The sequence below is a fragment of the Petromyzon marinus genome, chromosome 47 (assembly GCF_048934315.1).
Source record: "Petromyzon marinus isolate PM22_M1 ecotype Great Lakes invasive population chromosome 47, UKy_Petmar_22M1.pri1.0, whole genome shotgun sequence".
NCBI lineage: Eukaryota > Metazoa > Chordata > Hyperoartia > Petromyzontiformes > Petromyzontidae > Petromyzon > Petromyzon marinus.
Window position 1 is genome coordinate 3,253,066 of NC_133713.1, and position 129,623 is coordinate 3,382,688.

At 48.8% G+C, this 129,623-nt stretch overlaps 3 protein-coding genes across 6 annotated transcripts; 2 read left to right on the top strand and 1 right to left on the bottom strand.

The window, feature by feature from the left end:
- Positions 1 to 12,411: 12,411 nt before the first annotated feature.
- LOC116952527 (sodium/potassium-transporting ATPase subunit beta-3-like) lies at positions 12,412 to 28,530 on the top strand. The gene is made up of 7 exons (XM_032971943.2): positions 12,412 to 12,990; positions 21,019 to 21,147; positions 21,356 to 21,454; positions 21,851 to 22,044; positions 23,152 to 23,211; positions 25,482 to 25,574; positions 25,713 to 28,530. The coding sequence occupies exons 1-7, from the start codon at positions 12,879 to 12,881 to the stop codon at positions 25,872 to 25,874; spliced, it is 849 nt and encodes a 282-aa protein (XP_032827834.1). The 5' UTR covers positions 12,412 to 12,878; the 3' UTR covers positions 25,875 to 28,530.
- Positions 28,531 to 32,071: 3,541 nt separating this feature from the next.
- On the bottom strand, positions 32,072 to 67,123 carry LOC116952526 (transcription factor Dp-1-like). Of its 4 annotated transcripts, none has more exons than XM_032971939.2 (12): positions 66,982 to 67,123; positions 62,915 to 63,035; positions 58,158 to 58,221; positions 56,301 to 56,395; positions 55,157 to 55,284; positions 43,142 to 43,298; positions 37,654 to 37,797; positions 36,517 to 36,585; positions 35,425 to 35,576; positions 34,916 to 35,082; positions 34,195 to 34,264; positions 32,072 to 33,576 (listed from the first exon to the last, which is right to left on the bottom strand). In XM_032971939.2, exons 2-12 carry the CDS (start codon positions 62,924 to 62,926, stop codon positions 33,432 to 33,434), a joined length of 1,203 nt encoding a protein of 400 aa, XP_032827830.1. In that variant the 5' UTR covers positions 62,927 to 63,035; positions 66,982 to 67,123; the 3' UTR covers positions 32,072 to 33,431. The 4 variants fall into 4 exon arrangements, with proteins under 4 accessions (XP_032827830.1, XP_032827831.1, XP_032827833.1 ...); XM_032971940.2 differs by lacking the exon at positions 66,982 to 67,123 and adding an exon at positions 66,776 to 66,975; XM_032971942.2 differs by lacking the exon at positions 66,982 to 67,123 and adding an exon at positions 66,567 to 66,751.
- On the top strand, positions 66,631 to 69,369 carry LOC142931030 (uncharacterized). The gene is made up of 2 exons (XM_076074273.1): positions 66,631 to 66,663; positions 67,546 to 69,369. The coding sequence occupies exons 1-2, from the start codon at positions 66,631 to 66,633 to the stop codon at positions 68,683 to 68,685; spliced, it is 1,173 nt and encodes a 390-aa protein (XP_075930388.1). The 3' UTR covers positions 68,686 to 69,369.
- Positions 69,370 to 129,623: the final 60,254 nt, after the last annotated feature.

Genomic DNA, 129,623 nt, shown 5'->3' on the forward strand with positions numbered 1-129,623 from the left:
GAGATCGCCTCAGTTTTGATATCCATTACTCTCACGAATACACGAGCGTGAATTTGCTGACCAAAAACTATAACAGTGGCGGCAAATTGTGAGCCTCTGAAGTAGGCTAGAACCAAACGCGTGGAGATGCATGTTGATCCACACGCCCATGCCGAGAGACACATGCAAAATATACAGGCGGCAGGGTTGGGATCGAACTCCACGACCTCCTGTATGCCAAGCGAGGTAATGAACAAGTCCCATCCTTCTCGTGACTTGTCCTGGCCAAGACCGCTTTCCTTCACACTCAACTGGATGTCTATACAACTTGCCACGTTTATATCTCGTTTTAGCTTTTTGTTAAATGTTCTCTGTTCTCTCTTCCATGGCCACAACCCGAATGTCAACACCGGTGATTTTTACTTATTCAAAACAGCCTTCTTCCCACGAATCGGAATGCTGCTGCTTTTTTTTCCTCTTACAGCCGCTTGAAATGAAGCTTCCGCAACAATGACAACGTTGCGTTTTGTACGCAGGCAGAAACATTCTGAGACCAGCCAGGGGTCAACCACCAGCCGGCATCATCGCTGACGGAGTGTGCCCAATCTTGCATGTGCTTCCACCACACTTGTGTACACACACACACACTTGTGTACACACACACACACTTGTGTACACACACACACACACTTGTGTACACACACGAACGAGACACACACACAAACACGCGTTGTGGGGAAACTCGAGCGCCGGGGTAAATATTTGACGAGCGCCGGGTCGCAGCTGCCGCGGGGTTCTGTGGTACCACCGCGGGGTTCTGTGGTACCACCGCGGGGTTCTGTGGTACCACCGCGGGGTTCTGCGGTACCACCGCGGGGTTCTGCGGTACCACCGCGGGGTTCTGCGGTACCACCGCGGTTGTTCTGCGGTACCACCGCGGGGTTCTGCTGTACCACCGCGGGGTTCTGTGGTACCACCGTGGGGTTCTGTGGTACCACCGCGGGGTTCTGTGGTACCACCGCGGGGTTCTGTGGCACCACCGCGGGGTTCTGTGGTACCACCGCGGGGTTCTGTGGTACCACCGCGGGGTTCTGTGGTACCACCGCGGGGTTCTGTGGTACCACCGTGGGGTTCTGTGGTACCACCGCGGGGTTCTCGCTGCAGGTGCTGCCCTGCATCACCCCCCTCACTCCTCCTTATGCCCTCGGCCCGTGTCATCCGTACGACAGACAGACCCCGCTGTGCCCTCTAATTTATCACATTAACATCATGCCAATTGCTCACGTTAACATCATGCTAATCCCTCACATTAACGTCATGCTAATTTATCACGTTAACATCATGCGAATCCCTCACATTAACATCATGCTAATCTCTCACATTAACATCATGCTAATTTATCACATTGACATCTGGATAATTTATCACATTAACATCATGCTAATCCCGAACATTAAAATCATGCTAATCCCTCACATCAAAATCATGCTAATCCCTCACATTAACATAACCACTTCCGTGCCCTCGTCTAGGAGGGCGCTCTCCTTCTATCTTACAGTTACATGCTAATCTCTCACATTAACATCATGCTAATCTCTCACATTAACATCATGCTAATTTATCACATTAACATCATGCTAATCTCTCACATTAACATCATGCTAATTTATCACATTGACATCATGCTGATCTCTCACATTGACATCATGCTAATTTATCACATCAACATCATGCTAATCTCTCACATTGACATCATGCTAATTTATCACATGAACATCATGCTAATCTCTCACATTAACATCATGCTAATTTATCACGTAAACATCACGCTAATCTCTCACATTAACATCATGCTAATCTCTCACATTAACATCATGCTAATCTCTCACATTAACATCACGCTAATGTCTCACATTAACATCACGCTAATGTCTCACATTAACATCACGCTAATGTCTCACATTAACATCACGCTAATCTCTCACATTAACATCACGCTAATCTCTCACATTAACATCACGCTAATCTCTCACATTAACATCACGCTAATGTCTCACATTAACATCATGCTAATCTCTCACATTAACATCATGCTAATGTCTCACATGAACATTATGCTAATGTCTCACGTCAACATGATGTTAATCTATCACATTAACATCATGCTAATTTATCACATTAACATCATGCTAATTTTTCACATTACCATCACGCTAATATCTAATATTACCATCATGCTAATCTCTCACATTAACATCACGCTAATCTATCACATTAACATCATGCTAATCTCTCACATTAACATCACTAGCCCCGGCCACTTCTTTTTGACCCTTGGGCTACACCCATTTCAAACCTTTTAAAGCAGTCTGCCTCGGCAGCAGACCAAGGCTTTCCCACCTGATGACGGACGCTTGTGTTGCGCCCGAAACGTCGTGATTTATTTTATTTTACCTAGTACGTGACCTTACCGAAAGAACCAATGATTAGGTAAAGGTAAATTTACGAACGGTTAAACCCAACAAAGGCGTCGTGGCCCCTGGCAATCGGTGGCTCATTGCGTCGCTTGGCGGATTCGGCGGCGTTCTTCGCTCGAAAGGAGCTTCTGAGCTGCCCTCCCGAAAGGGAGCCATGGTCTCTCCTCTTCCACGCCGGCTCCATGTGTCGGAAGAGGTGCGAGTATCCACGCTTTACTCCACCGATCATGACCAGCCGATCGATTCACTATAACAAACCCATTTTAAGTACAGGGCGGTCCAGATGTCTTGTGACACCCAATAAATGTGTCCCTAATATGCCTTGCCTTTGCATATTAATTTCAGTTTAAATAACCCTCACTTTAAGTTTTGTGTACGTTTTTTGAGCATTACATGGGGGTGGGGAGGGGGGTCAAGACATCTGGACCACCCTGTACTGCATAGTGCTGAGTGGACAAAGGTGGGAGCGGGAAATTTAAGAAACCTGCCGCAACCGGGAGATGGAACGTAGCCGGCGGACCTGCGGATTGAAAATCTGGTGCTCTAAAGAAATGGGATTCACCCAGTTGGGTAGAGTCGTCTTTATCGGCCATGATCGCTCCACTGCTGGATGAGGGTTTCCGCATGCCGTCCGCGTCGGGGGGGGGGGGGGTTATTTGACCATACTTTACCACGCTTGTCAGTGCGGGTTGGTGGAGTAGGCGGCAGGCGTGGAAGGGTTAAAGTAGAACTCGACAATGAATACTCTTTGGTTCTATTGGGTAAAGTCACGTAGGTGAAAATAAAATAACAAAAAATCACGACGTTTCGGCCACAACACAAGCGGCCTTCATCAGGTGAAGGGACGAGACTGTCTAGAATTGAATCGACAATGAATGTTGCTGCACTGCTCTCTGCGGCTAACCACGTGGCCTCACAGCAGTCTCTGTAACGCGATGGTGGCTAGGAGATGTTAACTACCTCGCCTGGTAAACAGGAGGTCGTGGGTTCCATCCCGACCCTAACGCCTGCTGCTGCTGCTGTATATTTTGAGTTTGCGTGTTCTGCCCGTTTGTGACGTGGATTTTTCTCTGGGTTCGGTTTTTTTTTTGACCTCCACATTTAGCATCAGCACGCGTTTACAGTATTCGGCTCCTGCTATAAATTTGCACATGAGGCGCTTCGTTGAGCTATCGCTTGTGGCCAGGTCGCTTCTGAAAAAGAACCGATATAGCTCAGTGAGCGTTCCTGGTAAAAAAGAAAAATAGTTAAATAGTTTTATTTTAAGAATGGTGTTCGCCTATCCAAGCACGATTATCCAGGATCAAACCGGCTTCGTGTTTTTTTTCGGGCGACTTGATCATAGGCAGTAGTTGAATTCCGAGAATATTATTGTTATCACAATATTATCACAGAGGCGTTGTTATTGTTGGACATTATTATCATTAGCTGGGCGCCTCCACCTTTTAACACAGACGGGCACAATGAGCGTGGTAAATGGCCGTGATGCTCGTGACGAGGGCTTGTTTTGAAAGCGAGATGATGTGGCCCCAAGTCTCGAACGTGTTCAAGTGACCTCCACCTCCCCACTGAACAAACTAGCCACATTCACTTAAGCCCTGGGTGTAAGGAACACGCCTCACAAAGGGTGATTTATGGATTAAAAACAGCGCCTGTGACCATAAGCACAGTCCTCCCAGAATGTCTCGTACGCTTCGGAGACAAGGAAAGCGGTTGGCAATGATGGCGATTCTGGACTGATGATTCCCAGCTAGAATAAATCAGTTTATACAATCGTCTGTTTTCCCTTCCGTGGGCGAGAATAGTTTGGGCGCAATGTTGACGTGAGTTGGTGGACTAAACGAGGGCTGTGTGCACCAAACACACGCAGTCTGGTGATGCGATGTGACATGCAAGGCATTGTGGGAAGCCGATCTTAATCTTGTCTTATGTAATAACAGCAACATTATAGGCACTAAATGCCAATGTCGAGTTATGTTAACCACGACGAGAGGGCGTCAGACTTCAGTAGTTTACTGTACAGTACGGATTTCAAGACCGCAATCGCACTACTGTCGCCTGTCTTTAACTTTCCGTTTCTGAAAGATATGTGATCATCGACCTGTCGATGTTCTGATGTGGTTGATGGTTACACCAGCGTCTTCGCGGATGAATTACAAAGTCAGGAGGTGTGTGATGTTTTGGTCTCGAATAAGGTGTTTATTCTGGACGTCCGCGTTGTTCCTGTCCGCCAGCGTTCGTCTGATCTTACAGACAGACGGATGGAGTTAATGGATAAATGCTTTCAACTTTAAGTGGCAAGTGTAAAAAAAACAGGATCTGAGATAAGAGAGATAATATATTATATATTCGGTAGACAAATACTGTATATGGAGAGGTATTGTAGTCTGTTTTTCTCTGGGGGATAATCTGCCGTATTTGAGGTACACTTTTTAATTGTTTGCAAACCACATATCCGAGGGCCTCTGTGTGCCATCTCGCCAGACTGCCAATTTTCAACTGGACTGACAAGCCCGTTTAATGAAGAGATTAAGGTTCCTGGAGACAAACGTGTGGTTTAAGTCACAACAAAGATTCTCAGTCTGCAGGCCAGCCAGGGTAAACAACTAACTCTTGTGTATTGCTCCAATCAGAACGATGCCATCTCGTTCCCTGTAAGTCTCGCCATAATGTATACAGCCTCACCGCTGTGTGTCTGGTCGGTACACTTTGATACAATTTAAGCCCAATCAAAACACAAAACGCGTGGCGGACACCCGGGCATGGGGGAAAAAAAAACTCTGGTCCCAGCAGTGAATTGACAAAAGGGCCTGTCAATGCTGGCCTCCGGTGTGGCCAGGGCAGGATGCGCGCCGCTTCCGAACATCGATGTGGAGGGAGGGGGGCGGGTGCGTGCGACGACAACGTGACAGCATTGCCGTGCGGGCACCATCGTCTCCCGACTGTGAAGTCCGTCAGGGCGTGCCGGGCAGAGTAGGTTGTTGTGCATAGCACGTGCTGGAGGAGGAGGAGGAGGGCTGACGTTCGTTCACATAGAAGATTGACAGGCATCTTGCATGAATTTATTTGCCTATCCGCTCAATCAATGTAATGTAATCGCGATCTAACGTTTGTTTAAAATCAGATTTGGGCCCACATCACTGCTGGTTTGGCTCACAAAGAACCGTCTGTGTTACATAAGCCACTCACATGATGCGCTGTACAGTATTCAAAGTTTGCATATCAGAATCAGAAAGGGTTTTATTCGCCATGAAAGTTCACACAGACACGGAATTTACTTTGGTAGGATGGTGCATACATTCAACATATAGGAATCTAAAATCTTAAATAAGTGGTAAACAAGTCTTACTATAATAAGGGTTCAAAGTCTAACACCAAGGGGCTAAAGTATATAAAATTGAATAAATATCGAATATAAAATAGCTATAAGATACAATCTAAAAAAAAACAAATAGCATAACATAGTTAATCTTTTTGATTTAAAGCTTTCGTGACTGCAGTAATTCATATTCTTAGTTCTTTCGGTAAAGTCACGTTGAAGGGAAACAACAAAATAATAAAATATATATAAAACAATAAAAATTATCACGACGTTTCGACCATAACACAAACGGTCTTCTTCAGGTGTGTTGGTTTGCATAAATGTATTTTTAAACGGTGTATTTATTTATTTAAAAAACGTTAGCGCCACGCGCAGCGATTTGGCAGTTTATTTAGGACTAGTCCATCTATGTTCTGAAAAGAGGAGGGGGGAGACGACATTTTTTTAATGTATGCTGTCTGAAAGCCACTGTAAGCGTGAACAATCAATTAAGACCTGAAATGGTTTATCAAATCTTTCCAATGATTGCTAAGATAGAATCCATCTTCTCGGTTGAAATTGTCTCTGTGCTTGTATATGTGGATAGCCTCATGAACGAACACAAAGCAGACCTTAAACACGGTAGGACCAACACCTCGGCCGTGGCAGATCATTGTTATAATTCAGTAGGCTCACATGACATTGACTTTTCCAAGACAGAGGTTCTTTGTAAGCCATCTGGCTACCATGAGAGATTCGTTCATGAGGCTATCCACATATACAAGCACAGAGACAATTTCAACCGAGAAGATGGATTCTATCTTAGCAATCATTGGAAAGATTTGATAAACCATTTCAGGTCTTAATTGATTGTTCACGCTTACAGTGGCTTTCAGACAGCATACATTAAAACAAAATTTCATCTCCCCCCTCCTCTTTTCAGAATATAGATGGACTAGTCCTAAATAAACTGCTAAATCGCTGCGCGTGGCGCTAACGGTTTTTTTTATAAATAAATACACCGTTTAAAAATAAATGTATGCAAACCAACACACCTGAAGACGACCGTTTGTGTTATGGTCGAAACGTCGTGATAATTTTTATTGTTTAATATATATTTTATTATTTTGTTGTTTCCCTTCAACGTGACTTTACTGAAAGAACTAAGAATATATAGTTAATATTGGCAAGGTGTCATTTTGTAGATAAAATGTTAAAGTCAGTGTAAGTCCTTGGCCTTGTTTAAGAGGCCAGCAGCGGATGGGAAGAAACTGTTTTTGTGGCGTGAGGTTTTGGTCTTGATGGACCGCAGCCTTCTGCCGGAGGGGAGTAGCTGAAACAGAGAGTGTCCAGGGTGGGAGGAATCGGCCACAATCTTACTCGCTTGCCTCATGGTCCTCGTGGTGTGCAGGTCCTCGAGGGTTGGTAGATTGCAGGCAATTACCTTCTCAGCAGTGTGGATGATACGCTGCAGTCTGCTCTTGTCCTTGGCAGTGGCAGCAGCGTACCAGACGGTTATGGAGGAGGTGAGGATGGATTCAATGATTGCTGTATAGAATTGCACCATCATTGTCTTTGGCAGGTTAAATTTCTTCAGCTGCCGTAGGAAGTACATCCTCTGTTGTGCTCTCTTGGTGAGAGAGCTGATGTTCAGTTCCCACTTGAGGGCCTGGGAGAGAATAGTGCCCAGGAAGCGGAAGGACTCAATTTTGACTGGGGAGTCGCACAGGGTGATCGGGGTGAGTGGGGTTGTATTCTTCCTGAAGTCCACAACCATCTCAACTGTCTTTAGAGCATTTAGCTCTAAGTTGTTCTGGCTACACCAGGTCACCAAGTTGTCAGCTTCCCACCTATAGTCAGACTCATCCCCACCCCAATGAGGGTGGTGTCGTCCGCAAACTTCAGGAGTTTGACGGACAGATGATTGGAGGTGCAGCTGTTGGTATACAGGGAGAAAAGCAGTGGGGAAAGGACGCAGCCCTGAGGAGTTCCGGTGCTGATGGACCTGGAGTCAGAGACTTGTGTTCCCAGCTTAACGCACTGCTTCCTGTCAGACAAGAAGTCTGTGATCCACCTCCAGGTGGAGTCGGGCACGTTCAGCTGGAAAAGCTTGTCCTGAAGCAGGGCAGATTTGATGGTGTTGAAGGCAGAGCTGAAGTCCACAAACAGGATCCTGGCGTAGGATGCTGGGGAGTCCAGATGCTGTAGGGTGAAGTGGAGGGCCATGTTAACTGCGTCGTCCACAGACCTGTTGGCTCTGTAGGCAAACTGACGGGGGTCCAGGAGAGGGTCTGTGATGGCTTTGAGGTGTGCCAGGACCAGGCACTCAAAAGACTTCATTACCACAGATGTAAGGGTGACCGGTCTATAATCATTTAGTCCTGTTGGCCTTAGCTTTTTGGGCACAGGGATGATGGTGATATATTTGTGCATTGGTAATACAGCACTGTACGTGTTTATGGGTGCAGCGGCAGTGCTTTGGTGAGCACCCTTTAGCGTTATGAACATGGGGAACCGAAGTTCGATTCCCGGTCACGCTCAACATCAGTGGCGAGCGAAATCTGAACTGATTGCAACCCGCACTGACCAGCGCGGTGAAGTATAGTCAAAACCTGCCCAGAGTTTGCTTTCACTGAACCAACGCTGCTTCAATGATGCGGTTCCAGAGGGCCGTGATATGATGTGTAAACACATCTTTTGTTTCTAATCTGGAGGGACATACGCTTGGGTATATCGTTAAAAAGGTGGTATAGGCTGCTGCGGTAGCAATTGATGGACATCACAGGGCAATGCAGAATAATTCACTGTCGTGCTGTCCTCCTCTGCTCCCACGACGTCCATGCTCTCTCGGCATTCACAAACCCTCCATCCAGCAATGGATCCATACAAGGGGCTGTACGCGTCCAGCAAAAACAAATAACAGAAAGCGATGCAGCCACCGAGGGGTGGGGTGATTGAAACGTCCATTCGGAGGCTGGCGCCTGTTGCCTTAGCAATGCACACATATCCACTGATGCATAACATCGCTCATTGACTTTTAAATGAACAGGTTTGAACTGTTGTCAAATCCACCGCTAGACGAAAGCCTCCCCATTCCGTGTCAACCATAGCGGCGGGGGGGGGGATGGTTCGACCATATTTGACCAACCACGCAGCGAGGGTCAGTGTGACCCCCGTCTTAATAGCAGATAGATCGCGTAGAAAGGTCACTCCCCGAAACGTCGACGATTGTTTACTTTCAGGGCCACGGTGTTATAGGCGCGTCTCGGGTAAACATTATTTTGTGATTTGCGCAACAAAAAGCCCAATGTGTTTAACTAGCAACAAAAAAACAAACCGGGTGGATTAGTATACAGTCATCGGAAGAAGCAAAGAAGGAACAAACAGGTTTTTAAAAATGATAATTAACTCCCACAAACACCCTGATGGGATGACCCCTTTCAGAGCCACTCGGCTGTATACTTTGGGGGGGGGGGGGTCACAGCGCAAGACAGTTCAGTGGCATTGCTGTAAGGGAACCAAATTCTGATGACGAGACACCGAATGTCCAAACCATTCCAGAGTTTCTCTTGTGTGAAGACAAATGCTCCTGAAAAAAACATGCACTCCAAATGCTGATGGGATGTGTAAAATAATATATATATTTTTAATCAAGTTATTGTACAGTTTCCACAACGACGCTAATGAGACCTCTGATGCAATGAAATGCTACCGTTGGGACCGAATGTGTCCATAAAGCAAAGGTCACGAATGCTCGTCACGAGCGTCGACGTGAAATCGATCAACCTCACGGCGGCGAGGGCCATTAAAATGTAAACAATTAAACAATCAGCCGGTTGGCTCTTTACCTTGAGTCATTTCCTAATCCGGCCGGTGCCATTGTTAAACATTCATTCTTCTGTTGTTGAGGACCCAGACATCCTCACCGTCGCCTCAATTCCCAATTCACAGCTCCCACCCAGCAGGGGGCGGGGGGCTGCCCTTCGGATCCTGCGCGTGTCTTTAATTTTGTGCCTTTTGGGACGTTTAACTTCTGGCGCTGAGCTAATCAGGTGTGACCGATGGCTAACGAGACACTTCCTCTAAATTCTGTTAACGATTACTCCATCTCGTTTGTTGTTGCATCAAGACGTTCGAATTGATATACACACACACACGTCATAGATGCTTTGTTTATCTACTACTGGATGAAGGTCTCCCCAAACCTTGGTTAGTGTGGACTGTTAAAGAGAGATAACCCCACGATGGGGTTAGATGTAACTCGCCCAAAGGCAGAGTTTGATTTCTATATTTGGGGGGGGGGATCGCCTTGTCCATCACATTAGGTATATCGGGAGCATATAATACATTGATTTTATATCAATTGTTCAGAGTCGCAATGCGCTAACGACTGCTCCGATCAACCGCTGCCACATACACCCTCGATGTATCACACGACTGACTGCAAATTGGGCAAAAAGAATAAAATAGCAACACCACGGCGCTGTTGCAAATTATGCAACGTTGACACATCCCAGACGGTAACAACACGATGTGGTGGTGTCCCTGACTCAACGCCAATTTCCCACGGGGAGTGTTTGAAGTTGTGTTCTACTGTTGTGTCGTGCGTTTGAGTGGAGCGGTGGCGCAGTGGTTACCGCCACACAACCGAGTTCGCGTTATGTCCACGGATAATTATAAGTAGTATTTAAAAAAATACTTTAAAAAAAAAAACACGCTTTAATGGAATGTACCGTACTAGTAATTGCAGAACTCCACGACTCCAGGAAGTGGCCCCGAAGTTTGCCATAACGTAAGGGGACCGTGGTGAATTAGACCCAAGCCGAAACATAACATATTTCAAAAAAATGTTTAAAAAAAAATCCTATTTTTAATGATAGAATATAGTATTGTCATCAGCATGACATAAGTATACCAAGTTTGCAGTCGATACCACATTGGGAAGTGGGATAAAATTTAGTTACAAGATTTGAGGATACAACAGAGTGAGTTAATAAAAAGCGTGTAATAATATAAATGGCTGGTTGGGTTGTCACCTTCTCAGGTACAACAATCGGGGACATGTGAGAATGCACACCGTCACACCGCTACATGCCAGTTGTGTATTCATATTATTACGCAACATTGAAAGGCTGGGGAAGTTAAATGTACCGGGAAGATCTCCAGATGTCCCAAGCCGTCCTGGGGAAAGCAATACAAGTGACAAGCCACCGACAAGCGAGTGATATCGAACCTTTTGAACCAGGCCCAGGGGCCTTCCTTGTCTCATCATCCTGCTGCGCTGACCAACGCGGTGAAGTATGGTCAAGCACCCCCCCCCCCGTCCAGCAGTGGATTAACAAACGGGCTATAAAGTACCGACCACGTGTTTGTGAGTCGCCCCCCAATCCGTGCGCGCGTTGGGTGCAATTGAGAATGAATGGGGCTGGACACGCTCGTCAATGCGGAAGAAACCCACCCCGCGAACACGTGCTCGCACTGTACTCACACTGTACTCCCACACGTGTTCCCCGCTTCCCCGTCACCAGATACAAGGATCTGCCACGACGGGCCCCCCCTTTTATTATCACCAGCCATGAGCTAATCCACTGCTGGATGAATGCCAACGCCGAGCCGTCCATGAAAAACCCTCACGACCCTGCACTACGACACTCAGCCTCGCTAACGCACGCGAGATGATGGGTCATGGCTCCATCTTTGCGTCCTCTCGGACGAGTCCCCATGGTGTAGAATTGCGCCGTGTACCGACGTGGATTTGCAGGAACGTCCTCTTTTTTTTGTTTGCCCCCCGACGTTTCTGGGAAATCCGTCGATCAGTTGCGCAATCAGCCGCTCAACGCGCTGAAGTTTGCGGGGTGCTGGACAGCAATTCTCTCCTGGTTATTGTGATCAAGGGTTGACCCGTCTCTGGGTAAACAGGGCCACGAAAGGCCCCGAGTATTTACACTTTAGAACCATTTCTCGAATGTGTTCCGTTCCACCTGCCGATGCGTTGAGGTTGCTCCATGCCTTTGTATTCTCGCAGAATTCACCACCAAATGTCAACGTCCCGTTGATTGCGGTGGTCCTCTGGCAGGCGGCAGGCAGCGAGGACATCATCATCTCTCCCGTGCTCGCAGCGTTTACACGGGGCTCCCCTGTCGTCTCTAAAGTGTTAATGTTGCTCGTGTGGAAAGCCCTCGCCTCCGACAAATTCAGTCCTATACCCAGCAGACTCGGCGTCCTTCGAAAAAGAGCCGCCCGATCGCGGAGCTTTGCGCCGCCTCTCTCTCAATGAAACCCGCGCCTTTCGCTTTGCGAAGGGAACATTCATGTCCCCGCACACACAACAAAGACTCACTCACTCCCTCCCAGCCTTAACACACCGCAGGGGGCAAGTGCCGTTAGCGAGCAGCACCGAAGAAAGGCCGTCAAGGCACACGAGGGGTGTGGGTGGCCCAACAACACGCCCGGACGCCTTTGTCTCCCTAGCGGCGATGTTTACTACACACCGCACCAGGGTGCTCGTTCGAGGCCGAGTCGACCGAGGCGAGGCCGACGACCGGGGGATCGGACAATCGTCGCCTGCTCGTGACCCGGCACGTGACCCGGCTCGGTGACGTCACCCGCACACCACGTGGCCGTTCCGCCCTTAAAAGGAGCCGGGGGGGCCCTGCGCGCGCCTCTCCCCTCCAGTCGTGGGGCCGCGTCGCGCTCTCTCCTCCCTCTCTCTCCTCCCTCTCTCTCCTCTCCTTCCTCTCTCTCCTCGCACCGACGCCGCTCTGTCGCCTCTCGCTCTTCTTCCCCCCCACCTCCTCACCGTCGTGCAGCCGCCACCGCCGTCGTTGCCGTCTCATTAATCACGCGAGCGGCCTCTTGCTGCCACCCCATCACGGCCCCGGCTTATTTTCCCGCCAAAGGGACTAAGAAGAACGCGGCACTTTCAACGGACGGGGCGACGCTTGTGCGCTTTTGTTTTTCTCTCTCTCTCACAAAGAATCCACCGTCGCCGTCGTCATTCACTCCTCGTTCGTCTCGCCCCAGCCGTTTGAATCTTAATTCTCTGTCCGCCTCACCCAAGTAAAGAGACACCCGCCCTCTGCTGCCGCTTGTTGTTGACGTTCTGAGGTAATAAACCAAAAATGTCGTCTGAGAAGGAGAAGAAGACGTTCGCCGAGTCGATGGCGGAATGGAAGCTGTTTCTCTACAACCCACACACCGGCCAGGTGCTTGGCCGCACGGGCAGGAGCTGGGGTAAGGACTGCCCGCCTGTTTTTTTGCACGTCAATTCTCTCTCATCTTGTCGATTAACCCGGCGAATGTTATTTTTTTTAAAAATGTATACGTTGAGACATCTCGCCAAACGCAAATGGAACGCGTCCGGGGGAGGACGGGAGCGAGGAGGCGATGGAGCGATGAGAATCCTGTCGAGTTTCCCGGAGTGCGGTGGGCTTTTCGAGAGGGTGGTCTGGGGTGTGGGGGGATGATGCCTGTAGGGAAGGGGAATCCGTGATCTCGTGGAGCAAGTGGATCGATCACTTATTGTTGATCTTCGCCGGCCGGCTCGGGCGAGGATGGAGCGACGTTACAATTGTAACGCGTTATTTACAGTACGCGTTACATCTGTCACGCCGCTACTGGATGACGACGATGATGATGATGATGGAGGAGGAAGAGGGCTTCTTCATCGCCTTAAGGGTCATTTCACCGCCACGCCGACGTCTTTAGAAGCACGGTGGTGGTGGTGGGGGGTGGTGGTGGTGGGGGGGACATTGCCTCTGCTGTGCTGTCCCCTCCGATATAACAATCTTGTTGCTTTAACACGTACAACACGGGGGCTTTCGCGACCAATATTATTCATGAAGGTTTTATGAATAATATTGTTGCCGCTGCCGGTAAGGGGCCGATCGCGGCCACGACAAAGCAACAATCTGCTGCGTGCAATGAATGGTCGCCCATTCGAAAGGCAACGAGTTGCCATGCACAATGGCTGCATGGGGGTCTGCGGATGCATCCGCCTTTGCGGAGGTGTGGCGCAAGGTTTGTGTGTGGTATGCATAGGGGTACACGTGTTGTGTATGTGTGTGGTATGCATAGGGGGTACACGTGTGTGTATCTGTGTGTGTGTGTGGTATGCATAGGGGTACACGTGTTGTGTATGTGTGTGGTAGTGGTTAGCGCGCTGCGCTATGAACCTGGCGACCCGGGTTCGATTCCCGCTCACGGCAAACACCAGTGACGATTATCTGAACGGGTTCCGGGCCTCCCCTAGGTCGACTCAGCCTCAAATGAGTACCTGGTGCGGTGTGTAAACATCGCCACTAGGGAGACAAAGGCGGTCGGGCGTGGTGCTGGCCACCCCCTCCTGTACCGTTCCGGCCTTCATAGGTGCTCGCTAACAGCACTTGCCCCTACAGTCTGTTAAGGCTATATGGTGGGTCTTTGTGGTATGCATAGGGGTACACGTGTTGTTTGTATCTGTGGTTTGTGTGTGTGTTGTATGCATAGGGGTGTATGTGTGTGGTATGCATAGGGGTACACGTGTTGTGGATATCTGTGGTTTGTGTGTGGTATGCATAGGGGCTACACGTGTTGTATGTGTGTGGATCTGGAGCGTGCCACTAAGAGATGGGGCCTTACCATCAGCCCCACCAAAACTAAGCACCTGCCTGGGTATTTTGCACCATCGGACACTCCACCCTCCCAATCGGTGATGGGGCAGTTGTGGAGAGTTTCTCATACCTGGGCAGTGTGCTTATGACCGGCTCCAGTTTAACAGCAGAGGTCTCACTCCGAATCAGTCGAGCGCCAATATATTTTCATCGGTTGCGTAACGCTGTGTGGAAGCTACCTTCAGGTCTTCTCGGCCACGGTCATTCCCTCCCTTCTCTACGCTTGCGAAACGTGGACCCCCCTAATGGAACATCTTCGCCGGTTAGAAACATTTAGGCTAGCCTGCCTACGATTCATCCTGGGTTTAACCAGGCTGGATTGTGTGAGGAGCTCACAAATCTTTGAAAGATCTGGGCAAGGTGCCATCGGTGAGCTCCTCCGGCAGGCAAGGCTGCGTTGGCTGGGTCATGTAGCCCGCATGCCCACCCAACCGCATGCCGAAACAGCTTTTGTTCGGCCGGATCGAGGGGGCTAAACAGGCGCGGCACGGGCTAGAGAAGAGATGGAGTGATGTGGTACAGGGGGACGTGGAGCTGAGTGGACTTGCCGATAACTGGTACCAGCGGTGTCAAGATCGGCCTCTGTGGAGGAGGCTCGTGAGGGACGCTGCTACTGGGCAGTTGGAGGCAGTCGCCCTCCAACAACAACGGAGGGCGGAGGAGCGACGCTCACAACAACGAGCGGAGCACCGGGTGGCTAAAGCACAGCAGGTTGACACAGTAAGGGGCACAGGTGGTGCATCAGCCAGTCATCTCAGTCATCTTAGTCGACCCGTGGCACTTGGGTCTGCCCTGTAACTTCCTGCCAGTGGACGTTCGACACTTCACGTGGCCTCAAGGTGCACATGGCCTGGCACAAGCGTCGTGGTGACGTCACAGCCACTTAGTGGCGAATGGCGGTTGTTGTATCTGTTGTGTGTGTGTGTGTATCTGTGGTTTGGGAGTGTGTGTAGGGGAGCGGCAGTGTTAACGGTTAGTGCGCTGTGCTACGAACCTGGCGACCCGAGTTCGATTCCCGTTCACGGCCAACATCGGTGACGATTTTCTGAACCGGTCCTGGGCCTCCCATAGGTCGATTCAGCCTCAAATGAGTACCTGGTGTGGTGCGTGAAAACATCGCCACTGGGGAGGCGAAGGCGGCTGGGCGTGGTGCTGGCCACCCACCCCCTCGTGTGCCGTTGTGGCCTTCATAGGTGCTCGCTAACAGCACTTGCCCCAACAGTCTGTTAAGGCTATACGGGGATCTTTGTATTGTGGTATGCGAGTGTGGTATGGGGGTGTGATACACGTTCGTGTGGCACTACGCCTATGCTGTACACGTATAGGCTGTACACGTGTGCGTCTAGTTGGTATTACGCACATTTCCGCGCTACGTATTTGGTTAGTGTATGTTAATCGTATGTGGTGTCTTGTGCAGTGCATGTGTGTGATCTAAATGTGTGATACACGCATGCTTGGTGTTTTAAAAATTAATTCACGTGTCCGTGATAATCAGGCTTTCATTTTAAAACCAGATGAGCCCATTCAGACGAAGAAGCCCTTCGTGTGTGTGTGTAAGGTTTATATGGCAGTGCGTGAGGAGAGCGGCTGTGTGCCACACGTCTCTTGGCGTCGCCTTTTCATGCGTCATCTTCGCCCTCGGAGGGGGCCCTCCCTCCTTGTCACGACACCTCTGTGGCGCGATCCTTCGGTGCGTCGTTTGGCCCTTCCGAGGTCAAGTTAAATGCTTTGCCAGTCCCCGGGACAGTCCCCGGGACACAAGTGGGCCGAGGTTAAGCGTGGTCCCCATCGCGTCGAAAATGAACCCCGATTCGCCCACAATGGGTAATGCCTAAAGAAGGCTAATTAAGCCACTGTGATGAACCCACCGATTATTATGTCTTTAAGTAATTTTAAAATTTGCTGTTTAACATTGTGCGATTCCTGTTGTTACTCGGATCCACGGTGTTCGTGTTCACCGACGATAATAGGTCTGCTTTCGTTAATGTTTAAACATGCGCGTTGGCCACAGTGAAATTGGCACGATAGTGCCCCCTTTTTTTAGTGCATTTCAAATAAACGCTTAAATGTTGGCCAGATTAACTCCGGATTTCATTTCAATATTCAGGAACGCAACCAGCAATATTATTGGCATGGTGTGCTTTGTTTATGAGGTTACAGGCCATGGACAGTGAAGGTAATCTTGCCGTAAAATCACACGTGTGGAATTTGGCATCACAGTGCCCTCTAGGGGGGGGGCCTCATGTGTCTACGTTCAACGCTCATTTCAAAATGGTAGTTACACGAAAATTATTTTCGTAACGCGATAGCCGTTATAAAAGTTAACGCTTTGGTTCATAATGTAATTTGATTTTACTCTTGGTTCTTTCGGTGAAGTCACGTAGAATGGAAATAAAATAATAGAAAGAAAACATAATAAAATAAAATTCTCACGCCGTTTCGGCCACAACACAAGAAGCCTTCCTCAGGTGAAGAAACAGAACTGTCGGGGAGACAGCGCTTCAATCAACACTGCTAAGCTTGGCAGCGTCTTTTAAGCTGGGTGGGAGGAGCAGAGCGCCTTGACAAAGGAGTTTACATAATCAACAGAAGAATTTAGCGTTGAAGTAGCTGTGTTAATGTGTTGGATTAGCAGGATGTTAAAGTCAGAAATTAGCATGTAACTGGGAGATTAGCATAATGTTAGTGTGAGGGATTAGCATGTAACTGGTCACGGAAGTAGCTAATTACATATCAACAGAGGCATTTAGTATATTGACGCTAAAGAACTGCAACTACCCAACTATCATACAATAAACCGATGTGAAAGAACTAAGTATAAACTACATCAATATAATAAATGTACTCAATATATTATTCAACAATAAGTTGAGCTATTAACATAAAGTAACTGGGTATACACTACACTATATAATGAATACCATATAGTAAACTGATAATAAACTAAAATATAAACTACATCAATGTTATCAATAAACTCAATATACTCTCCATCAGCTGAGCTACTAACAATAAGTCGTTATACATTACAATTCTATGTCGAAAAAAGTGGCGGTTTCTTTTCAACGTTAGCACCACGGAAAGCGACGAGCTTTGTTCAGACGGACGAGTCCATCTATGCTTGGAACGGAGGAGGGGGGAGAGAGAGAAACAGCACGCTGCGCTGCTTTGTCCTATGTTGCGTTACAGCTTAAAAGACGCTGCCAAGCTTAGCAGTGTTCATTGAAGCGCTGTCTCCCCGACAGTTCTGTTTCTTCACCTGAGGAAGGCTACTTGTTGATTTAAAGCTTTCGTGACTGCAGTAATTCATATTCTTAGTTCTTTCGGTAAAGTCACGTTGAAGGGAAACAATAAAATAATAATAATATATATAACAATAAAAATTCTCACGATGTTTCGACCATAACACAAATGGTCGTCACCTGATGACGACCGTTTGTGTTATGATGACGACCGTTTGTGTTATGGTCGAAACGTCGTGAGAATTTTTATTGTTTTATATATATTTTATTGTTTCTCTTCAACGTGACTTTACCGAAAGAACTAAGAATAAGGCTACTTGTGTTGTGGCCGAAACGTCGTGAGAATTTTATTTTATTATGTTTTATTAATATGTTATTTCCATTCTACGTGACTTTACTGAAAGAACCAAGAAGATGAATCCCTGCAGTCACGAAAGCTTTAAATCGAAATTTGATGGCTCTCATCATCATACGTCCAGGTTTAAGTTTGTGAGCCATGTGATAGTTTTGGGAGTTGCGCGATGAATACTGGCCCAGTCCGCTGGAGAGCGCGGGTAGAATGCAGTTATTTGCGATACGATGCATTGTTTGGTTCGGGTGGCCACAGTCACACGGTGGGGTCCTATTAAATTTTTCCACTTGTGAAAGAGGTGTGTGCAACGACTAGTTGCTATTCTGATGCGGTTGATGGAGGAAGCACCACAGTTTTATTGAAAGATCATCAAAGTTATGCGGCGCGGTAGTGGGGTCTTCGGTGTGAGGCTTTTATTAGGAACCTCGACAGAACTCTCAATAGTGTTGCTGGCCAGCACTCTTCAGTGGGGACCCCGCGTCATCCCAGCATTGCGTGCTTTCAGATGCGCTTCTACGGCCGTCTGGAACGCTGTTCCTTCCGATATTAGGAAGCCACTGGAGCTATGCACTTTTAAATCCTAGATTAAAAACTCATTTCTTTACAACACTTTTTTGTGTTTAGCTCTTCCCCCGCATCTCGGATGAGCACGGTTGGCTACGTACGGTGCGAAAGAAGTTCAGCATACAATACGTACATTGCTTTCTTGGCTCTCGGACATGTTCATAGAGGGTCGAGCAGTTCTTGGTGTAGCGGGAGTTCCATGCATCCTCGGATTGTTCTCATTGGTTTAATGTTGCGGCATCCCGACAGATTTGCTGGCATAATGTTGGCCAGAACGGTTAGCCACTCCGTGGGAGACCATTCATCTTTTTAGTTAACTGCCTATGATCAAATTACCTCCAACGTGCCTGGTCCTGTCAGATCTCGGAAGCTCAGCCGGTTTTGAGCCTGCACAGTGCTTGGGTCCAGCAACCACAGCAGGTTGTAATATTTTGTGGGGCTAATTGGTGGGCATCAAAGTGCAGTGCAGCAAAATCCATTGTTGTACCGTTCTTGTATGCTCCCACGTCTGTGATGCCCATCTTTAATTCTCACTGTTCAATGTGGTCAAGCGTAGATAAAATATCCATCATGTGGGGAGGTCTCATCCAACAAATATGGATTGTCAGGCATATTTATATTGGTAACAGTGATTTATTGCTAAACTGTGGTAAGGTTGGAATTTGGTTGCACCACGGTACTGTCAATGACAGGCGGTGTATAACATGTACCAATGGCATACTGGTTTACCTCATTTTCCAAGGTTTGGCAGATTTCCCAATTGCGTATTGTGAAAGTGATGAATGCCATTTGACATGCGAGAACGCTCTATCCTAACCAGAAAAGAATGCCCAACCGCTGTTTTGGTTGGCCACGTGGTTTGTTTCTGAACAGATGCTGTTGAAGTGTCAAACTTTGGATCGAAAAATACTCTGGCTATGTAGGTTTGGAGCAATGGGGATATTTGTGCTAAAAACTGTTGAAGGGGGTGCAGTTCTGGTGCATATTCAATCCCCCCTCCCCCACTAATATTCTGCTCCGGTTGGGATGCCTTGTGGTTTAGAGAAGCAAAATCTCACCTCCATTCTGGTTAAAGGAGAGTCATTATATACGTAAGATTTCAGAGGTCTGTAATTAGTGTAAAAATGTGGCGCTTGAAAATTCAAAGTCTTAAAACACTTAGAAGCCTGTAGTTTAAAAATATTTGGTATTTTCTCATACAAGTGATTGTTCAAGTATTATACTTTTTGTTGACTGAGAAAATTGATAATCTTTTATAATTTGATTATCTTGTAGTACAGTGTAAATGCAGTGATTGGATATAATGACAATTTTCAGCGTTAGACGAGCTATAATCTGGATTATAAGTGATTTAGTCCCATCTGTATTTTGAAATAGAATGGAATTTCCGGTTGTTTATTGTACGAGCTATGACTAGCTCGTGGTTGTAAAAAATATATATTTAATTCTAAAAGTGGTTTGGTTTAGGTGCCTTATGTTTCATACAGGAGCCGTAAAATGTTATTATTTTGAGGCCGTTACCAAAAATACATAACGCAAGTTGATTAGTACACCTTTTGTATGCTTTCTCATTGTATTTCACCCTACATTATCACAATACAGCACTGGCTTTCACCTTTAAAAAAAAATTATTGTGGAAATTTTAAACAAAGTTTTATCTCTGTGACACTGTAGAGTTCAGCATTTTCATTGCAGTAATTGCCACGTGTGACTTGGAAGACCTGTTTGTACTTTTTTCTATTTAAGCTTTCTGTTAGGAATCCACATTTAATGGTGCTCATAATTGTGAAACATTGCCTCTGTTTAATGACTTTCATTGCACATTACTCTATTGCAATTTTTTTGTCGATCGTTAATGTTGGTCTATTAATTGTGTAGCTTTTACATTAATTCTGCAGTGTTAGAATATAACCAGTATTTACAATTTTTTTTACCAGTCCTTGAATGACCTAATGCGTTTATCCCGAGACCAAATCCTAAACTCACGTCCATGTTAATTTTCCCATAAATCCTGCCCAACCAATTACACAAATAGGTAAAATAATACAGGTTTTTTTGGGGGTTATATTGCGTAAATCTAAATTTGGTTAAACCCGCCACCACCCGACAACCAATTAGTAAATGTTTTCATGTAAACAGAACATGCCAAGTCATTACTTGTACAGCACACCAGTGTGTTGGAGAGCAAATCCACAACATTTGCAATCTTAGTACGTAAATAGGTTTGCTAATTTCTTGATAAGAAACTGCCACTGTAATCTACGCTTCCACACATCCCTTTGCCCGTGTTATGCTTGACACCATGATGATCATAAAATTTGTGCCGAATGATCTACCTATATATAAAAAAAATCGCTTTCACATTGCTCCACTTAATACTTTGATTTCGTACGGAACTTTGTTTGTGGATTCTGGGAGATTTTTCACCAATTTGTGACGATTGTATTTGCAGGGATGATTCTTCTGTTCTACACGGTGTTCTACGCTTTCTTGGCCTCTCTGTTTGTGTTCACGATGTGGGTGATGCTGCAGACTGTTGATGACAAAAACCCCAAGTACCAGGATCGAGTGTCCAGCCCAGGTAACCATAGACTGTACACTTATTTGTGTGTGTCACCTCGGCCCATGGTGTGGTGCGAGTGCCTGTACCTCCAATTACTACTTCCTATTACATTATAAATGATGAACATTGTTGGTGAATTATTTAAGTATTCATTACGTATTTATCTTAACGGTTGCTTTGAATTGTTAATGAAACTTGGTGTTTTTTTGTTTGCTTTGCACCTTAGGAGTTGTAATGCGACCAAAGATGAATAAGGCATTGGAGTTGTACATAAATCGGAACACACACAGCGACATAATCGAACATCTGAATACATTTTTTGAAGGTGAGGAAAGTATTTCAAATGTATCTGAATTTGTAATTCGTTATTTGATTACCTTTCCTGAATCCTGTAGATTTAGATAGACATGAATCAAACAACGTCATGTAATTTTTAGTTCCTGCAAATAAATACAATAGGTATTGAAGTAACACGTAACCGTAAATGAGTAAGGACATCTCTCACAGTATTGGCTTGTGTATTTTGTAAACAACCATATACAGTGTGCACTGGTAAATATTCTTGTGGAGTGCAAAGAATGAGGGCATTACCGATAAGTGTCTCGCGTGCTCTTTGATGTAATTTAATATTGATGAGCAATGTGGTTTTTTTTTTTAAGCCAGGTAGTGGGGGTCTCTTGAATGACTGGCGTGATGACAACGTGCTCGTTTGTATTTGCAGCCTACAATGAGGTCAATCAGACCAATAAGGCGCTGTGTGAAGCGGGGAAGTACAGAGACAACCAGAAGGGCCCACCGAACGAGGATAACGTGTGGCCTGCGTGTCGCTTCAACCGATCCGACTTTGGAGAGTGTGCCAGTCCTGACTACGGCTACACCAACCAAACGCCATGCGTTTTCATAAAGCTGAATCGGGTATGAGCAAGCTCCTCCTCGGCGCTTGTTGCACCACCAGGACGTGTAACCTCCTTGATCAAAAATAAGGCTGCTTTTGAATCCAGGGGGCCAGGCCGAAGAAGCAGCTCGGAGGTTAAGAGCACTGAGCTGGCACTGCTGAGACTGTGGGTTAAAAATGGATATGGCGGTCTCTGATTAAAACTGGTTCTCAAGTGTAGTGGTTTGATGACCTCAGCCGAATTAATAATGGTTGCACAAAATAACCATCGCAATCACTGGTGGAGCCAGTTGGGGGGGGTGGGGGGGGGGTGGGACGTGCCCCCCCAATGATCCGATCGAAATCCCTAATTTCGATCGGATCATTGGGGTTTATTAGTTAAAAAAAGGCATTTTGCAACACCCTCTGCCACTGTAGCATATTATTATGTGCCAGGGACTCTGAGATGATAGGACAATAGTCTAAATCCATAATTGTCAATAAGTAACGGCAAAGCAGTTATAAGTGACTCGCAGAATTGTGCGCAGTTGCGTATACAGTACACGACTTCCCTGAAGGCATCAGCACCTTCAGCGAGCGCGATGCCGATCACACGCGGTTCGAATTCGACGCTCGATCGATGGCTGCGCCATCGCCGCACACGCCTCTGAATAAAAAGCAAGGTCCTTACTAACAACTCCTATCATTTTTCATTGCTGGAGGGGTTGCCCCCCCTCTACCTGAAAATCCTGGCTCCGCCATTGATCACAATGTTATTCTGCTATTAATTCAGCTAAATTCCACCAATGAGAATTATACAATTTTGATTTGACTAGCATGAAATATCATTACAGTGGTGACCAGAAGTCACTTCAAGGTATTTTGCTGGTGGCTTGGTGATCTCTGCTTTCATGGGCCATTCTGTTAATGCGAAAGGTTGGACTGCTTTTTGAGATCCAATTGGATATTTTATTTTGTGGCAATCCCGGATGGCACAATTACGTAAATTTTTGGGGAAAAGATTAAACAATAAATATTTTCCATAGGAGGGTGAAATAAAAGTTTGAACTAAAGTTTAATACGTTCCCTTATTTTGCATGTTTAAATTGTTCCCCCATGGCTGAGCTAATGCAGAGTTTTTCTGGTAGATAATTGGATTCAAGCCCGGCACGGTTAAGGAAGCCCCCAAAGTCATGTGCTCAAGCAAGGTTTGTGGCCACGATGACATACACCCACGTTAATGTTGCATGCAAATATTATGGGCAAATTATTTGAGTTTTAGATATTTCGATGTAACAATTTACAAATTTTTCATTGAGCTGTACGATTATCACATTCTGCATTCACCGATTCTTTTTTTTTTTTTTAAACAGATGAAAATCTTCAATGTTTAAACTACACACATGCAAAGTTTCTGTGTAATGAATTAAAGGGTTTGAATAATAAATACTTGTCTGGAACACGTAGTTCCAATGGCAGCAAAAATGCAGTGGCCACACAAATCATTTGCCCGGTAATATTCCTGTTGGAGGTGCGGATGTGCGCTGTGGTGCGTGCTTTGTGAGATGTGGTGTTCACTTGTTGTCTTCCCCCTTCTACTCTACCTTTCTCTTCTAAGTGTGCAACACTTTAGCGGACTTTAACTAACCACTGGTAAGGTGTCTGCATTGCCACCAGCTCTGCTTGCCCTGCAAGAACGTGCAATGCAATTATTTTGGCTGCGTGGAATGAGCATAGTGCCACCAGTTGCTTTATTGTTTTTCATTGGCTCCGGTGCCTTTTTCAGACGGTTACAATTGCACCCATTGGCCTCTAATCCTGAATAGGTTTTTTTCTTTGAGGAAAAAATGGTGAGCCGCGTTTCCCACAACAACCACATTTAATAACGGTAGTTGTATAATGCTCAACGGCCATTGAACAGTGCATAATGTTAAGCCTCTAGTAAGGTGGCATTAATTTAAACATTTTAGAGCAATTCTAAAGCACTTGAATCAGCACATTTTCAATGGGTATCAAGGCACAGTTGTTGTTTACATTGATAAATACATTTTTAACACGTAGGCTTTTGTGACCAATATCCATTAGAGGTTTTTTTGGGTTAGATCGCGTAAATATATAAATGTGTCGTTAAACCCACCACCACCCGACACGGCCAACTAGTAAGGGTTGTCAAGTAAACAGAACGTGGCCAATTCGTCACGAGTACAGCACTCCGGTGTGTTGGAGAGCCAAGCCACAACATTTACAATCTGAGTACGACGTTTCACCAGTAATTGCAACTACAGTAAAACCTTGGTTTGCGAGCATAATTCGTTCCATGAAACGTGTTTGTAATCCAAAGCACTCGTATATCAGTTGTGATCACGTGACGCTCGGCAGACAAAGCGTATACGTACACTACTTGTATTGCAAGACCCTCGTTTATCAAATTAATATTTATCAAATTTTTGCTGGTCTTGCAAAACACTCGCAGACCTAGTTACTCGCAATCCAAGGTTTTACTGTAGCTTCATCAGGCGACAGCCAGATTTGTGGAGAAGTCCACCTGTTTCGTTCCTTGTATATAGAGGCATAGATGTGGTTACCGTTCTGTACGGCTATTTTTAATACACACCATGGACAGGAAGGCCAAGATCAATGGGCTCGCATCATGTACGTTGACTCCTTAATCCCCCCCCACATGTGGTGACCCGAATGTGGTCATCTCACATCTACACTTCCATATAAAGAACGAAACAGTGAAGACTTCTCCACAAATCTGGCTGTCGGCTGATGAAGCTAGTTGTAATTACTGGCGAAACGTCGTACACGGATTGTAAATGTTGTGGCTTGGTTTTCCAATACACCGGTGTGCTGTACTCGTGACGAATTGGCACGTTCTGTTTACGTGACGACCCTTACTAGTTGGCTGTGTCGGGTGGTGGAGAGTTTAACGACACATTTACGCGATCTAACACAAAAAAACTTCTTATAAATAAAACATTGTTTAGCTTTTGCTATCTGTTGGTTCATATTCTTAGCTCTTTCGGTAAAGTCACGTTGAAGGGAAACAATAAAATAATAAAATATATATAAAACTATATATTTTATTGTTTCCCTTCAACGTGACTTTACCGAAAGAGCTAAGAATATGAATTACTGCAGTCACGAAAGCTTTAAATCAAAATTTATCTGTTGGTTTTTAGTCACTTCCTGAGAATCGTATGTACCCAGTTGCATCTTAGTGTCTATAGCCAATGGTTAACTTTTATGTGTAGCCCAGAATAACCGTACATTACAGTACAGAAGGTGCTAAAGCGACAGAATGTAATTGTGCCCAGTGACTTACAATTTCCTAATCTGTGCCTTAGTACTGTGGGAAATTGCAAAGTTGCTTATCATGGTATGAGAAGGGCAGCTTGGTATTTTACATTTCATTCTTGGGCTATTTTGCTTGATGTTGTATTTTTAAGTAAATGCTTGTGAATTCACCTTTCAGAAAGAGAGTGGTAATCTTGGAGAACTGGAGTACTTCCCGAATGGTGGAACAATGGATCAAATGTACTTCCCTTACTATGGAAAGAAATTGGATGTAAGTACTTTGGACACCTTTGTTTGATTTTAATGATGTGAAGTTTTTCGTTATTGTTTTATCTTGGAGAGGTTGATGTATGTAATAAGGATATTTGGGTGCAGAGTAATTTTTGTGTGTACTTTTTTTGTGGTGCAGCCCATGTACACACAGCCCCTCGTCGCTGTGAGATTCCTTAACTTGACCAAGCAAATGGAGGTGACCGTGGAGTGCAAGGTCATTGCCCGCAATGTGAAGGTTATAGATGACCGTGATAAATTTCTGGGTCGCGTCACGTTCAAGATCAAGATTGAAAACTAACGAGGTGCATGCTGTCCTGCAGCTTATGCTGTCCACTCCACTGGCCATAACGTTTAGTTGCTGTTGCTGATGTTTGTTGTCATAGTTGTGTGCAAACCTGCGCGCTGAAGCATGAGTAAAAACCTCCCACCACCCCCACACTTTCCTTCCCCATTTGCCACTGTTCCACTGATGGATGCTGATGCGTATTGCTTGTGACCACGTATGGTAGCTACCTCTGCTCCGACTGCTGTTTGTGTGGACATTTAACTGAAGCGTTAGGGTCTCTCGTACCCTTACCATCATGGCTTCTTATGGGGCCAATGTGGAAGGCTTTGTGCATTTAGTTTGGAACATAATAACAGGTAGCATGGGGCCAACTCTATAAAGATGTAAAAATGGAAACTGTTAACAGGTGTCGTTGTGTTTATGTGGTGAGTTGGGATCAATTTGAAATTTTGGACTTTACGTGCCCTGTTCATTCACAGGGCTGTGGTTTGCACTCAGATCAGATGTAGCCCATTGTTGCTCAACATATTCCCAGTTGTACCATACAATAAGTCCTCTATTAATGGAGAAGCGTTTTAATCTACATATGACCTTTTGCCGTCAAATGGCGCAGTCTGAAATGTCAAACTGTTTTCAATCTCATCGTGGTGGTGTTTCATGAGGAATGTGCGATTTACTAATGATGCCAGTAAAACTGCAAAGGAAAAACCGGTGCCACTTAGCAGCATGTGACCCTGGCCTCTTGCCAGGAGCACATTGCACGCAATGCATCTTTGCCAAGTCTCCTGCCAGGAATTGTCAATAAAAATAACACGAGGAACATTTAAGTTGCATTAATGGTTTACTCTTACACGTCCTTGACTTGTGTTTCTTGTATATATTGTGATTTATATTACATTATAGTAAAGTGTTTAACAATCGCATCACTAGGTTTCATAAGTATATTTAAAAATCCATTAATGTAATGTTTTCGTTTTAAATTTATTTATGATTAAATAAGAGCCTAACTAAAACCAGCCCTGCATGTTAAGAAGCACTGGTACTATTAATTGAATCCTGTTTACATACAACCTTATTATATGCAACTTAAATTGTATCTGGCACAGTTTTAACTTGTGTTTTAGTAAGTGCACATGAGATCGATGTGACATTCATTATTGGTGTGTCCGACATAACTTAAGTTTCAGCAGTAGCCTTTTTTTGAGTAAACTTTTGCAAATTAATATTAAGTTTGACATCCTGAGCACATTAAAATGTACAAATTTGGACTTGGCGCTGTAGAAAAAAATATTTTTTTCTCCTTTTATTTATTGTTTAAAAAAAATGAAAGTTGATAACCAAAGTTTATTTGGAAACAATCGCATTTAAAAATTTAAGCTTAACCAAGGATCACACTCGGCTGTTACAATCATCAAGGTTAATATATTATTTATCGCCTTCATGCCTTCTGAGGTAAGGTCTGCGAGTAAGTTATGTGATTTATGAGAACGACACGATATTTAACTCGCGTGTTTCATGCACTGTATTGCAAAGTGTTTTGGCCTGGGCGAGTACTAACTAGCAGTCGATTGAGTGTAAAACAAAGACACCCGACAGGAGGGAGAACTTTGCATCAATGTGCGATGTATTTCCCGGTGTGCGCGTGCACTGCAGCGCGCACAGTCTCTGGGACCTGACATTTCTGCTGCCAAGCCGGCTTGCACGACACTCGTGTTTATTGTCCCCGTTTTTCTTAATCTAAACTATTCCAAAAGGTTTCTTGACTTTAAGGAGATGGTTGCATTGTAGGTCCATGCAGTTGAAACTTGTAATAAATACAAATTGGTGATGCAGCGATGTTAAATTGATGAACTCCGTTGCCTCGTGACCAATTATCCCGCGGTACATTTTTGTAACCGTTTTTAAATGTACTCTTGCTATTCTCTCTGGTTCTTTTCGGTAAGGTCACGTAGATAGGTCAAAGTTTAACTACATGCATTCAAATAACATTGCTTTCCAGTGCACCCAGGTGTTTGCGGATTTTTTTTTAAAATGTGCGTGCGTGTTTTCACTGCCTGCATTGGGGTACAGCTGCTGGATGGTACTGTAGTGGTCGGTGGTGCGCTGCAGGACTTTCACAACATTTCATTCGCCGCTTCGGGGGGTGGGGAGTTCGAAAATGGCTGTGGGCAAGTCCAAATCTGCTTGTGTATGCAAGTGGTGGAAGGAGTTGGAAACTAATTAAAGTGCGAAGATTGTATTGCTGTGTGCAAGGGGGGGGGGGGCAGTGTTCCTGCAAGGTGGCACGGTGACTTTGCCCAGGTTTACCTGCCTGGCGAAGTTTGCCTACTGGCATACAGGAGCGAAAGTCGTGTTCACTCGTATACTGCCATCACCCGAGCGTTGTGTACTGTGCAGTGTTTAGCTAGACTTAAAAAAGAGCAGTATTTAATGTAGTTGTGACTTCAGCCGAGGCGTTTGCTCAAACTCACTTTTCGGTGTGAAAGCCTTGGCTTTTATCATAAAAAATTAAGTGCATTGTGTGGTCATTTGTAGTTTGAATTTTCCGTTGGAAATAATCTTGGTGTACATATTTCAAATTATAAACTTCAGACCTTATAATTGTATGGAAATAGTAAAGTGAACGTTTTTAATTGACATTAAAATAAAGGTGAATTGACAACCCTCATTTGTGTCAAGATTGTTTTGGGAAAGATGTGCAGTATGTCAAGGTTTCTAACCATGAATTACCCTGAGATTTTGTTGAATCTGCAATGATAAAAAGTTTAATGCTGTGGCTCAAGCTATAAAGGTTTTTGTCAGTAAAATAATCAAATGGCTACAAGTCCGTCTTTTCATACGGTATAGCATAACTGGACTCCTGTTATGAAGTGTATTTGGGTGCGCAAGTGTGACGTTTCCTGCACGAACGTTGATTTAGTGAGTGCTGATGTTACCCCCCCAACACCACATCGGCTGTCTCGCGCAAATGTGGGCAGGGCTTGTCTGCATACACACGAAATCGGTCTATCGGCATGTGTGTATGGGGCTTCTGCATCGCTGTTTACTGCAGTTTGTCGATCTGCTCCGTTTTTTGGCGAGGTGGACTTTTATTCTATTACACACCCCCCCCCCCCCCCCACTGTAATGCATATTTGCAGATGTAAAATTTGCCAAATATTGGGCTTGTAATATTCTTTAAAAAAACTAAAATTGTGATTGCTAATACCTAGATTTGGTACAATTGTGCAACTGTCTAAACATGTTTGGTTACAACTTAAAAGGATGTCCTGTGAAGTCAAAATCGATCGAAAAATTAAAAGTTTTACATTACACTTGCGGCCAAAAAATTTAAGTGGTTTCAGCGTGGTTACAATTAGCCGTAACATTTGTTTTTATCTTGTCCTCGTGTCAACGTCTTCATCGAGGAAGAGTGGTATAGAGCACCAATTACATGAGCCACTTCCTAATTAAATACAAACTACAATAAACTCGGAGGGGGGGGGACAATGTCAGGCGGCATTTAGGAAATATGTTTATTTCAATCCAATGTACCCTACATCATGTAATTGAACATTTAACACCCTTCAAACAAATGCCATCATCTGCAAAAGCACTCGCAAAACGGTTTCAAATAAGATGACAATTTAAACTAAACAGAACTATTTTTAACCCCCCCCCCAACTCTGCTCAAATTCTCATTGTAATATTATACAAACAAGATTTGTGATGGTCAAATTCTTGATAAAGTTTGCACACGGGGGGACGGGGGGGGGAAGGAAGGACATCTGCACACGTAGCTTTAGAAGATTTCATTTAGAAAAATGATAAGCAGCTGTGCTGAAGGCAATTGAGGGTTGTCGAGCTGTGTGGCAGGAGCAGGTTAAGGTTTGTTACTCGTAAATGTCCCTTAAATTCCAACTCCCGGATGAGCACAGCACATGAAGCAACCGGTCATAACGTAGCCGTCACATCATCGCCTTGACAATGCTTGCATGGCAAGGTATCACAATGTAGGATGGCCTATTCTCTGTACACAAACATTAAACGGTGGTTCCAGGAATTTGCATCGCATCACCTTATCACGGAAACCACGCAGCTAGAGACTCGAACTTTGGGCATGAAAACATTTCCTGTGAGTAGCCAAGGCGGCCATAAATGGATGGTGCTCACTGAGAGCAGCCTCGCCTCGACGCTGTTTTTGAAACGACCCCCCCCCACCCCGTGAGCTTGAGACCGCGGTGCGAAACGCAATTGACAACGCAACCGATTGGCGTGGTTGGCCGGCTTGGTGACCCGTGACGTCTCACTGCATCTCGGGGGGGATGGGAAGGGGGAATCCAAGTGACGATGCTCACCGCTGCCACGTGGAGCAAAGGGGAAACGTTTCCGAAGTTGATATATAAAAAAAAACTTCAGGGAATCGGCGACAAGACTAAAACGACGTCCAATCTCTTTGGACTTTGATAACGTGACTCGCCAGTAACCCACACATGGGGAGTTAAAAGTTTCGAGAATGAGATTGCATTTTTGTCACAGTCCAGCCCAGATCGCAACCGTCGGCACTGTCGCCATTCAGAGAACAGAATGGGCACCCGAACACACCTTAAAGAACTGCATCTCGCTTTCAAAACTTTTGACTCGGCTTCCGCTAATTCCAAAGAGCGTGCGATTTAGACAAACATTTCTGAAACCACAGAACTGGGTGGGCTGCACCAACAGCACCTGAGAAGTCACCGCTTGCTCATTCCACTCCAACGGCCGACTCAAACCCACAAGCATCGGCCACTGGGAATTGCCTTTTACGCGTCACCTGCTTGGGGAGTTTGCGAATCTGAGCTCCATCTCACGATCCCCTTGATTGGTGGCAGCAGTCTCCTTCCTGGCCAACACCGGGACTGCTGTCGCCACGTCTTGCCGCCTGCCTCAAATGCCACAATAATTCCGGTAGGGCCACTTAACAATTAGGAAGTCACGGTCGATAAACATTTTCTTGCGAAATGTCAAGCTGGGCTCTGAATGGATGGCTCATGACTTTAAGGCACGAAGGTTACAGGGGCTCGGGGAGGGGGGGGTGCACGGGGCTGGCAAGGACCGACAGCACGAGACACACTTCTCTGGCTAGTAGAAGCGAATAGGGAGGGAAGATATCAAACAGACGCATTAAATCTCATGTCGTCCTTGCATATTGATAAAGTCGCTGTGCGTATTGCTCGAGGCGGCAACAGGGTGAGGAGGGGGTGGGCACTGAGTGGCTGCAGGTCAGATACCGACTCGGGAGGTTCGGCACCGTCTGAGCAGGGTTTGTGACCGAGTGCCCACTGATTTCATCCTGACGTTGGAGCAGCTGCTTGTGCAGACAGGGGCGACCACGAGCCCAGCCGCCACAGCACTCGTCCTCTGCCTTGGGTTGAATGTGCGAGGGAGCAGGGGCAAGGGCTCGGTCAGACCGCGCAATGACGTCGTTCTCTGGCTACTGAGACAGGTAGTGGCATGGGGGAAGACCACTGCCGAGTCACCATACACAAGCTGCCCCTCTCCCATCGCGGCGGGGCGAAGGTCACGTTCGGCAGAGCACGTAACCTCGGCGCCGGACGACGGTCAACGGACCGTGTCCAAGGTACACGGTGGCGCTGAGACTGCGCGATGGGTGGAGGCAGTGGCAACGTCCCGAACATCGTCACCGATCGTCGTCTGGGTAAGCAGGCGACGTGAGCGACGTCGCTTCACAGTTTGGATCAGGACAGTTGGCGGACGGAGTCTGTTCGGTGCAGCATCGCGGCTGTCAAATGACGCCGGGCCAATTGCAGTCGTCACATCGTCTTGCGTACTCACAGCCAAGCATCAAGAGCAGCAGCCAGGATTGACAAAGGCCTCGGCGTTGGGACCACGTGATCCGGCTTCAAGACGCCAGGGTTAATAATGAAACGAGAACAGCAGTTCCTTTTTAGTTTACTTTCGTTTCGCCGAACACCACGCGGAAAGTCGTAACCTCACAAGAAGATTTTAAAGTTAAAACTGAGATTTCAGTAAAACGTGAGCGCATTTCATGTGCAAGACTTCGCTACTCGGGCCGACTTGTAACGCGCACACAGGAGGAGCCGAGGTGTGGAAGAAGGGTCCGGCGCGGTCGATCGTGGTTAGAGGTCAGGCCCAGGACCAGGGGCTCTTCACTCCCGACGCGCGGTCTCGTGTCGGTGAGCCCAAGCCCACACTCGGCCTGACAAAGGTCAATGGACAGGCTTTTATTTTAACGACGACGCAAACAAGATCCAGACGTCTACACGAGCGCCGCCCGGAGGTCTGCAATACATTCCACCGTGATGGGCACTGCAAGCCTCCACTGCGTGGGGGAAAGAGACAAAGGTGGACAGTGGAGGCGTGGATTGAAGACCACCACTTCACAAGGCCCCTTGAACCTCCGTGCGCTAGCTTTGATACTGGCAGTGCTTATTTACGTGCAAGTCGTGAGAAACTTCAGAGTATTTCACCAACATTTGGATGACTTAACAGGTGATTAAAAAAATGTATTAACTGTAGAATCAACGGACACGGTTCGAGCACGAACTCACGGGGGGGGGGGGGGGGGGGGGATAGAGTGCGAGTTCCCAAAGAGGCATGACGCCGGTTCGGAACATCGTGCCGCCTTCGCTCCACGGTTAAGCATCTGCGCCGGGCGAGGGAGGGACGAGTCGATGTGAACCGCAGACCGAGAGTAATTTTGACAACGCCCGAGCGGGACCCCCCCCCCCTCCAAGCTTGCCTCGCGTCGCTCCGAGCGGCTCATCTCGCGCCATCGTTGCGGAAGGTAGTCCCAGGACTGGAAGTAGGGGAGCCGCGTTTCCAGCGCTCATTACGCAAGCGCCAGACGATTGTTTTGTTTTAATCAGCATTGTGGTGTGCCATCCCACACATTAATTTTCGTGTCGGTAACCCCCACAGACGACACGAGCACACGGTCGCACAGAATCGACGTCATCCACCAGGCATCGGTTTGGCCGAGAAGTCTCCCATTAGCCCTCGTTGGCAAAACCGCCGACGAAACGCCGACTCGGGGGCAGGGGATTCCCTTCCGTCGTTGTTTACGTTTAAATCGCGCTTTCGTTGGGAAGAAGCTCACGAGTGCAAACAAAAGGGAATTCCGTGTCGCAACCAACCACTGTTTAAGGTAACTAATGGGTGGGGGCTCCGTGACGATCGACCGCGGCGCGAGAGACACGGCGGTGAATACCGCGAATCAACGTGGCCTTGGGACGGCCGCACACGAGGCCTCCTCTCCTCTCCCCCCCCAACCCGCATCTCTCCTGCGCGCTTTCAGGCGATTCATCTCCCGCTCGGGCCTTCCAATAGGATGCCACCTCCAACTGGGGCCTTCAAGGGAAACAGGACCGGCAGGCGAAGGCGACACGGTTGGTCCCGCCCGGTTTGACCCCTGACCCCGGTTCGGCCCCCCAAAAGCAGCCACACGCAAAACATCGTCGTCACTCTGGCTATCAAAAAAAAAGTTATAAAACAATCGTGCGTTCGTATAAAAGATGCGTGGGGGCGGGGGGAGGAGCAGCGGAGCCCCCCCCCCGCCCCCACGGGGCTTCAGTCAGAGGAGTCGTCGTCGTCGCTGTCGTCATCTTCATCGTCGTCTTCATCGTCGTCAGCGAAGGAGAAGGGCGTCCCGCCGCGTGCCGCTCCTACCGGCCCGCACGGCTCCCCGTCCACCACCAGCCCGGCCTCCCCGTGGCTGCACCCGACACACGCACGCACGTGTTCAGCATCACACACACGCACGTGTTCAGCACCACACACGCGCACGTGTTCAGCACCACGCACGTGTTCAGCACCACACACGCGCACGTGTTCAGCACCACACGCACGCACGTGTTCAGCACCACACACGCGCACGTGTTCAGCACCACACACGAGCACGTGTTCAGCACCACACACATGCACGTGTTTAGCACCACACACACGCACGTGTTCAGCACCACGCACGTGTTCAGCACCACACACGAGCACGTGTTCAGCACCACACACACGCACGTGTTCAGCACCACGCACGTGTTCAGCACCACACTCACGCACGTGTTCAGCACCACCCTCACGCACGTGTTCAGCACCACACTCACGTGTTCAGCACCACACTCACGCACGCGTTCAGCACCACACTCACACACGTTCAGCACCACACGCACGCACGTGTTCAGCACCACACTCACGCACGCACGTGTTCAGCACCACACTCACGCACGCGTTCAGCACCACACTCACACACGCACGCGTTCAGCACCACACTCATAGACACATGGAAGCACAAATGCGCGCGCACACAGGCGATGTGGGTTGGCGATGCTGTGCCCACCTGCTCGTGGGTGGGAGGGCATCCCCGGCGGGAAGTGCCGCGAGTGTGGCTCCCCCGCTGCGCGCCATCTCTGTGACACACGGCGCCACCGCGCGTCAGCTCGCCCGGCGCCAGCGCGTGTGAGCTCGCCCGGTGTGTGGCTCCACAACGGGGCCGGCAACAGAAGCAGCCACGCTCCACAAGGCAACCAGCCTTCTTTACGCCCCGCCACATCAGCAGCGGTGCTCAGACTAATTGCATGTTCGTGATGATTGTTATTTGTATTAGCCCTGGCTATAAAAACGAATTGTACGTAATATCTGGGCGGTCGCAGGGAGACCAGGGTGACACAATAAGCGAGTGGAGCAAAAGCCAACTCAACCAAAGCACATCCTCAACCATAACCACCACTGCCACCACCACCTCCACCACATTCCCCCAAAACCAAAGATCCCCTCCCTGTATAGCACCTATGAAAACCAGCACGGCAAATAAGGGAGTCGGTGGCCAGCTTCACGCCCGGCTGCCTTCGTCTCCCGAGTGGCGATGTATACACACCGCACCATGTACTAATTTGAGGACGAGTCGACCTCCATCACCACCACATTCACCACCACCGCTACAACCAATCACGACCCCTGTTCCACAGCCATAACCTTTCACCCCACCACATCTGCATCTCTGACCCTCGTCAACAGCAGCAGTAGCAGTGCCCTGCCAGGCCCCGGCACACGTTGCGTACCCAGGAGGTGTGGCTCAAGGGCTTTGGGCAGCAGGGCGCGGGCTCTCTCCAGGTCGCAAGGGCGGCACGTGCCGGCCTCGAGACCATACGTGAGGCCCATGCGCTTCAGCACCTCGATGTCGTCGTGGATCTCGAACGTGCTGTCGAAGTTGAAGAGGTACTCGAACCTGCGCACGCACACGCGGCCAGGGTCACAGTTCTACTCCGTGTCTCAACCCCCCCCACCCACCCCTACCCGGAATTTTAGTTTAACCCTCCAGCCGGCATTTGTGCTATGCGGCCAGAATGACCATTCTTACCCCGCCCGGGGGGAGGATCGTTGTGGTTCTACGGGGGAGTCGCATTGCCCTCATAGTTTTGTAACCCCGGGGGCGTTGGCTCTTCTGCACGCACCGAGCCCGCACCGTGAGCGTCCGCCTACACCTCCCCCCTCCCACCGGATTGGAGAAATGAACCCGACGCGTCGGTCGGGAAACGGAACGCGGTGGCGGCGGGAGGCGGCGACGCACTTGTCGCTGGAGATGCTGCAGTCGATGACGGTCTTCTTGCTGGTGTTGACGATGATGAAGGGGAGGTGGATGACGGAGCCCGCCGGCGGGGCGCCCCCCGCGGCGCGGCCCTGCTCGTGGTTGCGCTGCACGAGGCTCTTGAAGGCGATTTGCTGCGGGCGGACAGAGCGGAGGCGCCGACGTCACGCTCGTGTCTCAGGGCAAGAGGAAGGGCCCGGGTTCGATTCCCGTCTACGGCGCCATTCGTACGTTCTTCCCTCGTGTTCTGCATGCGTTTCCGCCAGATTCTCCAGCTAAAGGAACGCACAATGTAACTGGTATTTCGCTAAACCATGCTGATGCTCAAAAATAACCCGCAAATTCCACCAATTTGGATTACACAGCAGCAGCATTCCCACCATCACCTCTAAAAACTTGGCAGGACCCTCCTGAAAGAAAGTCCTTGAGACTTTCCTGGGTAAACAAGCACAGTAACAATATGACGCAGAGACGTGGGCAGTGAGTAATATAAAAATCAAGAGGCTTGAAAGGACAGATGAAAATTCCAATATGAATATTGGGACTAGATCTATATATATACACACTTGGTTTGACTCAGGAGGTGCAGCTGATGTCACGCTTTAACCACTTTCATATCAAAAAAATTATTAACCTCACCCTGGCCCTCCTTGGTCTTGATTCAGTCTCACCGTTTGGCTCTGGCTTGGCTCGGCAACCAGTCAAGCGGAAAAGAGCACCCGTGCTGCGAGGGCCTCACTCTGGCACGGGTCAGATGTGCCAGTGGAAACGGGGTATAAAGGGTAAGACGTCAAGGGAGGTGAGACTCGGGAGGGTTTGGCCATGATTTGAGAGTCGACAAAAAAGATGCCATGAGCGGAGCTATCGAGATGCCACTGGTGCACGGCAGGAGCAGAGGGAGACCGAGGGTAGAGATGGAGGACGCGGGTGGCGGGGGAAGCCGGCAAGCGGCGGCAGCAGAGAGGTAGATAATAGAGGGGGGGGGGGGAAGAAATCCGAGCAGCCGACCGCATGCAACAATGGGACTTGCGGTTTCTACCACGGGGGGGGGGGGGGGGGAGTTCAGGCACCTACCTGCAGGATGAGCTCGTGCAGGTGAGCCTGCTTCTGTTTTATTCTCTCGAGCCTCCTCTGCTTCTCGGTCTGCGGCAAAACCCACACGCGGACAGCCGCGGTGTCGGCACAGACGCACCGGCACCTCCATTGCTCGCGGTCACGAGCAGACGCGCGTCTGCTCGTGACCGGCAGACGTGCGCGACCCGGGTTCGATTCCTGCTTACGGCCAACACCAGTGTGACCATTATCTTAACCGGTCCTGAGCCTCCCATAGGTCGACTCAGCCTTAAATGAGTACCTCATGCAATGTGTAAACATCGCCACCGGGATGACAAAAGCCGACGGGTCAGGTGCATGTAGCATGCCGTCCTTCATCGGTGCTCGCAAACAGCACTTGCCTCAAAAGTCTGTTAAAGGGGGATCTTTGGGAAGCGGTGGCACGGTGACTAGCGCACAAGAGGAGGTGGATGTGGCCAGCACCACGCCCGGCTGCCTTAGTCTCCCCAGTGCTGTTTACACACAGTACCAAGTACTCTTTGCAGGCAGTGTTAAATGAAAGCAGGCCCAGGACCGGTTCAGACAATCACCATCGGTGTTGCTGGCCGTGGTCAGGAACCAAACTCGGGCTTGCCGGCTTTGTTAGCGGCAGCGCACCAACCTCTGCGCCGCTCACTTCGCTCTCTGCACGCGCGCACGCGTTAACGCGCGCACAGACATTCCCACGCAGCTCTGGGAATTTCCGAGTCGGCAAGCACAGGAATGTCAAGGGCCCAGGGGCTTTGCGGGAGCGGAGAGCGGCGCGTGGCCGCCACAAACACCCTCGCCACGCAACCAGCGCCGTTACCGTCGGGCCCTGTACGGGCCTTACCCCTCCATTCATTAATTAAGTTTCTCTTTACACGCCGTCGAAACATTCCTGCCGCCGCCGATAAAACAATGAGGATGCGCGGCCATCGGGCAAGGCTCCTTCCGTTCACTCCGCAATCACCTCGGGGGCGCCGTGCGCTAGGATTCGAGTAACGATCTGGGATTAGGGGCCGCCACGGCAGCGGCCGGGGAGAGTTGCCGTGGCTGCGGACGACGTTTCTGGCTCGGCTCCAGCTCCTGTGTGTGTTTCGCGAGCTACGCGGCGATCGGAAAGAGCGTTCACCTCACCTCCAGGTTATGACACTCCTGCGCCGAGTTGGTGGGCAGCCCGATCCAACGGATCTCCTTGCGCTCCTTGGAGATGATGTTCATTGCCATGAGGACATTCAGGGCGTCGTACACACGCCGCCGGATGTTCTTTTGGTCGTACGTCTGCGTGCACACACATCCACACACATGCGTGCACACGCAAAGACCCCTCAGTATAGCCTTAGACTGTTGGGGCAAGTGCTGTTAGCGAGCACCTATGAAGGCCAGAATGGCACACGAGGGGATGGGTGGCCAGTACCACACCCGGCCGCATTTATATACCTAGAGGTAATGTTTTTACACATCGCACCAGGTACTCAATTGACGATGAGTCGACCTAGGGGAGGCCCAGGACCCGTTCAGACAATCGTCACTGGCCTTGGCCATGAGCGTCAATCGAACTCGGGGTGCTGGGTTTGTAGCGCAGCACGCTAACCGCCATACTACCGCGTCCCACACACAAGCGCGCTTACGCGCACACACACACATTCCAACCTTAGTGTTTAGACAAGGGCAGCTCTTTACGGAACGCCACAAAACCAACATTCTGGATCCTGCGTTCTTTTGTAAAAAACATTTCTGATAATTTTTCAACTTTGACAGAGCCGGAGACAACACACCGCAGGTTTTCAACCCCCACTACGGAGAATCACAGTCAACATTTGAGTCAGGCCACCTAATGATCTGGCCACACTTGTGTCGTTAAGGCTCTTAGCCACCTGACATGGCCAAACAAATTAACCTGTCACGTGGCGTACAAACGTACCAAGCGCCAATAATTTTTTGTTCGAGATCACAGTGCAGTTGAACAATTCAACTTAATTTAGCAGGACGCTTTTTATAAAACACATTCATATGTCTGTTGAGTGTCCTCTCAAAACCGCACTGTTCACCGTGAAGTATGGTCACACATCGACCCTCCCCTTCCACCTGCTCGCAACAGTAATGAGCAGCAGGAATGGAATGCATCCGAGAGGACGCCCACGTGAAGAAGGAGCGCTAAAATCGGTTCGCGTGCAGCAGACGCTTGGTAGATCATCGTGACAACGCAGCATCACAAAAGGTGGCGGTGGGTTGGGGAAGCCTTCATCCAGCAGCGGACTGACCACGGCCGACGACGATAACGTACAGGGAATCGCGCCTGCCCTCGCTGTGTGCGATCCTCATTCGTCCAGCTTCGGGTCCACGTGGCACCCCCGGGCCAATTCCAACAGTGACCTCAGACTCTGCCGCACGTCTCGTGCTGCACTGCTCCCCCCCCGAGGGGCGGCCGTAATTAGCAACGCTGGGGGTGGAGGTGGTACGAGGGCGAGGAACGTGCCCCGTGCCTGTCCACTTTCACTCCTTCTTTACATCACCACGCATGCCGGTAACGCCGGCCGATGGGCGCGCCTCGAATCAGTGACAAACAGCACGGGGAAGTCATTTCGTACCATCGCCGATCACTGGTGGTTCTCCGTTTGTAAGGAAGATGTTCCTTGGTCATTTCCATCTCTATGGGGATTGAGTGTCATCCCGCCCCCCGACATCGACTCGCACGCGTGGGTTTTTCCTCTCTGGGCAATCCGGTTTCCTGTACCGCGTAGAGACGCAGCACTCGTTCGTCGAGTTGGTCAAACATCTCAAAAGAGGACCACAGAGCTTGGGCAATTGTTGCCGCTGGTTATGGCTGCCCGTGGTTTTAAGCTACCCTGAATCATTCTCTCTGAGAGTGAAGAAGACAGTGCTCATTACAAACTCTAAATTACAAATTATTATTAAGTGGAGAAGGCAGTGAGTGAATGACCGAGAGACGCATGGAGGAAGTGGGTGACTGATGTAATGTTTATGGAAGTTTTACGAGGGTGCTAATGATACAAATTTTCCACTACCATAGCCAGGTCGATACTTATAACAAGAAAAATCCAAAAAATAAACATTACATTTTTTGAGTATGCCTCCCACCTCACCAATATTGGAGGGTTACATTTTTGAGCTTTTATTGATTTTAAACTGAGGAGTACCGAAGTTTGTATCTGGATTTCAAGCCATTAAATTCACACCGCCAAGACACGAGGACGATAACGCCAGACCTCTCTTCTGCCTGTGAACGCGACCCGACTACTACGCAAGGTTGCACGTGGGGGGAGTTTTGAGCCGGATAATTCCACACGTCGTCGAGCTCGGGTCTGTTGGCTCCATGTCCCAGCTAAACGAGGGCGCTCGACGCTCCGGCGGTTGGGAGCAGATTTTGCCGACCCACCCCAACGCGGACGTTCCACCGTGACCGTGCGTCTCTCACCGACGCCACCCCGCCCGTGCAGGACAAGGAAGTAAATAAAATCTCACTTCGTGCTCATTTTGTGACATTAAACGGGCTGCAGCGTACGTACGGCACACAAAGAGTAACCTCAAATTACACGGTGTTAAGTATCGTGCACTCTGCGCGATACAAGCGTTCTGCGACGACGAAATGTGTCGCAGGAATGAGAATCTCCGTCGGTAACGATCAAGGTTGAGGGCAACACGAGTGCGGTCAACCGGTCAGACCAGTTCGCTCGACCATCGCGGCTGTTGGGTCGGTGAGTGGAGGGGGGGGTGTTAATGTGCAGCCCTTGATAAATCAACTGCTGGATGAAGGTCCCCCCACGCCTTTCAGTCAGGGGGGTTGCTTGACCAACCTCGCCAACACCTGCTCATTGCGGGGTTCGTGAAGTTGGGGAGGCCCAGGGCCGGTTCGGACATTACTCACCACTGATGTTAGCCGTGGCCGGGAATCGAACAGAGGTCTCTGAGCTCGTAGCAGTGCGCTAACCACTGTGTGCGCCCTCAAGCTAAGCCCCCAAGCGGTTACTTGTAAACATCAAGTTAACTCATAAGTCAATTCCTTCCTCAGTTGAGCATTGCAGGATTCGTGCTCATCGTGTTTACAGCGCTGAGCCAGTGGTAGACATTCCACATTCCCATGACGGGGAAAGGCTATCCAGAAGACAACCACTGTTGGCTTCCCCAGTGGTAATAATTTTATCGACCCCAAGGGATAATGGGCCGACTGAACCCCCAAACAGGATTTGAACTCGCAAACTTCTGCTTGCAAAGCACTCCCACTACCACTGAGCAACCTGGCCGGATGTAAGTACCCAGGGTACTTGATGACCTGTAGAGACAGGTGTGACGAGCCTGCCAGGTGAGCACGTTCTGGGGAGGGGTTTCGCAGCTCATGGTGGAAGGCTCATCGCTCAGCTCCATTCCATCTGGTGGCAGGACGAGCTAGGAGCACACACGGGCGTCTGACGGAAGGTGTGTCGAACAAACACGGGAGTCTAACGGACACAGACGCACGGTGCCGGCGGTTTGTTAACGGACAGGCGCGCGCATCTGATAGATGCGTGGCACCAGCGGTTTGTTAACAAACCGCTCGCAACCCAGCAGCCGCCCGTGCACCTCCCGCGTCTCCCACAGAGCCACCTCAACACCGAGCTCGCAAAAACGTGGATCGTTAAGAAAGCTCTTGGTTGTTTTTTTCTAATCGGATTGAAACCTCAATCAGAATCAGCAAAGAGAAGTCGTTTTTTTTCCCCTTGAACCGGGCAGTGCTTTCCGCACGACGCTCAGATGGATTTAGGAAGGAATGTTTACGAGTCTTCTGTATAAATAAATATCTTAGTCTCTATGTCTAACACACCTCTAGGCTACTTCCCGACAAGGTAGAAACCTGAAATTTGATTCATAGGTAGCTTTTAGGATACAAACAGGAAAAATAAATCCAAGATTTTTCATTTTAAGGGCCCCAAATCTCGATTTTAATTGCCCCATAAACATGTTTGCACATGTCATTCAGAAACCATTCATAATATAATTTTGTGATTTTTTTCGTTCGATAGAGCGTTAAACATAAAATCTAATTAAAGCGAGAACCATTGATTTATCTTTTATTGTTTTTGCGTTATTTCTGATTAAAGCAGCTTTAAACGAAAAAATACGCGTACTTATGGGTACAACTTTAAATATAATAAGTTGAATCAAGTCGGCAACAATTTTAGTTTTTCGTGGAAAAATACAAATATTTGTAGTAGTTGTTAGTCTGATCGAAGATAAAAATTCTAAAAAAATCAACGGTTAATTCTGAAATTTATGAAAACTTCTCCCTGGCAAAGACAGGCTTTATGAACTAGTTGGGAATAAGCAAAAAAACAGAACTCTACAAAGCCAAGACTAAAAAAAAATCACACAAGCATGGGCTCAATTCCCCTTTCTCTTGATGCACAATGAACATATATAACCCCCAGAGACGCGCCTCAATGCTCTTTGAAAACAAACGTGTCACTCGCCGCATACAGTTCTAGGGAAACGATCCACGCCCTCAACAATTAGCGCGCACGAGTTACGGAGGTCACCGTCCATCGGCCCGGGAACGGAGAACACAGCAATAAAAACAGGAAGCTCGTTGCCAAGCAACACATCCACGCTGCCACCACACCACCACCACCACCACCCCGACCGGCTGGCACGGCGCTAGTAGGGGGACGGCTCAAAGACGCCGCGGATCAACCCGCGTGACTGTCACAAACTGCGCACACGAATGCGACTCCAAGCCTAACCGCAATGCCCGCCACTCCCGGGGAACGCAGGGGCGTGGGCGTGGGCACGCTCGCGAGGCGGCCGGACGTGTTCCGACGGCCAGGCAGGGGAGCGCGAGGGGGCGGCGGTGGGGGGACGGGCAGGGCGAGGGCGGCGGCGGGGAGGAGCCCACGCGGCCCGCGGTAACCCCGCCGTTAGCCGCGCACGGCTCCGCCAGCCATCGTCGGCGCTAGCAAAACATTGCGCCGCCGCTGGACTGCGCAAAGAACACTTCTTGATGTTTACGTGCAGACGCGGACACATGAACAGGGCGTATTTGTCTGCTTGTGGGCGCCGCGGTGACGAGACGTTAACTATCTCGCCTGGTATACAGGAGGTTGTGGGTTTGATCCCAACCCTGATGCCTGCTGTATATTTGGAGTTTGCGTGTTCTCTCCGTGGTGGTGTGGATTTTTCTCCGGGTCCTTCAGTGTTTCCCTCCACATTCAGAAACATGCGTTTAGAGTATTTGGCTACTATAAATGTCCACATGATAACCCACTTTGTTGAGCTTTCATTTGTGGCCAGGTCACGTCTGAAAAAGAGCTGTATAGCTTAAGGGAGCTTACCAGGTAAAATAAAAATAGTAAATAGTATTGTAATTGAACACAGTGGCAATGGTGCAACAATGCTGACACAGCGCATGTGATGGGTAGGGAATGTTGTGGGTTTGTGTGGGAACATGGTCTCGGGTGTGAGTATGTTGGATCTGGGGCTGTGTGTGCGTCCACTGTTTGGCTGGGTACACGGTGCTAGGCATGTGTTATGTGTCTAGGCGTGCGTGCAGTACGTGTCTGGGTGTGCATGCGGTACGTGTCTGGGTGTGCGTGCAGCACATGTCTGGGTGTGCTGGGTGCGAGCTAGTCACCTCCTGGCTGGCGCGGAGCGTGCTGCTGAACTCCGCCACCAGCTCGTCGGCCACCTCGTTGTAGGTAGTGGTGCCTTTGGCCCTCACCTTCTCACACACGCGCATCGAGAAGTGGCGCAGCCCCTTGCCGCGTTTGTCTCCCTTGCGGCTCTTCCGCCTGCATCGCGCCCGCGTGCACACACGCACGTACATAGCGCAGACGCACACAGCACGCACATACAGAGCACGCCAGAACATCACAGTTCGTTAGGAAGCTCCACTTAAAATGGTATTTATTTAAAATATCATGAGCCTCCTTGTGGTGAATACAAATAAGAAAAACTGGACAGGAGACAAAGTACCCTTCACATTATCTGTCTTGCTGCGTTTGTGTAGCTGTTGGACGTAGCTTGGAATAGAGTCAACAAATGACAAATCTATACAAACAAATAAACACCAAATATTATGGGAATAACTTACGTGGGCCACATTCTCGCATAGCGTGGGAAGGTGGAGCCTTTCCAGTGGGGCTGCTGAATCCGCGATCGCCGTTACAATCGACGATCATTAATTTTGCAATCGATTGCAAAACACCACAGAATCGAAAAATCAAATCCAGTGCCATTTAGCGACGGTGGAGCAGACTTGAACGGGTGTGAACGTTCGGCTCCGCACGGCGCATTCCCAGTGCGATCTGCCAGCGGCAAACATCACACGGCAACGGTGGCAGGGCTCGTCAGTCGCCACGCGGTACGCCCCAACAAAGATCCCTCGCATAGCAGCAACAGAATTTTGGAGCAAGTGCCGTTGGCGAAGAGTAGCACCTATGAAGGCCGAAACGGCACACGACGGCGATGGGGTGGCCAGCACCACGGCCGGCCGCCTTTGTCTCACTACTGTGGCGATGTTTACTACACACCGCACCAGGTACTCATTTGAGGCCGAGTCGACCTAGGGGAGGCCCCAGGACCGGTTCAGACAATCGTCACCGGCGTTGACCGAAGTCGGGTCGCCGGGTTCGTAGCGCAGTCGCGCTTGCCGCAGCATTGCCGCTCCCCTACTCCAGCGTGCGTGCGCACACACACAAACACATTAATTTTATTTACATTGTTACACATTCTGTTGTGTGTGAGGTCACCCAATAATCCACTGTATCGTTTGTTTGCCTCCAATTATGGATACAAGTAAGATTAACAACCTCTTCGGGCGAGACACCTTGGTCCGACAAAGCTCGTGGGACGTTTTGGCAGTTGTCCCCATCTGGGAGGAGATTCTCTGATATTTCCCCTGGGAGAGCGAGGTGCGATGTCACGGACACGCGATTGCCCACCCCGTGACCTCGTGCCCCCCGTCCCGTTGATTCCATGCACGCACAAACCAACGCGCGCGCCCATGACGTACGGATACACGCAATGGGCTGCCTGGGAAAACACGAGCCAACGGGAGGCGGTCTTACTCCTCGCCTGCTCGCTCGACCATAACAGCGGCGTCTCATAAACGACGTGCGGCCCCGTGTGCTCCTCGTGGGCGGCAGCGAGAGGCTCTCAGCCACTCCACCGTCCTTTACCATCGAGCGGGCAAACACTCTGCGACGTACGGACGCACGGTCTCCCACTCAAGCGGCTATTCTTAGCCGGCCGCCCTTTGTGGGCTTCTATGCGCACACTGTACCCCGCCATGGAAACACCTCCATCACAGCCGAGGAGGAGCAGCAGCCGGTAGGAGGAGGGGGTGACCCCCATGCTGTTGTGGGAGGGAGGTGATCTCTTGGGAGCCGAGGTGGTGAGGGGAGAGGCGTGCCACCGTCGCTAATTCTAGACGTCGGCAAGAGCGGAGGGGCGGAGCCCTTTCCATTGCGTTAGCGCCGGGCAGTGCCGCTCGCTCAATTAGCCGGGCCACGTGACAAGTCTCTGGAAGCCCGTTACGACTCGCCGCGCCGGACGGACATGGCGTATCTCGCAGACAGCCGCTTCACGAACTGCTGCGCGATGCTCCAAAACTCCCACTCACTCGGCGGGTGACGAGACACAGGAGCCCTCTCCAAATCGGTCACCTGACGCTCGAGTCGAAATATTCCGCAGGAGCCTAAGCTCTTCGCGATTGCGACGGGTTGGAAATAAATAAAAGCAGTCGGGGAATGTCGTTTTCCGACGCGAGATAACGGCGGCATGGAGGGGCACGCAGCCGCGAACCGTTTGGGTGGGGGGCTGCCCACCCTCCCATCCCCACTGCGCACGAAGCTGCCAGAACCCCGAGGGACCGGCGCTATTTTAGAGCGCAGCGAGCGGCTGGGCAGCTGCTTGCTCCTCCGTGCTCGCTCAGCTGGCGGAGGGGGGGGGCTTCGTTAACGAGAACGAGCGACCGTCGCCCTGTCCCGACTGCACGGCCGGTCGAGCGTGACCTCTGTGCGAAGAGGCTCAAGGGTCACGGTGGCTGGTGACCTCTTGCGACCGACAGGGTCTAACTCCGCAAAATGAGCTGCGTGCGGCGCAGAGCCGATCGCTCGCACAGCCACCGCCTCGAGGGAGGGAGACTCGTTTTTGAATGCTTCGTCAATTCTCAGAACTCACGCTCTTGTGGTCGGGGGGGGGTGGGGGTTTAAGCTGATGGGAGGCTGCGCTCGGTGGCCCTGCACGAGTCGCGCAAGGGGAGGGAAGCGATACTCTGACTGCGCGAGTTCAGACTGAACGCAGGAAAAAACGACACAGGCAGAATGTAATCGCCCGCAATTTCATCGCGACTTAGAACAGATGAACAATTAAGGTCTTCAACTCCACAGAATCTGTTTAAAACGAGCTAGCCCAGGCAGCTCAGTGGCCACGGGGCCACAACCGCACCTGAGCTCCCACCCAATTGGACTCCACGTGTCCCGACGCGCAACGCCGGGCATTACGTTACTCTCCGGAGACCAGCACATGCCTTGGCACGAACGACTCGCTCGCAATCTCTCCAGGGTCCAAACCCTTGCCGCTCATCACAGCTGCTTGAACAGCGGCCTTTGAGAGAAACGAGGGGCGGGCGAGGGATCAAGCAGGTGGCGATTCGAGTTTAATCCTTCAGTGTGGGGACAGCGCTCGGTCTTCACGAGTCTACGTGCGGTCGGAGCCGCGTGGAAACTGCGCCACACAGGGGGGTGGGGGGGCACGTGGAGAGGCTGTCGCAGAGCGGGACGGGCGGGCGGTGAGAGCGATGCGTGCGGAGACCAGCGGTGAAGCGGCTCGAGGGTGGAGCTGGGTGGGCGACGAGAGGCGGGAGGGCACCGGGCTTGGCGGCACGCGGCGCCGACCGTGCGACGATGCGGGCGGGCCCGTGAAAGGGCACGGCTCGATCGGGACGAGCCGCCCGCCCCCCACGCATTCGTGAACGCCTGCGGTCCCCCCCGGTGGCGTCGGTGAGGGATCACCAACGGCCCCGACGCTGCCTACGAACCCTCCGGCGTTCATAAACACGGCGGCGCCTCGGCTGCGAGGCGCGGGAAAGCGGATTCCAGCGGCGAAGTGCAGGAAAGTAACAAAAACCACTGTGTACATCGGCAATTACTTCCGCACGTAGACTTTCGGGCAAAAATAACACCGCTACGTCTGAACGCTGGTAACGCGGGGCGGCTGGGCCACGCGTGTCTGCACAATTGTGCACGGGCGCCTCTCAACATCATCATCGTCGTCGTCATCGGCTATTCCCAGGGCGCCGGAGCTGCGGCGCCACTCGCGCGTGTCACCGCGTGTCACCGCGTGCCCGGCGCCGACACGGCGGGCCACACGCCGCGCGCGCTTGCACCTCGACGAGCGCCGACGCAGAGACGGAGGCGGGGGAGCTGCGAGGGCTGCGAGGGCTGCAAGGGTACAGGCAGCGCAGGAGCCGCGGTTCGCTGACGATAACCGCGTTGCCCCGTGACGTCCGAAACGGTAGCCAGAGGGAACCTCTGGTGGCACCTTGTGGAAACTCGCTGGTGCCGGCAGAGAAGAGGCATGCAAAGAAGGGCCTCGACAGTCCCCGGCTCCACCTACGGAACCGCTCCATTTGGAGTAATCGCCACTTTCGCTCTCTTTCGAACAAGGTCGCGCGCGCGCTTCCTCAGCTCAAGTTCTTAACCTGCAAAAGCGTCACCACACTGAGTGGGCACGAGCGGGTAGGAGTGGGCGCGAGTCGGCACAAGTGGTCACGCGGACAGAAGACACGCATGGACGCACGCACCTACAGGCACTCGGGACACGAACGCAGAAGCACACACACACACAAGCTCGCACAGACACGTGAACACACACAGACATACGCAGGAGCTCACATGCATGGACGCTTGCACGAACGTACGCTTGAGCACACATGCATTGACACAGACGAGCTCGCACAAAGTAGCAAGCACATACGAGCTTTATTTTACAGACATAAACAAAAAATTCCCTGCGTATGCTATTCAGTGCTGCTAGAGACCACCTATAAAGACAAACACAGCGCACGATGGCATGGTGTGGCCAACCACATGCCCAGCCGCCTTTGTATCCCCAGTGCTGATTGCTTACACACTGCACTAATTTTGGGCAGTCGACCTCGGAGAGGCCCAGGACCGATTCAAACTAAAGTTGGCCACGAATCCAACTCTGTTAGCCAAGTTCGTAGAGCAGTTCACTAACCACTACACCTCCCGCTCCTTCGCAGATAACTAGCAATGTTAGCGAGCACCTATGAAGGCCAGCACAGCACACGAGGGTGTGGGTGGCCAGTACAACGTCCGGCCACCCTTGCCTCCCCCTAGTGGCCACGTTTACACATCGTGCAAGGTGTTCGCATGGTGCCAAGTTGATCTATGGGAGGCCCAGGACCGGTTCAGATAATTGGCAGTAGTGTCGGCCGCTAGCGGAAATCATACCCGGGTCGCCGGGGTTCGAAGGGCAGTGCGCCAACCCGCTACACTGCCACTCCCCGAGACACAAAGATCCCCCTATTATAGCCTTAACAGAACGTTGGAGCAAGACAGACGAGCCGCTACGATCCTCTCTGCCGCTGGCACCTGGAGAGGAAGAGCTCTGCGTCCGTCTCTTCCGCGGAGCGTGCAGCGCCCCAGCCCCCCCCCAGCCGCTCGTGAGGTCGTTAGCGTAGCGGTGAATCACGAGCCATTACCCTTATTACGGTGATGAAACAAACACTCACTGTATGGGTCACATTCCTGCCGTTTGCTCAACGGCACGGTGAGTGCCCAATAACAAACAGGCACACGCACACACGGTCCCCTGCTAAACGACACTCCCAAGGCAGAGGGCCAATGGCCATTAGTGTTAGGCTGCCAATGGGGCCAAGCAGAAGGACGGGAGAAGCGTCCTCCGTCACTGGAACAGGATAAGCTCAGCGCCAATGCAGATTGAGCGGCTATGATGAGGGTTTGGGCAAATGAGCACAGTTATGTCTGATTCAAGCAGAACCCATCAGTATATTTACATACTCCCAGCATTCTCACACAATCTCAAGACTTACACGCACTCTCATGCTCATGTACACACTCACACTAACTTACACACACACACACCTCATTCTTATGCTACTCTCATACTTTCACTTGCGTTCAAACGTACGCAATCAAACTTACACTCGTACGCACTTACATACACATGTACACAATAATATATAAAGCCACACACACAGCCAGCACACATGCGTGCAAGCAAAGATGATGCAGGGCCAGCAGAGGGGGCAAACTAAGCACACACAGTATCAGCAGATGCCTTCATTCAGCTAAAGGCTTATGTCGCTGTACGGTTTTTCTACATTGGATCGGGCATGTGCGCACACGCAGACACGCACACACGCCCATGCGTTCGACAGCAGAAGCATTCAGTGCGGAGGAAGATGCAAGCTCGGCACAAACAACCTCAACAGCTAAAGTGGTAGTGGGACGAACGCACGGTGAAGAAGGTGGGAAACGCACATCTCAAAAACAACAGAACGAACAAAACTACTGCCAAAAATTATTTTGTTTGCAAAAAAAATTAAATGGGGGAAAAAAAAAGTTCCACGGTAAATCCTCTTAATAACTCACACAATGCTTTTGTTGTTGGGCTGGGGCCTCATAATTAAGGCTCACAAAGGCCGGCTTTATTATCAAAGAATTCCAATCCATAGGCTTGTGTGATGTTAACACAAACAAAGCTCACCCTTGTATTTTCCCAGGGTGACATTTTCACTGAATCATCTCTCTGGGGCCCAAGGACAGCCGTTGCACCTGGTCCACAAGGTGAGCTGTCGGACATGGTGCCACCACCTCCACCGACACCCTGCCCCCCCCCAGCGCTAACGCCCCTTCCTCGCGAGCAGGCGCCGGCGGGATTACCAGCGGGAGCGAGCGGGTGCACCGTGGGATGCTGCTGGGATGCAGGCCCAGCTGGCTCGAGCCGGTGGCCAGCACTTGGCTGCTCCGTCCGGTGTAGGCCGGGTCTCTCCCGCGGCAGTGCTCCCTACCCTCACCCCCCCCCACCCCGCACTGCCGTGTTTATTTTTCACGTGGAAAAAAAAAACCCGCGAGGAAAATGTTATGTCCTTGGTTTCATTTTATGGACGAGACAAAAGAGCACTCAGCTCTGAAAATACGGGCGCTGCAAAGGTAACGTGAGAGACGGAACCAGGTAAGGGCTTCGGAGGTTCATAAAGCCCGACTTTATCTCCCGAATGAATGGAATCTTTATTTATACCCTTCCGCGTCACGGATCTATAGAGGGCCATTTTAACCCAGGCTTCTTTCTATAAGTAGACCGATGAATGATGCACTCAGGCCCCCGGCACAAATGAGGTGTCGATGATTTTGCCAAGGCATGGAAACAACCGCCTCCGTGCCAAGCCGCTGGCGCTCGCTTCCCCGTGCACGGCGGTGAAGAGACATAGCAGGGCAATTCCCCCTCTCCGGTTCTCCAGTCTCAATGTGTGCACCTCCACAATTGCCAAAATACCCGCGAATGGTCCAAAAGACTCAACGGAGAAGTTGCCAAGTGCACGAAAACCGCGTCCGCCCAGTCCGGCCACAAATTTCTCCCGTTCGCGCGATCGGCGTCACGTGATCACAATACAAAGAATCCAATCTGATCTCACAGCGCAACCCCCTTCGGGCTAGAGAACGGCCCACGGAAGCGGATATCACAGAGCTACCTTGAAGATCCATTCAAGTTACCTTTGTTCCGCATATCGAGGGAGCAACAATCGGAGACCATCCACTCGGTTTAATCAAAGGCGGCGAGCTGCCGCCCAGACTCCAGGATCTCAGCAGTGCCAGCTCAGCACCCTGACCGCTGAGCCACCTGGCCAAGGTACACTGGAACCCCCTCGCGTGACCTCCACGCTGTAAGGCGGCCGTCGCCAGGTTACGCACACGAGCTGCGCAAGTCGTTGCCAAAGAGTTCAGGCCAAGGTAAAGCGAGCGTGGCATACGTGCGATGATTTGCCGCTTCAACCCTCCCATCTCCCAACGCTTGGCTTTACTGTTCCAAGAGGGAGGTGAGAAGCAGGCAAGGCAAGGGGGGGGGGGAACGGTGCCTTGTTCATTTTACGCGTCTCTGTCGGCTGTTCGCACCACCACCCTGCGCGTTGTACGGTGATGCTGCTGCTCAGTCGCCACCACAGCTAATGCGCCATGCTGCCTCCTCCCCGCGGGCAACACCCACACACGCATCCCACAGGCAGCCACCCGCTCCCACGAGGCATCGGCCGTGTGCATCCGGGCGTGGAGATAAATGAGGCCCGGCCACCCTCGTTAATAACGGAGCGCCGCGCGCTATCACAACCACCGCGCACACATGGCGCGCACACTGTGTACACATGACACGGACACACTGTGCGGGTGAATAAGAGAGCACGGGACGTTGCGTCTCTGTGCGGGAGAGGTTCATGTTGATAGCATCACAAGGCACACTCACCGCTATCACCTGATCCACTCACCACGGCCACATCACCTCCCCCCCCCCCGTCACAATCGTACCGCCCTTCCCAATGCAACCCTCACCCATCACTCGTCACCCTCGGTCCATCAGACTCGCCCGGTCGCTCATTATCTATCATCGCCCACACACGTCACCCCCGCAAGCCTGCCAGAGCCGTCGTGATAAAAATTCTAATTCCAGCGCGTACACGGCACGTAATGCAGGGCCGCGCGCTCACAAGCCACCCACCCGTAACGCACACAAGCCAGGCCGAAAGGAGCGCCCCTGTGCAAGTGTTAACACTCCGCGCTGCAATACCACACAACGGGAGAAACCTAACGCACCACCCCCCCCCCCCACAGCCCGCGAGAACCGGCCGCACTCGACGCCGTTCTCGCGCTGGGCTCAAGGTGACCTTCGGAGAGAGTGTGGCCGCTCCCCGGCAGGTTTTCCTCTCCAAGCGCAGCCCCCCCCATTGCGGCCTCGTGGTGGCCCTGGCGACTGTAAAGCGCGACCGTTTTGACGGCGGCAAGGCCCGGCCGTGTGGCTTTACCGGCGCTGAAATGAAACGAAAGCGCTTAGCCGCCTTTAATCTGCCATTCCGCATTTGAGCGCAGCTGCTCAGATTCTTTTAATTATTACTGCACGTAATCTTATTAAAATGATTAATATGAGGATTGACCCGCACTCCACCCCAAGACGGGCGTTGCTGTAGCCCGGGGTGGGGCGGGGGGCGACATTGGTTGCGTTGCCCAATCGGCGGCTCCATCGTCACCACCACCGAGGTGGCGAGATGTTAACGACCTTGGCTGGTATACAGGAGGTCGTAGGTTCGATCCCTACCCCGACACCTGTATATTTGGAGTTTCCGTGTGTCTCTCCCAGTGGTCTCGTGGATTTTCTCTGGATCCTCCAGTTTTTCCCTCCACATTTAGAGTCAACATGCGTTGAAGAGTATTTGGCTGCTATAAATATCCACGTGAGAAGCCACTCCGTTGAGGTAATTTGTGATAGCCAGGTCGCTTCTGAAAAAAAGCTAAATAGCTCAGGCGGCTCGACCTGGTAAAATAAAATATAGTTGAGCTTCAGTTTCAGCCGCCTGCTATCCGACAGCCTCGCAGGCACCTTATGGCACCCGGGCACACAAGGGGTGGCAGCCAGCTCCTGTGTGCGGTTCAACTGCGCCAGGCATACCCGCCGGCGCGCACACCCCCGACCGTGCTATCGGCATCACAGGAACTCTCGCAGACTAGTGGAAGCCCTCCGTGTTGAAGGCCCCGGGGAAGCGGATATCCTGGAACCACCTCTAAAATCCCTTCAAGTGGCTTCTGGTCAGCACAGTAGAGAGCAGCACTTTCCCACCTGCTCTGCTACTGGCAGTAATGTTCATCACATGACAGTCAAACTGATATTTTTTTATTCTCAGGGTTGGAATTTGGCCAAATTAATGTGAACGGTTTTCATGTACAGTCATTGTTTACAGTTTTTTTTTTAAATACGACAGGAACCCTTCTTGCTGTGAAACACAAGTATGTATGTTGAACTTCTTTCGCACCGTATGTAGCCAACCATGCTGATCAGAGGGGCGGGGGGGGGGAAGGACAACAAACGAGTGTAATCAATGTGCCACCACCGAGCCACCAAAATATAAGTAGACGCTGTTTGTTTTTGGGGTTGTCTCTCCCATGAATGAAAATACTGGAAGGGAGCAGCAGCATCAATGCTGGCTGCGAGCGCAGCGCGTGGCCGAGTTTACTTGGGGCTTGGCCTTGTGCCAGGCCAAACACAAAGCGTCGCCACCGGGTGAAACTAGCGAGCGAGTCCTTATCAGGAGAGGAGACCTCTCCTCCACTCCAATCCCAGCTGGATTTCTCCCCGTCGCTGCCTTTTATAGCCACCCAATCTACAAACAAAGGGCTCTTTCTACACAGAGGAGGGGACTCCCAGCTGGTCCTGCCAGGGACATCAAACTTCATGGTTCCACTGTATTGTGTGGCTTTAAACTGCATATCCTTAAAATTGTTTTATAAATCCTTTTCCAAAATTTTATTCTAATTGTGCTATAGGCATCGCATCATGAGAGCAGCACAACCCTTCGTGTCAGAAGACGATCCACAGAAGTGGATATCACAGAAGTACCTCTGATCTGTCGCCCTTCAAGTGACTTATGCTCTGCACGGTGGAGGGAGCCACTTTCCGAACACCTGGCCCACCACCGACAGCAATGTTTCCACACGACCATCAAACTGATATATTTAATTCTTCGTGTTAAACTGATCTTTAATTCTCAAGAGCTGGAATTAAGCCAAATTAAATGCAAAACAACATTTACCGCAATGTGTGTTTGTGCGCATGTAGAGGTTACTGGCCACCGGGCTGGGTGTCGACTCAGCCACTCGTCACTACGGAAAGTTTGGCAACACCGAGACGAGGTTCCACATCCCCTTTGCAACGCACGGAGGCCTCTTTCGTGTTTACAGGCAAGACTAGTTGCTGCCTGCGGGCAGGAACAGGAATTAGCCACAGCAAACAGACTATGCAAACAAAAGTGTTGCTGCCACTGTCACCCGACAAGATAGTTTAATTCTCCGGAACATCATACATCATCCCCCCAACCCTAACTGCTCCTCTCCTGCTCCCCGCCCCCAACTGGGTGCACAGCAACCGGCACGGCTGTGGGGAACCTACTAGACATCTGTGAAAAAGTGCTTCATGGCTCTTCGGATTGCTCCAGTCTAAATAAAGATTCTGAGCAGCGCGCCCTGCTGTCTGAGCTCGGGTATCACGGCTCCCTTGGCTGTCCAGAGAGTGCATGCGGGGCTAACGGGGCTAGCAGCTGCTTGCTCCGCTTCTAGATTTAAAGCTTTCGTGACTGGAAGGATCCATACTCTTTGGTTCTATTCGGTAAAGTCACGTAAAAAAACAACAAAAAATTTCACGACGTTTCGGCCACAACACAAGTGGCCTTCATCAGGTGAAGGGACCAGACTGTCTAGAGGACAGCGCTGGAGTGAAACACAGCCAAGCTCAGACCGCGACCTTTAAGCTGTGTGAGAGGAAGCATAGCGCCTTGACGAAGGAATTAGCATAGAAAATTAGCATTTAAATGCTAAGCATTTAAATGCTATTTTTTGTCCTCAAGACAGTCTGGTCCCTTCACCTGATGAAGGCCACTTGTGTTGTGGCCGAAACGTCGTGAATTTTTTTATTTTTTGTTGTTATTTTACGTGACTTTACCGAATAGAACCAAAGAGTATGCTTGCTCCTCCTCTGTCTCCCTCACCCCCCTCCATGGCCGGGGGTCGCCACGGCACGCCGCACATGCACGACACCTCGTGGTGTCCGCGAGTGCTGATATTTCACCGATTTATACGCGTGTGCCACAGCTCGTCTTATTGACAATGATTCATGGAAAGATAAACAGAAAATATATGTCTGTGTCCCCCTCCCCCCCGCCCCACGTAAAAATCTGTACAACTTCCCCGCAGGAGGATTCCGTATTGGCACATTTGGCCAAATCTTTAATGAGCGGGTAAGCGAAAAGCCACGCACACACGCAAGGGTATATCACGATGCAGTACTGCCACCTGCTGGTCGTGTCTGGGTTGCACTGCAGTGTGAGACCAATCGGTATGACAAACCTCCAACCCTCCCCTGTCCACCCCGTTTCAGGGTAATCGTGGTGGCGGCTGTACATGCGCATGCAAGCCAGCACTGTGAAGGCAGTGAGGGTTAGTGGATCACGCAAACTTTTAGAAACTCCCTTCCTGTGGGTGTCGGGAAGGAGCCGTACGTAACCCCGGCTCGCCAGTAGTGCTCAAAACGTCGACGCAAAAAAAAACCCCAGCACTGAACAGATCCACGTTGGTGCACGTGCCAAGCAGACGAGACTCGTGCTGCTGCGTTACCCGTCCTACCGATGTCACAATTGTGCTACAACCCCCCCCCTCCCCAACGTCACGCGCCGCATGATCTCATCTCATCGCGCGGCTCGAAACGCATCGTCATTACCGCTAATTAAATACATCTAATGACAAACGCGAGTCGGAAAGCATTGCAGAATTGATGCACGTGCAGGAATAGCCGTCATGGTTAACAACAACACCAGCGAGTGAGCCAGCGAGTGAGGAACACTCACCCGGACCACGCCGGGGAATGGTCGTTGAGGGCTGCGCCACCCTGCGTGGCGCCGAGCATGCCAGGGGTGTTGGGGTTGCCCAGCAGGATGGTACCCGTCATCGCTGTGCGTTGGGGGGTGCCCAGCATCTGGGCAAGGACAGGGGTGTGGGGGGGGCGCCAGTCAACAAGCACGCACACAAGCTCTCTACAGTGTCCACACTCGACATTCAAAACGAGGGTTTTAGAATCAACTCGCTTCGGAAGACTTGCTTACTTTACAAGGCTTTAGCGGCAGTTTTTAAGGAGGCCTGGAAATAAAGAGCAAAGGAGGCATGGCAGCAGGGAGGCAGACAAGGGGGCAGAGGGTTTACAGGGAGAATGGGTGGCACGATGGCAGGGAGACTGGCAGACACTGGAGGCAGGGATGGATGTTGTCAGGGTGACGGAGACCGGGATTATGGAGGCAAGGAGGTCAAAGCTTTACTCCTGTGCGGCGGACCGGTACCGTGAACCTTGTTTGCACAGTTAATTTTTTACGACCACTCACACACGTCGCATTATCGCGGTGGGGGTGTACACGGGAAGCCCTGGGCCTCGAGGTTTCCACGTGGTGGTGCAGGGTGAAGGTGGTAGTGCAGCGTGCGGCCGTGCAGTGTGCGGTGGTGCAGGAGGGTGCGGTGGGTGCTGCAGGGTGTGGTGGTGGTGGTGCAGGGTGAGGTAGTGCCGCAGGGTGCAGTGGTGATGGTGCAGCAGCGTGTGGTCGTTCAGCAGTGTGCCATTGTGCAGCAGCGTGCTGTGGTGGTGCAGCGTGCGGTGGTTCTGCAGGGTGCGGTGGTGGTGCAGGGTGCGGTGGTGGTGCAGGGTGCGGTGGTGGTGCAGGGTGCGGTGGTGGTGCAGCGTGCGGTGGTGGTGCAGGGCACGGTCGTGGAGCAGTGTGCGGTGGTGGAGCAGGGTGCCGTTGTAGTTCAGGGTGAGTGGTTCAGCAGGGTGTGGTGATCCTGTAGGGTGCGGTTGTGGTGCAGGGTGCAGTGGTGCAGCAGGGTGCCGTGGTGTGCAGGGTGCCTTGGTAGTTTAGGGTGCCGTGGTGCAACAGGGTGTGGTGGTCCTGCAAGGTGCAGTTGTGCAGCAGGGTGCCGTGATGGTGCCAAAGGGTGCTGGCTAACCATAGGCGAGTGCGAACTGGACTGGGAGGCCAGGCTGCCGCCAATGAGCTGAGCCTTGGGGCTGCCCACTGCACTCGTCACAAGCAGCAAGCCACCTGCAAGGGAACCCCCACCGTCACACGTCTTACAAAAGTCCCCCGTCGTGTAGTGAGCAGCTCCGGCCCGCCCGGCACCACTCGCATGCGCTCGTCATGCCGGGTGACCGGTAACGAAACAACCTCGCGGTGCCACTGAGGTCGTTCGGAGGTGGGGGGGGAGAACGGCCCTGACGAGTGTGGATCGTCGACGCTTTTACGAGTCGCCTCACGCGTGCGTTGCTCAGCGCAGTTCCATCCCTGTCCAGCACCACGTCTCGAACGCCCTGGATTCAAGCTACGGCGTAATTTTGACATTTCCTCTCGCCTCCGCAATGCACGTACGCGCGTTGAAACCTCTTGGCCAAACTTGCTGCAATTGGCTGCACATTGTTAACGTTTCAGCATTCCCTTCATGTCCCAAGAGCACTTGGTCTTTTCAGCACGGCATTCCCCGTCAGGGGCATAGCACAGCGTCTTTCCTGTGTTTAACACCTCCCTCCTTCCCAGTCGCTCCCCAAGGTGCATTCGGAGTTGTTGCCTGGTCACTCTTATTGTGGGCTCTAACTGCTGTGCAGTCATCATACGGCATGCCAGTTGAAACAACGGTGCAAGTTTCTTAAAATTGCTTCGCCACCGTCTCTGTCTACCGCCAGCAGCAACAATCAATAAAAAAACGATTATTTAGGCTCACAGAACGTATTATTCCCACAAAACACAAGCGAATTATATTCTGTTAAGTATAGGCTGCTGGAGACAAATATACAAAGGAGACAACTATGAGGCAAATAATAAATTCTTGACTTGCATCACATCCTCGAACCATGAAAACCATAGAACAGCCCAGAGGCATAACTAGTTGTGTTTGTATATTGCTCCTTTTCTTCAAGAACACCCCCCCCCCCGAGCGTGGCTGTGGCTCCCGGCGACTGCGTAGGGGCACAGCGCGGTCACTCGCAGAGGCTCGGTGCACTCAGCTGCCAACAAAGGGAGGCAATAATGGGTCACCTTGGTGACCCTGGTGCCAATTATAATCTCAGATTGCCTCTATTGTCAAGTACAGATGTAAACGCCCTCCTGGAATTGTTAAGCACAAACCCCACCACCCTGCCCCCCCACTACGTACACTGCCACGCATACGCTGTTCTCACTGCGAAGTGATTGGGCTCCTTGAATCTCGATTGGGCTCCTTGAATCTCGTGCAATCGGTTTCTATATAATCAGCTCAGAAAAACGAGACCCTTGATTTACCCAGGAAAGCCTCGCAGAGTCCCACGACTCATAAGAAGGCCCACCGGTGAACGTTGTTTGAGACATGGGAGCTAAACGGAGAACCCCCCCAAGCATACGAGGGAACGTTCAAAACTCCGGACACATGGATTCTATAATATTTCGTTATTTCGCCGTTGCCTGGCCGCCTCGCAGCACACCGAGACAAATGTCTACGCAGCAAAGGAGCCCTGTTGTTGTAGCACGAGCCAAAATTAGGCCACTGGAGCGATGCACTTTTAAATCTAAATTGAAATGTTTTTTTCTTTAGAACTGCATTTTGTGTTTAGTTTGTTGAACTTCCACCCGCACCTCCGATTAGCGCGGTTGTAGGAATGGTGCGGAAGTTCAACATACGTACGAGCCGTTCACACGCGCAAGGTCTCCACCGACAGGCGCGTTCGGTTTTTGTGGGAGAGGTACACGGGGCGCATTGTCACCACTTCAGCACGCAAAGGCACGAGAGGGACGCAGGGGTGGGATGGGGGGCAGCCAACGACGGTGCCTCACTCACCCTTGGTTGGGCTCAGATTCTCCACGAAGTTTTTCAGTTCCCCATTCTTGTCAAAGAAACTGACCTGGACCAGTCAAACGACAACAACGCAACCATCACCACAAAATATTTCAAAGATCTTCATCTACAGCCCCTTTGTCAATCCGCTGCCGGATGAAGGCCTTGCCACAGCGTGTCGGTCACAGGGATTCTTGTCGCTGTACACCACCAGGCTGGTCAGTGCGGGTCGGTGTAGGGCACAGGGGAATGTAGAACCAGGACAGTTCCGATATCACTCGCCACTGATGTTAGCCGTGGCTCGGGCACGAACTCAGGTCACCAGGTTTGGAGAGCAGCGTGCCAACCGGCACAGATGCATGCGGCGACCAACCCTAAAGTGCGATGCTCGTTAGGTCAGATAACGCAAAAAGTTGTTAAATAAGTACAACTATCTTCGTACAAGACGTGGGGGGGGGGGGGGTGTGATCCACGTGCTGAAATAGGGCCGCTCAAGTCTGGCAGACTGCTCCGTCTGGCGGAAGCCTCATTACTGCCACTGACCAGGCTCCCCGTGGGAACCAGCCAGCATCCCAATCAAGGCCATGGTCTCCATCAACCCAATTAGGGACGATCGCAGCTGCCGAATTCATCCTCTGCACACGTGACGAGCGATGGCGATACAAGCTTGTACTCATCGTCGTGATTCACTGATTTGTCGTAATTCGGAGTAACAAGACATGATGGGGAATAATAGCCATTTTCTATACTTTTAAGGCGTAAGCAATTAGAAAATAACACTTACTACCCAGAAACAAAAATCGTGTTACATAGTGGTAGGTTTTTTTTACGTGGTCAATGTAGAGCCTCTTGTGGCTGCAGGGACAGGACAAACGACTCTTACGCGAAGGGCTCAATGCGAGTATCATAGGCGTTATTTTAACCTACGTGACTTTACTGAAAAAAACAAAGAGTATGAATCCTTGCAGTCACGAAAGCTTCAAATCTAGAGTTAATAATTTGTTATAGTCAATGGACCGATTTCATTGTCACTACAAGCCCAGCCAGCGGTTAAGGCTCCACACCTTGGGCTCTCCTGCTGTGTTCTTGCGTGTTCCTGCGCGTTGTTAGTCACGGCGTCCAACGATTCTCTCTGCGTGCTGGGAGCTTATGCAGGAACCGAAGCACACGCCGCACGACCCCTAACCACGTGGCACGGAGAGCTACAACAACTTACAAGGTGGTGCCACCGCGCTGCCGTTCGATTTCCCACTGCCCTGCGCGATCACCGGCGCTTGCTCGCCACGTCGCGGCCTTGCTCGGCTGAGGCGATGCCATCTCCCTCCAACGAGGCTTCGATGCCTCGGCGTCTCCCCGGATCAGTGGCACTATGGGTCACAGCTTTACTCCCGTGTGGCGGTCCAGTACCTTGAACCTCGTGTGCCCAGTGAATTTTTACGGCCGCTCACACGTGTGGCATTACCACGGTGGGGGTATACGGGAAGTCCTGGGCCTCGAGGTTTCCATGCTAAACGTGATGCGGTCAATCGCTTGATGCCGATGAAACGCAAACCTTAAGTTTTACTTGTGCTCATTTCCCGCCCGGCCACAGCAAACATCCAGCAATGACATCTGCGGGCTGCGGTGAGAGCCGGAAACAACCTAACGGTGTTAGTTTGCGTGCACGCCAACATACGACCATCAAGTAACCCGCAACGCCCTAAATATCCTCAGACAGGAGAACTTAAGTGTGATTGAGCCTAGTTAGCACTTGGATGGGTGACCACCAGGGCTTGCCAGGCGTTGTAGGAGTGGGGCTATGAGGTGGCCAGCCGTTGGTGGTATTGAGTATCACCCCCTCTCGTGTGAGTTTTCGCCAAGCACTATGCTTTGAGCCAAAAAGTCAAGCTTCATAGAATGGAATTGGCCAAACACTCCAATACAGAAGCTTTGTAAATGTCTTGAGACTCAAGGAGGCTTTTCTGGATAAATGAAATAACCTCTTTTAAAAAGCGCCTTTCATATTGAATGATCTCAACGCACTGTACGCAAAAATAAAACCACACTTACACGTATAGATACAAAGTGAAAGAGAACGCTGAGTATGAATAGAAGGCTGATAACAATGTCAATAACTACCATCCACTCGAAATGTCAATAACTACACTCGAAATTACAATACAATTACTAGCATAAAAAGGAATACTTATAATTACAGAGTAATCTAATCAGAGATTTTAAAAAATCTTAAGTTACGAAGAAAGCCTGCAGTACAAATTGGTGAGTTTTAAGACAGTGATTTATAAAGTGAAACACTCAGGATCCCGAATGAAATAATGAGTAGACCAGTTTTGTGCAGTGGTGTATATAAAACTCGAGCAGATCGGTGAGATGTTTCAGGGGCCAGCTCATTCAAGGCCTTAAATCTGAGAAGCAGAATCCTGAAGTTGACTGTACTTTATAGGGAGCCAGTGTGGCGATGAAAGAATAGGAGAGTGATATGGTCACACGACTTAGAACTGGTTAAAACCCAGGCAGCTGAGTTTTTAATATCTATTTAAAACACTTTTATCAATTATATCTATTTAAAACACTTTAAGAAACGTCAGTAAGCAAGACATTGCAGTAATCCAACCTAGATGAAATGAAGGCATGCACCAGCCTCTCAGCATCAGGAAGGGACAGCATAGGTCCGAGTCGAGCTATGTTGTGTAAATGAGAAAAAAAAATTTAGGCAATATTACGAACTGCTTATATGTTTAGCTATGCGTATATCTATTGATTCGCGATATATGCATGGAATTGCATGTGTAAAAAATATATATAATTTTGGATTTGTATGATTTAATGAGCTTAGACGACTCCTGCATCCACTGTGGTTGTGCATGTGTGTTGCTGCGTGGGTCTGTGTACGGTTGCGAGTGCCTTTGTCTTTGGACGTCTGTGCACAAGTCAAATCGTCTGCCGTGCCTGCGGGAGCCGCACGCCCCAGACGGAGACAGCGCACAAAGCGCCGATAAGCCGAGACACCGCGGCACGTCGACACCACCGCGAACGCGGCGTGGGCTCAAACCAATTACACCGCATCAATGATCGCAGCCAGGCCGGGCGAGGTAATCTCACCATTTGTGCAGGGGGGGGGGGGGGGGGCGGCCAGGCAAGGGGGCACGCGCGGGCGCAGGCTCCCACGGAGGCCCACCGAGGGAACCATTCCCGGGAGACGGCGCCTGAAAAGTTTAACGCGAGCCGTCCCCCGTCTCACTCTCCCATGCTCGCTCTAATGACGAGGCCGTTGGATCACCGTGTCGGAGGCTCTGGGCGTGACCTCCCCTCACCTTTCCCGGTCCTCGCCCCCTCACAAATCAGCTGGTTGTGATTGAAGCACGTCCGCTCTGCACCTCCGCAAGCAACGTCTTCCATGGGCGCTCTCTCTATTCTCGTGCCCTGTGCTCATCATCACCATCCGCCACGGTCAAACCACTTCTGAATGAAGGCTTCCCCCAAGCCGCCGCCATCTCCCGTTTTCTAGCGATGTGACAATCCACCCGAGCCGATGTTATAGGTGGCTGTCTTCTCGGCATACGTTCTATTCCTTGGCTGCCGCTCCGTTATACGATTCTTGACCATCGGCCACCATCGTCCCTTCTGACCGTGACGTGCTCTGCCCAAGCCCACTCACTTTTCGTATGCGAGGAAAGCTCCAGCGGGGTTTGCGTCTTGTCGGCTTTGCGAGTGAGCTCGGCGACTGTCTTAGACGTAGCCTCATTGCGGAGCGGCCGAGGACAGCAAGAGACAATTAACGGCCAGGCTTTCCAATTTTAATATCACCTAGATTAAAAATGTATTTCTTTAGAACTGCTTTATGTGTTTAGTTTGTTGTCTTTCCCCCGCATTTCCGACATGCACGGTTGGCTACCGACAGTACGAAACATTTTCAACATATATAGGCCAAGAGAAACAACGTGGAAACACTCATCAATTTCCACTCAAACATTTAAAAAATCTATGGTATGATCACATCCGCTTACCCTTACGTCTGGTACACATTTGCGACCACTGTTGTTTTACAGCAGTGCTATTGCCAAATGTGGAGGTTGTTATTTTGGCTTCTCCACAACTGACAATGTCGTAAATGCATTTGCTGAATACGTTGCCACGTGATTTACGGTTGTTGTTAAGTCACGAGAGGGCGCCGGGTCGTTTCAAATGACGCTCGCCATCGACGCTGGCCGGGGTTGGGAATCAAATACAAGACGGTGGCTTCATAGCGCGGTGCGCTCACCACTGCACCACAATTCCCCCAAGTCACGTTATTGAGCCAGCACTCAATCATTCAAGTCACTTGTTCACTTGTGGTCGTTTGCCTCCTTGTCACTCACCTTTCCCTACTCCCATGGTTTCTGTTTCCATGAGCTTAACTCATTGCTTCCTCCGACTGTGTTGAGTACTCGGTCTACCAGACACCGACTGTTTGGACTCATCCACACGGTGTTCGACAACCACCACACTTGCAGGTCAAAACGCTTCTTCCATTTCCTTCCTCACACGGCTGCACTTTGGAATTGCTCCAATTTGGGCCGGTGCTTAGAAAGGGATGAGAAATGTTCCAAGCATACATCCGCCTACGGTTTCTTAACGATAACACAGCAGCCGCAAGGAATCCCTGGGAAAGGTGGCAAGATGCCTAACACCCCCTCCCCCCCGAGACCCCCCCTGCCCCCCCTCCACACCACAACGCCACCAGGGGTGGAGGGGGGCACAGCCGTCGCCGAGTAGCTCACATCTTTGGACATGTTGCCGCAGTAGGATGCCACCGCGCGCTTGCAAAATGTCACGGCGCCGTTTGTCTTCAGACATCGATCGATTTACAGCGGGTGCCTCGGTCTCTCCATAGCCATCGTCCTGCGGAGAAACGAAACCAGGGAAAGGGCTCGGGTTAAACTTCACTCCGATCGTGTCGGTATCGAGGCAGCGAGCAACACCGCACGCACGTGTTGCAGGTGTGAGCAATGCTCAGCACGAGGTGTGCCAGAGCCGCGTGGATTTCAGTAAAGTAACGAAACAAGACTCCTGTGCCTTGTTTCCATCATCAGCCATGCTCAATTCACTGCTGGATGAAGACCTCCGTAAGCGGCATCATCTCCTCTCGGTTCGGCAATGCAACAAAATCCACCTAGCACTGGCACGCGCTCAGATTTCATCGTTCCATATTTGCTGCGGGTGGGCGTACTGTCTCGGGCGCGTTTTCCTTTGGCTGCCATTCTGCCCTTAGTCTCGACCACCGGCCATCGTCCCCTCTAGCGGTGACTCGTCCTGCCCAGGTCCAACTACTTTTCCTAGCAGTCAAAATTACATATTTAATCTGCCCACTCTCTAACCAAAGTCTTCCCTTTTCTGTCTCTCAGTGTAATTCCACGCACGCAGCTATCCGTGCTTCTTTGGGTGCATTTCAGCATCGTTTCTTGGTGTGTTACGTCTGCTCAATCATTCACCGTCGTGGTAGCCGTGTGACCACCACGGTTGTAAAGCAAGAGACACCTTCTCACAACAGTGCCCAAGGGTTCGTATCCTGCACAGATTATATGGGGGCCCAAATCATTTACACGCCAAGCGAGGGGAGAATTTCTTGCGTAGGTTCCTGCAGTCAACATCGGTCTCTCGTTTTCTGTGTTGATCTTCCCTTTCTTCACAAACCCCTGGGCTATCCCGCTGCCTCCGCCACAAGGCGAAGGTGAACGCAGGCATTGAGCAATGTGGACAAACGGCCTCCTCGCACGCACAGAATCAAACGGCTTTTTTCTGTTGTGGGATTTTTACGCGCTCACAGTCCTCAACCGGTACTACGCGCATTCCACAAGTGCTTTTAATGACCGTCAATGAAGGTTGTGGAACTACGTGTACTTTTGAAGAGACACCGCACACACACACACTTGTGGCTGACATGTGTAAACCACCACAACGTGTGTCCGTGAATTACACTATGTAACACGATTTTTGTTCCTGGGTAGTGTTATTTTCGAGTTGCTTATGCCTCAAAATATAGAAAATGGCTATTATTCCCCACGTTTGTGACCAGGACTTTATGTGAAGGAATGAAACAAATGCACACGTTTTCTCATTCAAAATAGGTAAATTTCAAAATATCACAGTCCTGATCATAAAAGCAAAGTTTGTGGGGAATAATAGCAATTTTCTGTACTTGAGGCATAAGTAATTAGAAAATACTGTACTACCCAGGAACAATTTTGTTTTTATCAGTGTTATTAAACTAAGTATTTTAGGGTTCTGCTCCGAGGTAAAGGTTGGTGGTCAACTTGGGTTTAGTGTCACGGAAACAGATTGCATACTCGCCCTGCCTCGCACTTCCTCCGTGGAGTATTCAGCCAAGCACACTCCTGTACTCACCACACCGAACACACTCCTGCACCCAGCACTCACCACACCAAGCACACTCCTGCACTCACCACACCAAACACACTCCTGCACCCAGCATTCACCACACAAAGCACACTCCTGTACTCACCACACCAAGCACACTCCTGCACTCACCACACCAAACACACTCCTGCACTCACCACACCAAACACACTCCTGCACCCTGCACTCACCACACCTAGCACACTCCTGCGCCCTGCACTCACCACACCCAGAACACTCCTGCACCCAGCACTCACCACACCAAGCACACTCCTGCACCCAGCACTCACCACACCAAACACACTCCTGCACTCATCCACACCCAGCACTCACCACACCCAGCACTCACCACACAAAGCACACTCCTGCACTCACCACACCAAGCACACGCCTGCACCCACCACACCAAACACACTCCTGTACTCACCACACCCAGCACTCACCACACCAAGCACACTCCTGCACCCACCACTCACCACACCACACTCCTGCACCAAGCACTCACCACACCCCTACACCCAGCACACACTACAGCTCCGATCACACCACATTACATATTCAAGCACATCACATATCAAATAGATTGCACACCCAGCACATCACACTCCCAGCACACCACATCACACTCCCAAGCACATCACATACAAACTAGATTGCAGATCCAGCACATCAAACAGTACATCATCACAGCACTCAGCAAATCACATCGCACACCCAGCACATCACATCACCCAGGTCCCCGTAAGTTCATGACTCACTGCACCCGCTTTTGAACTACACAGGGATCCCCTTTTCTGCGAATGAAGACCCCCTTTACCCCCTTGTCTAGGAGGGATAAGGGGTTCATTCAGGATGATTAAGGGGCCTCCTTCGCTTAGCAACAACACTGGGACCCGGGCCCTCTAGGCGCCGCCATTTGACAAGAGCGGCGACAGGACGGAGGCGGGAGACGAGGGGATAGGACGACACCGGGGGTCAGGGAGACGAGGTTGGGGGGGGAGACGAGGTTGGGGGGGGAGACGAGATGGGGGGGGAGACGTGGTTGGGGGGGGAAACGAGGGGATAGGACGACACCGGGGGTCAGGGAGACGAGGTTGGGGGGGGGAGACGAGGTTGGGGGGGGGGGAGACGAGGTTGGGGGGGGGAGACGAGGTTGGGGGGGAGACGAGGTTGGAGGGGGGGGAAGACGAGGTTGGGGGAGGGAGACGAGGTTGGGGGGGGGGGGAGACGAGGGGATAGGGGAGGCCACGAAGGTACGGGGGACAGAAAGACGAGGGAATTAGAGCAGCAAAGGGGACCGGGGGAAGAAGAGGAGATTGCGAAACGAGACGAGGAATAAGATGGAGGAGACGAGGGCCAATGGGGGTCCCCACGTGGGAATGGGGGGGGCGATGGGAGAAGAAGATGATGATGGTGGTGGTGATGGTGAACGATGAAGTGTGTCGAGGCGATGTTTTGAATGAGGCTCATTAAAGCGGTTTGGCGGTGATGGCGGAGACGACGGTGGTGGTGGCATGGCGCTGGCGGCTGGGTAAAGAAGAGGAATCCCCTCGTAATTAAGATGCCGAAGACGACGTTGACGACGTTGGCGATGATGTTGATCGTGATGCTGCAGATGATGGTTGTCGAGGACGATGCGAGCGATGGTGTTTTAATGGCACTACGGTTTCACGATGATGTTGCGAAAGACGATGCCGATAATAAATGGGTCGCAGTCACTATATATGCAAATTACTTTGCAGTGATGTGGATGATATTAGTGAGTTTATCGATAATAAAGACGTGACGATGTTTACTACGATTCTGCTGGTTAATATCTGCATTCACGGTTGTTGATTATGTTGCGGATACTGTGGATCATGTTAATTACAACAACATTTTACGACGTGATATGGATGTTGAGGTTCAAACCGTCGATGTTAGCGCTGTTGGAAGTCGCGCCACTGACGTGGTAGAGCGCTGCTTAAGTTGCTGCTGATAGCGATGTAAAAGTTGTGAATTCTGCTGATGTCTCACGATGCAAATCGTGGTCCGCCACACGGCTGCTAGGATAGCGACGCTGCCGTTCCCGCCTTTAGCGATGGTATCGAATGCTGCCACCGATGCTGCCGAAGTACATTTAGTTGATCACGACGACGACGACGGCGGTGGTGGAAGTTGCTGCTCAACTCGAGATGGATGGTTTACACGATGGGCGAGTAACATCGATGCCCCTCAACAATCACCGCTGATGCTGAAGTCCAGTAGAGGCCCGCTGTTGCCCTTGATGATCCCGATACAAACGATGCCGCTGCTGATGATGGTGGTGATGATGATGATGGTGGTGATGATGATGCTGATGATGTAGCTGCGCTCCTTTTGTGACCCCCGCGCCAGGCCTCGTGCTGCCCTCCCAACCTCCTCGGCGCGCCACTCGCAGCGCGGGCGGCACCTGAGCTAGTGCGGCGGTGGGGGGAGGTTGTGGGGTGGCCCCTTCGGGCGGCAGCCGCTTGCAGTCCGCCGCGGTCCCCCCCGCCCGCCCGCCCGCGCAGAACGGCCGTGCTCCCGCGGTCCCCGCCTGGTATCCCCCCCCCGCCGTGGGTATCCCCCTCGGCCTTTCCCACCCCCCCGCCGTGGCTTCCCCGGTCTCTGAGCGCCGCTGCCCACGGCGGGAGGCGGCGGCCGCGCGTCAAATCGGTATTTGGCGGCGCGCGAGTAAACCGCGCTCCCATTGGCCGCCGGCCGCGTGACGCCGACGGCCGCGTGACGCCACCGGCCCGCGACACCTCCCGTTGGTCCGACGGCGCCCCAATGAGCGGCGGGCGTCTTTAGAGCGCCGCGCCCCATTGGCCGAGAGCGGCGGAGGACGCGCGCCGTTTTCCCGCGCTCCGCGCGCCGGGCAAGTTGGGCGGGCGGGGGTCGAGGGAGGGGGAGAAGGGGGCGGGGGGCGAGGGGGCGGGGCGAGGCAAGCGAGGGGGCGGGGCGGCGAGACCCCCGTGTGCACCCTGACCCGGAGTCTAACCCTCACACGGGGTCTAACCCTCACCCACGTGTGCACCCTGACCCGGAGTCTAACCCTCACCCACGTGTGCACCCTGGCCCGGAGTCTAACCCTCACCCGGGGTCTAACCCTCACCCACGTGTGCACCCTGACCCGGAGTCTAACCCTCACCCGGGGTCTAACCCTCACCCACGTGTGCACCCTGACCCGGAGTCTAACCCTCACCCGGGGTCTAACCCTCACCCACGTGTGTACCCTGGCCCGGGGTCTAACCCTCACCCACGTGTGCACCCTGACCCGGAGTCTAACCCTCACACGGGGTCTAACCCTCACCCACGTGTGCACCCTGGCCCGGAGTCTAACCCTCACCCGGGGTCTAACCCTCACCCACGTGTGCACCCTGGCCCGGGGTCTAACCCTCACCCACGTGTGTACCCTGGCCCGGGGTCTAACCCTCACCCACGTGTGCACCCTGGCCCGGGGTCTAACCCTCACCCACGTGTGCACCCTGGCCCGGGGTCTAACCCTCACCCACGTGTGCACCCTGGCCTGGGGTCTAACCCTCACCCACGTGTGCACCCTGGCCCGGAGTCTAACCCTCACCCCCGTGTGCACCCTGGCCCGGGGTCTAACCCTCACACACGTGTGTACCCTGGCCCGGGGTCTAACCCTCACCCCCGTGTGCACCCTGGCCCGGGGTCTAACCCTCATCCACGTGTGCACCCTGGCCCGGGGTCTAACCCTCACCCACGTGTGTACCCTGGCCCGGGGTCTAACCCTCACCCACGTGTGCACCCTGGCCCGGGGTCTAACCCTCAACCACGTGTGTACCCTGGCCCGGGGTCTAACCCTCACCCCCGTGTGCACCCTCACCCGGGGTCTAACCCTCACCCACGTGTGCACCCTCACCCGGGGTCTAACCCTCACCCACGTGTGCACCCTGGCCCGGAGTCTAACCCTCACCCACGTGTGCACCCTCACCCGGGGTCTAACCCTCACCCCCGTGTGCACCCTGGCCCGGGGTCTAACCCTCACCCACGTGTGCACCCTGGCCCGGGGTCTAACCCTCACCCACGTGTGCACCCTGGCCCGGGGTCTAACGCTTTCCCGAGCTCCGCGTGGACCAGAATTGCCTCTTCAGATTCTGCGTATTAGAGGTGCTGTCGTATAAGGGGATAGCACCAAGTGAGTGGACTTGCAATGCAGAGGCCGCTGGTGCGATCCGATCGTCCTGCTCCCGCAGTTGAAACTACGCAGAAGCTTCTCAACTCTGGCTGTCGCCTGATGATGTTCGTTGTAATTAATGGCGAAACATACTAGAATTGTAAATGTCGTGGGCTTCACTCTCCAACACACCGGTGTGCTGTACTCGTAACGAATTGGCATGTTTTGTTTACATGACAACCCTTAACTAATTGGCTGCGTCGGGTGGTGGCGGGTTTAACGACACATTTATATTCACACGATCTAACTGCAAAAACTTTGATTATTATGGATCCTTAAATCCCCTCCGCCGCTGTCTAGCGAGCAGTCTTAAGTGCTGGGTGCACCAGGTAATTCCCACGTTCTCCCAAGACGTTTGTCGAGCGCGGTCGAGCCACGCCAAGAACCTTCAACCTCCTCCAGGAGACAATTCAGGGCCCCCCTCTGTGAAGGCCTAATCAGCCAAGAGGCATTTTGGGGCTGCACCTTATCCCTACTCAGACGGGCACCCATAATACAGATTTTTTTTGGGTTTGGGTTACATCGCGTAAATATAAATGTGTCGTTAAACCCGCCACCATCCGACACGGCCAATTCATCAAGGTTTGTCACGTAAACAGAACATGGCAATTCGTTACTCATGTAGTGACATCGGGGACGTCACTGTGTAATGCCGGCCCTGGAGAGGCACGACGTGCGATGTACTCACATCGTGGACACCACGTATATGGAGGTGTAGTACCGGCCGTAGAGGGGCTCGGTGAGTAACGAATTGCCATGTTCTGTTTACGTGACAAACCTTAATGAATTGGCCGTGAGTCATAGCGCTGAGTAGCACTACGCTCGGCGTGCAGTGCCAACCCATACAGGATGGGGTGTGAGAGTGTCGGCCAGGGAATGGGGTTACTATTGGCCGTGGCACTCTGGTTGACCCCGGAGGACACGTGACCGGTAAAGTCTACACAGGGGCCCCAGGTGGGGGCTAGGGGTGGTCACGTGTCGGGGCGAGACCCTGCTCGAGGATTCCAGAAGGTGGTCGTGGCCAAGGGCGGGGCCAGCCACGACCAGTGAGGATATAAGCCGGGTCCCCAGAGGGACCGGGGTTCAGCGTTGCTGTTGTCATCTTGAAGATCTAAGTTCGATATCTGAGAAGAGTCACCAACACGTGGACCTGGACCCAAGACGGGGTCCTGTTGTAGCCACTCCCAGTGTAATTAGTGCAGTTAGCCTGGTGGTCACGTGCCTAATTACGGTGTAATTAGTGCAGTTAGCCTGGTGGTCACGTAGCTAGTTACGGTGTGATTAGTGCAGTTAGACTGGTGGTCATGTAGCTAGTTACGGTGTAATTAGTGCAGTTAGCCTGGTGGTCACGTGGCTGGTTACGGTGTAACTAGTGTAGTTAGCCTGGTGGTCACGTGGCTGGTTACGGTGTAATTAGTGCAGTTAGCCTGGTGGTCACGTGGCTGGTTACGGTGTAATTAGTGCAGTTAGCCTGGTGGTCACGTGGCTGGTTACGGTTTAATTAGTGCAGTTAGCCTGGTGATCACTTGGCTAATTACGGTGTAATTAGTGCAGTTAGCCTGGTGGTCATGTAGCTAGTTACGGTGTAATTAGTGTAGTTAGCCTGGTGGTCACGTAGCTAGTTACGGTGTAATTAGTGTAGTTAGCCTGGTGGTCACGTAGCTAGTTACGGTGTAATTAGTGTAGTTAGCTTGGTGGTCACGTAGCTAGTTACGGTGTAATTAGTGCAGTTAGCCTGGTGGTCACGTGGCTGGTTACGGTTTAATTAGTGCAGTTAGCCTGGTGATCACTTGGCTAATTACGGTGTAATTAGTGCAGTTAGCCTGGTGGTCACTTAGCTAGTTACGGTGTAATTAGTGCAGTTAGCCTGGTGGTCATGTAGCTAGTTACGGTGTAATTAGTGTAGTTAGCCTGGTGGTGACGTATCTAGTTACGGTGTAATTAGTGCAGTTAGCCTGGTGGTGACGTGGCTGGTTACGGTGTAATTAGTGTAGTTAGCCTGGTGGTTAGGTAGCTAGTTATGGTGTAATTAGTGTAGTTAGCCTGGTGGTCACGTAGCTAGTTACGGTGTAATTCGTGCAGTTAGCCTGGTGGTTACGTAGCTAGTTATGGTGTAATTAGTGTAGTTAGCCTGGTGGTCACATAGCTAGTTACGGTGTAATTAGTGTAGTTAGCCTGGTGGTCACGTAGCTAGTTACGGTGTAATTAGTGAAGTTAGCCTGGTGGTCACGTAGCTAGTTACGGTGTAATTCGTGCAGTTAGCCTGGTGGTTACGTAGCTAGTTACGGTGTAATTAGTGTAGTTAGCCTGGTGGTCACGTAGCTAGTTACGGTGTAATTAGTGAAGTTAGCCTGGTGGTCACGTAGCTAGTTACGGTGTAATTAGTGCAGTTAGCCTGGTGGTCACGTAGCTAGTTACGGTGTAATTAGTGTAGTTAGCCTGGTGCTGACGTATCTAGTTACGGTGCAATTAGTGCAGTTAGCCTGGTGGTCACGTGGCTGGTTACGGTGTAATTTGTGTAGTTAGCCTGGTGGTTACGTAGCTAGTTACGGTGTAATTAGTGTAGTTAGCCTGGTGGTTAGGTAGCTAGTTACAGTGTAATTAGTGTAGTTAGCCTGGTGGTCACGTAGCTAGTTACGGTGTAATTAGTGTAGTTAGCCTGGTGGTCAAGTAGCTAGTTACGGTGTAATTAGTGTAGTTAGCCTGGTGGTTACGTAGCTAGTTACGGTGTAATTAGTGTGGTTAGTCTGTTGGTCATGTAGCTAGTTACGGTGTAATTAGTGCAGTTAGCCTGGTGGTCACGTAGCTAGTTACGGTGTGGTTAGTGTAGATAGCCTGGTGGTCACGTAGCTAGTTACGGTGTAATTAGTGTGGTTAGCCTAATGGTCACGTAGCTCGTTACGGTGTAATTAGTGTAGTTATCCTGGTGGTTACGTAGCTAGTTATGGTGTAATTAGCGTAGTTATCCTGGTGGTCACTTAGCTAGTTACGGTGTAATTAGCGCAGTTAGCCTGGTGGTCATGTAGCTAGTTACGGTGTAATTAGTGTAGTTAGCCTGGTGGTGACGTATGTAGTTACGGTGTAATTAGTGCAGTTAGCCTGGCGGTGACGTGGCTGGTTACGGTGTAATTTGTGTAGTTAGCCTGGTGGTTACGTAACTAGTTACGGTGTAATTAGTGTAGTTAGCCTGGTGGTTAGGTAGCTAGTTACGGTGTAATTAGTGTAGTTAGCCTGGTGGTCACGTAGCTAGTTACGGTGTAATTAGTGAAGTTAGCCTGGTAGTGAAGTAGCTAGTTACGGTGTAATTCATGCAGTTAGCCTGGTGGTTACGTAGCTAGTTACGGTGTAATTAGTGTAGTTAGCCTGGTGGTTACGTAACTAGTTACGGTGTAATTAGTGTAGTTAGCCTGGTGGTTAGGTAGCTAGTTACGGTGTAATTAGTGTAGTTAGCCTGGTGGTTAGGTAGCTAGTTACGGTGTAATTAGTGAAGTTAGCCTGGTAGTGAAGTAGCTAGTTACGGTGTAATTCATGCAGTTAGCCTGGTGGTTACGTAGCTAGTTACGGTGTAATTAGTGTAGTTAGCCTGGTGGTCACGTAGCTAGTTACGGTGTAATTAGTGTAGTTAGCCTGGTGGTCACGTAGCTAGTTACGGTGTAATTAGTGTAGTTAGCCTGTTGGTTACATAGCTAGTTACGGTGTGATTAGTGTAGTTAGCCTGGTGGTTACATAGCTAGTTACCGTGTGGTTAGTGTAGTTAGCCTGGTGGTCACGTAGCTAGTTACGGTGTAATTAGTGTAGTTAGCTTGGTGGTCACGTAGCTAGTTACGGTGTAATTAGTGTAGTTAGCCTGGTGGTTACGTAGCTAGGTACGGTGTAATTAGTGCGGTTAACCTGGTGGTCACGTAGCTAGTTACGGTGTGGTTAGTGTAGATAGCCTGGTGGTTACGTGGCTAGTTACGGTGTGGTTAGTGTAGTTAGCCTGGTGGGCACGTAGCTAGTTACGGTGTAATTCGTGCAGTTAGCCTGGTCGTCACGTGGCTAGTTACGGTGTAATTAGTGCAGTTAGCCTGGTGGTCACCTAGCTAGTTATGGTGTAATTAGTGCAGTTAGCCTGGTGGTCACGTAGCTAGTTACGGTGTAATTAGTGCAGTTAGCCTGATGGTTATGTAGCTAGTTACGGTGTGGTTAGTGTAGATAGCCTGGTGGTGACGTAGCTAGTTACGGTGTAATTAGTGCAGTTAGCCTGGTGGTCACATAACTAGTTGCGTTGTAATTAGTGCAATTAGCCTGGTAGTGACCTATCTAGTTACTGTGTAATTAGTGCAGTTAGCCTGGTGGTCACGTAACTAGTTATGGTGTAATTAGTGCAGTTAGCCTGGTGGTCACGTAGCTAGTTACTGTGTAATTAGTGCAGTTAGCCTGGTGGTCACGTAACTAGTTACGGTGTAATTAGTGCAGTTAGCCTGGTGGTGACATAGCTAGTTACGGTGTAATTTGTACAGTTAGCCTGGTGGTCACGTAGCTAGTTATGTTGTAATTAGTGCAGTTAGCCTGGTGGTTATGTAGCTAGTTACGGTGTGGTTAGTTTAGATAGCCTGGTGGTGACGTAGCTAGTTACGGTGTAATTAGTGCAGTTAGCCTGGTGGTCACATAACTAGTTGCGTTGTAATTAGTGCAATTAGCCTGGTAGTGACCTATCTAGTTACTGTGTAATTAGTGCAGTTAGCCTGGTGGTCACGTAACTAGTTACGGTGTAATTAGTGCAGTTAGCCTGGTGGTCACCTGGCTAGTTACGGTGTAATTAGTGCAGTTAGCCTGGTGGTCAAGTAGCTAGTTACTGTGTAATTAGTGCAGTTAGCCTGGTGGTCACGTAACTAGTTACGGTGTAATTAGTGCAGTTAGCCTGGTGGTCACGTGGCTAGTTACGGTGTAATTAGTGCAGTTCGCCTGGTGGTCACGTAGCTAGTTACTGTGTAATTAGTGCAGTTAGCCTGGTGGTCACATAGCTAGTTACAGTGTAATTAGTGCAATTAGCCTGGTGGTCACGTGGCTAGTTACGGTGTAATTAGTGCAGTTAGCCTGGTGGTCACGTGGCTAGTTACGGTGTAATTAGTGCAGTTAGCCTGGTGGTCACGTGGCTAGTTACGGTGTAATTCGTGCAGTTATCCTGGTGGTCACGTAGCTAGTTACGGGGTAATTAGTGCAGTTAGCCTGGTGGTGACGTGGCTAGTTACGGTGTAATTAGTGTAGTTAGCCTGGTGGTCATTTAGCTAGTTACGGTGTGATTAGTGTAGGTGGCCTGGTGGTCACGTGGCTAGTTACGTTGTAATTAGTGTAGTTAGCCTGGTGGTCATTTAGCTAGTTACGGTGTAATTAGTGTAGTTAGCCTGGTGGTCACGTGGCTAGTTACGGTATAATTAGTGTAGTTAGCCTGGTGGTCATTTAGCTAGTTACGGTGTTATTAGTGTAGGTAGCGTGGTGGTCACGTAGCTAGTTACGGTGTAATTAGTGTCGTTTGCCTGGTTGTCACGTAGCTAGTTACGGTGTAACTAGTGTAGTTAGCCTGGTGGTCACGTGGCAGTTACGTTGTAATTAGTGTAGTTAGCCTGGTGGTCACGTGGCTAGTTACCGTGTAATTAGTGCAGTTAGCCTGGTGGTCACGTAGATAGTTACTGTGTAATTAGTGCAGTTAGCCTGGTGGTCACGTAACTAGTTACGGTGTAATTAGTGCAGTTAGCCTGGTGGTGACATAGCTAGTTACGGTGTAATTTGTACAGTTAGCCTGGTGGTCACGTAGCTAGTTATGTTGTAATTAGTGCAGTTAGCCTGGTGGTTATGTAGATAGTTACGGTGTGGTTAGTTCAGATAGCCTGGTGGTGACGTAGCTAGTTACGGTGTAATTAGTGCAGTTAGCCTGGTGGTCACATAACTAGTTGCGTTGTAATTAGTGCAATTAGCCTGGTAGTGACCTATCTAGTTACTGTGTAATTAGTGCAGTTAGCCTGGTGGTCACGTAACTAGTTATGGTGTAATTAGTGCAGTTAGCCTGGTGGTCACCTGGCTAGTTACGGTGTAATTAGCGCAGTTAGCCTGGTGGTCACGTAGCTAGTTACTGTGTAATTAGTGCAGTTAGCCTGGTGGTCACGTAACTAGTTACGGTGTAATTAGTGCAGTTAGCCTGGTGGTCACGTGGCTAGTTACGGTGTAATTAGTGCAGTTCGCCTGGTGGTCACGTAGCTAGTTACTGTGTAATTAGTGCAGTTAGCCTGGTGGTCACATAGCTAGTTACAGTGTAATTAGTGCAATTAGCCTGGTGGTCACGTGGCTAGTTACGGTGTAATTAGTGCAGTTAGCCTGGTGGTCACGTGGCTAGTTACGGTGTAATTAGTGCAGTTAGCCTGGTGGTCACGTGGCTAGTTACGGTGTAATTCGTGCAGTTATCCTGGTGGTCACGTAGCTAGTTACGGGGTAATTAGTGCAGTTAGCCTGGTGGTGACGTGGCTAGTTACGGTGTAATTAGTGTAGTTAGCCTGGTGGTCATTTAGCTAGTTACGGTGTGATTAGTGTAGGTGGCCTGGTGGTCACGTGGTTAGTTACGTTGTAATTAGTGTAGTTAGCCTGGTGGTCATTTAGCTAGTTACGGTGTAATTAGTGTAGTTAGCCTGGTGGTCACGTGGCTAGTTACGGTATAATTAGTGTAGTTAGCCTGGTGGTCATTTAGCTAGTTACGGTGTTATTAGTGTAGGTAGCGTGGTGGTCACGTAGCTAGTTACGTTGTAATTAGTGTCGTTTGCCTGGTTGTCACGTAGCTAGTTACGGTGCAATTAGTATAGTTAGCCTGGTGGTCACGTGGCTAGTTACGGTGTAACTAGTGTAGTTAGCCTGGTGGCCACGTGGCAGTTACGTTGTAATTAGTGTAGTTAGCCTGGTGGTCACGTGGCTAGTTACCGTGTAATTAGTGTAGTTAGCCTGGTGGTCACGTAGCTAGTTACGTTGTGGTTAGTGCAGTTAGCCTGGTGGTTACGTGGCTAGTTACAGTGTGGTTAGTGTAGTTAGCCTGGTGGGCACGTAGCTAGTTACGGTGTAATTCGTGCAGTTAGCCTGGTCGTCACGTGGCTAGTTACGGTGTAATTAGTGCAGTTAGCCTGGTGGTCACCTAGCTAGTTATGGTGTAATTAGTGCAGTTAGCCTGGTGGTCACGTAGCTAGTTACGGTGTAATTAGTGCAGTTAGCCTGATGGTTATGTAGCTAGTTACGGTGTGGTTAGTGTAGATAGCCTGGTGGTGACGTAGCTAGTTACGGTGTAATTAGTGCAGTTAGCCTGGTGGTCACATAACTAGTTGCGTTGTAATTAGTGCAATTAGCCTGGTAGTGACCTATCTAGTTACTGTGTAATTAGTGCAGTTAGCCTGGTGGTCACGTAACTAGTTACGGTGTAATTAGTGCAGTTAGCCTGGTGGTCACGTAGCTAGTTACTGTGTAATTAGTGCAGTTAGCCTGGTGGTCACGTAACTAGTTACGGTGTAATTAGTGCAGTTAGCCTGGTGGTGACATAGCTAGTTACGGTGTAATTTGTACAGTTAGCCTGGTGGTCACGTAGCTAGTTATGGTGTAATTAGTGCAGTTAGCCTGGTGGTTATGTAACTAGTTACGGTGTGGTTAGTTTAGATAGCCTGGTGGTGATGTAGCTAGTTACTGTGTAATTAGTGCAGTTAGCCTGGTGGTCACATAACTAGTTGCGTTGTAATTAGTGCAAATAGCCTGGTAGTGACCTATCTAGTTACTGTGTAATTAGTGCAGTTAGCCTGGTGGTCACGTAACTAGTTACGGTGTAATTAGTGCAGTTAGCCTGGTGGTGACATAGCTAGTTACGGTGTAATTTGTACAGTTAGCCTGGTGGTCACGTAGCTAGTTATGGTGTAATTAGTGCAGTTAGCCTGGTGGTTATGTAGCTAGTTACGGTGTGGTTAGTTTAGATGGCCTGGTGGTGATGTAGCTAGTTACTGTGTAATTAGTGCAGTTAGCCTGGTGGTCACATAACTAGTTGCGTTGTAATTAGTGCAATTAGCCTGGTAGTGACCTATCTAGTTACTGTGTAATTAGTGCAGTTAGCCTGGTGGTCACGTAACTAGTTACGGTGTAATTAGTGCAGTTAGCCTGGTGGTCACGTGGCTAGTTACTGTGTAATTAGTGCAGTTCGCCTGGTGGTCACGTAGCTAGTTACTGTGTAATTAGTGCAGTTAGCCTGGTGGTCACATAGCTAGTTACAGTGTAATTAGTGCAATTAGCCTGGTGGTCACGTGGCTAGTTACGGTGTAATTAGTGCAGTTAGCCTGGTGGTCACGTGGCTAGTTACGGTGTAATTAGTGCAGTTATCCTGGTGGTCACGTAGCTAGTTACGGGGTAATTATTGCAGTTAGCCTGGTGGTGACGTGGCTAGTTACGTTGTAATTAGTGTAGTTAGCCTGGTGGTCATTTAGCTAGTTACGGTGTAATTAGTGTAGTTAGCCTGGTGGTCACGTGGCTAGTTACGGTGTAATTAGTGTAGTTAGCCTGGTGGTCATTTAGCTAGTTACGGTGTTATTAGTGTAGGTAGCGTGGTGGTCACGTAGCTAGTTACGGCGTAATTAGTGTAGTTAGCCTGGTTGTCACGTAGCTAGTTACGGTGTAATTAGTGTAGTTAGCCTGGTGGTCACGTGGCAGTTACGTTGTAATTAGTGTAGTTAGCCTGGTGGTCACGTGGCTAGTTACCGTGTAATTAGTGTAGTTAGCCTGGTGGTTACGTAGCTAGTTACATTGTAATTAGTGCAGTTAGCCTGGTGGTCACGTAGCTAGTTACGGTGTAATTAGTGTTGTTAGCCTGGTGGTGATGTAGCTAGTTACGGTGTAATTAGTGTAGTTAGCCTGGTGGTTACGTAGCTAGTTACGGTGTAATTAGTGTAGTTAGCCTGATGATCACGTGGCTAGTTACGGTGTAATTAGTGTAGTTAGCCTGGTGGTTATGTGGCTAGTTACGGTGTAATTAGTGTAGTTAGCCTGGTGGTCACGTAGCTAGTTACGGTGTAATTAGTGTAGTTAGCCTGGTGGTTGCCTAGCTAGTTACGGTGTAATTAGTGCAGTTAGCCTGGTGGTCACGTGGCTATTTACGGTGTAATTAGTGCAGTTAGCCTGGTGGTCACGTGGCTAGTTACGGTGTAAATAGTGCAGTTAGCCTGGTGGTCACGTAGCTAGTTACGGTGTTATTAGTGCAGTTAGCCTGGTGGTCACGTAGCTAGTTACGTTGTAATTAGTGCAGTTAGCCTGGTCGTCACGTGGCTAGTTATGGTGTAATTAGTGTAGTTAGCCTGGTGGTCATGTAGCTAGTTACGGTGTGGTTAGTGCAGTTAGCCTGGTGGTTACGTGGCTAGTTACGGTGTGGTTAGTGTAGTTAGCCTGGTGGGCACGTAGCTAGTTACGGTGTAATTCGTGCAGTTAGCCTGGTCGTCACGTGGCTAGTTACGGTGTAATTAGTGCAGTTAGCCTGGTGGTCACCTAGCTAGTTATGGTGTAATTAGTGCAGTTAGCCTGGTGGTCATGTAGCTAGTTACGGTGTAATTAGTGCAGTTAGCCTGATGGTTATGTAGCTAGTTACGGTGTGGTTAGTGTAGATAGCCTGGTGGTGACGTAGCTAGTTACGGTGTAATTAGTTCAGTTAGCCTGGTGGTGACGTAGCTATTTACGGTGTAATTAGTGCAGTTAGCCTGGTGGTCACGTAGCTAGTTACGGTGAAATTAGTGCAGTTAGCCTGGTGGTTACGTGGCTAGTTATGGTGTGGTTAGTGTAGTTAGCCTGGTGGGCACGTAGCTAGTTACGGTGTAATTCGTGCAGTTAGCCTGGTGGTCACGTAGCTAGATATGGTGTAATTATTGTAGTTAGCCTGGTGGTTACGTGGCTAGTTACGGTGTAATTAGTGTAGTTAGCCTGGTGGTCACCTAGCTAGTTATGGTGTAATTAGTGCAGTTAGCCTGGTGGTCACGTAGCTAGTTATGGTGTAATTAGTGCAGTTAGCCTGGTGGTTACGTATCTCCTTACGGTTGGCTAGTGTAGATAGCCTGGTGGTGACATAGCTAGTTACGGTGTAATTTGTACAGTTAGCCTGGTGGTCACGTAGCTAGTTATGGTGTAATTAGTGCAGTTAGCCTGGTGGTTATGTAGCTAGTTACGGTGTGGTTAGTGTAGATAGCCTGGTGGTGACGTAGCTAGTTACGGTGTAATTAGTGCAGTTAGCCTGGTGGTCACATAACTAGTTGCGTTGTAATTAGTGCAATTAGCCTGTTAGTGACCTATCTAGTTACTGTGTAATTAGTGCAGTTAGCCTGGTGGTCACGTAACTAGTTACGGTGTAATTAGTGCAGTTAGCCTGGTGGTCACCTGGCTAGTTACGGTGTAATTAGTGCAGTTAGCCTGGTGGTCACGTAGCTAGTTACTGTGTAATTAGTGCAGTTAGCCTGGTGGTCACGTAACTAGTTACGGTGTAATTAGTGCAGTTAGCCTGGTGGTGACATAGCTAGTTACGGTGTAATTTGTACAGTTAGCCTGGTGGTCACGTAGCTAGTTATGGTGTAATTAGTGCAGTTAGCCTGGTGGTTATGTAGCTAGTTACAGTGTTATTAGTGCAGTTAGCCTGGTGGTCACGTAGCTAGTTACGGTGTAATTAGTGCAGTTAGCCTGGTGGTCACGTAGCTAGTTACGGTGTAATTAGTGTAGTTCGCCTGGTGGTCACGTAGCTAGTTAAGGTGTAATTAGGGTAGTTAGCCTGGTGGTTACGTAGCTAGTTACGGTGTAATTAGTGTGGTTAGCCTGTTGGTCATGTAGCTAGTTACGGTGTAATTAGTGCAGTTAGCCTGGTGGTCACGTAGCTAGTTACGGTGTAATTAGTGTAGTTAGCCTGGTGCTGACGTATCTAGTTACGGTGCAATTAGTGCAGTTAGCCTGGTGGTCACGTGGCTGGTTACGGTGTAATTTGTGTAGTTAGCCTGGTGGTTACGTAGCTAGTTACGGTGTAATTAGTGTAGTTAGCCTGGTGGTTAGGTAGCTAGTTACAGTGTAATTAGTGTAGTTAGCCTGGTGGTCACGTAGCTAGTTACGGTGTAATTAGTGTAGTTAGCCTGGTGGTCAAGTAGCTAGTTACGGTGTAATTAGTGTAGTTAGCCTGGTGGTTACGTAGCTAGTTACGGTGTAATTAGTGTGGTTAGTCTGTTGGTCATGTAGCTAGTTACGGTGTAATTAGTGCAGTTAGCCTGGTGGTCACGTAGCTAGTTACGGTGTGGTTAGTGTAGATAGCCTGGTGGTCACGTAGCTAGTTACGGTGTAATTAGTGTGGTTAGCCTAATGGTCACGTAGCTCGTTACGGTGTAATTAGTGTAGTTATCCTGGTGGTTACGTAGCTAGTTACGGTGTAATTAGCGTAGTTATCCTGGTGGTCACTTAGCTAGTTACGGTGTAATTAGCGCAGTTAGCCTGGTGGTCATGTAGCTAGTTACGGTGTAATTAGTGTAGTTAGCCTGGTGGTGACGTATGTAGTTACGGTGTAATTAGTGCAGTTAGCCTGGCGGTGACGTGGCTGGTTACGGTGTAATTTGTGTAGTTAGCCTGGTGGTTACGTAACTAGTTACGGTGTAATTAGTGTAGTTAGCCTGGTGGTTAGGTAGCTAGTTACGGTGTAATTAGTGTAGTTAGCCTGGTGGTCACGTAGCTAGTTACGGTGTAATTAGTGTAGTTAGCCTGGTGGTGATGTAGCTAGTTACGGTGTAATTAGTGAAGTTAGCCTGGTAGTGAAGTAGCTAGTTACGGTGTAATTCATGCAGTTAGCCTGGTGGTTACGTAGCTAGTTACGGTGTAATTAGTGTAGTTAGCCTGGTGGTCACGTAGCTAGTTACGGTGTAATTAGTGTAGTTAGCCTGGTGGTCACGTAGCTAGTTACGGTGTAATTAGTGTAGTTAGCCTGTTGGTTACATAGCTAGTTACGGTGTGATTAGTGTAGTTAGCCTGGTGGTTACATAGCTAGTTACCGTGTGGTTAGTGTAGATAGCCTGGTGGTCACGTAGCTAGTTACGGTGTAATTAGTGTAGTTAGCTTGGTGGTCACGTGGCTGGTTACGGTGTAATTAGTGTAGTTAGCCTGGTGGTTACGTAGCTAGTTACGGTGTAATTAGTGTAGTTAGCCTGGTGGTCACGTAGCTAGTTACGGTGTAATTAGTGTAGTTAGCCTGGTGGTCACGTAGCTAGTTACGGTGTGATTAGTGTAGTTAGCTTGGTGGTCACGTAGCTAGTTACGGTGTAATTAGTGTGGTAAGCCTGTTGGTCACGTAGCTAGGTACGGTGTAATTAGTGCGGTTAACCTGGTGGTCACGTAGCTAGTTACGGTGTGGTTAGTGTAGATAGCCTGGTGGTTACGTGGCTAGTTACGGTGTGGTTAGTGTAGTTAGCCTGGTGGGCACGTAGCTAGTTACGGTGTAATTCGTGCAGTTAGCCTGGTCGTCACGTGGCTAGTTACGGTGTAATTAGTGCAGTTAGCCTGGTGGTCACCTAGCTAGTTATGGTGTAATTAGTGCAGTTAGCCTGGTGGTCACGTAGCTAGTTACGGTGTAATTAGTGCAGTTAGCCTGATGGTTATGTAGCTAGTTACGGTGTGGTTAGTGTAGATAGCCTGGTGGTGACGTAGCTAGTTACGGTGTAATTAGTGCAGTTAGCCTGGTGGTCACATAACTAGTTGCGTTGTAATTAGTGCAATTAGCCTGGTAGTGACCTATCTAGTTACTGTGTAATTAGTGCAGTTAGCCTGGTGGTCACGTAACTAGTTATGGTGTAATTAGTGCAGTTAGCCTGGTGGTCACGTAGCTAGTTACTGTGTAATTAGTGCAGTTAGCCTGGTGGTCACGTAACTAGTTACGGTGTAATTAGTGCAGTTAGCCTGGTGGTGACATAGCTAGTTACGGTGTAATTTGTACAGTTAGCCTGGTGGTCACGTAGCTAGTTATGTTGTAATTAGTGCAGTTAGCCTGGTGGTTATGTAGCTAGTTACGGTGTGGTTAGTTTAGATAGCCTGGTGGTGACGTAGCTAGTTACGGTGTAATTAGTGCAGTTAGCCTGGTGGTCACATAACTAGTTGCGTTGTAATTAGTGCAATTAGCCTGGTAGTGACCTATCTAGTTACTGTGTAATTAGTGCAGTTAGCCTGGTGGTCACGTAACTAGTTACGGTGTAATTAGTGCAGTTAGCCTGGTGGTCACCTGGCTAGTTACGGTGTAATTAGTGCAGTTAGCCTGGTGGTCACGTAGCTAGTTACTGTGTAATTAGTGCAGTTAGCCTGGTGGTCACGTAACTAGTTACGGTGTAATTAGTGCAGTTAGCCTGGTGGTCACGTGGCTAGTTACGGTGTAATTAGTGCAGTTCGCCTGGTGGTCACGTAGCTAGTTACTGTGTAATTAGTGCAGTTATCCTGGTGGTCACATAGCTAGTTACAGTGTAATTAGTGCAATTAGCCTGGTGGTCACGTGGCTAGTTACGGTGTAATTAGTGCAGTTAGCCTGGTGGTCACGTGGCTAGTTACGGTGTAATTAGTGCAGTTAGCCTGGTGGTCACGTGGCTAGTTACGGTGTAATTCGTGCAGTTATCCTGGTGGTCACGTAGCTAGTTACGGAGTAATTAGTGCAGTTAGCCTGGTGGTGACGTGGCTAGTTACGGTGTAATTAGTGTAGTTAGCCTGGTGGTCATTTAGCTAGTTACGGTGTGATTAGTGTAGGTGGCCTGGTGGTCACGTGGCTAGTTACGTTGTAATTAGTGTAGTTAGCCTGGTGGTCATTTAGCTAGTTACGGTGTAATTAGTGTAGTTAGCCTGGTGGTCACGTGGCTAGTTACGGTATAATTAGTGTAGTTAGCCTGGTGGTCATTTAGCTAGTTACGGTGTTATTAGTGTAGGTAGCGTGGTGGTCACGTAGCTAGTTACGGTGTAATTAGTGTCGTTTGCCTGGTTGTCACGTAGCTAGTTACGGTGTAACTAGTGTAGTTAGCCTGGTGGTCACGTGGCAGTTACGTTGTAATTAGTGTAGTTAGCCTGGTGGTCACGTGGCTAGTTACCGTGTAATTAGTGCAGTTAGCCTGGTGGTCACGTAGCTAGTTACTGTGTAATTAGTGCAGTTAGCCTGGTGGTCACGTAACTAGTTACGGTGTAATTAGTGCAGTTAGCCTGGTGGTGACATAGCTAGTTACGGTGTAATTTGTACAGTTAGCCTGGTGGTCACGTAGCTAGTTATGTTGTAATTAGTGCAGTTAGCCTGGTGGTTATGTAGCTAGTTACGGTGTGGTTAGTTCAGATAGCCTGGTGGTGACGTAGCTAGTTACGGTGTAATTAGTGCAGTTAGCCTGGTGGTCACATAACTAGTTGCGTTGTAATTAGTGCAATTAGCCTGGTAGTGACCTGTCTAGTTACTGTGTAATTAGTGCAGTTAGCCTGGTGGTCACGTAACTAGTTATGGTGTAATTAGTGCAGTTAGCCTGGTGGTCACCTGGCTAGTTACGGTGTAATTAGTGCAGTTAGCCTGGTGGTCACGTAGCTAGTTACTGTGTAATTAGTGCAGTTAGCCTGGTGGTCACGTAACTAGTTACGGTGTAATTAGTGCAGTTAGCCTGGTGGTCACGTGGCTAGTTACGGTGTAATTAGTGCAGTTCGCCTGGTGGTCACGTAGCTAGTTACTGTGTAATTAGTGCAGTTAGCCTGGTGGTCACATAGCTAGTTACAGTGTAATTAGTGCAATTAGCCTGGTGGTCACGTGGCTAGTTACGGTGTAATTAGTGCAGTTAGCCTGGTGGTCACGTGGCTAGTTACGGTGTAATTAGTGCAGTTAGCCTGGTGGTCACGTGGCTAGTTACGGTGTAATTCGTGCAGTTATCCTGGTGGTCACGTAGCTAGTTACGGGGTAATTAGTGCAGTTAGCCTGGTGGTGACGTGGCTAGTTACGGTGTAATTAGTGTAGTTAGCCTGGTGGTCATTTAGCTAGTTACGGTGTGATTAGTGTAGGTGGCCTGGTGGTCACGTGGTTAGTTACGTTGTAATTAGTGTAGTTAGCCTGGTGGTCATTTAGCTAGTTACGGTGTAATTAGTGTAGTTAGCCTGGTGGTCACGTGGCTAGTTACGGTATAATTAGTGTAGTTAGCCTGGTGGTCATTTAGCTAGTTACGGTGTTATTAGTGTAGGTAGCGTGGTGGTCACGTAGCTAGTTACGTTGTAATTAGTGTCGTTTGCCTGGTTGTCACGTAGCTAGTTACGGTGCAATTAGTATAGTTAGCCTGGTGGTCACGTGGCTAGTTACGGTGTAACTAGTGTAGTTAGCCTGGTGGTCACGTGGCAGTTACGTTGTAATTAGTGTAGTTAGCCTGGTAGTCACGTGGCTAGTTATCGTGTAATTAGTGTAGTTAGCCTGGTGGTCACGTAGCTAGTTACGTTGTGGTTAGTGCAGTTAGCCTGGTGGTTACGTGGCTAGTTACAGTGTGGTTAGTGTAGTTAGCCTGGTGGGCACGTAGCTAGTTACGGTGTAATTCGTGCAGTTAGCCTGGTCGTCACGTGGCTAGTTACGGTGTAATTAGTGCAGTTAGCCTGGTGGTCACCTAGCTAGTTATGGTGTAATTAGTGCAGTTAGCCTGGTGGTCACGTAGCTAGTTACGGTGTAATTAGTGCAGTTAGCCTGATGGTTATGTAGCTAGTTACGGTGTGGTTAGTGTAGATAGCCTGGTGGTGACGTAGCTAGTTACGGTGTAATTAGTGCAGTTAGCCTGGTGGTCACATAACTAGTTGCGTTGTAATTAGTGCAATTAGCCTGGTAGTGACCTATCTAGTTACTGTGTAATTAGTGCAGTTAGCCTGGTGGTCACGTAACTAGTTACGGTGTAATTAGTGCAGTTAGCCTGGTGGTCACGTAGCTAGTTACTGTGTAATTAGTGCAGTTAGCCTGGTGGTCACGTAACTAGTTACGGTGTAATTAGTGCAGTTAGCCTGGTGGTGACATAGCTAGTTACAGTGTAATTTGTACAGTTAGCCTGGTGGTCACGTAGCTAGTTATGGTGTAATTAGTGCAGTTAGCCTGGTGGTTATGTAGCTAGTTACGGTGTGGTTAGTTTAGATAGCCTGGTGGTGATGTAGCTAGTTACTGTGTAATTAGTGCAGTTAGCCTGGTGGTCACATAACTAGTTGCGTTGTAATTAGTGCAAATAGCCTGGTAGTGACCTATCTAGTTACTGTGTAATTAGTGCAGTTAGCCTGGTGGTCACGTAACTAGTTACGGTGTAATTAGTGCAGTTAGCCTGGTGGTGACATAGCTAGTTACGGTGTAATTTGTACAGTTAGCCTGGTGGTCACGTAGCTAGTTATGGTGTAATTAGTGCAGTTAGCCTGGTGGTTATGTAGCTAGTTACGGTGTGGTTAGTTTAGATAGCCTGGTGGTGATGTAGCTAGTTACTGTGTAATTAGTGCAGTTAGCCTGGTGGTCACATAACTAGTTGCGTTGTAATTAGTGCAATTAGCCTGGTAGTGACCTATCTAGTTACTGTGTAATTAGTGCAGTTAGCCTGGTGGTCACGTAACTAGTTACGGTGTAATTAGTGCAGTTAGCCTGGTGGTCACGTGGCTAGTTACTGTGTAATTAGTGCAGTTCGCCTGGTGGTCACGTAGCTAGTTACTGTGTAATTAGTGCAGTTAGCCTGGTGGTCACATAGCTAGTTACAGTGTAATTAGTGCAATTAGCCTGGTGGTCACGTGGCTAGTTACGGTGTAATTAGTGCAGTTAGCCTGGTGGTCACGTGGCTAGTTACGGTGTAATTAGTGCAGTTATCCTGGTGGTCACGTAGCTAGTTACGGGGTAATTATTGCAGTTAGCCTGGTGGTGACGTGGCTAGTTACGTTGTAATTAGTGTAGTTAGCCTGGTGGTCATTTAGCTAGTTACGGTGTAATTAGTGTAGTTAGCCTGGTGGTCACGTGGCTAGTTACGGTGTAATTAGTGTAGTTAGCCTGGTGGTCATTTAGCTAGTTACGGTGTTATTAGTGTAGGTAGCGTGGTGGTCACGTAGCTAGTTACGGCGTAATTAGTGTAGTTAGCCTGGTTGTCACGTAGCTAGTTACGGTGTAATTAGTGTAGTTAGCCTGGTGGTCACGTGGCAGTTACGTTGTAATTAGTGTAGTTAGCCTGGTGGTCACGTGGCTAGTTACCGTGTAATTAGTGTAGTTAGCCTGGTGGTTACGTAGCTAGTTACATTGTAATTAGTGCAGTTAGCCTGGTGGTCACGTAGCTAGTTACGGTGTAATTAGTGTTGTTAGCCTGGTGGTGATGTAGCTAGTTACGGTGTAATTAGTGTAGTTAGCCTGGTGGTTACGTAGCTAGTTACGGTGTAATTAGTGTAGTTAGCCTGATGATCACGTGGCTAGTTACGGTGTAATTAGTGTAGTTAGCCTGGTGGTTATGTGGCTAGTTACGGTGTAATTAGTGTAGTTAGCCTGGTGGTCACGTAGCTAGTTACGGTGTAATTAGTGTAGTTAGCCTGGTGGTTGCCTAGCTAGTTACGGTGTAATTAGTGCAGTTAGCCTGGTGGTCACGTGGCTATTTACGGTGTAATTAGTGCAGTTAGCCTGGTGGTCACGTGGCTAGTTACGGTGTAAATAGTGCAGTTAGCCTGGTGGTCACGTAGCTAGTTACGGTGTTATTAGTGCAGTTAGCCTGGTGGTCACGTAGCTAGTTACGTTGTAATTAGTGCAGTTAGCCTGGTCGTCACGTGGCTAGTTATGGTGTAATTAGTGTAGTTAGCCTGGTGGTCATGTAGCTAGTTACGGTGTGGTTAGTGCAGTTAGCCTGGTGGTTACGTGGCTAGTTACGGTGTGGTTAGTGTAGTTAGCCTGGTGGGCACGTAGCTAGTTACGGTGTAATTCGTGCAGTTAGCCTGGTCGTCTCGTGGCTAGTTACGGTGTAATTAGTGCAGTTAGCCTGGTGGTCACCTAGCTAGTTATGGTGTAATTAGTGCAGTTAGCCTGGTGGTCATGTAGCTAGTTACGGTGTAATTAGTGCAGTTAGCCTGATGGTTATGTAGCTAGTTACGGTGTGGTTAGTGTAGATAGCCTGGTGGTGACGTAGCTAGTTACGGTGTAATTAGTTCAGTTAGCCTGGTGGTGACGTAGCTATTTACGGTGTAATTAGTGCAGTTAGCCTGGTGGTCACGTAGCTAGTTACGGTGAAATTAGTGCAGTTAGCCTGGTGGTTACGTGGCTAGTTATGGTGTGGTTAGTGTAGTTAGCCTGGTGGGCACGTAGCTAGTTACGGTGTAATTCGTGCAGTTAGCCTGGTGGTCACGTAGCTAGATATGGTGTAATTATTGTAGTTAGCCTGGTGGTTACGTGGCTAGTTACGGTGTAATTAGTGTAGTTAGCCTGGTGGTCACCTAGCTAGTTATGGTGTAATTAGTGCAGTTAGCCTGGTGGTCACGTAGCTAGTTATGGTGTAATTAGTGCAGTTAGCCTGGTGGTTACGTATCTCCTTACGGTTGGCTAGTGTAGATAGCCTGGTGGTGACATAGCTAGTTACGGTGTAATTTGTACAGTTAGCCTGGTGGTCACGTAGCTAGTTATGGTGTAATTAATGCAGTTAGCCTGGTGGTTATGTAGCTAGTTACGGTTTGGTTAGTGTAGATAGCCTGGTGGTGACGTAGCTAGTTACGGTGTAATTAGTGCAGTTAGCCTGGTGGTCACATAACTAGTTGCGTTGTAATTAGTGCAATTAGCCTGGTAGTGACCTATCTAGTTACTGTGTAATTAGTGCAGTTAGCCTGGTGGTCACGTAACTAGTTACGGTGTAATTAGTGCAGTTAGCCTGGTGGTCACCTGGCTAGTTACGGTGTAATTAGTGCAGTTAGCCTGGTGGTCACGTAGCTAGTTACTGTGTAATTAGTGCAGTTAGCCTGGTGGTCACGTAACTAGTTACGGTGTAATTAGTGCAGTTAGCCTGGTGGTGACATAGCTAGTTACGGTGTAATTTGTACAGTTAGCCTGGTGGTCACGTAGCTAGTTATGGTGTAATTAGTGCAGTTAGCCTGGTGGTTATGTAGCTAGTTACAGTGTTATTAGTGCAGTTAGCCTGGTGGTGACGTAGCTAGTTACGGTGTAATTAGTGCAGTTAGCCTGGTGGTCACATAACTAGTTGCGTTGTAATTAGTGCAATTAGCCTGGTAGTGACCTATCTAGTTACTGTGTAATTAGTGCAGTTAGCCTGGTGATCACGTAACTAGTTACGGTGTAATTAGTGCAGTTAGCCTGGTGGTCACCTGGCTAGTTACGGTGTAATTAGTGAAGTTAGCCTGGTGGTCACGTGGCTAGTTACGGAGTAATTAGTGCAGTTAGCCTGGTGGTCACGTAGCTAGTTACGGTGTTATTAGTGCAGTTAGCCTGGTGGTCACGTAGCTAGTTACGTTGTAATTAGTGCATTTAGCCTGGTTGTCACGTGGCTAGTTACGGTGTAATTAGTGTAGTTAGCCTGGTGGTCACGTAGCTAGTTACGGTGTGGTTAGCGCAGTTAGCCTGGTGGTTACGTGGCTAGTTACGGTGTGGTTAGTGTAGTTACCCTGGTCGTCACGTGGCTAGTTACGGTGTAATTATTGCAGTTAGCCTGGTGGTCACCTAGCTAGTTATGGTGTAATTAGTGCAGTTAGCCTGGTGGTCACGTAGCTAGTTACGGTGTAATTAGTGCAGTTAGCCTGATGGTTATGTAGCTAGTTACGGTGTGGTTAGTGTAGATAGCCTGGTGGTGACGTAGCTAGTTACGGTGTAATTATTTCAGATAGCCTGGTGGTGACGTAGCTATTTACGGTGTAATTAGTGCAGTTAGCCTGGTGGTCACGTAGCTAGTTACGGTGAAATTAGTGCAGTTAGCCTGGTGGTTACGTGGCTAGTTATGGTGTGGTTAGTGTAGTTAGCCTGGTGGGCACGTAGCTAGTTACGGTGTAATTCGTGCAGTTAGCCTGGTGGTCACGTAGCTAGATATGGTGTAATTATTGTATGTAGCCTGGTGGGTACGTGGCTAGTTACGGTGTAATTAGCGTAGTTAGCCTGGTGGTCACCTAGCTAGTTATGGTGTAATTAGTGCAGTTAGCCTGGTGGTCACGTAGCCAGTTATGGTGTAATTAGTGCAGTTAGCCTGGTGGTTGCGTAGCTAGTTACGGTGTAATTAGTGCAGTTAGCCTGGTGGTCACGTGGCTGGTTACGGTGTAATTAGTGTAGTTAGCCTGGTGGTTACGTAGCTAGTTACGGTGTAATTAGTGTAGTTAGCCTGATGATCACGTGGATAGTTACGGTGTAATTAGTGTAGTTAGCCTGGTGGTTATGTGGCTAGTTACGGTGTAATTAGTGTAGTTAGCCTGGTGGTCACGTAGCTAGTTACGGTGTAATTAGTGTAGTTAGCCTGGTGGTTGCGTAGCTAGTTACGGTGTAATTAGTGCAGTTAGCCTGGTGGTCATGTGGCTAGTTACGGTGTAATTAGTGCAGTTAGCCTGGTGGTCACGTGGCTAGTTACGGTGTAATTAGTGCAGTTAGCCTGGTGGTCACGTAGCTAGTTACGGTGTTATTAGTGCAGTTAGCCTGGTGGTCACGTAGCTAGTTACGTTGTAATTAGTGCAGTTAGCCTGGTCGTCACGTGGCTAGTTACGGTGTAATTAGTGTAGTTATCCTGGTGGTCACGTAGCTAGTTACGGTGTGGTTAGTGCAGTTAGCCTGGTGGTTACGTGGCTAGTTACGGTGTGGTTAGTGTAGTTAGCCTGGTGGGCACGTAGCTAGTTACGGTGTAATTCGTGCAGTTAGCCTGGTCGTCACGTGGCTAGTTATGGTGTAATTAGTGCAGTTAGCCTGGTGGTCACCTAGCTAGTTATGGTGTAATTAGTGCAGTTAGCCTGGTGGTCACGTAGCTAGTTACGGTGTAATTAGTGCAGTTAGCCTGATGGTTATGTAGCTAGTTACGGTGTGGTTAGTGTAGATAGCCTGGTGGTGACGTAGCTAGTTACGGTGTAATTAGTTCAGTTAGCCTGGTGGTGACGTAGCTATTTACGGTGTAATTAGTGCAGTTAGCCTGGTGGTCACGTAGCTAGTTACGGTGAAATTAGTGCAGTTAGCCTGGTGGTTACGTGGCTAGTTATGGTGTGGTTAGTGTAGTTAGCCTGGTGGGCACGTAGCTAGTTACGGTGTAATTCGTGCAGTTAGCCTGGTGGTCACGTAGCTAGATATGGTGTAATTATTGTATGTAGCCTGGTGGGTACGTGGCTAGTGTCGGTGTAATTAGCGTAGTTAGCCTGGTGGTCACCTAGCTAGTTATGGTGTAATTAGTGCAGTTAGCCTGGTGGTCACGTAGCCAGTTATGGTGTAATTAGTGCAGTTAGCCTGGTGGTTGCGTAGCTAGTTACGGTGTAATTAGTGCAGTTAGCCTGGTGGTCACGTGGCTGGTTACGGTGTAATTAGTGTAGTTAGCCTGGTGGTTACGTAGCTAGTTACGGTGTAATTAGTGTAGTTAGCCTGATGATCACGTGGATAGTTACGGTGTAATTAGTGTAGTTAGCCTGGTGGTTATGTGGCTAGTTACGGTGTAATTAGTGTAGTTAGCCTGGTGGTCACGTAGCTAGTTACGGTGTAATTAGTGTAGTTAGCCTGGTGGTTGCGTAGCTAGTTACGGTGTAATTAGTGCAGTTAGCCTGGTGGTCACGTGGCTAGTTACGGTGTAATTAGTGCAGTTAGCCTGGTGGTCACGTGGCTAGTTACGGTGTAATTAGTGCAGTTAGCCTGGTGGTCACGTAGCTAGTTACGGTGTGATTAGTGCAGTTAGCCTGGTGGTCACGTAGCTAGTTACGTTGTAATTAGTGCAGTTAGCCTGGTCGTCACGTGGCTAGTTACGGTGTAATTAGTGTAGTTAGCCTGGTGGTCACGTAGCTAGTTACGGTGTGGTTAGTGCAGTTAGCCTGGTGGTTACGTGGCTAGTTACGGTGTGGTTAGTGTAGTTAGCCTGGTGGGCACGTAGCTAGTTACGGTGTAATTCGTGCAGTTAGCCTGGTCGTCAAGTGGCTAGTTACGGTGTAATTAGTGCAGTTAGCCTGGTGGTCACCTAGCTAGTTATGGTGTAATTAGTGCAGTTAGCCTGGTGGTCACGTAGCTAGTTACGGTGTAATTAGTGCAGTTAGCCTAATGATTATGTAGCTAGTTACGGTGTGGTTAGTGTAGATAGCCTGGTGGTGACGTAGCTAGTTACGGTGTAATTAGTTCAGTTAGCCTGGTGGTGACGTAGCTATTTACGGTGTAATTAGTGCAGTTAGCCTGGTGGTCACGTAGCTAGTTACAGTGAAATTAGTGCAGTTAGCCTGGTGGTTACGTGGCTAGTTATGGTGTGGTTAGTGTAGTTAACCTGGTGGGCACGTAGCTAGTTATGGTGTAATTCGTGCAGTTAGCCTGGTGGTCACGTAGCTAGTTACGGTGTAATTAGTGCAGTTAGCCTGATGGTTATGTAGCTAGTTACGGTGTGGTTAGTGTAGATAGCCTGGTGGTGACGTAGCTAGTTATGGTGTAATTAGTTCAGTTAGCCTGGTGGTGACGTAGCTATTTACGGTGTAATTAGTGCAGTTAGCCTGGTGGTCACGTAGCTAGTTACGGTGAAATTAGTGCAGTTAGCCTGGTGGTCACGTAGCTAGATATGGTGTAATTATTGTATGTAGCCTGGTGGGTACGTGGCTAGTTACGGTGTAATTAGCGTAGTTAGCCTGGTGGTCACCTAGCTAGTTATGGTGTAATTAGTGCAGTTAGCCTGGTGGTCACGTAGCCAGTTATGGTGTAATTAGTGCAGTTAGCCTGGTGGTTGCGTAGCTAGTTACGGTGTAATTAGTGCAGTTAGCCTGGTGGTCACGTGGCTGGTTACGGTGTAATTAGTGTAGTTAGCCTGGTGGTTACGTAGCTAGTTACGGTGTAATTAGTGTAGTTAGCCTGATGATCACGTGGATAGTTACGGTGTAATTAGTGTAGTTAGCCTGGTGGTTATGTGGCTAGTTACGGTGTAATTAGTGTAGTTAGCCTGGTGGTCACGTAGCTAGTTACGGTGTAATTAGTGTAGTTAGCCTGGTGGTTGCGTAGCTAGTTACGGTGTAATTAGTGCAGTTAGCCTGGTGGTCACGTGGCTAGTTACGGTGTAATTAGTGCAGTTAGCCTGGTGGTCACGTGGCTAGTTACGGTGTAATTAGTGCAGTTAGCCTGGTGGTCACGTAGCTAGTTACGGTGTTATTAGTGCAGTTAGCCTGGTGGTCACGTAGCTAGTTACGTTGTAATTAGTGCAGTTAGCCTGGTCGTCACGTGGCTAGTTACGGTGTAATTAGTGTAGTTAGCCTGGTGGTCACATAGCTAGTTACGGTGTGGTTAGTGCAGTTAGCCTGGTGGTTACGTGGCTAGTTACGGTGTGGTTAGTGTAGTTCGCCTGGTGGGCACGTAGCTAGTTACGGTGTAATTCGTGCAGTTAGCCTGGTCGTCACGTGGCTAGTTACGGTGTAATTAGTGCAGTTAACCTGGTGGTCACCTAGCTAGTTATGGTGTAATTAGTGCAGTTAGCCTGGTGGTCACGTAGCTAGTTACGGTGTAATTAGTGCAGTTAGCCTAATGGTTATGTAGCTAGTTACGGTGTGGTTAGTGTAGATAGCCTGGTGGTGACGTAGCTAGTTACGGTGTAATTAGTTCAGTTAGCCTGGTGGTGACGTAGCTATTTACGGTGTAATTAGTGCAATTAGCCTGGTGGTCACGTAGCTAGTTACAGTGAAATTAGTGTAGTTAGCCTGGTGGTTATGTGGCTAGTTACGGTGTAATTAGTGTAGTTAGCCTGGTGGTCACGTAGCTAGTTACGGTGTAATTAGTGTAGTTAGCCTGGTGGTTGCGTAGCTAGTTACGGTGTAATTAGTGCAATTAGCCTGGTGGTCACGTGGCTAGTTACGGTGTAATTAGTGCAGTTAGCCTGGTGGTCACGTGGCTAGTTACGGTGTAATTAGTGCAGTTAGCCTGGTGGTCACGTAGCTAGTTACGGTGTTATTAGTGCAGTTAGCCTGGTGGTCACGTAGCTAGTTACGTTGTAATTAGTGCAGTTAGCCTGGTCGTCACGTGGCTAGTTACGGTGTAATTAGTGTAGTTAGCCTGGTGGTCACGTAGCTAGTTACGGTGTGGTTAGTGCAGTTAGCCTGGTGGTTACGTGGCTAGTTACGGTGTGGTTAGTGTAGTTAGCCTGGTGGGCACGTAGCTAGTTACGGTGTAATTCGTGCAGTTAGCCTGGTCGTCACGTGGCTAGTTACGGTGTAATTAGTGCAGTTAACCTGGTGGTCACCTAGCTAGTTATGGTGTAATTAGTGCAGTTAGCCTGGTGGTCACGTAGCTAGTTACGGTGTAATTAGTGCAGTTAGCCTAATGGTTATGTAGCTAGTTACGGTGTGGTTAGTGTAGATAGCCTGGTGGTGACGTAGCTAGTTATGGTGTAATTAGTTCAGTTAGCCTGGTGGTGACGTAGCTATTTACGGTGTAATTAGTGCAGTTAGCCTGGTGGTCACGTAGCTAGTTACGGTGAAATTAGTGCAGTTAGCCTGGTGGTCACGTAGCTAGATATGGTGTAATTATTGTATGTAGCCTGGTGGGTACGTGGCTAGTTACGGTGTAATTAGCGTAGTTAGCCTGGTGGTCACCTAGCTAGTTATGGTGTAATTAGTGCAGTTAGCCTGGTGGTCACGTAGCCAGTTATGGTGTAATTAGTGCAGTTAGCCTGGTGGTTGCGTAGCTAGTTACGGTGTAATTAGTGCAGTTAGCCTGGTGGTCACGTGGCTGGTTACGGTGTAATTAGTGTAGTTAGCCTGGTGGTTACGTAGCTAGTTACGGTGTAATTAGTGTAGTTAGCCTGATGATCACGTGGATAGTTACGGTGTAATTAGTGTAGTTAGCCTGGTGGTTATGTGGCTAGTTACGGTGTAATTAGTGTAGTTAGCCTGGTGGTCACGTAGCTAGTTACGGTGTAATTAGTGTAGTTAGCCTGGTGGTTGCGTAGCTAGTTACGGTGTAATTAGTGCAGTTAGCCTGGTGGTCACGTGGCTAGTTACGGTGTAATTAGTGCAGTTAGCCTGGTGGTCACGTGGCTAGTTACGGTGTAATTAGTGCAGTTAGCCTGGTGGTCACGTAGCTAGTTACGGTGTTATTAGTGCAGTTAGCCTGGTGGTCACGTAGCTAGTTACGTTGTAATTAGTGCAGTTAGCCTGGTCGTCACGTGGCTAGTTACGGTGTAATTAGTGTAGTTAGCCTGGTGGTCACGTAGCTAGTTACGGTGTGGTTAGTGCAGTTAGCCTGGTGGTTACGTGGCTAGTTACGGTGTGGTTAGTGTAGTTAGCCTGGTGGGCACGTAGCTAGTTACGGTGTAATTCGTGCAGTTAGCCTGGTCGTCACGTGGCTAGTTACGGTGTAATTAGTGCAGTTAACCTGGTGGTCACCTAGCTAGTTATGGTGTAATTAGTGCAGTTAGCCTGGTGGTCACGTAGCTAGTTACGGTGTAATTAGTGCAGTTAGCCTAATGGTTATGTAGCTAGTTACGGTGTGGTTAGTGTAGATAGCCTGGTGGTGACGTAGCTAGTTACGGTGTAATTAGTTCAGTTAGCCTGGTGGTGACGTAGCTATTTACGGTGTAATTAGTGCAATTAGCCTGGTGGTCACGTAGCTAGTTACAGTGAAATTAGTGTAGTTAGCCTGGTGGTTATGTGGCTAGTTACGGTGTAATTAGTGTAGTTAGCCTGGTGGTCACGTAGCTAGTTACGGTGTAATTAGTGTAGTTAGCCTGGTGGTTGCGTAGCTAGTTACGGTGTAATTAGTGCAGTTAGCCTGGTGGTCACGTGGCTAGTTACGGTGTAATTAGTGCAGTTAGCCTGGTGGTCACGTGGCTAGTTACGGTGTAATTAGTGCAGTTAGCCTGGTGGTCACGTAGCTAGTTACGGTGTTATTAGTGCAGTTAGCCTGGTGGTCACGTAGCTAGTTACGTTGTAATTAGTGCAGTTAGCCTGGTCGTCACGTGGCTAGTTACGGTGTAATTAGTGTAGTTAGCCTGGTGGTCACGTAGCTAGTTACGGTGTGGTTAGTGCAGTTAGCCTGGTGGTTACGTGGCTAGTTACGGTGTGGTTAGTGTAGTTAGCCTGGTGGGCACGTAGCTAGTTACGGTGTAATTCGTGCAGTTAGCCTGGTCGTCACGTGGCTAGTTACGGTGTAATTAGTGCAGTTAACCTGGTGGTCACCTAGCTAGTTATGGTGTAATTAGTGCAGTTAGCCTGGTGGTCACGTAGCTAGTTACGGTGTAATTAGTGCAGTTAGCCTAATGGTTATGTAGCTAGTTACGGTGTGGTTAGTGTAGATAGCCTGGTGGTGACGTAGCTAGTTACGGTGTAATTAGTTCAGTTAGCCTGGTGGTGACGTAGCTATTTACGGTGTAATTAGTGCAATTAGCCTGGTGGTCACGTAGCTAGTTACAGTGAAATTAGTGCAGTTAGCCTGGTGGTTACGTGGCTAGTTATGGTGTGGTTAGTGTAGTTAACCTGGTGGGCACGTAGCTAGTTATGGTGTAATTCGTGCAGTTAGCCTGGTGGTCACGTAGCTAGATATGGTGTAATTATTGTAGTTAGCCTGGTGGTTACATGGCTAGTTACGGTGTAATTAGTGTAGTTAGCCTGGTGGTCACCTAGCTAGTTATGGTGTAATTAGTGCAGTTAGCCTGGTGGTCACGTAGCTAGTTACGGTGTTATTAGTGCAGTTAGCCTGGTGGTTACGTATCTCCTTACGGTGTGGTTAGTGTAGATAGCCTGGTGGTGAAATAGCTAGTTACGGTGTAATTTGTACAGTTAGCCTGTTGTTCACGTAGCAAGTTATGGTGTAATCAGTGCAGTTAGCCTGGTGGTTATGTAGCTAGTTACGGTGTGGTTAGTGTAGATAGCCTGGTGGTGACATAGCTAGTTACGGTGTAATTAGTGCAGTTAGCCTGGTGGTCACATAACTAGTTGCGTTGTAATTAGTGCAATTAGCCTGGTAGTGACCTATCTAGTTACTGTGTAATTAGTGCAGTTAGCCTGGTGGTCACGTAACTAGTTACGGTGTAATTAGTGCAGTTGGCCTGGTGGTCACGTAGCTAGTTACGGTGTAATTAGTGCAGTTAGCCTGGTGGTCACGTGGCTAGTTACGGTGTAATTAGTGCAGTTAGCCTGGTGGTCACGTAGCTAGTTACGGTGAAATTAGTGCAGTTAGCCTGGTGGTCACGTGGCTAGTTACGGTGTAATTAGTGCAGTTAGCCTGGTGGTCACGTGGCTGGTTACGGTGTAATTAGTGCAGTTAGCCTGGTGGTCACGTAGCTAGTTACTGTGTAATTAGTGCAGTTAGCCTGGTGGTCACGTGGCTAGTTACGGTGTAATTAGTGCAGTTAGCCTGGTGGTCACGTAGCTAGTTACTGTGTAATTAGTGCAGTTAGCCTGGTGGTCACATAGCTAGTTACAGTGTAATTAGTGCAAATAGCCTGGTGGTCACATGGCTAGTTACGGTGTAATTAGTGCAGTTAGCCTGGTGGTCACGTAGCTAGTTATGGGGTAATTAGTGCAGTTAGCCTGGTGGTCACGTGGCTAGTTACGGTGTAATTAGTGTAGTTAGCCTGGTGGTCATTTAGCTAGTTATGGTGTGATTAGTGTAGGTGGCCTGGTGGTCACGTGGCTAGTTACGTTGTAATTAGTGTAGTTAGCCTGGTGGTCATTTAGCTAGTTATGGTGTAATTAGTGTAGTTGGCCTGGTGGTCACGTGGCTAGGTACGGTGTAATTTGTGTAGTTAGCCTGGTGGTCATTTAGCTAGTTACGGTGTTATTAGTGTAGGTAGCGTGCTGGTCACGTAGCTAGTTACGGTGTAATTAGTGTCATTAGCCTGGTTGTCACGTAGCTAGTTACGGTGTAATTAGTGTAGTTAGCCTGGTGGTCACGTGGCTAGTTACGGTGTAACTAGTGTAGTTAGCCTGGTGGTCACGTGGCAGGTACGTTGTAAATAGTGTAGTTATCCTGGTGGTCACGTGGCCAGTCACCGTGTAATTAGTGTAGTTAGCCTGGTGGTCACGTAGCTAGTTACGGTGTAATTAGTGTTGTTAGCCTGGTGGTGATGTAGCTAGTTACGGTGTAATTAGTGCAGTTAGCCTAGTGGTCACGTGGCTGGTTACGGTGTAATTAGTGTAGTTAGCCTGGTGGTTACGTAGCTAGTTACGGTGTAATTAGTGTAGTTAGCCTGATGATCACGTGGCTAGTTACGGTGTAATTAGTGTAGTTAGCCTGGTGGTTATTGGCTAGTTACGGTGTAATTAGTGTAGTTAGCCTGGTGGTCACGTAGCTAGTTACGGTGTAATTAGTGTAGTTAGCCTGGTGGTTGCGTAGCTAGTTACGGTGTAATTAGTGCAGTTAGCCTGGTGGTCACGTGGCTAGTTACGGTGTAATTTGTGCAGTTAGCCTGGTGGTCACGTAGCTAGTTACGGTGTAATTAGTTCAGTTAGCCTGGTGGTGACGTAGCTATTTACGGTGTAATTAGTGCAGTTAGCCTGGTGGTCACGTAGCTAGTTACGGTGAAATTAGTGCAGTTAGCCTGGTGGTTACGTGGCTAGTTATGGTGTGGTTAGTGTAGTTAACCTGGTGGGCACGTAGCTAGTTATGGTGTAATTCGTGCAGTTAGCCTGGTGGTCACGTAGCTAGATATGGTGTAATTATTGTAGTTAGCCTGGTGGTTACGTGGCTAGTTACGGTGTAATTAGTGTAGTTAGCCTGGTGGTCACCTAGCTAGTTATGGTGTAATTAGTGCAGTTAGCCTGGTGGTCACGTAGCTAGTTACGGTGTAATTAGTGCAGTTAGCCTGGTGGTTACGTATCTCCTTACGGTGTGGCTAGTGTAGATAGCCTGGTGGTGAAATAGCTAGTTACGGTGTAATTTGTACAGTTAGCCTGGTGTTCACGTAGCTAGTTATGGTGTAATTAGTGCAGTTAGCCTGGTGGTTATGTAGCTAGTTACGGTGTGGTTAGTGTAGATAGCCTGGTGGTGACGTAGCTAGTTACGGTGTAATTAGTGCAGTTAGCCTGGTGGTCACATAACTAGTTGCGTTGTAATTAGTGCAATTATCCTGGTAGTGACGTATCTAGTTACTGTGTAATTAGTGCAGTTAGCCTGGTGGTCACGTAACTAGTTACGGTGTAATTAGTGCAGTTGGCCTGGTGGTCACGTAGCTAGTTAAGGTGAAATTAGTGCAGTTAGCCTGGTGGTCACGTGGCTAGTTACGGTGTAATTAGTGCAGTTAGCCTGGTGGTCACGTGGCTAGTTACGGTGTAATTAGTGCAGTTAGCCTGGTGGTCACGTAGCTAGTTACTGTGTAATTAGTGCAGTTAGCCTGGTGGTCACGTAACTAGTTACGGTGTAATTAGTGCAGTTAGCCTCGAGTTCACGTGGCTAGTTACAGTGTAATTAGTGCAGTTAGCCTGGTGGTCACGTAGCTAGTTACTGTGTAATTAGTGCAGTTAGCCTGGTGGTCACATAGCTAGTTACAGTGTAATTAGTGCAATTAGCCTGGTGGTCACGTGGCTAGTTACGGTGTAATTAGTGCAGTTAGCCTGGTGGTCACGTGGCTAGTTACGGTGTAATTAGTGCAGTTAGCCTGGTGGTCACTTGGCTAGTTACGGTGTAATTGGTGCAGTTAGCCTGGTGGTCACGTAGCTAGTTACGGGGTAATTAGTGCAGTTAGCCTGGTGGTGACGTGGCTAGTTACGGTGTAATTAGTGTAGTTAGCCTGGTGGTCATTTAGCTAGTTACGGTGTGATTAGTGTAGGTGGCCTGGTGGTCACGTGGCTAGTTACGTTGTAATTAGTGTAGTTAGCCTGGTGGTCATTTAGCTAGTTATGGTGTAATTAGTGTAGTTAGCCTGGTGGTCACGTGGCCAGTCACCGTGTAATTAGTGTAGTTAGCCTGGTGGTTACGTAGCTAGTTACATTGTAATTAGTGCAGTTAGCCTGGTGGTCACGTAGCTAGTTACGGTGTAATTAGTGTTGTTAGCCTGGTGGTGATGTAGCTAGTTACGGTGTAATTAGTGTAGTTAGCCTGATGATCACGTGGCTAGTTACGGTGTAATTAGTGTAGTTAGCCTGGTGGTTATTGGCTAGTTACGGTGTAATTAGTGTAGTTAGCCTGGTGGTCACGTAGCTAGTTACGGTGTAATTAGTGTAGTTAGCCTGGTGGTTGCGTAGCTAGTTACGGTGTAATTAGTGCAGTTAGCCTGGTGGTCACGTGGCTAGTTACGGTGTAATTTGTGCAGTTAGCCTGGTGGTCACGTAGCTAGTTACGGTGTAATTAGTTCAGTTAGCCTGGTGGTGACGTAGCTATTTACGGTGTAATTAGTGCAGTTAGCCTGGTGGTCACGTAGCTAGTTACGGTGAAATTAGTGCAGTTAGCCTGGTGGTTACGTGGCTAGTTATGGTGTGGTTAGTGTAGTTAACCTGGTGGGCACGTAGCTAGTTATGGTGTAATTCGTGCAGTTAGCCTGGTGGTCACGTAGCTAGATATGGTGTAATTATTGTAGTTAGCCTGGTGGTTACGTGGCTAGTTACGGTGTAATTAGTGTAGTTAGCCTGGTGGTCACCTAGCTAGTTATGGTGTAATTAGTGCAGTTAGCCTGGTGGTCACGTAGCTAGTTACGGTGTAATTAGTGCAGTTAGCCTGGTGGTTACGTATCTCCTTACGGTGTGGCTAGTGTAGATAGCCTGGTGGTGAAATAGCTAGTTACGGTGTAATTTGTACAGTTAGCCTGGTGTTCACGTAGCTAGTTATGGTGTAATTAGTGCAGTTAGCCTGGTGGTTATGTAGCTAGTTACGGTGTGGTTAGTGTAGATAGCCTGGTGGTGACGTAGCTAGTTACGGTGTAATTAGTGCAGTTAGCCTGGTGGTCACATAACTAGTTGCGTTGTAATTAGTGCAATTATCCTGGTAGTGACGTATCTAGTTACTGTGTAATTAGTGCAGTTAGCCTGGTGGTCACGTAACTAGTTACGGTGTAATTAGTGCAGTTGGCCTGGTGGTCACGTAGCTAGTTAAGGTGAAATTAGTGCAGTTAGCCTGGTGGTCACGTGGCTAGTTACGGTGTAATTAGTGCAGTTAGCCTGGTGGTCACGTGGCTAGTTACGGTGTAATTAGTGCAGTTAGCCTGGTGGTCACGTAGCTAGTTACTGTGTAATTAGTGCAGTTAGCCTGGTGGTCACGTAACTAGTTACGGTGTAATTAGTGCAGTTAGCCTCGAGTTCACGTGGCTAGTTACAGTGTAATTAGTGCAGTTAGCCTGGTGGTCACGTAGCTAGTTACTGTGTAATTAGTGCAGTTAGCCTGGTGGTCACATAGCTAGTTACAGTGTAATTAGTGCAATTAGCCTGGTGGTCACGTGGCTAGTTACGGTGTAATTAGTGCAGTTAGCCTGGTGGTCACGTGGCTAGTTACGGTGTAATTAGTGCAGTTAGCCTGGTGGTCACGTGGCTAGTTACGGTGTAATTGGTGCAGTTAGCCTGGTGGTCACGTAGCTAGTTACGGGGTAATTAGTGCAGTTAGCCTGGTGGTGACGTGGCTAGTTACGGTGTAATTAGTGTAGTTAGCCTGGTGGTCATTTAGCTATTTACGGTGTGATTAGTGTAGGTGGCCTGGTGGTCACGTGGCTAGTTACGTTGTAATTAGTGTAGTTAGCCTGGTGGCCATTTAGCTAGTTATGGTGTAATTAGTGTAGTTAGCCTGGTGGTCACGTGGCTAGTTACGGTGTAATTAGTGTAGTTAGCCTGGTGGTCATTTAGCTAGTTACGGTGTTATTAGTGTAGGTAGCGTGGTGGTCACGTAGCTAGTTACGGTGTAATTAGTGTCGTTAGTCTGGTTGTCACGTAGCTAGTTACGGTGTAATTAGTGTAGTTAGCCTGGTGGTCACGTGGCTAGTTACGGTGTAACTAGTGTAGTTAGCCTGGTGGTCACGTGGCAGTTACGTTGTAATTAGTGTAGTTAGCCTGGTGGTCACGTGGCTAGTTACCGTGTAATTAGTGTAGTTAGCCTGGTGGTGACGTAGCTAGTTATGGTGTAATTAGTGTTGTTAGCCTGGTGGTGATGTAGCTAGTTACGGTGTAATTAGTGCAGTTAGCCTGGTGGTCACGTGGCTGGTTACGGTGTAATTAGTGTAGTTAGCCTGGTGGTTAAGTAGCTAGTTACGGTGTAATTAGTGTAGTTAGCCTGATGATCACGTGGCTAGTTACGGTGTAATTAGTGTAGTTAGCCTGGTGGTTATGTGGCTAGTTACGGTGTAATTAGTGTAGTTAGCCTGGTGGTCACGTAGCTAGTTACAGTGTAATTAGTGTAGTTAGCCTGGTGGTTGCGTAGCTAGTTACGGTGTAATTAGTGCATTTAGCCTGGTGGTCACGTGGCTAGTTACGGTGTAATTAGTGCAGTTAGCCTGGTGGTCACGTGGCTAGTTACGGTGTAATTAGTGCAGTTAGCCTGGTGGTCACGTAGCAAGTTACCGTGTTATTAGTGCAGTTAGCCTGGTGGTCACGTAGCTAGTTACGTTGTAATTAGTGCAGTTAGCCTGGTGGTTACGTGGCTAGTTACGGTGCGGTTAGTGTAGTTAGCCTGGTGGGCACGTAGCTAGTTACGGTGTAATTCGTGCAGTTAGCCTGGTCGTCACGTGGCTAGTTACGGTGTAATTAGTGCAGTTAGCCTGGTGGTCACCTAGCTAGTTATGGTGTAATTAGTGCAGTTAGCCTGGTGGTCACGTAGCTAGTTACGGTGTAATTAGTGCAGTTAGCCTGATGGTTATGTAGCTAGTTACGGTGTGGTTAGTGTAGATAGCCTGGTGGTGACGTAGCTAGTTGCGGTGTAATTAGTTCAGTTAGCCTGGTGGTGACGTGGCTAGTTATGGTGTGGTTAGTGTAGTTAGCCTGGTGGGCACGTAGCTAGTTACGGTGTAATTCGTGCAGTTAGCCTGGTGGTCACGTAGCTAGATATGGTGTAATTATTGTAGTTAGCCTGGTGGTTACGTGGCTAGTTACGGTGTAATTAGTGTAGTTAGCCTGATGCTCACCTAGCTAGTTATGGTGTAATTAGTGCAGTTAGCCTGGTGGTCACGTAGCTAGTTACGGTGTAATTAGTGCAGTTAGCCTGGTGGTTACGTATCTTGTTACGGTGTGGCTAGTGTAGATAGCCTGGTGGTGACATAGCTAGTTACGGTGTAATTTGTACAGTTAGCCTGGTGGTCACGTAGCTAGTTATGGTGTAATTAGTGCAGTTAGCCTGGTGGTTACGTAGCTAGTTATGGTGTGGTTAGTGTAGATAGCCTGGTGGTGACGTAGCTAGTTACGGTGTAATTAGTGCAGTTAGCCTGGTGGTCACGTAGCCAGTTATGGTGTAATTAGTGCAGTTAGCCTGGTGGTTGCGTAGCTAGTTACGGTGATCATTTAGTTAGCCTGGTGGTCACGTGGCTAGTTACGGTGTAATTAGTGCAGTTAGCCTGGTGGTCACGTAGCTAGTTACTGTGTAATTAGTGCAGTTAGCCTGGTGGTCACATAGCTAGTTACATTGTAATTAGTGCAATTAGCCTGGTGGTCACCTGGCTAGTTACGGTGTAATTAGTGCAGTTAGCCTGGTGGTCACGTGGCTAGTTACGGTGTAATTAGTGCAGTTAGCCTGGTGGTCACGTGGCTAGTTACGGTGTAATTCGTGCAGTTAGCCTGGTGGTCACGTGGCTAGTTACGGAGTAATTAGTGCAGTTAGCCTGGTGGTCACGTAGCTAGTTACGGTGTTATTAGTGCAGTTAGCCTGGTGGTCACGTAGCTAGTTACGTTGTAATTAGTGCAGTTAGCCTGGTTGTCACGTGGCTAGTTACGGTGTAATTAGTGTAGTTAGCCTGGTGGTCACGTAGCTAGTTACGGTGTGGTTAGCGCAGTTAGCCTGGTGGTTACGTGGCTAGTTACGGTGTGGTTAGTGTAGTTACCCTGGTCGTCACGTGGCTAGTTACGGTGTAATTATTGCAGTTAGCCTGGTGGTCACCTAGCTAGTTATGGTGTAATTAGTGCAGTTAGCCTGGTGCTCACGTAGCTAGTTACGGTGTAATTAGTGCAGTTAGCCTGATGGTTATGTAGCTAGTTACGGTGTGGTTAGTGTAGATAGCCTGGTGGTGACGTAGCTAGTTACGGTGTAATTAGTTCAGTTAGCCTGGTGGTGACGTAGCTATTTACGGTGTAATTAGTGCAGTTAGCCTGGTGGTCACGTAGCTAGTTACGGTGAAATTAGTGCAGTTAGCCTGGTGGTTACGTGGCTAGTTATGGTGTGGTTAGTGTAGTTAGCCTGGTGGGCACGTAGCTAGTTACGGTGTAATTCGTGCAGTTAGCCTGGTGGTCACGTAGCTAGATATGGTGTAATTATTGTATGTAGCCTGGTGGGTACGTGGCTAGTTACGGTGTAATTAGCGTAGTTAGCCTGGTGGTCACCTAGCTAGTTATGGTGTAATTAGTGCAGTTAGCCTGGTGGTCACGTAGCCAGTTATGGTGTAATTAGTGCAGTTAGCCTGGTGGTTGCGTAGCTAGTTACGGTGTAATTAGTGCAGTTAGCCTGGTGGTCACGTGGCTGGTTACGGTGTAATTAGTGTAGTTAGCCTGGTGGTTACGTAGCTAGTTACGGTGTAATTAGTGTAGTTAGCCTGATGATCACGTGGATAGTTACGGTGTAATTAGTGTAGTTAGCCTGGTGGTTATGTGGCTAGTTACGGTGTAATTAGTGTAGTTAGCCTGGTGGTCACGTAGCTAGTTACGGTGTAATTAGTGTAGTTAGCCTGGTGGTTGCGTAGCTAGTTACGGTGTAATTTGTGCAGTTAGCCTGGTGGTCATGTGGCTAGTTACGGTGTAATTAGTGCAGTTAGCCTGGTGGTCACGTGGCTAGTTACGGTGTAATTAGTGCAGTTAGCCTGGTGGTCACGTAGCTAGTTACGGTGTTATTAGTGCAGTTAGCCTGGTGGTCACGTAGCTAGTTACGTTGTAATTAGTGCAGTTAGCCTGGTCGTCACGTGGCTAGTTACGGTGTAATTAGTGTAGTTATCCTGGTGGTCACGTAGCTAGTTACGGTGTGGTTAGTGCAGTTAGCCTGGTGGTTACGTGGCTAGTTACGGTGTGGTTAGTGTAGTTAGCCTGGTGGGCACGTAGCTAGTTACGGTGTAATTCGTGCAGTTAGCCTGGTCGTCACGTGGCTAGTTATGGTGTAATTAGTGCAGTTAGCCTGGTGGTCACCTAGCTAGTTATGGTGTAATTAGTGCAGTTAGCCTGGTGGTCACGTAGCTAGTTACGGTGTAATTAGTGCAGTTAGCCTGATGGTTATGTAGCTAGTTACGGTGTGGTTAGTGTAGATAGCCTGGTGGTGACGTAGCTAGTTACGGTGTAATTAGTTCAGTTAGCCTGGTGGTGACGTAGCTATTTACGGTGTAATTAGTGCAGTTAGCCTGGTGGTCACGTAGCTAGTTACGGTGAAATTAGTGCAGTTAGCCTGGTGGTTACGTGGCTAGTTATGGTGTGGTTAGTGTAGTTAGCCTGGTGGGCACGTAGCTAGTTACGGTGTAATTCGTGCAGTTAGCCTGGTGGTCACGTAGCTAGATATGGTGTAATTATTGTATGTAGCCTGGTGGGTACGTGGCTAGTTACGGTGTAATTAGCGTAGTTAGCCTGGTGGTCACCTAGCTAGTTATGGTGTAATTAGTGCAGTTAGCCTGGTGGTCACGTAGCCAGTTATGGTGTAATTAGTGCAGTTAGCCTGGTGGTTGCGTAGCTAGTTACGGTGTAATTAGTGCAGTTAGCCTGGTGGTCACGTGGCTGGTTACGGTGTAATTAGTGTAGTTAGCCTGGTGGTTACGTAGCTAGTTACGGTGTAATTAGTGTAGTTAGCCTGATGATCACGTGGATAGTTACGGTGTAATTAGTGTAGTTAGCCTGGTGGTTATGTGGCTAGTTACGGTGTAATTAGTGTAGTTAGCCTGGTGGTCACGTAGCTAGTTACGGTGTAATTAGTGTAGTTAGCCTGGTGGTTGCGTAGCTAGTTACGGTGTAATTAGTGCAGTTAGCCTGGTGGTCACGTGGCTAGTTACGGTGTAATTAGTGCAGTTAGCCTGGTGGTCACGTGGCTAGTTACGGTGTAATTAGTGCAGTTAGCCTGGTGGTCACGTAGCTAGTTACGGTGTGATTAGTGCAGTTAGCCTGGTGGTCACGTAGCTAGTTACGTTGTAATTAGTGCAGTTAGCCTGGTCGTCACGTGGCTAGTTACGGTGTAATTAGTGTAGTTAGCCTGGTGGTCACCTAGCTAGTTATGGTGTAATTAGTGCAGTTAGCCTGGTGGTCACGTAGCTAGTTACGGTGTAATTAGTGCAGTTAGCCTGGTGGTTACGTATCTCCTTACGGTGTGGCTAGTGTAGATAGCCTGGTGGTGAAATAGCTAGTTACGGTGTAATTTGTACAGTTAGCCTGGTGTTCACGTAGCTAGTTATGGTGTAATTAGTGCAGTTAGCCTGGTGGTTATGTAGCTAGTTACGGTGTGGTTAGTGTAGATAGCCTGGTGGTGACGTAGCTAGTTACGGTGTAATTAGTGCAGTTAGCCTGGTGGTCACATAACTAGTTGCGTTGTAATTAGTGCAATTATCCTGGTAGTGACGTATCTAGTTACTGTGTAATTAGTGCAGTTAGCCTGGTGGTCACGTAACTAGTTACGGTGTAATTAGTGCAGTTGGCCTGGTGGTCACGTAGCTAGTTAAGGTGAAATTAGTGCAGTTAGCCTGGTGGTCACGTGGCTAGTTACGGTGTAATTAGTGCAGTTAGCCTGGTGGTCACGTGGCTAGTTACGGTGTAATTAGTGCAGTTAGCCTGGTGGTCACGTAGCTAGTTACTGTGTAATTAGTGCAGTTAGCCTGGTGGTCACGTAACTAGTTACGGTGTAATTAGTGCAGTTAGCCTCGAGTTCACGTGGCTAGTTACAGTGTAATTAGTGCAGTTAGCCTGGTGGTCACGTAGCTAGTTACTGTGTAATTAGTGCAGTTAGCCTGGTGGTCACATAGCTAGTTACAGTGTAATTAGTGCAATTAGCCTGGTGGTCACGTGGCTAGTTACGGTGTAATTAGTGCAGTTAGCCTGGTGGTCACGTGGCTAGTTACGGTGTAATTAGTGCAGTTAGCCTGGTGGTCACGTGGCTAGTTACGGTGTAATTGGTGCAGTTAGCCTGGTGGTCACGTAGCTAGTTACGGGGTAATTAGTGCAGTTAGCCTGGTGGTGACGTGGCTAGTTACGGTGTAATTAGTGTAGTTAGCCTGGTGGTCATTTAGCTATTTACGGTGTGATTAGTGTAGGTGGCCTGGTGGTCACGTGGCTAGTTACGTTGTAATTAGTGTAGTTAGCCTGGTGGTCATTTAGCTAGTTATGGTGTAATTAGTGTAGTTAGCCTGGTGGTCACGTGGCTAGTTACGGTGTAATTAGTGTAGTTAGCCTGGTGGTCATTTAGCTAGTTACGGTGTTATTAGTGTAGGTAGCGTGGTGGTCACGTAGCTAGTTACGGTGTAATTAGTGTCGTTAGTCTGGTTGTCACGTAGCTAGTTACGGTGTAATTAGTGTAGTTAGCCTGGTGGTCACGTGGCTAGTTACGGTGTAACTAGTGTAGTTAGCCTGGTGGTCACGTGGCAGTTACGTTGTAATTAGTGTAGTTAGCCTGGTGGTCACGTGGCTAGTTACCGTGTAATTAGTGTAGTTAGCCTGGTGGTGACGTAGCTAGTTATGGTGTAATTAGTGTTGTTAGCCTGGTGGTGATGTAGCTAGTTACGGTGTAATTAGTGCAGTTAGCCTGGTGGTCACGTGGCTGGTTACGGTGTAATTAGTGTAGTTAGCCTGGTGGTTAAGTAGCTAGTTACGGTGTAATTAGTGTAGTTAGCCTGATGATCACGTGGCTAGTTACGGTGTAATTAGTGTAGTTAGCCTGGTGGTTATGTGGCTAGTTACGGTGTAATTAGTGTAGTTAGCCTGGTGGTCACGTAGCTAGTTACAGTGTAATTAGTGTAGTTAGCCTGGTGGTTGCGTAGCTAGTTACGGTGTAATTAGTGCATTTAGCCTGGTGGTCACGTGGCTAGTTACGGTGTAATTAGTGCAGTTAGCCTGGTGGTCACGTGGCTAGTTACGGTGTAATTAGTGCAGTTAGCCTGGTGGTCACGTAGCAAGTTACCGTGTTATTAGTGCAGTTAGCCTGGTGGTCACGTAGCTAGTTACGTTGTAATTAGTGCAGTTAGCCTGGTGGTTACGTGGCTAGTTACGGTGCGGTTAGTGTAGTTAGCCTGGTGGGCACGTAGCTAGTTACGGTGTAATTCGTGCAGTTAGCCTGGTCGTCACGTGGCTAGTTACGGTGTAATTAGTGCAGTTAGCCTGGTGGTCACCTAGCTAGTTATGGTGTAATTAGTGCAGTTAGCCTGGTGGTCACGTAGCTAGTTACGGTGTAATTAGTGCAGTTAGCCTGATGGTTATGTAGCTAGTTACGGTGTGGTTAGTGTAGATAGCCTGGTGGTGACGTAGCTAGTTGCGGTGTAATTAGTTCAGTTAGCCTGGTGGTGACGTGGCTAGTTATGGTGTGGTTAGTGTAGTTAGCCTGGTGGGCACGTAGCTAGTTACGGTGTAATTCGTGCAGTTAGCCTGGTGGTCACGTAGCTAGATATGGTGTAATTATTGTAGTTAGCCTGGTGGTTACGTGGCTAGTTACGGTGTAATTAGTGTAGTTAGCCTGATGCTCACCTAGCTAGTTATGGTGTAATTAGTGCAGTTAGCCTGGTGGTCACGTAGCTAGTTACGGTGTAATTAGTGCAGTTAGCCTGGTGGTTACGTATCTTGTTACGGTGTGGCTAGTGTAGATAGCCTGGTGGTGACATAGCTAGTTACGGTGTAATTTGTACAGTTAGCCTGGTGGTCACGTAGCTAGTTATGGTGTAATTAGTGCAGTTAGCCTGGTGGTTATGTAGCTAGTTATGGTGTGGTTAGTGTAGATAGCCTGGTGGTGACGTAGCTAGTTACGGTGTAATTAGTGCAGTTAGCCTGGTGGTCACGTAGCCAGTTATGGTGTAATTAGTGCAGTTAGCCTGGTGGTTGCGTAGCTAGTTACGGTGATCATTTAGTTAGCCTGGTGGTCACGTGGCTAGTTACGGTGTAATTAGTGCAGTTAGCCTGGTGGTCACGTAGCTAGTTACTGTGTAATTAGTGCAGTTAGCCTGGTGGTCACATAGCTAGTTACATTGTAATTAGTGCAATTAGCCTGGTGGTCACCTGGCTAGTTACGGTGTAATTAGTGCAGTTAGCCTGGTGGTCACGTGGCTAGTTACGGTGTAATTAGTGCAGTTAGCCTGGTGGTCACGTGGCTAGTTACGGTGTAATTCGTGCAGTTAGCCTGGTGGTCACGTGGCTAGTTACGGAGTAATTAGTGCAGTTAGCCTGGTGGTCACGTAGCTAGTTACGGTGTTATTAGTGCAGTTAGCCTGGTGGTCACGTAGCTAGTTACGTTGTAATTAGTGCAGTTAGCCTGGTTGTCACGTGGCTAGTTACGGTGTAATTAGTGTAGTTAGCCTGGTGGTCACGTAGCTAGTTACGGTGTGGTTAGCGCAGTTAGCCTGGTGGTTACGTGGCTAGTTACGGTGTGGTTAGTGTAGTTACCCTGGTCGTCACGTGGCTAGTTACGGTGTAATTATTGCAGTTAGCCTGGTGGTCACCTAGCTAGTTATGGTGTAATTAGTGCAGTTAGCCTGGTGCTCACGTAGCTAGTTACGGTGTAATTAGTGCAGTTAGCCTGATGGTTATGTAGCTAGTTACGGTGTGGTTAGTGTAGATAGCCTGGTGGTGACGTAGCTAGTTACGGTGTAATTAGTTCAGTTAGCCTGGTGGTGACGTAGCTATTTACGGTGTAATTAGTGCAGTTAGCCTGGTGGTCACGTAGCTAGTTACGGTGAAATTAGTGCAGTTAGCCTGGTGGTTACGTGGCTAGTTATGGTGTGGTTAGTGTAGTTAGCCTGGTGGGCACGTAGCTAGTTACGGTGTAATTCGTGCAGTTAGCCTGGTGGTCACGTAGCTAGATATGGTGTAATTATTGTATGTAGCCTGGTGGGTACGTGGCTAGTTACGGTGTAATTAGCGTAGTTAGCCTGGTGGTCACCTAGCTAGTTATGGTGTAATTAGTGCAGTTAGCCTGGTGGTCACGTAGCCAGTTATGGTGTAATTAGTGCAGTTAGCCTGGTGGTTGCGTAGCTAGTTACGGTGTAATTAGTGCAGTTAGCCTGGTGGTCACGTGGCTGGTTACGGTGTAATTAGTGTAGTTAGCCTGGTGGTTACGTAGCTAGTTACGGTGTAATTAGTGTAGTTAGCCTGATGATCACGTGGATAGTTACGGTGTAATTAGTGTAGTTAGCCTGGTGGTTATGTGGCTAGTTACGGTGTAATTAGTGTAGTTAGCCTGGTGGTCACGTAGCTAGTTACGGTGTAATTAGTGTAGTTAGCCTGGTGGTTGCGTAGCTAGTTACGGTGTAATTTGTGCAGTTAGCCTGGTGGTCATGTGGCTAGTTACGGTGTAATTAGTGCAGTTAGCCTGGTGGTCACGTGGCTAGTTACGGTGTAATTAGTGCAGTTAGCCTGGTGGTCACGTAGCTAGTTACGGTGTTATTAGTGCAGTTAGCCTGGTGGTCACGTAGCTAGTTACGTTGTAATTAGTGCAGTTAGCCTGGTCGTCACGTGGCTAGTTACGGTGTAATTAGTGTAGTTATCCTGGTGGTCACGTAGCTAGTTACGGTGTGGTTAGTGCAGTTAGCCTGGTGGTTACGTGGCTAGTTACGGTGTGGTTAGTGTAGTTAGCCTGGTGGGCACGTAGCTAGTTACGGTGTAATTCGTGCAGTTAGCCTGGTCGTCACGTGGCTAGTTATGGTGTAATTAGTGCAGTTAGCCTGGTGGTCACCTAGCTAGTTATGGTGTAATTAGTGCAGTTAGCCTGGTGGTCACGTAGCTAGTTACGGTGTAATTAGTGCAGTTAGCCTGATGGTTATGTAGCTAGTTACGGTGTGGTTAGTGTAGATAGCCTGGTGGTGACGTAGCTAGTTACGGTGTAATTAGTTCAGTTAGCCTGGTGGTGACGTAGCTATTTACGGTGTAATTAGTGCAGTTAGCCTGGTGGTCACGTAGCTAGTTACGGTGAAATTAGTGCAGTTAGCCTGGTGGTTACGTGGCTAGTTATGGTGTGGTTAGTGTAGTTAGCCTGGTGGGCACGTAGCTAGTTACGGTGTAATTCGTGCAGTTAGCCTGGTGGTCACGTAGCTAGATATGGTGTAATTATTGTATGTAGCCTGGTGGGTACGTGGCTAGTTACGGTGTAATTAGCGTAGTTAGCCTGGTGGTCACCTAGCTAGTTATGGTGTAATTAGTGCAGTTAGCCTGGTGGTCACGTAGCCAGTTATGGTGTAATTAGTGCAGTTAGCCTGGTGGTTGCGTAGCTAGTTACGGTGTAATTAGTGCAGTTAGCCTGGTGGTCACGTGGCTGGTTACGGTGTAATTAGTGTAGTTAGCCTGGTGGTTACGTAGCTAGTTACGGTGTAATTAGTGTAGTTAGCCTGATGATCACGTGGATAGTTACGGTGTAATTAGTGTAGTTAGCCTGGTGGTTATGTGGCTAGTTACGGTGTAATTAGTGTAGTTAGCCTGGTGGTCACGTAGCTAGTTACGGTGTAATTAGTGTAGTTAGCCTGGTGGTTGCGTAGCTAGTTACGGTGTAATTAGTGCAGTTAGCCTGGTGGTCACGTGGCTAGTTACGGTGTAATTAGTGCAGTTAGCCTGGTGGTCACGTGGCTAGTTACGGTGTAATTAGTGCAGTTAGCCTGGTGGTCACGTAGCTAGTTACGGTGTGATTAGTGCAGTTAGCCTGGTGGTCACGTAGCTAGTTACGTTGTAATTAGTGCAGTTAGCCTGGTCGTCACGTGGCTAGTTACGGTGTAATTAGTGTAGTTAGCCTGGTGGTCACGTAGCTAGTTACGGTGTGGTTAGTGCAGTTAGCCTGGTGGTTACGTGGCTAGTTACGGTGTGGTTAGTGTAGTTAGCCTGGTGGGCACGTAGCTAGTTACGGTGTAATTCGTGCAGTTAGCCTGGTCGTCAAGTGGCTAGTTACGGTGTAATTAGTGCAGTTAGCCTGGTGGTCACCTAGCTAGTTATGGTGTAATTAGTGCAGTTAGCCTGGTGGTCACGTAGCTAGTTACGGTGTAATTAGTGCAGTTAGCCTAATGATTATGTAGCTAGTTACGGTGTGGTTAGTGTAGATAGCCTGGTGGTGACGTAGCTAGTTACGGTGTAATTAGTTCAGTTAGCCTGGTGGTGACGTAGCTATTTACGGTGTAATTAGTGCAGTTAGCCTGGTGGTCACGTAGCTAGTTACAGTGAAATTAGTGCAGTTAGCCTGGTGGTTACGTGGCTAGTTATGGTGTGGTTAGTGTAGTTAACCTGGTGGGCACGTAGCTAGTTATGGTGTAATTCGTGCAGTTAGCCTGGTGGTCACATAGCTAGTTACGGTGTAATTAGTGCAGTTAGCCTGATGGTTATGTAGCTAGTTACGGTGTGGTTAGTGTAGATAGCCTGGTGGTGACGTAGCTAGTTATGGTGTAATTAGTTCAGTTAGCCTGGTGGTGACGTAGCTATTTACGGTGTAATTAGTGCAGTTAGCCTGGTGGTCACGTAGCTAGTTATGGTGAAATTAGTGCAGTTAGCCTGGTGGTCACGTAGCTAGATATGGTGTAATTATTGTATGTAGCCTGGTGGGTACGTGGCTAGTTACGGTGTAATTAGCGTAGTTAGCCTGGTGGTCACCTAGCTAGTTATGGTGTAATTAGTGCAGTTAGCCTGGTGGTCACGTAGCCAGTTATGGTGTAATTAGTGCAGTTAGCCTGGTGGTTGCGTAGCTAGTTACGGTGTAATTAGTGCAGTTAGCCTGGTGGTCACGTGGCTGGTTACGGTGTAATTAGTGTAGTTAGCCTGGTGGTTACGTAGCTAGTTACGGTGTAATTAGTGTAGTTAGCCTGATGATCACGTGGATAGTTACGGTGTAATTAGTGTAGTTAGCCTGGTGGTTATGTGGCTAGTTACGGTGTAATTAGTGTAGTTAGCCTGGTGGTCACGTAGCTAGTTACGGTGTAATTAGTGTAGTTAGCCTGGTGGTTGCGTAGCTAGTTACGGTGTAATTAGTGTAGTTAGCCTGGTGGTCACGTGGCTAGTTACGGTGTAATTAGTGCAGTTAGCCTGGTGGTCACGTGGCTAGTTACGGTGTAATTAGTGCAGTTAGCCTGGTGGTCACGTAGCTAGTTACGGTGTTATTAGTGCAGTTAGCCTGGTGGTCACGTAGCTAGTTACGTTGTAATTAGTGCAGTTAGCCTGGTCGTCACGTGGCTAGTTACGGTGTAATTAGTGTAGTTAGCCTGGTGGTCACGTAGCTAGTTACGGTGTGGTTAGTGCAGTTAGCCTGGTGGTTACGTGGCTAGTTACGGTGTGGTTAGTGTAGTTAGCCTGGTGGGCACGTAGCTAGTTACGGTGTAATTCGTGCAGTTAGCCTGGTCGTCACGTGGCTAGTTACGGTGTAATTAATGCAGTTAACCTGGTGGTCACCTAGCTAGTTATGGTGTAATTAGTGCAGTTAGCCTGGTGGTCACGTAGCTAGTTACGGTGTAATTAGTGCAGTTAGCCTAATGGTTATGTAGCTAGTTACGGTGTGGTTAGTGTAGATAGCCTGGTGGTGACGTAGCTAGTTACGGTGTAATTAGTTCAGTTAGCCTGGTGGTGACGTAGCTATTTACGGTGTAATTAGTGCAATTAGCCTGGTGGTCACGTAGCTAGTTACAGTGAAATTAGTGCAGTTAGCCTGGTGGTTACGTGGCTAGTTATGGTGTGGTTAGTGTAGTTAACCTGGTGGGCACGTAGCTAGTTATGGTGTAATTCGTGCAGTTAGCCTGGTGGTCACGTAGCTAGATATGGTGTAATTATTGTAGTTAGCCTGGTGGTTACATGGCTAGTTACGGTGTAATTAGTGTAGTTAGCCTGGTGGTCACCTAGCTAGTTATGGTGTAATTAGTGCAGTTAGCCTGGTGGTCACGTAGCTAGTTACGGTGTTATTAGTGCAGTTAGCCTGGTGGTTACGTATCTCCTTACGGTGTGGTTAGTGTAGATAGCCTGGTGGTGAAATAGCTAGTTACGGTGTAATTTGTACAGTTAGCCTGGTGTTCACCTGGCTAGTTACTGTGTAATTAGTGCAGTTAGCCTGGTGGTCACATAGCTAGTTACAGTGTAATTAGTGCAATTAGCCTGGTGGTCACATGGCTAGTTACGGTGTAATTAGTGCAGTTAGCCTGGTGGTCACGTAGCTAGTTATGGGGTAATTAGTGCAGTTAGCCTGGTGGTCACGTGGCTAGTTACGGTGTAATTCGTGCAGTTAGCCTGGTGGTCACGTAGCTAGTTACGGGGTAATTAGTGCAGTTAGCCTGGTGGTGACGTGGCTAGTTACGGTGTAATTAGTGTAGTTAGCCTGGTGGTCATTTAGCTAGTTACGGTGTGATTAGTGTAGGTGGCCTGGTGGTCACGTGGCTAGTTACGTTGTAATTAGTGTAGTTAGCCTGGTGGTCATTTAGCTAGTTATGGTGTAATTAGTGTAGTTGGCCTGGTGGTCACGTGGCTAGGTACGGTGTAATTTGTGTAGTTAGCCTGGTGGTCATTTAGCTAGTTACGGTGTTATTAGTGTAGGTAGCGTGGTGGTCACGTAGCTAGTTACGGTGTAATTAGTGTCATTAGCCTGGTTGTCACGTAGCTAGTTACGGTGTAATTAGTGTAGTTAGCCTGGTGGTCACGTGGCTAGTTACGGTGTAACTAGTGTAGTTAGCCTGGTGGTCACGTGGCAGGTACGTTGTAAATAGTGTAGTTATCCTGGTGGTCACGTGGCCAGTCACCGTGTAATTAGTGTAGTTAGCCTAGTGGTTACGTAGCTAGTTACATTGTAATTAGTGCAGTTAGCCTGGTGGTCACGTAGCTAGTTACGGTGTAATTAGTGTTGTTAGCCTGGTGGTGATGTAGCTAGTTACGGTGTAATTAGTGCAGTTAGCCTAGTGGTCACGTGGCTGGTTACGGTGTAATTAGTGTAGTTAGCCTGGTGGTTACGTAGCTAGTTACGGTGTAATTAGTGTAGTTAGCCTGATGATCACGTGGCTAGTTACGGTGTAATTAGTGTAGTTAGCCTGGTGGTTATTGGCTAGTTACGGTGTAATTAGTGTAGTTAGCCTGGTGGTCACGTAGCTAGTTACGGTGTAATTAGTGTAGTTAGCCTGGTGGTTGCGTAGCTAGTTACGGTGTAATTAGTGCAGTTAGCCTGGTGGTCACGTGGCTAGTTATGGTGTAATTTGTGCAGTTAGCCTGGTGGTCACGTAGCTAGTTACGGTGTAATTAGTTCAGTTAGCCTGGTGGTGACGTAGCTATTTACGGTGTAATTAGTGCAGTTAGCCTGGTGGTCACGTAGCTAGTTACGGTGAAATTAGTGCAGTTAGCCTGGTGGTTACGTGGCTAGTTATGGTGTGGTTAGTGTAGTTAACCTGGTGGGCACGTAGCTAGTTATGGTGTAATTCGTGCAGTTAGCCTGGTGGTCACGTAGCTAGATATGGTGTAATTATTGTAGTTAGCCTGGTGGTTACGTGGCTAGTTACGGTGTAATTAGTGTAGTTAGCCTGGTGGTCACCTAGCTAGTTATGGTGTAATTAGTGCAGTTAGCCTGGTGGTCACGTAGCTAGTTACGGTGTAATTAGTGCAGTTAGCCTGGTGGTTACGTATCTCCTTACGGTGTGGCTAGTGTAGATAGCCTGGTGGTGAAATAGCTAGTTACGGTGTAATTTGTACAGTTAGCCTGGTGTTCACGTAGCTAGTTATGGTGTAATTAGTGCAGTTAGCCTGGTGGTTATGTAGCTAGTTACGGTGTGGTTAGTGTAGATAGCCTGGTGGTGACGTAGCTAGTTACGGTGTAATTAGTGCAGTTAGCCTGGTGGTCACATAACTAGTTGCGTTGTAATTAGTGCAATTATCCTGGTAGTGACGTATCTAGTTACTGTGTAATTAGTGCAGTTAGCCTGGTGGTCACGTAACTAGTTACGGTGTAATTAGTGCAGTTGGCCTGGTGGTCACGTAGCTAGTTAAGGTGAAATTAGTGCAGTTAGCCTGGTGGTCACGTAGCTAGTTACGGTGTAATTAGTGCAGTTAGCCTGGTGGTCACGTGGCTAGTTACGGTGTAATTAGTGCAGTTAGCCTGGTGGTCACGTAGCTAGTTACTGTGTAATTAGTGCAGTTAGCCTGGTGGTCACGTAACTAGTTACGGTGTAATTAGTGCAGTTAGCCTCGAGTTCACGTGGCTAGTTACAGTGTAATTAGTGCAGTTAGCCTGGTGGTCACGTAGCTAGTTACTGTGTAATTAGTGCAGTTAGCCTGGTGGTCACATAGCTAGTTACAGTGTAATTAGTGCAATTAGCCTGGTGGTCACGTGGCTAGTTACGGTGTAATTAGTGCAGTTAGCCTGGTGGTCACGTGGCTAGTTACGGTGTAATTAGTGCAGTTAGCCTGGTGGTCACGTGGCTAGTTACGGTGTAATTGGTGCAGTTAGCCTGGTGGTCACGTAGCTAGTTACGGGGTAATTAGTGCAGTTAGCCTGGTGGTGACGTGGCTAGTTACGGTGTAATTAGTGTAGTTAGCCTGGTGGTCATTTAGCTAGTTACGGTGTGATTAGTGTAGGTGGCCTGGTGGTCACGTGGCTAGTTACGTTGTAATTAGTGTAGTTAGCCTGGTGGTCATTTAGCTAGTTATGGTGTAATTAGTGTAGTTAGCCTGGTGGTCACGTGGCTAGTTACGGTGTAATTAGTGTAGTTAGCCTGGTGGTCATTTAGCTAGTTACGGTGTTATTAGTGTAGGTAGCGTGGTGGTCACGTAGCTAGTTACGGTGTAATTAGTGTCGTTAGTCTGGTTGTCACGTAGCTAGTTACGGTGTAATTAGTGTAGTTAGCCTGGTGGTCACGTGGCTAGTTACGGTGTAACTAGTGTAGTTAGCCTGGTGGTCACGTGGCAGTTACGTTGTAATTAGTGTAGTTAGCCTGGTGGTCACGTGGCTAGTTACCGTGTAATTAGTGTAGTTAGCCTGGTGGTCACGTAGCTAGTTATGGTGTAATTAGTGTTGTTAGCCTGGTGGTGATGTAGCTAGTTACGGTGTAATTAGTGCAGTTAGCCTGGTGGTCACGTGGCTGGTTACGGTGTAATTAGTGTAGTTAGCCTGGTGGTTAAGTAGCTAGTTACGGTGTAATTAGTGTAGTTAGCCTGATGATCACGTGGCTAGTTACGGTGTAATTAGTGTAGTTAGCCTGGTGGTTATGTGGCTAGTTACGGTGTAATTAGTGTAGTTAGCCTGGTGGTCACGTAGCTAGTTACAGTGTAATTAGTGTAGTTAGCCTGGTGGTTGCGTAGCTAGTTACGGTGTAATTAGTGCATTTAGCCTGGTGGTCACGTGGCTAGTTACGGTGTAATTAGTGCAGTTAGCCTGGTGGTCACGTGGCTAGTTACGGTGTAATTAGTGCAGTTAGCCTGGTGGTCACGTAGCAAGTTACCGTGTTATTAGTGCAGTTAGCCTGGTGGTCACGTAGCTAGTTACGTTGTAATTAGTGCAGTTAGCCTGGTCATCACGTGGCTAGTTACGGTGTAATTAGTGTAGTTAGCCTGGTGGTCACGTAGCTAGTTACGGTGTGGTTAGTGCAGTTAGCCTGGTGGTTACGTGGCTAGTTACGGTGCGGTTAGTGTAGTTAGCCTGGTGGGCACGTAGCTAGTTACGGTGTAATTCGTGCAGTTAGCCTGGTCGTCACGTGGCTAGTTACGGTGTAATTAGTGCAGTTAGCCTGGTGGTCACCTAGCTAGTTATGGTGTAATTAGTGCAGTTAGCCTGGTGGTCACGTAGCTAGTTACGGTGTAATTAGTGCAGTTAGCCTGATGGTTATGTAGCTAGTTACGGTGTGGTTAGTGTAGATAGCCTGGTGGTGACGTAGCTAGTTGCAGTGTAATTAGTTCAGTTAGCCTGGTGGTGACGTGGCTAGTTATGGTGTGGTTAGTGTAGTTAGCCTGGTGGGCACGTAGCTACTTACGGTGTAATTCGTGCAGTTAGCCTGGTGGTCACGTAGCTAGATATGGTGTAATTATTGTAGTTAGCCTGGTGGTTACGTGGCTAGTTACGGTGTAATTAGTGTAGTTAGCCTGATGCTCACCTAGCTAGTTATGGTGTAATTAGTGCAGTTAGCCTGGTGGTCACGTAGCTAGTTACGGTGTAATTAGTGCAGTTAGCCTGGTGGTTACGTATCTTGTTACGGTGTGGCTAGTGTAGATAGCCTGGTGGTGACATAGCTAGTTACGGTGTAATTTGTACAGTTAGCCTGGTGGTCACGTAGCTAGTTATGGTGTAATTAGTGCAGTTAGCCTGGTGGTTATGTAGCTAGTTATGGTGTGGTTAGTGTAGATAGCCTGGTGGTGACGTAGCTAGTTACGGTGTAATTAGTGCAGTTAGCCTGGTGGTCACGTAGCCAGTTATGGTGTAATTAGTGCAGTTAGCCTGGTGGTTGCGTAGCTAGTTACGGTGATCATTTAGTTAGCCTGGTGGTCACGTGGCTAGTTACGGTGTAATTAGTGCAGTTAGCCTGGTGGTCACGTAGCTAGTTACTGTGTAATTAGTGCAGTTAGCCTGGTGGTCACATAGCTAGTTACATTGTAATTAGTGCAATTAGCCTGGTGGTCACCTGGCTAGTTACGGTGTAATTAGTGCAGTTAGCCTGGTGGTCACGTGGCTAGTTACGGTGTAATTAGTGCAGTTAGCCTGGTGGTCACGTGGCTAGTTACGGTGTAATTCGTGCAGTTAGCCTGGTGGTCACGTAGCTAGTTACGGGGTAATTAGTGCAGTTAGCCTGGTGGTGACGTGGCTAGTTACGGTGTAATTAGTGTAGTTAGCCTGGTGGTCATTTAGCTAGTTACGGTGTGATTAGTGTAGGTGGCCTGGTGGTCACGTGACTAGTTACGTTGTAATTAGTGTAGTTAGCCTGGTGGTCATTTAGCTAGTTACGGTGTAATTAGTGTAGTTAGCCTGGTGGTCACGTGGCTAGTTACGGTGTAACTAGTGTAGTTAGCCTGGTGGTCACATGGCAGTTACGTTGTAATTAGTGTAGTTAGCCTGGTGGTCACGTGGATAGTTACCGTGTAATTAGTGTAGTTAGCCTGGTGGTTACGTAGCTAGTTACATTGTAATTAGTGCAGTTAGCCTGGTGGTCACGTAGCTAGTTATGGTGTAATTAGTGTAGTTAGCCTGGTGGTTGCGTAGCTAGTTAAGGTGTAATTAGTGCAGTTAGCCTGATGATCACGTGGCTAGTTACGGTGTAATTAGTGCAGTTAGCCTGGTGGTCACGTGGCTAGTTACGGTGTAATTAGTGCAGTTAGCCTGGTGGTCACGTGGCTAGTTACGGTGTAATTAGTGCAGTTAGCCTGGTGGTCACGTAGCTAGTTACTGTGTAATTAGTGCAGTTAGCTTGGTGGTCACGTAACTAGTTACAGTGTAATTAGTGCAGTTAGCCTGGTGGTCACGTGGCTAGTTACGGTGTAATTAGTGCAGTTAGCCTGGTGGTCACGTAGCTAGTTACTGTGTAATTAGTGCAGTTAGCCTGGTGGTCACCTAGCTAGTTATGGTGTAATTAGTGCAGTTAGCCTGGTGGTCACGTAGCTAGTTACGGTGTAATTAGTGCAGTTAGCCTGATGGTTATGTAGCTAGTTACGGTGTGGTTAGTGTAGATAGCCTGGTGGTGACGTAGCTAGTTGCGGTGTAATTAGTTCAGTTAGCCTGGTGGTGACGTGGCTAGTTATGGTGTGGTTAGTGTAGTTAGCCTGGTGGGCACGTAGCTAGTTACGGTGTAATTCGTGCAGTTAGCCTGATGGTTATGTAGCTAGTTACGGTGTGGTTAGTGTAGATAGCCTGGTGGTGACGTAGCTAGTTGCGGTGTAATTAGTTCAGTTAGCCTGGTGGTGACGTGGCTAGTTATGGTGTGGTTAGTGTAGTTAGCCTGGTGGGCACGTAGCTAGTTACGGTGTAATTCGTGCAGTTAGCCTGGTGGTCACGTAGCTAGATATGGTGTAATTATTGTAGTTAGCCTGGTGGTTACGTGGCTAGTTACGGTGTAATTAGTGTAGTTAGCCTGATGCTCACCTAGCTAGTTATGGTGTAATTAGTGCAGTTAGCCTGGTGGTCACGTAGCTAGTTACGGTGTAATTAGTGCAGTTAGCCTGGTGGTTACGTATCTTGTTACGGTGTGGCTAGTGTAGATAGCCTGGTGGTGACATAGCTAGTTACGGTGTAATTTGTACAGTTAGCCTGGTGGTCACGTAGCTAGTTATGGTGTAATTAGTGCAGTTAGCCTGGTGGTTATGTAGCTAGTTATGGTGTGGTTAGTGTAGATAGCCTGGTGGTGACGTAGCTAGTTACGGTGTAATTAGTGCAGTTAGCCTGGTGGTCACGTAGCCAGTTATGGTGTAATTAGTGCAGTTAGCCTGGTGGTTGCGTAGCTAGTTACGGTGATCATTTAGTTAGCCTGGTGGTCACGTGGCTAGTTACGGTGTAATTAGTGCAGTTAGCCTGGTGGTCACGTAGCTAGTTACTGTGTAATTAGTGCAGTTAGCCTGGTGGTCACATAGCTAGTTACATTGTAATTAGTGCAATTAGCCTGGTGGTCACCTGGCTAGTTACGGTGTAATTAGTGCAGTTAGCCTGGTGGTCACGTGGCTAGTTACGGTGTAATTAGTGCAGTTAGCCTGGTGGTCACGTGGCTAGTTACGGTGTAATTCGTGCAGTTAGCCTGGTGGTCACGTAGCTAGTTACGGGGTAATTAGTGCAGTTAGCCTGGTGGTGACGTGGCTAGTTACGGTGTAATTAGTGTAGTTAGCCTGGTGGTCATTTAGCTAGTTACGGTGTGATTAGTGTAGGTGGCCTGGTGGTCACGTGACTAGTTACGTTGTAATTAGTGTAGTTAGCCTGGTGGTCATTTAGCTAGTTACGGTGTAATTAGTGTAGTTAGCCTGGTGGTCACGTGGCTAGTTACGGTGTAACTAGTGTAGTTAGCCTGGTGGTCACGTGGCAGTTACGTTGTAATTAGTGTAGTTAGCCTGGTGGTCACGTGGATAGTTACCGTGTAATTAGTGTAGTTAGCCTGGTGGTTACGTAGCTAGTTACATTGTAATTAGTGCAGTTAGCCTGGTGGTCACGTAGCTAGTTATGGTGTAATTAGTGTAGTTAGCCTGGTGGTTGCGTAGCTAGTTAAGGTGTAATTAGTGCAGTTAGCCTGATGATCACGTGGCTAGTTACGGTGTAATTAGTGCAGTTAGCCTGGTGGTCACGTGGCTAGTTACGGTGTAATTAGTGCAGTTAGCCTGGTGGTCACGTGGCTAGTTACGGTGTAATTAGTGCAGTTAGCCTGGTGGTCACGTAGCTAGTTACTGTGTAATTAGTGCAGTTAGCTTGGTGGTCACGTAGCTAGTTACTGTGTAATTAGTGCAGTTAGCTTGGTGGTCACGTAACTAGTTACAGTGTAATTAGTGCAGTTAGCCTGGTGGTCACGTGGCTAGTTACGGTGTAATTAGTGCAGTTAGCCTGGTGGTCACGTAGCTAGTTACTGTGTAATTAGTGCAGTTAGCCTGGTGGTCACCTAGCTAGTTATGGTGTAATTAGTGCAGTTAGCCTGGTGGTCACGTAGCTAGTTACGGTGTAATTAGTGCAGTTAGCCTGATGGTTATGTAGCTAGTTACGGTGTGGTTAGTGTAGATAGCCTGGTGGTGACGTAGCTAGTTGCGGTGTAATTAGTTCAGTTAGCCTGGTGGTGACGTGGCTAGTTATGGTGTGGTTAGTGTAGTTAGCCTGGTGGGCACGTAGCTAGTTACGGTGTAATTCGTGCAGTTAGCCTGATGGTTATGTAGCTAGTTACGGTGTGGTTAGTGTAGATAGCCTGGTGGTGACGTAGCTAGTTGCGGTGTAATTAGTTCAGTTAGCCTGGTGGTGACGTGGCTAGTTATGGTGTGGTTAGTGTAGTTAGCCTGGTGGGCACGTAGCTAGTTACGGTGTAATTCGTGCAGTTAGCCTGGTGGTCACGTAGCTAGATATGGTGTAATTATTGTAGTTAGCCTGGTGGTTACGTGGCTAGTTACGGTGTAATTAGTGTAGTTAGCCTGATGCTCACCTAGCTAGTTATGGTGTAATTAGTGCAGTTAGCCTGGTGGTCACGTAGCTAGTTACGGTGTAATTAGTGCAGTTAGCCTGGTGGTTACGTATCTCGTTACGGTGTGGCTAGTGTAGATAGCCTGGTGGTGACATAGCTAGTTACGGTGTAATTTGTCCAGTTAGCCTGGTGGTCACGTAGCTAGTTATGGTGTAATTAGTGCAGTTAGCCTGGTGGTTATGTAGCTAGTTACGGTGTGGTTAGTGTAGATAGCCTGGTGGTGACGTAGCTAGTTACGGTGTAATTAGTGCAGTTAGCCTGGTGGTCACGTAGCCAGTTATGGTGTAATTAGTGCAGTTAGCCTGGTGGTTGCGTAGCTAGTTACGGTGATCATTTAGTTAGCCTGGTGGTCACGTGGCTAGTTACGGTGTAATTAGTGCAGTTAGCCTGGTGGTCACGTAGCTAGTTACTGTGTAATCAGTGCAGTTAGCCTGGTGGTCACATAGCTAGTTACATTGTAATTAGTGCAATTAGCCTGGTGGTCACGTGGCTAGTTACGGTGTAATTAGTGCAGTTAGCCTGGTGGTCACGTGGCTAGTTACGGTGTAATTAGTGCAGTTAGCCTGGTGGTCACGTGGCTAGTTACGGTGTAATTCGTGCAGTTAGCCTGGTGGTCACGTAGCTAGTTACGGGGTAATTAGTGCAGTTAGCCTGGTGGTGACGTGGCTAGTTACGGTGTAATTAGTGTAGTTAGCCTGGTGGTCATTTAGCTAGTTACGGTGTGATTAGTGTAGGTGGCCTGGTGGTCACGTGACTAGTTACGTTGTAATTAGTGTAGTTCGCCTGGTGGTCATTTAGCTAGTTACGGTGTAATTAGTGTAGTTAGCCTGGTGGTCACGTGGCTAGTTACGGTGTAACTAGTGTAGTTAGCCTGGTGGTCACGTGGCAGTTACGTTGTAATTAGTGTAGTTAGCCTGGTGGTCACGTGGATAGTTACCGTGTAATTAGTGTAGTTAGCCTGGTGGATACGTAGCTAGTTACATTGTAATTAGTGCAGTTAGCCTGGTGGTCACGTAGCTAGTTATGGTGTAATTAGTGTAGTTAGCCTGGTGGTTGCGTAGCTAGTAAAGGTGTAATTAGTGCAGTTAGCCTGATGATCACGTGGCTAGTTACGGTGTAATTAGTGCAGTTAGCCTGGTGGTCACGTGGCTAGTTACGGTGTAATTAGTGCAGTTAGCCTGGTGGTCACGTAGCTAGTTATGGTGTAATTAGTGTAGTTAGCCTGGTGGTTGCGTAGCTAGTAAAGGTGTAATTAGTGCAGTTAGCCTGATGATCACGTGGCTAGTTACGGTGTAATTAGTGCAGTTAGCCTGGTGGTCACGTGGCTAGTTACGGTGTAATTAGTGCAGTTAGCCTGGTGGTCACGTGGCTAGTTACGGTGTAATTAGTGCAGTTAGCCTGGTGGTCACGTAGCTAGTTACTGTGTAATTAGTGCAGTTAGCTTGGTGGTCACGTAACTAGTTACAGTGTAATTAGTGCAGTTAGCCTGGTGGTCACGTGGCTAGTTATGGTGTAATTAGTGTAGTTAGCCTGGTGGTTGCGTAGCTAGTAAAGGTGTAATTAGTGCAGTTAGCCTGATGATCACGTGGCTAGTTACGGTGTTATTAGTGCAGTTAGCCTGGTGGTCACGTAGCTAGTTACGTTGTAATTAGTGCAGTTAGCCTGGTCGTCACGTGGCTAGTTACGGTGTAATTAGTGTAGTTAGCCTGGTGGTCACCTAGCTAGTTATGGTGTAATTAGTGCAGTTAGCCTGGTGGTCACGTAGCTAGTTACGGTGTTATTAGTGCAGTTAGCCTGGTGGTTACGTATCTCCTTACGGTGTGGTTAGTGTAGATAGCCTGGTGGTGAAATAGCTAGTTACGGTGTAATTTGTACAGTTAGCCTGGTGTTCACCTGGCTAGTTACTGTGTAATTAGTGCAGTTAGCCTGGTGGTCACATAGCTAGTTACAGTGTAATTAGTGCAATTAGCCTGGTGGTCACATGGCTAGTTACGGTGTAATTAGTGCAGTTAGCCTGGTGGTCACGTAGCTAGTTATGGGGTAATTAGTGCAGTTAGCCTGGTGGTCACGTGGCTAGTTACGGTGTAATTCGTGCAGTTAGCCTGGTGGTCACGTAGCTAGTTACGGGGTAATTAGTGCAGTTAGCCTGGTGGTGACGTGGCTAGTTACGGTGTAATTAGTGTAGTTAGCCTGGTGGTCATTTAGCTAGTTACGGTGTGATTAGTGTAGGTGGCCTGGTGGTCACGTGGCTAGTTACCGTGTAATTAGTGTAGTTAGCCTGGTGGTCACGTAGCTAGTTATGGTGTAATTAGTGTTGTTAGCCTGGTGGTGATGTAGCTAGTTACGGTGTAATTAGTGCAGTTAGCCTGGTGGTCACGTGGCTGGTTACGGTGTAATTAGTGTAGTTAGCCTGGTGGTTAAGTAGCTAGTTACGGTGTAATTAGTGTAGTTAGCCTGATGATCACGTGGCTAGTTACGGTGTAATTAGTGTAGTTAGCCTGGTGGTTATGTGGCTAGTTACGGTGTAATTAGTGTAGTTAGCCTGGTGGTCACGTAGCTAGTTACAGTGTAATTAGTGTAGTTAGCCTGGTGGTTGCGTAGCTAGTTACGGTGTAATTAGTGCATTTAGCCTGGTGGTCACGTGGCTAGTTACGGTGTAATTAGTGCAGTTAGCCTGGTGGTCACGTGGCTAGTTACGGTGTAATTAGTGCAGTTAGCCTGGTGGTCACGTAGCAAGTTACCGTGTTATTAGTGCAGTTAGCCTGGTGGTCACGTAGCTAGTTACGTTGTAATTAGTGCAGTTAGCCTGGTCATCACGTGGCTAGTTACGGTGTAATTAGTGTAGTTAGCCTGGTGGTCACGTAGCTAGTTACGGTGTGGTTAGTGCAGTTAGCCTGGTGGTTACGTGGCTAGTTACGGTGCGGTTAGTGTAGTTAGCCTGGTGGGCACGTAGCTAGTTACGGTGTAATTCGTGCAGTTAGCCTGGTCGTCACGTGGCTAGTTACGGTGTAATTAGTGCAGTTAGCCTGGTGGTCACCTAGCTAGTTATGGTGTAATTAGTGCAGTTAGCCTGGTGGTCACGTAGCTAGTTACGGTGTAATTAGTGCAGTTAGCCTGATGGTTATGTAGCTAGTTACGGTGTGGTTAGTGTAGATAGCCTGGTGGTGACGTAGCTAGTTGCAGTGTAATTAGTTCAGTTAGCCTGGTGGTGACGTGGCTAGTTATGGTGTGGTTAGTGTAGTTAGCCTGGTGGGCACGTAGCTACTTACGGTGTAATTCGTGCAGTTAGCCTGGTGGTCACGTAGCTAGATATGGTGTAATTATTGTAGTTAGCCTGGTGGTTACGTGGCTAGTTACGGTGTAATTAGTGTAGTTAGCCTGATGCTCACCTAGCTAGTTATGGTGTAATTAGTGCAGTTAGCCTGGTGGTCACGTAGCTAGTTACGGTGTAATTAGTGCAGTTAGCCTGGTGGTTACGTATCTTGTTACGGTGTGGCTAGTGTAGATAGCCTGGTGGTGACATAGCTAGTTACGGTGTAATTTGTACAGTTAGCCTGGTGGTCACGTAGCTAGTTATGGTGTAATTAGTGCAGTTAGCCTGGTGGTTATGTAGCTAGTTATGGTGTGGTTAGTGTAGATAGCCTGGTGGTGACGTAGCTAGTTACGGTGTAATTAGTGCAGTTAGCCTGGTGGTCACGTAGCCAGTTATGGTGTAATTAGTGCAGTTAGCCTGGTGGTTGCGTAGCTAGTTACGGTGATCATTTAGTTAGCCTGGTGGTCACGTGGCTAGTTACGGTGTAATTAGTGCAGTTAGCCTGGTGGTCACGTAGCTAGTTACTGTGTAATTAGTGCAGTTAGCCTGGTGGTCACATAGCTAGTTACATTGTAATTAGTGCAATTAGCCTGGTGGTCACCTGGCTAGTTACGGTGTAATTAGTGCAGTTAGCCTGGTGGTCACGTGGCTAGTTACGGTGTAATTAGTGCAGTTAGCCTGGTGGTCACGTGGCTAGTTACGGTGTAATTCGTGCAGTTAGCCTGGTGGTCACGTAGCTAGTTACGGGGTAATTAGTGCAGTTAGCCTGGTGGTGACGTGGCTAGTTACGGTGTAATTAGTGTAGTTAGCCTGGTGGTCATTTAGCTAGTTACGGTGTGATTAGTGTAGGTGGCCTGGTGGTCACGTGACTAGTTACGTTGTAATTAGTGTAGTTAGCCTGGTGGTCATTTAGCTAGTTACGGTGTAATTAGTGTAGTTAGCCTGGTGGTCACGTGGCTAGTTACGGTGTAACTAGTGTAGTTAGCCTGGTGGTCACATGGCAGTTACGTTGTAATTAGTGTAGTTAGCCTGGTGGTCACGTGGATAGTTACCGTGTAATTAGTGTAGTTAGCCTGGTGGTTACGTAGCTAGTTACATTGTAATTAGTGCAGTTAGCCTGGTGGTCACGTAGCTAGTTATGGTGTAATTAGTGTAGTTAGCCTGGTGGTTGCGTAGCTAGTTAAGGTGTAATTAGTGCAGTTAGCCTGATGATCACGTGGCTAGTTACGGTGTAATTAGTGCAGTTAGCCTGGTGGTCACGTGGCTAGTTACGGTGTAATTAGTGCAGTTAGCCTGGTGGTCACGTGGCTAGTTACGGTGTAATTAGTGCAGTTAGCCTGGTGGTCACGTAGCTAGTTACTGTGTAATTAGTGCAGTTAGCTTGGTGGTCACGTAACTAGTTACAGTGTAATTAGTGCAGTTAGCCTGGTGGTCACGTGGCTAGTTACGGTGTAATTAGTGCAGTTAGCCTGGTGGTCACGTAGCTAGTTACTGTGTAATTAGTGCAGTTAGCCTGGTGGTCACCTAGCTAGTTATGGTGTAATTAGTGCAGTTAGCCTGGTGGTCACGTAGCTAGTTACGGTGTAATTAGTGCAGTTAGCCTGATGGTTATGTAGCTAGTTACGGTGTGGTTAGTGTAGATAGCCTGGTGGTGACGTAGCTAGTTGCGGTGTAATTAGTTCAGTTAGCCTGGTGGTGACGTGGCTAGTTATGGTGTGGTTAGTGTAGTTAGCCTGGTGGGCACGTAGCTAGTTACGGTGTAATTCGTGCAGTTAGCCTGATGGTTATGTAGCTAGTTACGGTGTGGTTAGTGTAGATAGCCTGGTGGTGACGTAGCTAGTTGCGGTGTAATTAGTTCAGTTAGCCTGGTGGTGACGTGGCTAGTTATGGTGTGGTTAGTGTAGTTAGCCTGGTGGGCACGTAGCTAGTTACGGTGTAATTCGTGCAGTTAGCCTGGTGGTCACGTAGCTAGATATGGTGTAATTATTGTAGTTAGCCTGGTGGTTACGTGGCTAGTTACGGTGTAATTAGTGTAGTTAGCCTGATGCTCACCTAGCTAGTTATGGTGTAATTAGTGCAGTTAGCCTGGTGGTCACGTAGCTAGTTACGGTGTAATTAGTGCAGTTAGCCTGGTGGTTACGTATCTTGTTACGGTGTGGCTAGTGTAGATAGCCTGGTGGTGACATAGCTAGTTACGGTGTAATTTGTACAGTTAGCCTGGTGGTCACGTAGCTAGTTATGGTGTAATTAGTGCAGTTAGCCTGGTGGTTATGTAGCTAGTTATGGTGTGGTTAGTGTAGATAGCCTGGTGGTGACGTAGCTAGTTACGGTGTAATTAGTGCAGTTAGCCTGGTGGTCACGTAGCCAGTTATGGTGTAATTAGTGCAGTTAGCCTGGTGGTTGCGTAGCTAGTTACGGTGATCATTTAGTTAGCCTGGTGGTCACGTGGCTAGTTACGGTGTAATTAGTGCAGTTAGCCTGGTGGTCACGTAGCTAGTTACTGTGTAATTAGTGCAGTTAGCCTGGTGGTCACATAGCTAGTTACATTGTAATTAGTGCAATTAGCCTGGTGGTCACCTGGCTAGTTACGGTGTAATTAGTGCAGTTAGCCTGGTGGTCACGTGGCTAGTTACGGTGTAATTAGTGCAGTTAGCCTGGTGGTCACGTGGCTAGTTACGGTGTAATTCGTGCAGTTAGCCTGGTGGTCACGTAGCTAGTTACGGGGTAATTAGTGCAGTTAGCCTGGTGGTGACGTGGCTAGTTACGGTGTAATTAGTGTAGTTAGCCTGGTGGTCATTTAGCTAGTTACGGTGTGATTAGTGTAGGTGGCCTGGTGGTCACGTGACTAGTTACGTTGTAATTAGTGTAGTTAGCCTGGTGGTCATTTAGCTAGTTACGGTGTAATTAGTGTAGTTAGCCTGGTGGTCACGTGGCTAGTTACGGTGTAACTAGTGTAGTTAGCCTGGTGGTCACGTGGCAGTTACGTTGTAATTAGTGTAGTTAGCCTGGTGGTCACGTGGATAGTTACCGTGTAATTAGTGTAGTTAGCCTGGTGGTTACGTAGCTAGTTACATTGTAATTAGTGCAGTTAGCCTGGTGGTCACGTAGCTAGTTATGGTGTAATTAGTGTAGTTAGCCTGGTGGTTGCGTAGCTAGTTAAGGTGTAATTAGTGCAGTTAGCCTGATGATCACGTGGCTAGTTACGGTGTAATTAGTGCAGTTAGCCTGGTGGTCACGTGGCTAGTTACGGTGTAATTAGTGCAGTTAGCCTGGTGGTCACGTGGCTAGTTACGGTGTAATTAGTGCAGTTAGCCTGGTGGTCACGTAGCTAGTTACTGTGTAATTAGTGCAGTTAGCTTGGTGGTCACGTAGCTAGTTACTGTGTAATTAGTGCAGTTAGCTTGGTGGTCACGTAACTAGTTACAGTGTAATTAGTGCAGTTAGCCTGGTGGTCACGTGGCTAGTTACGGTGTAATTAGTGCAGTTAGCCTGGTGGTCACGTAGCTAGTTACTGTGTAATTAGTGCAGTTAGCCTGGTGGTCACCTAGCTAGTTATGGTGTAATTAGTGCAGTTAGCCTGGTGGTCACGTAGCTAGTTACGGTGTAATTAGTGCAGTTAGCCTGATGGTTATGTAGCTAGTTACGGTGTGGTTAGTGTAGATAGCCTGGTGGTGACGTAGCTAGTTGCGGTGTAATTAGTTCAGTTAGCCTGGTGGTGACGTGGCTAGTTATGGTGTGGTTAGTGTAGTTAGCCTGGTGGGCACGTAGCTAGTTACGGTGTAATTCGTGCAGTTAGCCTGATGGTTATGTAGCTAGTTACGGTGTGGTTAGTGTAGATAGCCTGGTGGTGACGTAGCTAGTTGCGGTGTAATTAGTTCAGTTAGCCTGGTGGTGACGTGGCTAGTTATGGTGTGGTTAGTGTAGTTAGCCTGGTGGGCACGTAGCTAGTTACGGTGTAATTCGTGCAGTTAGCCTGGTGGTCACGTAGCTAGATATGGTGTAATTATTGTAGTTAGCCTGGTGGTTACGTGGCTAGTTACGGTGTAATTAGTGTAGTTAGCCTGATGCTCACCTAGCTAGTTATGGTGTAATTAGTGCAGTTAGCCTGGTGGTCACGTAGCTAGTTACGGTGTAATTAGTGCAGTTAGCCTGGTGGTTACGTATCTCGTTACGGTGTGGCTAGTGTAGATAGCCTGGTGGTGACATAGCTAGTTACGGTGTAATTTGTCCAGTTAGCCTGGTGGTCACGTAGCTAGTTATGGTGTAATTAGTGCAGTTAGCCTGGTGGTTATGTAGCTAGTTACGGTGTGGTTAGTGTAGATAGCCTGGTGGTGACGTAGCTAGTTACGGTGTAATTAGTGCAGTTAGCCTGGTGGTCACGTAGCCAGTTATGGTGTAATTAGTGCAGTTAGCCTGGTGGTTGCGTAGCTAGTTACGGTGATCATTTAGTTAGCCTGGTGGTCACGTGGCTAGTTACGGTGTAATTAGTGCAGTTAGCCTGGTGGTCACGTAGCTAGTTACTGTGTAATCAGTGCAGTTAGCCTGGTGGTCACATAGCTAGTTACATTGTAATTAGTGCAATTAGCCTGGTGGTCACGTGGCTAGTTACGGTGTAATTAGTGCAGTTAGCCTGGTGGTCACGTGGCTAGTTACGGTGTAATTAGTGCAGTTAGCCTGGTGGTCACGTGGCTAGTTACGGTGTAATTCGTGCAGTTAGCCTGGTGGTCACGTAGCTAGTTACGGGGTAATTAGTGCAGTTAGCCTGGTGGTGACGTGGCTAGTTACGGTGTAATTAGTGTAGTTAGCCTGGTGGTCATTTAGCTAGTTACGGTGTGATTAGTGTAGGTGGCCTGGTGGTCACGTGACTAGTTACGTTGTAATTAGTGTAGTTCGCCTGGTGGTCATTTAGCTAGTTACGGTGTAATTAGTGTAGTTAGCCTGGTGGTCACGTGGCTAGTTACGGTGTAACTAGTGTAGTTAGCCTGGTGGTCACGTGGCAGTTACGTTGTAATTAGTGTAGTTAGCCTGGTGGTCACGTGGATAGTTACCGTGTAATTAGTGTAGTTAGC

Bases quoted from the DNA above. Each gene is read 5' to 3' on its own strand.
- LOC142931030 (XM_076074273.1), top strand. From the start codon at position 66,631: ATGGTATCGAATGCTGCCACCGATGCTGCCGAA. The intron at 66,664-67,545 runs GTACATTTAGTT...CCTGACCCGGAG, and splicing joins CTGCCACCGATGCTGCCGAA to TCTAACCCTCACACGGGGTC.
- LOC116952526 (XM_032971939.2), bottom strand. The intron at 37,798-43,141 runs GTGACTAGCTCG...GTGTGCACGCAG, and splicing joins CGCTCCGCGCCAGCCAGGAG to ACGTACGACCAAAAGAACAT. The intron at 35,083-35,424 runs GTGCGTCGCCGC...GTGCGTGCGCAG, and splicing joins TGCAGCATCTCCAGCGACAA to GTTCGAGTACCTCTTCAACT.
- LOC116952527 (XM_032971943.2), top strand. From the start codon at position 12,879: ATGTCGTCTGAGAAGGAGAAGAAGACGTTCGCCGAGTCGATGGCGGAA. The intron at 21,455-21,850 runs GTGAGGAAAGTA...TTGTATTTGCAG, and splicing joins TCTGAATACATTTTTTGAAG to CCTACAATGAGGTCAATCAG. The intron at 23,212-25,481 runs GTTTGTGGCCAC...TTCACCTTTCAG, and splicing joins AAGTCATGTGCTCAAGCAAG to AAAGAGAGTGGTAATCTTGG.